The sequence below is a fragment of the Bemisia tabaci genome, chromosome 5, assembly GCF_918797505.1.
Source record: "Bemisia tabaci chromosome 5, PGI_BMITA_v3".
In the NCBI taxonomy this organism is placed as follows: Eukaryota; Metazoa; Arthropoda; class Insecta; order Hemiptera; family Aleyrodidae; genus Bemisia; species Bemisia tabaci.
This window is the reverse complement of record NC_092797.1, coordinates 7,022,984-7,167,162: the sequence shown is the minus strand read 5'-3', so window position 1 is coordinate 7,167,162 and position 144,179 is coordinate 7,022,984. Positions and strand designations below refer to the sequence as shown.

The following is a 144,179-nucleotide window of genomic DNA, read 5'->3' as shown; positions in this document are numbered from 1 at the left end:
TCGTAGGGAACATTCCACAATGGAACAATACTATACTTGACAGCATCATCCAGTGATTTAAAATCAGGCAACGGTTTTTTGCTTGTAACATCATTTTTTTCTCGATTTGGAGGAAGAGTGGGGTCAATATACTGAGGAACTGTCAACTGATAAAATCCAACTAATTAAAGTATCTTAGAGTTGCAAACCCTGATAATTACTGAGAATCTCAATTTGCACATTTCCAATGCACCTTGATTTTGAAAGGGAAATAAATCAACACCATTCCTCGAGAACTGCTTTTTCTCCTCCAGTGAGGAACAAATTGACAGTGAAACTGCAATGCATAGCGTGTATGCGACCTTATTAAAACTCCACACCCATTTTAGTTCATCAAAGGAGTACAAACCAAAACTGTTACTTGAAATTTTCACGAAAAATTCTTCACAAAGAGAAGAAAAATCTGGAAGTTTTCAAGAAATGGCTTTTAGTATTTTTGAATGAAATTAACAAGAAGACAATGTACTTGAGGTGTTTGCTACTTCCTTTGGATGATACTGAATGAGAACTGTGTCTCATGGCAACTACTGTTTTTAATGCTCCTTCTGTTTATTTAAGGTAAAAGAGAGACTTTAGAATATTTTAGAGAGCGTTTGTTTATACGTCAAAAATTTTCAAGAAGAGGACTTTGCTGTGCTTGGGAGAAACACTGTGAGATATTTGAGAGTTGCCAAATTTCCTCTGATAAAATGTTTATTAGAGTTATGAATATTTTCTATTAAATTTTCAAATAATTTAGATCCACAAAATTGTGGATAAAAGTCTCGGAAAAATAGGATGAAAAATATTCACAGATTTCCCTGAAAAGTCATATTATAACTGAGGGACTTTGCCAGTGGCTGATGGCTCATACAGCGTTCTTCCTGAAAACGACAGAAAACCCACATGTGTGAGAATGAGAAACTGGGTAGAAACTTGCTTTTGTGGCTTTTTTTTTCAATCATGGCAAACATTTTTGAAATACCTACTGAACACACATGAGTGGCATCTGAGAAGCAAAAGCATTACTGAGTTGAACATTAATTGATTCACTTACATTGTCTGCAGACATCATTGATTTCTTGAATCTGTAGTAATTCCTCTCCCTAGGGTCTACATTTGGACCTATTAGCTGTCAATAGAGCAAAAAATTGAGAATATCAATTACTTGTTCAAATGAAGATTCTTTGGTGAAATATAATGGACCAATGATGCTACTTCGATCAAGTTATTTACCTAATCTCTTCAATGCTTGGACTGGCATCTATTACTGTAAATGTCAAAGATTAAAAAGTAGTTACTTAGTGAGTCTGAGAGGGGAAAAATTAAAAAGAATATTCAGCCATGACGGAGGAAAAGTTCTTAGAGAGAGCAGTAGGTGCAGCTGCTTTAGAATGTTTCCATGGTGAATATGGGAAGTGGAAGCCGATATTGGAAAACAGATCTTATATTGATGACTGATGGGAAAATGCATGCCTGGAGTAGTAGAGTTGAAATCTCAGTTTGTTTGATCTTTTTAGTGGAATTTTCTGCTGAGTCACGCAATAACCGCAGAACTCAGCTTCAGATTTTTTTCAAGAGTCTCAATGTGGGCATTAATTCTAGAATATCTTACCTCAGCATGTACTCGACTCCAGCCTTTAGACCATTGATATTCGTTGATTGCCTTCAATGCTTTTTGCCTTTGCTCTTCTGATGAGAAATGTACACGGAGACAATGATCATGTTTCTTGGGCTGAAGACCTTGCAACGTTGTAAATTTTCTTGGATTTAATTGCATTTGATTCCTCATGATGCGTTCAAGGTCCTAAGAAATATCAATTAGTGACAAAATAAACTTAAGATTTTTAGTTTCATTAGGGACTTAGGCTCTGGATTTGAGTGTAAATTGATGCTTTTGATGATTCCTGGTCAATAAAGGATACCCTATGACCTTCCCATGTTTTTTCTTGCGGGCATGATTTTTCATGAACATTATTTGTTCACATTTTTTTCAGCACCATGTATCTAAAAGATAAAAAATAGTAAATTCCAGGCTGAAGGTAAAAATTTCAGGGTTCCACAGCAAAATACCCTGACTTTAGGATTGGGCAAAATTCCCTGACTTTCCATGAACTTGTCACCCTGATATTTGCTTTCCCTGTTGAGGTTTTAGAATTTGATGGCATACAGTTTCTTAGGAGCTCCATCTCCAATAACACTCATATTGACTTCAATTCAGTTTGACAGAAATGAATTAGGTCTCATATTGAAAGAAAAATAAGTGGGAAGTAGTTTCAAATTCTACTCCATGTAGATTTTCTCCTGTCAAATTCCATGTCCAGCAAAAATGTTTTGAACATAAAAATAGTTGTTAAACTTTGTCTTTAACATTGAGTCTCACTAAGGAATAAAACTCCGAACATCCAGAGCTTAATTTATAATTTGATACGACTTAGTGTGTTTATATTAAACTTGGTTCACTTGTCCAAACACTCAAATTAGTTTGCTCTAGAATGCCTGTCCACCTCTGCTTGACTATGAAGTGTCCTAAGTGAAAGAAAGATTTTACAAGAGCTCACGAAGTTGATTGATTAATTGATTGATAATTTATTGTAGAAATTAAGTCACAAATGTAAACAATTTCCAGACAAAGTCAACATAACATACAGCCTCATAGTACACAGTTTAAGTAACTTAAAAGATAAAGTTAAGATTGAACGTGAAGTTAAAATTGAGATTGAAGTTGAGTCTGGACGTGTGAAGTTGAAATTGAATCTGGACATGCGAAAAGCGCGGATGTCCATTCTTCCAGCCCCAAGTCTTGTTGCTTTCCGTTTTTTATCTCTCTCTCTCAGTCTCTCCATTGAAAAAAATGGATGCATACTTTGTGCAGGCAGGAATTAGAGTCAACATTTAATACCGATGAATGAGTTTTTAGATAGGCGACTGAATCATCAGTTGAGATTTCTACTTTCATTCGATGAGAGGAGGCAAAATTGCCAACCCGTTGTGAATGGAATTGTTGGACAGAAAGAGTACTTACATTGACTATTGGGGGTATGCAATGTGGTACATTCTTGATACAAAGTTGGTAATTTTCATTGGTATATTCCTCGCCCTCCACATAGATATGAGAATAGCCTTGGTTCGTGGAAGCATTCAATTGCTGCTGCATGTCCGTCATAGTTGAATAATTATGATATTAATATGTTGAATACTATTATTATTTTGTACTTGAGACGCAGAGGAATGGAACACGATCAAGGATGATTGAGAATATATAAAAACTCGATAGACAAACAAAGTGTGGATTCATACAGAACAAGACAAGACCCAGCACAATGATGTATGAAACAAGCACTGACAGCCAAAAAGTATGAAACAAGAATACATAATATGTCTTGGTAGAGATGATTTACATTCCTGTCAATAAAAAGCAGCGGACAGCACTCTCTTTTACAATCTCTTTTAATTCTCACTTGCGTTAGATTGTCCAATTTATTCTATAGATTGTCACTATTATTATCAACCGGCTACGAGGGGTTGTTTACACTAAAAGTTATAAACTCTTCCTACAGAGAGCGCTACAACGTCCGATATTTTCGGAACAGGTAGTATTCTGAGAGATCCGGAAAAGATCCGGAACCTTCATAAATCAGCAGAATTCTTTCCAGGATCAATAATGTTTACCGTTAATTAACTTTAGACTCCAGTTTTTGATGAAACACAGAAACTAGCTTTTTTGAGCGGAATAGAAGATAGGATAAGGCGAATAGAGGTCCGTAAAGGTCAGATGATGGCACTCAGAATCATCCACGGAAAATTTTGAGAAACTCCAAAGGCGAAATCTCGAGGAATGTTGGGCATCATTCAACCTTACGAGTCAAGTCGCGTAAAATCGGAGCAGGCTCTAAGGTTTTTACAATTTCATTTGTTCATCCCCTTTGACACATTATATATTGAGTATGGACTCCCAGGACCATCGACTGAAAATTTCGAGAAAATCCAAACGGGAAAGCTCGAGCAAAGTTGTCGATTTGCTGCATCATCCATAAATCGCGAGTCGCGTATATTCAGGGCAGGCTCTGTCGTTTCATCAATTCCATTTCTTCATCCCCATTGACACATTATATATTGAGTATGGAGTCCCAGGACCATCGACTGAAAATTTCGAGAAAATCCAAACGAGAAAGCTCGAGCAATGTTGTCGATTTGCTGCATCATCCATAATTCGCGTATATTCAAGGCAGGCTCTGTCGTTTCATCAATTCCATTTGTTCATCCCCTTTGACACATTAGATATTGAGTATGGACACCCAGAATCATCCTCGGAAAATTTCGAGAAAATGCAAGGAGGAAATTTCATGCAATGATGCCGCATCCATCATCCATACGATTCAAACCGCGTAAATTCGGAGCAGGCTGTGAGGTTTTCACTATTTCATTTGTTCATCCCCTTTGACACATTATATATTGAGTATGGACTCCCAGGACCGTCGACTGAAAATTTCGAGAAAATCCAAACGGGAAAGCTCGAGCAATGTTGTCGATTTGCTGCATCATCCATAATTCGCGAGTCGCGTATATTCAAGGCAGGCTCTGTCGTTTCATCAATTTCATTTGTTCATCCCCTTTGACACATTAGATATTGAGTATATGGACACCCAGAATCATCCTCGGAAAATTTCGAGAAAATCCAAGGGGGAAATCTCGAGCAATGTTGTCGATTTGCTGCATCATCCATAAATCGCGAGTCGCGTATATTCAGGGCAGGCTCTGTTGTTTCATCAATTCCATTTCTTCATCCCCATTGACACATTATATATTGAGTATGGAGTCCCAGGACCATCGATTGAAAATTTCGAGAAAATCCAAACGAGAAAGCTCGAGCAATGTTGTCGATTTGCTGCATCATCCATAATGGACCACTAGACAAGGTACGAATTTAAGCATTCTAATACATGTTTCCGAAACAGAATTTCACGGGGAACACGATTTGCGCAACGAAAATTACTGAAATCAACTCCTAAGGAAGATATTAACGTTTTTATTTCACATTGGTTATGAGGAATTTGAAAGGCCCGCTCACAAGAAACTCAAAGCTCTACGTAAGTCAAATCGCGCACCACAACGGTTTCAGCGAGCCTCTCAATCGAGCAAACGTTCATTTCCCACCAAGTGTTGTTCAAACTATAAGCAATTTGCTATAACTGAGCCAAAGCGTCAAGATTGAGGTTGCCAGATTTGTATATCGCAGAGACTGTCATGATAACGTTTAGCGCGCGATGTGAATCACGTAGAGCATTGAGTTTTCATGAGCGGGTGGTTTGAATTCACGCACCAAGAATCATTTAATTTCTTCGTGAGGAGTTGATTTCGGTAGTTTTTGTTGTGCGCATCGTGTTCTACGTGAAATTTTGGTTAAGAAACCTGTATCAGAATGCTGAAATTTGTACCTTGTCTAGTGGTCCATTCGCAATCATTTCCATTTGTTCATCCCCTTTGACACATTACATATTGATTATGAATTCCCAGGACCATCGACTGAAAATTTCGAGAAAATCCAAGGAGGAAATTTCATGCAATGATGCCGCATCCATCATCCATACGAGTCAAGTCGTGTAAATTCGGAGCAGGCTGTGAGATTTTCACAATTTCATTTGTTCATCATCCCCTTTGACAAATTAGATATTGGGTACCTATGGACTCCCAGGACTATCCTCGCAAAATTTCGAGAAAATGCAAGGAGGAAATTTCATGCAATGATGCCGCATCCATCATCCACACGATTCAAACCGCGTAAATTCGGAGCAGGCTGTGAGGTTTTCACTATTTCATTTGTTCATCCCCTTTGACACATTATATATTGAGTATGGACTCCCAGGACCATCGACTGAAAATTTCGAGAAAATCCAAACGGGAAAGCTCGAGCAATGTTGTCGATTTGCTGCATCATCCATAATTCGCGAGTCGCGTATATTCAAGGCAGGCTCTGTCGTTTCATCAATTTCATTTGTTCATCCCCTTTGACACATTATATATTGAGTATGGACTCCCAGGACCATCGACTGAAAATTTCGAGAAAATCCAAACGGGAAAGCTCGAGCAATGTTGTCGATTTGCTGCATCATCCATACTTCGCGATTCGCGTATATGCAGGTCAGGCTCTGTCGTTTCATCAATTTCATTAGTTCATCCGATTTGATGGATTATTATTTTGAGTATGGACTCCCAGGACTATCCTCGGAAAATTTCGAGAAAATCCAAGGAGGAAATTTCGTGCAATAATGCTGAATTGCTTCATCATCCATAATTCGCGAGTCGCGTAAATTGTGAGCAGGCACTGACGTTTCATCAATTTTATTTGTTCATCCGATTTGACAGATTATAAATTAAAGTGTAGACATCCAGGACCATCCGCGGAATTTTTCGAGAAAATCGAAGGCGGATACCTCAAGCAATGTTGCCTTATCCATCATGCATACGAGTCGAGTCGCGTAAATTCGGAGCAGGCTGTGAGGTTTTCACAATTTCATTTGTTCACCTTATGTGACAAATTGGCTATTTAGTATGGACTGCCAGCAACATCCTCGGAAAACTTCGAGAAAATTCAAGGGGGAAATTTCACGCAATGTTGCCGAATTTCTGCATCATCCATAAATCGCGAGTCGCATAAATTCGGAGCAGGACTGTTGTTTCATTAATTTCATGTGTCCATCCGATTTGAAAGATTTTATATCTGGTATGGACAGGGACACCCAGAATCATCATCAAAAACTTTCGAGAAAAACAAAGAGGAGTATCACGAGCAATGTTGCCGTATACATTATGATGCATGAGCAAGCATGATTATTCTTGAATTTGCCGCCAAGAATTTTCTTTATCTTCATTAAAGCTAAACTTTTCTTGATACATATATAAAAATATTGAATTAAGCAAAAATGTAGTTTGTAAGAAGCAGATTATGAACAGAATTCTTAATTCAAGAGAAAATTCTTCTTGGCGGCAAATTTAAGAGTTTTTTTTTTCTTTCAGTGCTTATTTACTGGGGCGTAGCCCTTATGGGATTCGAAATCTACAAAACTTTATCTCTCTCGTAAAGAGGTTAAGATTTCAGTAATCTACTTTAAATCCTGTAAAACATTCATGGTTTACAATTAATGAGTTTCTCACTCATGGTCACTCTTAATTTTCAACCAATGTTAGTTGTTGTTGAAAATTGAAAAATAAGTGTCTCTTTTTGCAACGTTGAGGATTTCTTGTCACATTGTATGTATTACCTACGATAAACTAACGAACATTATTTCTTGACATTTTTACTGGTTATCCTGCATCATGTGCAGAATATTTGCTAAAATTATGAATGATTCACTGATTTTCATTGAAAGGAAAAAATTTAAATGAAAATGAGACATCATCAGCTCTTCTTGAAACATTCCGAATGAGGAAAGTGTTTTGAGACTTTCGCCATAAAGCCATCTCAGGACGATAAGATTCAGAAAATAGGGAGAAATAAAAATTTGTGGCCTTCAGGAACAAAATGCGACTGTTATTAGTCAATAAATGACTGGAAGAAAGGTACAACATACATGAAGAAATATTTCACTGACTAATATTATCTATGAGAAAAAATAGTGTATGAAAAGAGAGATGTTGATAAATGGACATACGGTAGTAAAAAAAAGAAAGGACCCCGCACACCTCTCATGGGAAGCTGCACCATGAAGAATTGCCTTCTGACTTATGTATTTCGATTTTCCTCAAGATGCTGATCAAAAGTTACAATTGCGCCAACCTTCTACGATGCACCGTTTTCGCAAAAAACCCATGAGAAGATTCAATTATTCGGTGATAAAAAGCCAGAAAGATTCCTCATTTCAGTGCTTGATTGACAAGCGGCTGTGTGTCAACAAGGAAATCATGGGGACTCCCCGACCGAGCGGCAGTCTTATCTCGGATTCCACACCCCGTTTTGCTCGACCACCATCCAAATCAGATTCTTGAGGAGCATAAGATCAGGAAAGTCTGAACGTCTACCGGGCGAGTGCAGGAGGGAGATAGCCCCTGAGTCGGCAGGTACAGATAAGAAGACGGACACATGCTACGTTTTTTCCTTATTCACATCGGGCCTGTTCTCAAATGCTTTGTTCTTCTTTATTCATAGTCGCCGAATAATTGAATCTTCTCATAGGTTTTTTGCGAAGACGGTGCATCGTAGAAAGTTGGCGCAATTGTAACTTTTGATCAGCATCTTGAGGAGAATCGAAATACATAAGTCAGAAGGCAATTCTTCATGGTGCAGCTTCCCATAAGAGGTGTGCGGGGTCCTTTATTTAAGATCTTGAAAACAAAACAAAAAATCAGTAAATCACTGTCGACTCACTAACGTAATGATATGTCAATGGATACAAGTACAAAATATGGGTTGAACGTACAAAAGAAAGGGTCAAATAAAGTTTGCCATACTTGCACTGTTAGTCAGAGAACGAGCTTGTTTACATGAGGGCATGAAATTCATTCAAGTTTCCAAAAATAGGAATAAAAATCAGCATTACACTATTGACTCACTAACGTAATGATATTTCAATGGGATACAAGTACAAAATATGGGTTGAACGTGCTAAAGAAAGGCTCAAATGAAGTTTGCCATACTTGCATTGTTAGTCCAAGAACGAACTTGTTTAAGTACATGAGCACATGAAATTCATTCAAGTTTCCGAAAATAGGAACAAAAATCAATGTTACATTAGCAACTCACTAACGCATTCAAACACTAATAACTGAATATTATAATTAGCAAATAAACAAAATAACCATTAAATTAAAAACAAAATATATATTGTTTAAAAAAGGTAGTAAGAGAGAAGTAAAACAATTTTGAGCAGCATCAATTCCGTCTAAAAGTAATCATTGAAGAACGAAAATAGTTGGCATTTTCTTTCAAGACGTGTTCTGGGCTGCATGATTCAAGCATCTGAAAATATGAGAAAAGAAATAATCATCAAATGTCAAATAAGTGGTAAAGCAGAGCAAGTTACGGTTATTAAATTAATAGTCATTCGATCAGTCATCAAACAGGGTTGCCACAAAATTTGGAAAATGAAATTCCCTGACATTTCCCTGGTACATTTTGGTGAAATTCCCTGACAATTGAAGATATGGTGAATGGCTAAGAAGACATAATTGAAAATAGTGTTTAGGCAAAATTTGCAGTTCGAGACCTCAAACCCATTTTAGAAAGCAAATAAGGAAGATTCAACAAATTTTCTCTGACATTTTCAACATTTTCCCTGAGCCAGTGTCTCCGTGGCCACAGATTATAAAAAACGCAAGATGGGACGCAATGGAATGCGCTTATTGGTTAAATAAGACGCACGATGGAATGCAACTATCAACCAATCAGAAGCCAGCATTTGACGCGGGAAATCTGAATTCGCACACTGCGCGGCAATTTTAACGATTTCTTAATGCATTTATTTTAAAAACAATGATCTTATCAATATTTTTTGAACTATAAAAATAAATTTAAAGCCATTCTTTTTTTAAAAATGAAAAACAAGATTTCAACCTGCTAAATTATTTTGGATGTGAATGTTTGAAATTATCGAAAAGGTGATGTTTGGAAGCACATATCTCACATGCATTAATGTTTGACAATTTTAAGATGTGTTAGCTAATGGATTGCAAGCGGGTTCATATGTGCAATTCTTGGAAAATGTTACTTATTAAGTTATTGGTTGTCAAATAAAACTAGCCCAGGAATAAACCCTGTCAAAATATTCAAATGTAAGCTCACGTTTTTACGGCAAAATGTGAGTTTCTACTTTTTTAGGCGGAAGGCTTCATTTATGTAATTTTAAAATTTAAAAGTAAAAGTACTAAAAATTTTTTTGTATTTTAATTAGAATCGGCAATAACTAACACCAAAGATACAAATATCTTGTTCTAGGTTAGGTCACTTCACATGCCCTTGCATTGCTGCCAGTTGTCCGTCCCGGGGCAGTAATGTTAATGCGTGGTGAACAAAAATTATTGTAAAGCAAAAGCGAAAAGCCTTGGGAACTAAATACATACAAGGAGAATGTGATATTGGTATGATTAGAGGAGCATTTTAATCATCAAATTGTAAAAGTTTACAATTTTTTAAGAATTATACGCAGCTTTTGCAGAATAAGACGCAATAGACGCAAGACGTACAATGGAACGCCAAAGTGTATATAAGACGCACTACGTCTAATTAGACGCAAAACGGAGACACCGTCCCTGACCTTTCCCGGTTTTCTCTGACTGTGGCAACCCTGCCCCTTATGAGGTGTTGCCAAGTTATGTAACCCATAATTGTAAGTTTCATAATTCATCTTTTCTGGCATTTATCATATCATAATTGAGTCATGTCGTGCGAAAGTCTGTAATATATCTTTTTCCAGCTCTTAGTTTTCTTGTGCTTATATTTTTCAAGATTTGACACCACCATCAAAGTGTAAAACGAGTAATAATGCCACTTTCATCATTTAATTCAACTCTCGAATGTAATATCAACTCAAAAAACTCAAGACTGGAAGAATGGACAAGAGCGGCCTCTGCATGAACCGATTGAAATTTGTATAACTCATGATAAGCCAAGGATTAAAAACATCACTGGTCAACAGGACCACATACCTTGAGATTGAAAAAAGTAATTCTATTTTACCAACCGCTGCCTCACCTAAAGTTTTTATTTTCTCTTCTTACAAAGAACATACATGTCTCTTGTGCCATTCACTGTCATCTGCCTATTTCTAGTTGGATGAAGTTTTCTGTATCCACAAGTCCACTGAACAATGAACTACTTTACCGGTACGCTCTTTGAAAAAACTCAATAATCCTCCATTACTTTTATTCCTCCTTCAGCTTTGGCTTCAAAACATCACCTTAGTAGAATGCAAATAGTCTAGGACTTCATTAACGTTTTGAAAACTTGACTTAATTATATCAGGCCAAGGCTTATACCCTTTAGCAATGGGAGATCTTCGTATAATAATTTGCCATTTTCCCTTCAAAAGCCTCTCTTACCTCAATTTCAAGGATATGAAGGCAGAACGAACATGCATGTAATCTCTCTTCAAAATTTTCTGGAGGATAATACCATCATCATTAAATTTACACAAGTTTCGTACCTAATCCTCATCGGCAACCGTTTTGTCACCACAAGCTCCACATTTCCAATTGACAAGTTCTCACTTCCGAAATTTTGTATCTGTAGCATCCGTTTCATCTCGCTGCATTATTTCGAAACATATCTCAGTTGACAAATATGAAAAGTGTCCTCGGTATCAGAAAATTTACCACAACAAAAAAAACAGCCAGTCATTGCACTATTGAAAAACTTTTTAAGCAGATTTTCTCAGGGAACTTTTTTAATTTTTTCCTCATAGACCGTACTTGAGAAGATAGGTAAAAACAAAATTTGTAAAAAAGCTAATTATCTTGAATGACTAACCTGAAGGAGGAGTAAAATCTTCAGGAAAAACTCTTTACTTCCAAGAATGATTTACTCCGTATACAATTTTTAAGTGTACAGGCAAAAAATTGAACACTCGCCTAGTTATCAAACTCGTTGCAGAAAGAGCCGCATCCCATTTATTATCTACTGCATCTGTGAATGAAAAAAAAAAACGTCCAAGTTAACAAATTAGGGAATTTTGTATAGTTCAGTACATAAGTATGATTTCAAAATTACGAATTTGAAAAACAGTAAACTTCAGTCAATGATGATATTTCATTGTGAACACAACTATATCATATTATCATGCTATTCTAGTCAATGTTACAGGCTTGTTATAACATAACAAGTACCTAATGAGTAGAGTTTGTTTCATTTTGAACCTCAGCATTGAGTATTTGACAGTAAAAGATTGTATACCGAAAATTTTATTTCGGAGAAAATCCCTAATTGAAGATTGAACACCATGTACTTCCTCCATTAGTTAAACTGCCCCTTAACTTCAATTCCTTTGTCACTTGCTGAACCTTTGAAAAGGGGTGTGGAAAATAGCAGATGGCTGCCCTGTGCAGGTTTCTAAAGTATTTTTTTTCTTTGTTTTTTTTTTTTTTTTTTTTTTTTTAATTTTATTTTTTTGTTTGAAAACATGCACAAGTTCTTTCATTGGCAAGTGACTTTCTGCTGCTGAGATGATACGTTCCTCATTAATTAAGTTCTTTTTTTCAACGTGAATGGTTATTGAGAAGGGTGGGTTTGTCACTAAAAACATGTCCCCTTTCTCATTTTAACCAGAAAAATAAGAGTACTGAAGTATTTGTCCATTTAGTTGCCAACGCATGGATGATGCAGGGGTAGAGATGACGACTATACAGTGGATCAGGGTTATATGTTCCCTCATAAACATGAAAACTTTGCAAAATTCGCATTCCATTCTCTCTTTATGATCTTTAGTTCATTTCTATTATACAGAAACATGTATGAGCTACATACAAGGTCAGCCTCAGTGGTGTAGTGGTCAAGGCAGTTCGCTGCCAACACTGAGGTCCCGGGTTCAATCCCCGGAGGTGACTGATATTTGAGGACACTCAAATATCAGTCATCGTGACTGTGGATGACTATACCACTCCAATACCCTGACCCTTCGAGGTAACAGGGTACGGGAGGGACATAGTCACCCAGTAAGTAATCCGTCTGCACTGTTCGACTGGATTCTGAAGAATCGGTAATCTCTCGTAGTGTTCGCGACTGCCAGCACTACCTATCAGTGTAGATTGCAACAGCACAGTCCAACTCGGTGGAGGCATGGCCGTGCTCCCAAAGTCCGTGCTCTGCAGCGTCTGCCACAGTCTTTGATAAGACCTTCCGTTGGCTATCAAACGGCCGTTGAGCCTTGCAGGAATATAGAGGATACACAATGTGTCAATAGTACGAAGTTAAGGAGCACGGTCCAACTTCGGGGTGCACGACGGCAGTTGCCAGTTGCCTTGGCCCCTTGAGGGCGCCTCGCCGGTCAGCCCGGCCCTTACTTACTATAAGCTACATACATTTTATTGGATACGCCATCTTATGAGGATTCAGAAATCTTGTACTCCTAAAAATGAGCTGAACGGCACTAATGCCCATTTAACAAGAATATCCTTTATAAATTTGTTGACATTTCTGATATCCAAGTCTCCTCTATGCTCTTCATTTACCCGCAAAAATGTAATTCTCCCCTGAATTCATTCAAGCAACCATGAGACACTACAGCCTAATTGTTAAAGCTTTATCAGGCTTTGTCGGCAGGCTAACACATGATAATCCTTTATCTGATCAGTTTTTAAAGTCTTTTTGTGCTGGCATGAGCATCAATAATCAGACTGCTGGTCAACAGACACTTGGGTTCGCCTATTTGTCACTGATTCTAGGTGGGCTTCTTGCAATGATTCTGAAAAGGCGCACTTAACAATCACATACTTCCAATTGGGGAAAGAAAAGAAGACACATATGTCACATTCGAAAATCACACCATTCAACATAAATTTAGATGGTAACAAAATGATAATTGATCCACTCAGGTTGATGCGATGATTGGCTCTTCTTTCCTTTCCCTTGTCCTCTATTATTTACTCAGTTCCCACACAACTGAACTTCCTGTGGTAAACCTCGATTTTTTTTTGGAGTACATGCAAAATTCCGATTTTTCCAAGCGTACCGTGAGAATCCAGAAAACCCAACGTAATTTTCAAGATCAGCCCTAAAAATGCACCTAGAAAATTACATTCCTTCTTGAGTCTTGGTTTCTTTGGGCCGATGTGACGACTTTTTTCTCTTTTTGATACAACCAGAGACTTATAATTGGTCTACTGTCCTCTGAGAATTCTGTGTTTCTGCAACCCATTAACAATTTGGATCAAAACAAATACACTTTGAAATTAATTACTGTGCCCTTCTTTCCTTCATTCATCTGATAAAATTGTGATAAAATCTGTATTTTAATGGTTGCCAAGCTCCGATGTTGTAGAAACTTTCACTTACCAGTTCTCGTTGTGTCTACGGATGGCAGCTCCTCTTCGGAACTGATCGTTATTTCTCCTGCAACACGAATTTTCAATAGTATAATTAAAACAGCGAGCCTATACTAAAAGAATTACAGTAATCCCTAAAAACAGTAATCCTGTTTAACAACATAACCTTATTTGGTAGGGAGTGTGCACTCATGAAAAAGGATTGCCGAAACACACTCAGCTCTTCCTGGACCAACTTTGAAAAAAACTTTGATTTTCTGCTACTTTGAACAACTTTTCTCAGATAAAATTTGATTAGATGAAAAACAAAAAGGGGCAAGATTCCCTAAATACTGATCAATTTTGATAACAAGTTCAAAAACTTAGATAACGAATTTGTTGGAAGTAAAATTCTTCGTTTCAATTGCCAATCCTAATTCTGGAACCAACGCCTGCTTAAAATTACAGTTTTTCTTGTTTTATTTTTCTCCTTCCAAAAGACATTGGACAAGATCGATTGGACGAGGTCCAATGACAATGACTTAGGAGACCGTAAAAAAAATTGAACTTAATTATCAGCTGCAAATCTACTGCTTAATTTATTTATTTCCCCTCCTATATATATTTATTTTGAAGGTCAAGTATAACCCTATTTTCGGTTTCTTTAAAAAACAGAGCACCGGAAGGATACTAATATTTAATCCCCTTTGAAAATGCTCAAAGGTTCCTCGACAAAAATGCCACAAGATGGAGGAGCTTACACCCCAAAATGTCCTGCTTCATTGAACTCACATAAAGGAACTTCACTTCAATTTTTCTCTTGAAATAATGGTCTGGCAATACTCCTTGTAGTTTTATAATTAAAATGTTACCTTTGCAACTACTAAATAGTATTAATTCTATGACAAAGGAATATTGATCCTACTGTTCCTCTTACGAGAGAATAAATTAAAGGCATTCTCTTCTCCCTTTTAGAAAAGAAACGTGCATCATTCTCTAACGGCGACGATGAGGAGGGCACCTGAATTATCAAAGTTCTTCCTCTGTCGCCAACTATGATTGCTTATCGTGATAATTCACAATGGAAAATGCCACCAATCAAAACAGTAGACATCGAACTGTCTTTCTTAAACACCCCTCAACCTGTATCATTGCCTTGTTCTCAAAAAATATCAAGAGAGGGAGTGAAAATGAGGTTCTAAGCCAAGTTATGGCAGCCTTTGTACTATGGATAGTCTAGATGTATTGAGTCTTTCCTTACCTCCCCTCAAGTACATCATAAACGTTGACAAATTGCCAGCCTCTTTAACTGAAATTTTTTTTCGAACTGCTATGAACTGGACCTACTCCATTCCAACATATGAAAATAGGAATATGAAGTTTACATCCTATTCCACTTATAATTTTTTTTCGACTGTAACCATTGCAACTTTACCTAAGTACAAGGGTCGTTCCAAATTAAAGTATCTTTTTGCCATAACTTCTTAACTACTTCATGAAATAAAGGTCTGAAAAAACTGTTCATTGGTCATAATATCACCTTTCTTGCAAGATTTTATTTTTCTTTTAAAATTTGGTTCGGTAGAATGTCAGAAAAGTTGTTTTTGTGGACTCACCTCCGGACCACTTGGGTCAAAAATTTCACACTACCAGTCCGTTCGAGATTTAAACAAGACGTGAGACAAAATGTAATGTTGAAGAAGCTTCCTTATCCCCTCAACATACAACTCCTTATGGACGAACGAGATTTATGGGTAACTCCATGATCCGATAAGAAGGCCCCCTGGAACGCTTGTGAAGCAATTTCACAAAAAGTAGCTGAAATACAACTAATACCACGCTGGTGTCCACATTGTGGTGCATCTTTGGTAATCTCATCAAAAAGGAACCTTTAGCTAAGAATTGTGGCTGTCTGATGTTACAAAATCGTGATTGCATGTTGACACCGAGCAGTTGCTGCGTCGATGTACCAACATGAAATTTTAAACCCGTTTGGTGGTGAGGTGGGTTCACAAAAAAAAAACAACTTTTCTGCCATTCTACTGAACAAAATTTAAAATACTATGGCTCATTAAAAAGCTGACATTATGACCAATAAGCCGTTCCTTACAGATTTCAATTTTATGCAGTAATTTAGAAGTTTCAGTAAAAATATACTTACTTTTGGAAGTCTCTTCTATTTAAAATCTGCCCCTTCTTTAATTTTTTGAAAATTACCACTCCTAAACTTCTGAAAGAAGTATAGCGGTTTTGCATTCAAGTTTGTTCTACTATTTCACCTTATTGACCATGAGCCTCGGCCAACTTAGAGAACTGACCCTGATAGTTGCAGGAAAGAGGTGATGAACAAAAATGTTTTAACTGTAAGCAAATTTTTCAATGTCAGAAGCCTCAAGTATCCAAATTTTTTCTTTCTAGCATTTACTTCGGATTCACATACCATTCATATTTACTTAGCATTTACATTAAAGGTTTCATTCATCGTTGTAACATTTTTCTTCATCAACTTGTTCCTGCAACAGTTCTACTGTTCCGACGAAGTCTAAATCAACCTTATGGTACGAAATGTGTTATTTACAGTGCAAATTTTAATTCCTAACCCTTGTTTCCCCCTCAGGAATGGGGAATATTAATACTGTGAGTAATTTTTCACAATAATATTAATAAGATGTCATACCCAGACATCGTGGCTCCTGTGGAGGAATCTATGCAGGTGCTGGTTGCAGTGGACGTTGCAGCTCAGGTTGTTCAGGTAGCAGTGGAGGTTGTGGTAGAGGCTGCAGTGGAGATTGCTGTGCAGGTTGCGGAGCAATTATTTTGGGGGGCGTTCCTACATGCCCACGGCTCCAGCCTCTCTTCCTCCCATGCAATGGAATGTCTGAAAGAGAGAATCCAAAAGTTGATCAAAAGATTAATTTTCATAAATAATTTGAAAACAATGAGAGCACTTTGGACGACCAGAAATAACTTTCCAATATGCCTATTTTCCCTGCAATGAATGACTAATAATTCACTTTCATGTTCTTTACGAAGTTGGAGGCAACTGGAAAATTATCTACTTGAAATAATATAACCTTTCAACTAATTATTTACTTGCTTAGGACACTAGTTACTATCAGATGATTGTTAATGATGACAACCCAGAAGTATCCTCTTCTTCATTAGAATTGAAGGATGTACAGTTCAAGCATTTTTTACAACCTTTCTTTTCTAGGAAATCCGTCTCAAGTTGTGTCAACGTCATTTCCCCCTTTATGCATTTATACATGCATTGTATAGTTACTGCCTTTCCACTGAAACACGTCTCTTTCTGCCAAAAAAACCCTGCAAAATACACTATGTGATTGGAAAAATGAGTTTCTTTCGATTACTTCCTCATTCATCATCTAGAAAACTAAAATTTAATTTAAGTGCTGATGGGGCAGAAGTTTGTGCAGATTTTTTCTCCTTACTGAAGTCACTTAGTCATTAATTACTGACATCTATGATGTTCTAAAGGTGGAACCGCTTTTCAGTCTTGTCAATCTATAGACTCCCCTGTAATATTCCTGTAATTAATTCATTAGTCCTGTGAGAACGAGCAGATGCAATTAATAGAAACTTCGTAGCCTGACATCTTGTCAATGAGAACATAGGCAGTATGTTCTGACCTTAACGGATGCTAATTTACGAAATTTAAGGCTGCTTCTGCTTTCTTGAGCAACAAATGGAGAGAGGACATTACCAGTGCTACTGTCTCTAAGTTTAAAACCCACTTTTGGCACTTGGCACCAGGAAACGCTGGTTGTCCTCTTTAAGTCAGTAGGTTTTCTGCCTCAGAAAAATGATAAATCATTGACCCATTATCGGAAGTGATTTTATCAATTAGTTTAGTAAAAAAAGGGGTTCCCAGTTTTAAACTTGAAGATAAATAATTTACTAATTCAATATCCCTTCTTAGTAATCATTTTCTTCCAACACTCTTGGAGATTGATTTCTTTCTAGAATTTGTTTCATATGCTGACTAAGCAAAACCGAGAAACATTGGAGGAAGTATAGGATGGCTGTGTATTAAGAAAAAGAAAAATCAATCCTCAACTTCCGAAAAATGGTACGTAGCTGAAAACTCACCGTTTTGCCTTCAGAAAGGAGATAGGGAGTAGCGTTTTGGAGGTGATTGGATAAAATATGTTTTTTCATCTTAAGGTTCCTAAAAAAATTATTTGATTAACTAGAAACAATTTCAAAGCTGTAGCAACATTTCATTGGGGGAAAAATGTGATTTCTCAATTTTTAAATTTCCCTGTTGGTTATTGCAAGGTCTCTACTGCACCACTTACAATGATTCGCCCAAAAATTGTTTTGGGTTACATCACCCCTGAAGCATCACTTGGGGGAAGGGGGAGGGGGTGTCATCCACTTGATTTTAAAAGAGGAAAAAAAAATTAGGGCTGTGCGAGTACTCGAATTTCGAGTCGAGTCGAGCCGAGTATCGAGTACTCGATTCGGCTCGAAAGTTGGGTTAGGTTCGAGCGAGTACTCGAACTCGGCTCGAGTGTCAACAACACGAGTTTTTTTGAGCCGGAAACGCCGAAGAGTCCAACTTCTAAATATTTCAATCATACTTAAACTATTGTTAGTTTTGCCATCATTTTACGATTGAATAACATCAGAGTCTCGTCGGCAAATTTCTACCATCCGCAGCGCCAACACGCTGCCGCCCGGCGATTTCCTGCCGCCCGCGGTTTGTAACTACACGGAGTCATATGAGCGCATTTATGCGCGCGACAAATTTCAACCTGCGGCGGCGACCGCCGCTTGGAAAACTGAAAGTGAGCACGTGTTTTGGACCTTTTGCGCTCCAGAAAAACGGTGTCGCGGCGGCAGAAAATGGTGCTGCGGCTACAAAAATATGGATCGCGCGATTCCAAAAAACGTCGCGGCGACAACTGCCGCCGGCGACACGGCGACACGAATTGCGTGCATAAATGGGCTCTAAAGCCTTCACTTGTGCCGCCCGAAGTTCCTTTGATGTACCTACGCTGCGCCACGCCGCTTCTTGCCAAGTTTGGTCCCCTTTTCAAATTAAACCGCGGGAAGTTATTTTAACGCGTTACTGCCGAACATTTTGTAATTTTAGTGTAAATCCTTCCTAGTGTGTCATCGTCAATAATTATTAATATCATATTATGAGTCTTGTTTGGAATTATTTGTTGTAGAAATAGATTAAATCACGTTTTAAAACTCGAAATTACTCGAACTCGACTCGAGCTCGACTCGGCTTGAGGCTCATTTTCAAAGCTCGAAAAAGCTCGAACTCGGCTCGACTTAGTGAAAAAATACTCGAACTCGGCTCGAATCCGAAAAACCAGGCTCGCACAGCCCTAAAAAAAATAAGAAACATCCTACTTCATGTGCACAACAGCCGTTATTTCTTTGAGAGGCAACTGAAACTGTTTCCTTGTGTGCTGTTCAAGGGGGCAGTTGGTCATGTTCAATAGTTGAACAATGACATTTCCACACTTCATGTGCGGATAGTTTTTAGTGTTCATCTTCACTTAACAATAAAAGGGAATAATGACAAAGATACATACCCTACCTTGGGGAAACGATGTTCGCGTACAATTCTAGGATTTGAATCGCTTGCTCGACTGATCCTCCTGGGAAAAAAATATTCTTTACTTACAGGCGGAAAAGTTATATTATTTAGTGCTTTCATTTTGACTGATTTGTGGTAGAGTTCGGCTAAAGGGCTCATTTAACTTTTCATTTTTTTGTCCTTTTTGACAATTTTCTCTCGTCACTCTTGTTCGATAATCATGCAACAGAGGAGAATATTACAGCACATCTTTTCAAGAATGCAGACTATTAGTAGGTTAAGTCAAGTTTTACATGAGAAAATTTGAAAGAATCTCCTAAATACCGGCCAAAAATAGCAACAATGGACCAAAATACCCCTCACATTTCACTAGACATCGTATAATTTTAAAGGCAAAATATGGTGGTGTGTCCCACAAAATACGTCCGTGTCACCTCTCAAAAGAGTGATATGATAACGATCGAAAAAGTGTAAGAAAATAGATTCGTGTTTTTCCAAGAATTTGGTTTGAGGGACTGCTTCGTCCTTCTACTGGCTCTGCTCAGTGAAAAATTTGGCGTGGAGTCTACTTAAAACTTTGGAGATAAGAATTGTGGAGCAAAACCCAGGCAAAGTCAGAAAAATTCCCTTAATGCTACACAATATACAAATCTGCAGTTGTCTCCGAATAAGATAATCGTTCTTAAGGCTATCAATTACCGATTTTAAAAATAAATGTTTTTCTACAAATCTCCAATTTTCCATTCTCCTACATACTGCTTCAGACAATAGTTTAAATTGCTTATGCACCATTCTAATATCCAACCAATATAATGCCTCAAGGCATGGAAACCGAAAAATGAAATGAAAAGATCCATCCATGAGTATGAGAGCTTCACATAATAATGAACGTTTTCGTCATGTTTCCTGCTGTTTCTATGTCGAGAATAATTTTCTTTCAATTTAAATATATTCACTCGAAACATGCTGAACTGGGTAATCTGTTGCAGCCTCCATTGTGTGATGTGAAAATTCTCTCAAGTTCAGGCGGTAATGAAGAGAATATCCCACACTACATTGAAAGTCCACCTCCATATCTTTTCTAACACTCCGTCCGTGCACAGATAGAGATGGAATACATTAGCAGGGTTGCCGTGGTTCCAATCTTGGACTCCCCAAACAAAATGGCAACCCTGCGAATGTACTTGCTTCCTCTCTTTGCATGCATGATGAGTTTGACCAGATATAAAGGTGGATTCTCACCCTAGCATGGGACATCACCTCCATTGCGGCCTAAACTTTACAGCTTTTGTGCGCTTATGAATTTATTTCAGAGAAAGCAAGTTGCACCACCCTGTTTCCCACAAAATTTAACACGAAGAGAAGCCTTTAAATAAGAACTCCCTGACACATGCAAGAATTCCTTTACATTATGATCCCCTAAAGGGAGACATTCAGGATCTGTTAGATCACTTCCTCATACTGTACTTTGCTAAGTTGCAGCAACTGCACCCTCTGAAGTTTCATGAAAAGGATTGCTGCCCTTCTACTAAAGAAAAATCCTTAATGTTAACAGAAAGCTGTGTAGAAACAAGTTATTCTTCATGATAACGACATAGAAAATATTACCAGCATGGATAGCAACGGACAGAACATAGTTTGGCGGGGCGGTGCCCTGTCGACCGATTGCAGATCTGATTAGTGTAATTGCATGGGCGTGGGGGTGGTTTTTGGGTGGCGGCCCATTCCTGGGTTGACCTGGAAACAATCAAGAAATAACAACGGATGAAAACAAATGAATAAATAAAACATAGAACAGAAAGTCACTGGGGTTGCTTCTGGAGAAAGAGGTTGTTCCTAAAATCACATTTTGTCCCCTCCCCTCCCCCATCTTACTTTAACTGTTCTACTGAATGTCCCTGGTGCTTAGGAAAAAGTTCAGCCTCTACAGATAGTTACAGACTCCAGGAGGAAGTAAAATTCTCCTACTTTCAAAAATTAAAAAATTTGTACCTCTGCTATGGCTTGCATGTTAGAATTGCACCTTGCGTTCACAAATGTTGGGAAATATTCTCTAAAAATTGCTGAGGTGCTTTGATAAATCCATAATTTATTACATGGCATTATCTCATTTTTTGATACTGAACGTCGATTTTGTACCCTTTTTACTCTTCTCCCCTAGCTGAATCGTTGCTGATAGAATCAACCAACTTTGCAAAAGTTCCAGGAACAAATCAGTGTATCTGCAGAAACGGATTCCACTTCACCTCAGTTTGGGAAATTTGAAAGTATAGACCGTGGTAGTGAAGGTTTTAAAGTTAATCTAGATGGGTTGTCGACAATAAAAAGGAGTTTGAAAAAACGGAATAGCTAAGAGAATCCAATGAAAACTTCAAAAAACTTCTCTGATACGATAAACTTAATTTTCAGATACTCTATGGGCAAAAAATTTGAAACTACTACAACTCTTCTGAACGATTTGGGTTTCCTGTAATTTACAGTAATTTGAGGGTAGATCTGTTTAAAGCGCTTAACATTAATTGATGATATTCATTAAACCCAACCTTCTTCCTCCTCCAAGAAAACGTTGGAAAACTTCATACTTCAGAAATCATTTCCTAAAGAGTATCAATTAATTTGGAATCCCAATAAATCTCAAATTTAGAGACTTCGGTCAGTTGGAAAGGGATGGAGATAGTGGCGCGAGAAAGTAAAAACTTTTTCAAGATCGCACTTAGAACCCTAATACGTCAATCAATATCGTTCCTTCTGTGATTGACTGACTTGGAAGCAATATCATTCAATATCATATCAGACTGGACATCCTTCAATGGTTGCTTGCCATCCTTCAGAGAAATTATGGTGTTCTTTGGGTTATTCACCTGTTGTGTCATGTGCTTTAAAAGAGTTGTTCCATTTTCAGAAATAATCTGGCTCTGATTATCTTCACATTTCCATCACACGAACCTCCCCATATGTCCTCGCCTGGAGGAATTTTTCCCCTCAGATGAGAAGACTTTGTTCCCAGGTGATCAACTCAAACATCAATTCAATTATAATAAAGGAGTAAACAACACTTTAATATATAGTGCTACGATACATTTAACTTCACACTTCATGCACAGTACATGTTTTGGATTTCTTAATGTTTTTGTTTGAAGCACTGTTGGATCGGCAGTTTGATATTGTAGTGAATGACGTTTACCGCTGAACTTTTACTCCTCCATTCGAAATAACACTCCAGAAAATTGACTAAAAAATAAAAAATTGATGGAAGAAAAAACTTTTGAAGGGTCATAAGAGCTGACACAGGATTGCAATGAGATCTCACAACCTTAGCAGCCGTGTGTGTGAGAAGTCTTGGTTGCACAAAATGCTATCATTTTCATATTCTCCTTTGTTGACATTATTCAGCTACAACTTAGAGAAATTCCGTCTCAGGAAAATATGAAAAACCATCTGAAAAATATATAATACAATACTCACACTCAACATTCGCGTCCAACTGGATCTTTGCATCTCCCGATTTATTGAGTTAGCAAAACAGACAGAAACCAAGCGAATAACTCACGCGTGAACGAAAGGTAGACTCTGACTGCTGTCCTGCTGCCACGGCTCTAGGGGACAGTGTTCACGATTTTGAACAGATTCAGGATTCAGTTTTCAGGGTTTTCAGGATTTTGATTACGGATTTTGTTTTTTTTCGAGGATCGATTTTTCGGAGAGAATTGATTTTTCGAGAGTATTTATCGAGAATCGATTAATTTCAGTGAATCATGTGAAAAAAACAATTCAATTTCATTTAAGCCGATCAATCGATTTTCAATAGAAAAACTGAATCGAGAAGGAAGAAGACCGATGAGACGAGTTTACACGATTTCTCTACGGCGCGCAAAGCGGGAAAATGGAACAGTGATACTGAAATTGTTGCCAAATTCAACGGCGTAAGTCCGCAACCACGTACCTCGGTTTGCGACGTTGCAGATTTCCTGTCATTCTTTCCTTTTTAAAACGGAGACCGTTCGAGGAGAATTCTTATAAACTGCAGCCATTTTTCTTCTCTTTGAAAAGAGATGTCTGCGGAGATGTCAAGGAATGATGGCAATTTGTTACCTTCACAGGGAGCAATACGAGAGGAGATTTGCCAACATCGCAAAAGAGATACATGGTAGCCAACTTACATCGTCGATATGTGGAATCTGCCCCCTTATTGATGAACTATTTTTAGCCATTGTATGAATGCAACGTTGCAAAAAGCCTTATCAGACACTTCACATGCCTATTTTATCCTGTCTTAGTGACAAAACTAAAAGTTTGTTATAACTTTCAGTTGTTTTTTGGCGCTTCGGGAAAAATTTGAAAATCGCTGGTTGGTTTGGCTGGTCCCTGATTTTTACAATGTTTTGAATTGATATTACAACGAATAGATTATTCGGTCCAATTTTAATCGACCTAATTTATATTTTTAAAAAATCTGATCAATTCGAAAAACCGACTTTTTTGAAAAAAAAAATCCCCAACACTAACAGGAGGTGGTCCGTAGCAGAGCTTTTGGAGTAGAGTTCTGAATCTTCCGGAAAATCTCCAAAAAATTTCAATAAGTTCTGATCATTCAAAAATGATTTTCAACTCGTAAAATATGCATTAAAATGTGAATGACTGAGTTTTTCTTTTCCGGACGGTCATATAAATTGAAAACGCAGAAGGATTTTTAAATCGAAAACTTGGGTTACGTGTTCTTGGCTGTCCCGTGAAGGGATTCAGGGGTAATCTGTCATCTTAATTCAGATGCAGCAAGATGGCAGCATCGTTCCCTCTCCGTGCAAATCTATGGAAATGAAACAATTCTTAGAGGGGACATGAACTCTTGACAAGATAGACTTTTCAACACAGGTTTAAATGTACCGAAAACAATATCTCAATTCAACTTGGCCTCATTTTTTGCGTGTTTATGCACTTCTTTCAACCCAGGTAGAGAAGTTTTGTTCACATTTTTCCAGGAGGTTATGACAGCCTGAGGATCTCAGCATAAGAATAGAGAATTCACCAAACTTATCAAACATCACTCTTTGAGAGAGTTATCATCCTCCTGCAGACATACATATCCTAATTAACAATGCATCGATGCCTATTCTCGCATATATTCTACATTATGCCCTCATACTCATAATTGAGGGAGGTGTCAGCATTGTTCATTCAACTGGGTTAGCGAATCTATGTATCACAGTATCAGACCAGCTCCTCTTGACTCTCTGCACTGTCTAAGAAAAGATTAATGAGTGTAAAACCTTGAGTCATCATGATTGTCAGTTGTAGATTACTCTTATAGTGAATATCAATTTATTACAAGCAAGGATAAACGTCCTCACTGCTAAATCCGCTACGTCAGCCCTTTTTCCAACACTCATTGCTTATAGACTCTACGGCCACCTCGGTTATGCCAAAGCAAAGTATCTGCTGTGACCACAGCCTGAAGTTACTAAGACAAGCTAATTAAAATTGCAGATACTTCCTTAAAAGTATTTCCGAAAATTTTCCCTTACTGAAAACTCCTTCACTTCCTATCCTGCATTGTGAGGAATCTGTATTCTTGAAGCGACAACTTTCAACCGGCTTCAGGAAATAATGACCGATGACCCAAACCCATTATTTCACGAAATCAGATCAAAGAAATAAAATTACGTAAAGTGCGCTAGTCCTATTTTACTACCTACTTTTGTTGAAAAGTTCAGCCTGAAACATATTTTGTTATTGTTGAAAATTGAAGCTGCCATGGAACCTACTACTCAGAACTTCGGTGTACTGCCTGTGGTTCTGAGTTTGAATCAAACCTAACACAATTGCAAACTAATAGTAATCACATGAAAAAGCAGCGACTATGAAACTATCACACCATTTCTTCTTAAGAAACAAAGACGAAAATCTGTATATAAAAGTGTCACTGTGTTTTTAAAAATTGCAATTAATTTAAATCCAATTACAATTTAATTTCAATATTTTCGTTGCACTGTGCTACTTCGGCCGCCAATCAGAAACGCTATGCCGGACAGTTTTGGATTCTAGGCCAAAAAATGTGCGTAGATCTATAGCTCCACACTAATTTTCACCAAAAAATATTAAAAAATATCCATGTTGGAGGGTTGCATCATTGGATTGCTTGACGAATAATGGCCCACAAGAAAAAACTATAAATATTTACATACATGACGATTTGGCAAAGAAGTAGCTTAGATGGCAGAAATTTTGACCGAAACAGAGAATTTGCTGCAACAATGAGCTTACAGCTGAGAAACCCCCCCCCCCCCCCCGCCGATAAAATAGATATATTTTCTCTGGATTTATTATAAAATTGGTCCCTAAAAATGGAGGCTGATTTTATGAGAGTTTGCCAAGTCTCTAACAAGAATCGATAAAAGAGTTGCAATGCCAACCACAATTAAGTTTCAAGCATCGCTAGAGGCATTAGGGGTACACAAATTATATATAGTCAGAAAAAGCTTGGCACGGCTTTAAGTTTTATTGTTAGACTTCAAATCTCGAACAAGAGGGATCCAGTGGATTTTTATCATACTTAAAGAGAACGATAGATCCGTAAGAAAACGCATTCATTTAAATAGTTTTCTTTTACAAAAGCAAAGGACCAACCTCAAAAATTTGCTCCAAAAAACGTCTTCTGATGGGCTTCAAGTGTGGGAGAGGGAAACTCCAAAAGCACTGCGGATTCATCTAGACACACCTTGTACTTCATTGTGCGATGTAAGAGACTCGAAACTTTCCAGCATGATGCAGACCATTCAATCAATTAATTGAACCCGCTATTCTGCAGTCTTTCCCATGAGTCCTTGTCTCTTTTCAGGCTGATATGAGTTCCTACGAATAAGACAATGATCTCTGAAGGTTACAAAATTTATATAAAATTTAGGGTATTGATATGAATGAATAAGACAATGATCCCTGAAGGGTTACAAAATTTATATAAAATTTAGGGTATCAAAATGAATGATTCAAAGCAATAGAAGTTCACTATGGTGACAACTAGCTATCTAAAATCACTAATTTTTGGTAGGGAAAAATTATTGCTGGATACACTTAAAACATCTGTGTATCAATCCGTCCTGGGACATAGTTATAATATCAGAAGCTGTAATATCTCTACTCCATTAACATCCTACAGAGTCCCTGAAACTAATAATAAAGTCGTGGCTATAAGAATGTTTAATTCACTCTCTTCCAATTTGAAAACTATGTTCAGAGAATCGGACCTTGAACAATTTTTCATCAATCTTGGAAACTATCTTCTTCCAAATCCATTTAAGGAATTAAGTAAATTCTGTCCTACAAATTAAAAATTTGACATTTTTCCTTATGAACACTGACTGGTATGATATCCATTATGTTGGCTCCTACGTACAATTTGTAGATGAATAAATAAATTGTAAATTTTAGGAGTACGTACTAAACAGTTATGTTTGTAGCGCAGGAATTCTGCAGCAAACTTTCATTAGTTGCAGCACATTTGGCAGTTCATTGGGATTATGAATAGGGACAAAAATGACAGATGTTGTAGAAAATGGGTTGACAAAAACCTCCAACAAAAAAGTCACAAATAATGTATAAACCATCGTTTTTGAGTCATACAGTCTGCATGAAGAGGAAAATTTGATGCGATGAATCCAAGATTGCTGCATAAACCTTTTCCTATCTCACAATCAGTATCAGGAATACCTTAGATGACTGGGCCAATTAGAATGTCTCCTGCATGGACTGAGGTGAACAGAAACGTACCAAGTGGCACTTCAAAAAAATTCAGTTGGGAATAGTTCTGTAGTCAAACATTTTTTCTTATGAAAATTTTGAAGTCCAGAATCGATAATTTGAACCTGAAAACAGTCGTTACAGTATGTCTTCAAAACTGACTGTGACGGTGGGATAAAACTTTCAAACTTTTCATCACAGTTGTAATTTGATACAAAAAGATGGATTTATGTTACACTCGATCCCTCTGTTCTTGCCTTCCCTACTAAGCTTCTATCGAGATTCCTGTAATTTCATTTCCTAATTCTGTGATTTTTCCCTGACCTTAGTTGTAAATCCTAACTATGAATTTTTTTCTCTAATTGAATCGGCTCATGCAAAAACCGCTAATGTCCATTTTCTCAAATTTTGAGAGAACTGCAAAAAACTGTAGAAGCCTTTGAAATGCGGGATTAAAAAATGTTCAGAAGATAATTAATACAAAAGTGGATTGTAGAAAAAGATCCCTGACAGTTTCTAGCTCCACTTCTGTCTGGGACGGAGTAATTAAAAAGAAAGGACTCTGGACATAGCGGTTTCCGCATGACACATGAAAATCGCCGAGTTTTGGAGCCGTTTGATATTTTCAAAATTCATTCTAAAGATATTAAAGAGCTAGATTATCATTCAAATAAAGTTAAAAAAATAAAATTCTGGACAACTGCGGCACTTACAACAAGTTTCATCACGAAACTACCAGCAATAAACTGGACATTAGCGGTTTTCGCATGATTTGTGCGTGGACAATTCTAAAACATCAAAACCGCATATTTTTAAGTATGCCTCCTGGGAGAAGTAAAATTATTCTAACGTATTTTGAGGCGCTGAAACTAAATATGACCTCCGTTTTTTTCCATCACCCTCCAATTTTCCAAAAAAGCCGATTTTACTCGGAAAAATGGCCATTTTTGGTGTTTTTCATACTGTTACCCTGAAGGTAGGTAGAATTTTTCCCAGCTATGGGATACAATTTCACCGATGTCTTTTTAACTGCTGAGTTCGAAAATGACCTTAATTTTTCTTGCTCACCTCTCAGTTTTCCAGCAAAGCGACTTTTTCCCAGGAAAATGAGCAAAGGACCCTACAACAAAACGGCCAAATCGGCCTAAACACGGAATCGTACGATTTTCTCAGGGATGATAGAGGGTCTTCCCAGACACTCAAAACTGGTCATATTTTTTGCCTAACCCCCAGGGAAAAGGGGGGAGAGGGGGTCAAAGTCAAAACCTTTAAATTAGCATAACTTCTCAACGGTTTGTCGTAGAAAGATGATCTTGGTGTCAAAATTTCCAGAAAAATGAGAGCTTTCAGAATATATGTATGAAATTAATTAAATTTTAAAATTTGACCCACTTTTGGGGCATTTTACAAGGTCCCCCTTTCGTAAATTTTCGTTTTTTGAGATTTTCGGTTGTTCGGTTCGCACGGATTAAGACAAAAACAATTTCAAATGAAAGTAGAGCGTTTAAGCTTTAAAACAAGCCCAAGATGATCTTGGGGAAACGATTAGAAGCGGAGTTATGAGTCTTCAAAGTTGACGCGGCGCGCGGGAACCTTGTATGTTCCGAGTCTCAAGGTCACCTGCGCGCCCCGGATTGCCTGCAGGTTGCAAGTTTTTGTGTTTTTATGCTTCTGTAGGTCATTTTTAATGTAAATCATTCAATGAAGATAGAATAATCAGAATTTTTTTAATTTTACACAACGGGCCTTCGGCGAGGTACACCTCATTAACGTCAAAAAATTTTAACTGCGTTTCAAGTAGCCCCCTCAAGAATAACTTAGACTTGTTTTGAAGCTCAAAGCTCGTCTGCTTCTACGAGAAACTATTTGGCTTTACCATGTGAGTTCCGTCAAGCGCTGTAGCTTATAGCTCAATTAAAAAATTTTAAAATTAGGGGTACCCCAAAATTTGGCATCAATGGGTTATAATTTCTAAATGGTTCAGTTCTGTATGGAGCATATGTATATTTGAACTGAGGGTCCATGGTTTCTTCTAAATTATAAGAGCAGAATCGTCATCGTCAGCAAATGTTTAATGAGGTATGATGGACATAATGGTTGATACTCTAAGCCCCCTCTCGCTCCTCCCGTAAAATTAAAAAATTTCGATTATTCTATCTTCATTGAATGATTTACATTAAAAATGACCTACAGAAGCATAAAAACACAAAAACTTGCAACCTGCAGGCAATCCGGGGCGCGCAGGTGACCTTGAGACTCGGAACATACAAGGTTCCCGCGCGCCGCGTCAACTTTGAAGACTCATAACTCCGCTTCTAATCGTTTCCCCAAGATCATCTTGGGCTTGTTTTAAAGCTTAAACGCTCTACTTTCATTTGAAATTGTTTTTGTTTTAATCCGTGCGAACCGAACAACCGAAAATCTCAAAAAACGAAAATTTACGAAAGGGGGACCTTGTAAAATGCCCCAAAAGTGGGTCAAATTTTAAAATTTAATTAATTTCATACATATATTCTGAAAGCTCTCATTTTTCTGGAAATTTTGACACCAAGATCATCTTTCTACGACAAACCGTTGAGAAGTTATGCTAATTTAAAGGTTTTGACTTTGACCCCCTCTCCCCCCTTTTCCCTGGGGGTTAGGCAAAAAATATGACCAGTTTTGAGTGTCTGGGAAGACCCTCTATCATCCCTGAGAAAATCGTACGATTCCGTGTTTAGGCCGATTTGGCCGTTTTGTTGTAGGGTCCTTTGACTTATATTTGTCAGGCAGGCAATTTATTTTTATAAATTTTCCTGGACACGTGGTAGTGTGTTACTTATGTATTTTGAGCTGCTGAATCTGAATATGACCTCGGTTTCTTTCTATCACCCTCCAGTTTTCGGTAAAGCCGATTTTTCCGAGCCTAAAATTGTGTATCATAAAAGCTTTCCGGGTTCAAGGACTTTTCCTTTTTTAAGGGTTTTCCGTCAGAGGGGTGGGTGATAAGGAATTTCTGTGATCATATTTGGGGTTTTCAGCTCAAATTACATGAGAAACAGTGTATCACACATGCGGAAAATGTTTTGAATTTCCCTGGAAGTGGGAACGGTCCAGAAAAGCTTTTGGCCCGGAAAAATCGGACCTTCTAGAAAACAGGAGGTTGTCAAGGATGAAAGAAGGTCAAATTTGAGTTTAGTGCCTTTTAGTACAGCAAGACAGACCTAAAGAGGATCTCGAAAAATTTCTGAAACTCCTTGGGACAGGAAAATCATGGCCAAAATACCTGAAAAGAGCGGTTTCTAAGGAAAAGCGACTTTTCCGGGAAAAGGATGGGTGATTGGAAAAATCTGTGATCATATTTGCATTCAACAGTTCAAAATACCAGGGATCGATGCATCACACATCAGAAACATTTTTAAAATGTATTTCTAATACACTTTGAGTACAGGAAAGCTTTTACGATACACAATTTTAGGCTCGGAAAAATCCACTTCACCGGAAAACTGGAGGATGATAGAAAGAAACCAAGGTCATATTCGAATTCAGCAGCTCAAAATACGTTTGTAACACACTATCATGGGTCCAGGAAAATTTATAAATTTCATTCACAACAAATATACGTCAAATTTGCTCATTTTCTTGCAAAAAAGTCGCTTTTCCGGTAAACTGAGAGGTGAACAGGAAAGATTAAGGTCATTTTCGGACTCAGCAGCTAAAAAGACATTGGTAACAAAGTGTCTCGTAGCTGAGAAAAATTTTACTTACATTCTGCCGGGGGTAACAGTCGAAAAACACCAAAAATAGTCATTTTTCCGAGTAAAATCGGCTTTTTCGGAAAATTGGAGGGTGGTGGAACAAAACAGGGGTCATAATCGAATTCAGCGCCTCAAAATGCATGAAGATCACCTTGTGTCGTCCAGGAGACGTTTTTTCATTTTGTTTGGTTATACAGTGTTATGAGGCATATAACGGGAGATGGACATTAGCGGTTTTCGCATGATTTGGACCACGGCCCCACCTGAAAAGGGGTTCAAACCTAAGGAACAAACCTAAAGAACAAACATTTTCACCACATTAATGAGTGTGTTTGACCTCCGAGAGTATTTTAACCCATAAATCTCAAAATTAAAACAAATGGACATTAGCGGTTTTCGCACAAGCCGATTCAATTATGAAGACTTTTCTCAAGAAACAGGGGGTAATTTTTCTGTCTCTCGATACCTTGCTTCAAATTTCTACTTCAAAATCTTCAAAAATTTCCTCGATTTGACTTGTAAAGTAAGACGTTTAATTACCCTTCACAATAGCAAAATAAGTAAAATCTTCAGTGTCTTAAAATCTCAGTGGAATCATTAGTTATATTTGATTATTTCATGTTAAAAACAAATTTGTAAAGACTAAAGCAGTCTAGAAATGTGTATGTAAATTTGTTGAATTGTTAATTTAAAAAAGAAAAAATGGATGGAATCACACTAATTCTATCGTTTAATGTTATGAGAAGAGGCACTTAAAATGTTCCTCCTCTCTGAAATTGTACTGAGTGAGACTACCAAGACACTCTGCTGCTAGGAAAATGCCTCGCCTTTTCAGGTTTTTCAGACTGCCATTAACAAACCAATGACACGTATGACTGCAGTTATAAACTAATATTAGCATAGCACCCGATTTCTAAAAGTGGCCAACCATATGAAATCAAGGACACAGAAAGATTTTGATGGAAAAAACTGTGATGCATGGGGCAGATAGTCAAGAGGCTAAGATAATATTGCGTAGATTTGTCAATCAACATCTTTAGAAGAAGTTAGAAAAAATTTCATTAAGATTTTTCCTTCATTTCCACTTCTCATTCACTGATTAGAATTTAGTCAAATGGAAAATGCTAAGTCAGAGAGCTTGAATTAGTTACAGATTAGTGTCGGTTTGAAACATTGAACCTACATGATAAACAGCTTACACATACATACTCTTCCTCTTTGAACAAGATACTTAATCATAAATATGGATTTAAAGAATGATGTGCTGGTAATGATGATCTTTAATTGATTGATTGGCTGAGATATTCAGAATTATGAGACATTTTGTGAAAAATCCTGAGGCTCTTATCATTCCTTAAAAGTTCAGATACTGATGTAAAATTTTCAGTGAGATGAAAATTACTTTACGTCATTGAGAAGTTTTAAAAACTCCAGAGGCGTAATCAAAATAACTACACAAGTTGTCCATGTTCAATTACTATTATGAGGAAAAGAAAAACTAAAAATATGGCCCAAACTATATGTAACAAGATGTTAAAATAGCGCTGGGTCCACACTATGCTGCGGGGAAAAAGCTATTTACTATTGTGCCACCTTGTTTAATTTGTACTTTGAAATAAGGCCACTTTCTGAGTTACTTCCACTGATTACATCTTTAAACTTCTTATTTTCATACCTACTTTCCTGCAGGATGCTCAAACCTTTGGGGATTTTTTGACACCTTTTATAAAGTATTCTTAGTTTTCCAATAAGTCACAAAGAGCCTTAGGTGAGGTAATGTTAAACAGAATTCATTAGGGTGGCTCAATCTTAAAGTATGCAATTTTAGACGATTTTTCGTCCAAACCGGACCTTGATATCTTTCTTTGTTCGAGAGATATTGAGGTTCTCTGGCTGTAATTTTCAACCCCCCCCCCCCCCAATTTTTTGGGGGTCTGAAAATTTGGGAAAGAAGCGCTCAAGTATGAGTAATCAATAGACAAAGTTTGAAGAAATTCCAGAGGGGGTGGGGGTAAAAAAAGCTGTTCTTGCATCCAGCTCTTTACTTCCCCAGAAACTCCTGATGGAATAGAAGAAAAGTCATCATTTTCTAATTTAACATTAAAAAACACATCTACATATTACAAGTCAATCGTTTATTTCCTAAAAATTGAGTTTTCCCCAAAAAACCTTGTTTTCACGAGAAAATCGATTTTCCGGAATATCCTGATAGAATGGCGAAAAATGAAAAGCATTTTCAGACTCAATGTAAAAAATTGCATGTAAAACACCTGCCATATGTTGAGCTTTGTTTTTGGATACAGACCTATGTCATTATTTGAGATTTAACACCGTCATTTTGCCCTATTTTGGCGTTTTCTGGATGTTTCAGTTCTTACACCGCTATAACAAGGGGTAAACAAATTTTTTTGAGGTATCAAATCAAGGTACACTCTACACAGGTATGGACGAATGGAATTTGAGAAAGTCGTCGAAACGCATAGATTTAACGGCGTCCAATGGTACGACTGCGATGCTACATTGAAAACTTATTTACTTTCTGTTCTGAGAGTGGGTCTCGTCAATTTTGTGTTATTTTTTAGTGTTCATAGTTAAGTTTTTAGTTATTTTGAGTTTCATCAATTTTTTAAATTCATCTGATAACTTATTGAAGCTACCAGATCTGGCAGATCCTAATTTTCATAGAGAAAAAAAGGAGGTATTTGCATCTTGAGGATTGTGTACCCTGTGACGTAGGTCAGTACAACCTGGTCAGCAAAATCCGGAATCGGAAGTATGAAAAACTGACAAGAACATCCGATTTTCTTGCTTAAATCAACTCATGATATAATTTCAAACACTTTATGTAGAATGCATTTTCAAGAAAACCGATGATAAAAGTCGCTGCACCTACCTAAGTCATCAAAAAATTCCAAGATGCTCAAAATGCAAACACCTCCTTTTTTTTCTCTACGCCTCATTTTGAACTACACGGCAAAGACGGTACGATTTGCGACGTCACTCGATGGCCTATATTCTCAGAGCTGCTACTTAGGCACCCTGTTTGACCATACCTGTAGTAGAGTGTACCTTGGTGTCCCATACAACTGTTCCCACTCAATATTTCCTGCTGAGGCCGAATATGACCTCAGATTTTTTCCAGAAATTACGCATTTTCCGGGAAATGGGTTTTGCTGAAAAAATTTGTTTTTCAATGTAAAATCCCATATAAAAAAGATGGCTCTGTCGGCACGGATTAATATTATCCGATTTGGCTGAAACTTGGCAGAGAGTGTTTTTTGGTCAAATGGATCAGTTCTAAGGGGCAAGACCAAAAAAATTTTACCATACATGATTGGGCCCCCTTAGGAATTTATTCATTCCTATAGTGTCAGCATTATTAGAACAGACGTATTGGTGATCTTACCACATCAATATACTCCTCGAGAGCAAGTATGAGGCATTAAAAATGCATTGACCCACACAGCATGATGTGCTGGTTCTCTTTTAGGTCCAAAGTATCACTGTGTCAGCAGGGGCATAAAAACATTGTTGAGTCCAAGAGAAATCTTCCGTTTTATTTGAAGAGTGAAACCCCTTCAGTGAATCCCTCAAAAAAGTGCAGATTCTGATATGTTGTACATTGTCTTTCAGGGCAGAGACACTGAAAAGTGAAAATGATCCACGTTTAACTGAACTGTTTTAAAAAAATAAACGTTTTGTTGACAAGAAAAAATAAAGGAAAATAAAAGAAAAAACGCATCTGGTAAGAATGAATAAATAAATCCTTGAAAAGAGAAATTTATGGATGAAGAAAATAGGACAAAATGTGAAAGTTCACAAGAAACAGGCGCTTAGTTTAGGAGGCAAAATATTCAGTTGAATAATTTCTGTTCAATTCCATTGCACAATAAAAATGTCCACTAGTACATACACAAGTCATACAGGAAAAATAGGTACTTTCCCTCCCTTTATGGGTAGTTATGTACTAGTTGTTGTGTCTCTCATCAGGTTTCCAGAAATTTCCTATGCAATGATACATAGAACCAAGTAAGAATGGACTACTAGACAAGGTACGAATTTCAGCATTCTAATACATGCTTCGTAAGTAAAATTTCACGTAAAACACAATGTGCACAACAAAAATTACCGCAGTTGACTCCTTACGAAGATATTTAATGATTCTTGATGCGTGAATTCAAGCCATCCGCTCATGAAAACTCAATGCTCTACGTGATTCACATCGCGCGCTAAACGTTATCATGACAGTCTCTGCGATATAAAAATCTGGCAACCTCAATCTTGACGCTTTGGCTATAGCAAATTGCTAATAGTTTGAACAACACATGGTGGGAAATGAACATTGCTCGATTGAGAGGCTTGCTGAAACCGTTGTAGTACGTGATTCGACTACATTAGAGCTTTGAGCTTCTTGTGAGCGGGCAGTTCAAATTCTTCGTAACCAATGTGAAATAAAAACGTTGATATCTTCGTTTGGAGTTGGTTTCAGTAATTTTCATTGTGTGAATTGTGTTTTACGTGAAATTCAGGTTAAGAAACATGTATCAAATTGCTTAAATTCGTACCTTGTCTAATGGTCCATTATAAGATCAAACGATACTTTCATGCTTGCACAAAAAAAAGAAGATATATCTTCTGCTCATTCTGAAGACAACAAACTGACCCAATTTAACAGAAACTCACCAAGTGCCATCAACTTGGAGGCAAGGAGAGGAACTTTGAATTTTTTCTCCTCCATAGGACTCAACCTTTGAGACAAAGTTTAACAATTGATTTCACATTCAAGATATTTTTCCTAGACTTGGAACTTTTGACAGGAACATATTTAGTAATTACAAATCAATGAATTCAAAATTACTTCAAACTGATTTTTTCATAAGTACAATAAATAAAAAAATAAAATAATAATAAAGTCAGATGCAACTTTCAGCGATTATAAGAGAAACATTAAATTTACTAAAATGTGGGGAATTTTTTAAACAAAAGGTGTGTCGAGGAGAAAAAAAGGAAAGAAGAATTCAGGTATGGTTGTTGATGGATTGGTGCGTAAAAGCACTACAATGTGACCTGCACTAAAAACCTAGTTCAATTCTCAACATTTTCTCTGTCTCTCGGGTCATTCCACGCCAAATCAGACCAGTGATTTGCCCTGACCCCTTCAGAATTGCATGAAATTTGGCACACTCTTTCCGTTCACTGAGCTGAGTTGAAAAACGTAAATTTTAATTTTTTTGGATGCCCCGTTCATCTTTTATTGAGCTTCCAAAGTTCGGGCAAATTGACAGATGTAGCACCTTTAAGAGGCTGTAACTTCAGAACGGTTGATCCGAGCGAGCCGTTGTGGTATCAATGAAAAGCCCCTTGAATGCACTTTTTATCCATGTATAACACAATTTGACATAACTTCAAATTTTTTTGTTAAAAAATTGTAAAGTCGAAAATTGAAATATCTCAAAAAGGGGTAAATTAAATCGCACGAAATTTTGACTGAAGGTCGGTCATACCGCGAGGAATCCGGATGCAAAAATTCAGAGTGGAGACTTGATGGAGTCAAAAGTTATGAGCCAAAAAAGTTCGTTTTTCTCAGGTGCAAAAGCGCGACGCGTGATTCAAGCGGCTTCCGGCCGCGGCGTTCCGAGAATATTCCGGGCAGCCGGCGAGCGCCGCGTATATGCTGTGGCGGACTTCTCGACCCGGGCGAACGAGTTCCAGGAACGCCGCGGCTGGGAGCCGCTTGCGTCAACAGCCGAGCTTTCGCACCGCGAAAAACGACCGTTTTTTGCTCATAACTTTTGACTCCATCAAGTCTCCACTCTGAATTTTTGCATCCGGATTTCTCGCGGTATGACCGACCTTCAGTCAAAATTTCGTGCGATTTAATTTACCCCTTTTTGAGATATTTCAATTTTCGACTTTACAATTTTTTAACAAAAAAATTTGAAGTTATGTCAAATTGTGTTATACATGGATAAAAAGTGCATTCAAGGGGCTTTTCATTGATACCACAACGGCTCGGCTCAGATCAACCGTTCTGAAGTTACAGCCTCTTAAAGGTGCTACATCTGTCAATTTGCCCGAACTTTGGAAGCTCAATAAAAGTTGAACGGGGCTCCCAAAAAAATTAAAATTTACGTTTTTCAACTCAGCTCAGTGAACAGAAAGAGTGTGCCAAATTTCATGCAATTGTGAGGGGGTCAGGTCAAAAAGTGCCAATTTTTGGTCTGATTTGACATGGAATGACCCTCTCGCATATGATTATAGGTACATAATACTATACTGGCCTACATTTAACCCCTGAGATTTCGTGAGTGTCCAGGTTCTTGACGACACTAGGAGTCCTTTTATCATTTTTGGAAAATTTTAATCAAGAGAAAGAAAAGAAATCAAAAGAAAAATTTGTGGCACTTCTCTTTTCTTTCTCTACTAATAAATGTTGAGAAACCTTAATGGGAAATAACTCACCCATGATGATTTCTAATCTGAGGAGAGAAAATCAGTTTAATTGAAGGGAAAATTTAGAACATTTAAATTAAGAATTTGACTGTAAAACATGGCAATTGCAGAATTTAAAGTTGGGTATCAAATGAACAATGCTTTAAATGCAGGGGCAAATTTTAACCCCTTTCAGGTGAAATTTCATGAAGCCCATAGGTCTTCCTCCATCACCTTATAGGGACGAAAAATTGTAAAGTTAGGCCTCTTAAGAAATAAAGCAGACGCTACATGGCTATAATTACAGCAATTTTTAAGACATTTCAAAACTTCTTTGCCTCTTGTACATCCTAATTAAAAGTTGAAGAAAATAGCAACAGCATGAAACATTCAGAATTGGAGCAGGCTGAGACTTCATTTAACATAAATAAATGAAAGAGAGAGGAATCCCTGATAGAGGTTGCTTTTGCGTCAAATTTATTGAAACTGAAATGTGTTTCTCTTTTCAGGATGCTGAGGGAAAGTCCTACAGGACATTTGCTAATTCGATGAGACGTTTTCATGACCTTCCCCCTCGAGTAAGCCAAAATTAATTCATCCACTGCAAGAACGGAGTGGATGAAAAACAGTAATATTACATGAGGAGGAACACCATCAATTGTTTGAGAGATCCAAAAATGGCAAGTGAATAGTGGACGTGTAGTAGCAAGAGGAAGGAAGCAAAGGACAGCTGGTCAAAACTGTTTTCTTAAAAGGAATGTCTGTTCCATGAAATGAATGAATGCCCGTTTTAAGAAGGTGTAAACATAAGGATGAATGAGGAGCTTTGATGATTTTGTCTCGTTTGCGCTGCATCCAAACGAAATGTGTCAGTGAATGACGCAATTTTTCCTCTTTTTTTACAGGAATTATTTAGATAATAAGACCACATTAAGTCTCTGAATGCCCAGGGAAATTTTGGTCGGTATGATCGGGAAATATCAAAAATAACTTACATCAAATTAAACCAGAAGACTGGGTTAGTCTGCTTTGGGATTAGAATAGAAAACAATTTGTCGAAACTCATTCACACACTCCAATTTAAAACGAGTCAACAGGAACAGAAAATGATGCATAGATACACTTCTTCAAAATGTGCAACATGGAGGTATAAAGGCTCATTAGATAGATAGTGATGCATAGATATCGTTCCTCAGAATGGCCAAGATGGAGGTATCATGGATCATCACATAATTTACTACCACAGGGACGATACATTCCAAGGGCCTAGAAAGAAATATGAAGAAATAATTCGTAACTGCTGGCAAATTTTTAGAATTAGAATTCTGATTCTCAGGACAAACATGATTGTAGATTCATAGACTTTTTACACAACACAAGAAAATTCAATGGAATCGAGGGATCTTAAAATCTAAAGCAACCCAAAAGGAAAACAGTAGAAACTGCATTGATGGACCCATTTCAAATCATACACTGCTTTATAATATTGGGATTAGTCAATTAATCACTGTAATATTTACGAATCCGATTCAGAATGGGTTGATAAAAGCGGTTTATAATGTTTTTTCACAATTTAATTTTTGATGCTTAAATCGTTTCCAGAATGCCTGGCTCTAACACCTATGGCAAGAGGGAGTTCCAAACAGCATCAGTTATCATGAGTATGTAAAAGAAATGTTTATACTTGAATCGTACGTTTGGACTACACTTCAAATGCACCCTTGCTTATTGTGGTTAGCTACTGATAAAACAAATATTCCTAGTTGCCATCTAAATTCAAGGGTTTCTAGTCGTCCTAAACATGCATATTCAACTGCAAATCGAGGGTGAAACTTCAGAAATGCTAACTCCGCCTGCAGCATCGCATACCTCCTGCCATACTTTAATGTCTGAATTTTCAGTACCGAACTTCATTCTTTGAAGACTTCAGTAATTTTCTTTCTCGATGTGAAGAATGTTGTGTGAAAGTTGCGAACCATGATGCAGGTTCGGTCTCCTTGTAAAAATAAAGTAGAAGGGAAGATTGTGTAACATCGCAATCGAGGTGAGCATTTTTGCAATTTTATCGTCCAAATGGAACATTTTTAAGGACAAGGAGGAAAACTGTGTTATGAATTTACTCTCCTGATTACATATTTCATCCTCGATTTAATTATTCCGAGATTATTTATATAAAAATTATGGAAAATATCGATGCACTGAATTAGCAGTTAAAGAGGGACGAAAGAAACAAGAAAAAGAAGTGTTCCACTATTTTCTGATGGTAATTGTATGATGAGTTTCAGAATAGGATTGAGCTTGAAGACTGGAGCGGTATGTAGACTATTGACCTGTGTGCATTGAGGCATCCATCAGGCACCTGGGTTTTTACTTAGACAAGGCTGAGGATGACCCAACACAGCAAGCAGATACATGATAACAGGCGTAGGGTGCTCCCAGTTTTCCATGTGTGTCGCCAGATGCTTTCAGCCAGTCTGCTGACCAAAACAAAAGCAATGACTGCGGCCATCTAGAATGATTTTAGATGGCGCTCCAGGACATAGATTCTAACCAGTACAACCTAAAAGCAAACATTAAAACCATTCGTAAAACTACAAAATATAAGACAATACTTGTAACCCCCACATGGAACTACGTCATAAAGGTGTTTGGACATTGTGCTGGGTATTCTCTCATCTAAGAAGAGAAGAAAGGGCGGCGAATCAAGGCTCCTTCAGAAATCAAAGCAGACATTTTTTGCAAATGGTGCTGGAGACCGACACAAATGATCATCATTCACCAGCAGGAGGCTCATTAATTATCCTGAGCTTCTACTGTGATCTTAGCAACGCAAACTATTGGATGCTGCAGTTGTTCACTGGTTACGGAAGTTCCAGAGGTTACCCCTAAGATTTAAAATCAGCACTTCTTAATTTAGATGATTCATCATGGAGAGACGGATTGAAAAACTTTTTTTCAATTCCTCAATTTCCAACCATTCAGGAGGAGTGAGAGAGAGATTTTAGAGACAGGTACCAAAGAGGCACTAACATTGAAATTTAGTTACGCAAATGGTGGACTCGATAGCTGGAAGTGGGGTAAAGGGAGTGAATGAAAAATTCGATTGATGGGTGAGGAAGGCTTAAAAATTAAGATAATAAATTATTAAGTTTCTTCACTCATCTTCCGAGTTTTTCTTTGTCATTCCTACTTAGTATTAGCTAGTAGTAAATTGCTCTTGCTGATAGCCACTGCCCACAGATTCGGTTTAAACTAAAAACTCCATAAGATGAAAATTTTTAGACTCAAAGAAAATTAATACCAAATGGGCGACAAAAGTTTTGCCTCACATGTCGCATTCCAAAACATTTGAGGGTGTCACACAGAGAGTCGTGAAAAACAAATTCTCAACGTTTCGCCAAACAATCTCACCTCTAATCAACAAAATTGAAGGCAGCATTTTAATTACATTCTAGACTGACGATTTCTCACCATCACATCAAAAGAGAAGATGTATAGCTGCGCAATGGGTGCATACTTCATGCCTATGACATTGCCTGGGAGCAACACAGAATCAAGCCCCTGTCGTAAACTCAGTTCGACTGTTACCATTTGGACGGTTAATGTGACAATCCCCTGGTGTTACATTGCTTTCCATACCTGGTTTGCACCATAAGACTCTTCATCTATGTAGTTTTAAAAGGGCATGAAAAAATATTTAGAGACCGTAGAGATAAGTGGTAGTACTTACATCTTGCAGATTTCAAATCATTGTGAAACCTGAGAAAAAAATACTGAGTAACTTAGAACTGTCTTGCTATGAAGTCAAGAACAGCGCAGAAGAAATGACACACACGCGCAATGAGACACATGGCCAAAATACAAAATCTTATTAAAAGTTCACGAATCGCCTGAACTTCAGTTACATTTCTTGAATTTAAAAGTTTAGTTTAAGATCTATGCGCATTAATGGCAGCGAGAATTTTTAAAAAAACACTCTTCTGAAAATAGTGTTAAAATCTCAATTTTGAGATCTTCAGAGTCTTAACTGACTTATGACTGGAACAACAGTTCTCTTTTTTTTCCAAATTTTTTCCAAAACACGGTAATTTCCCTGAAAAGAGCTTGAGTCTGCACTTTTGGATTCTCCTTTCAGAAGAGACAGCGATATCGTTTGTGAACAAGATGTTTTCCTACAATCAATGAAACATCAAAAAATGTTTCTTTCTTTCTTTCCTTCTTTAAATTAACTGCTGACTCTTATCAGGAGAGAAGAATTCAAGCACTTTCAAGGCCTTAAAAAAATGTCAAAACCAATCACTTTCGAAGGTCGAACGAATCATGAAGATGAGATGACATGGTACTTACTTTAACCAGCATGTGCTTTTCGGTGGGTGTCAGGTACATTTTTGTTTCGAACATGTGCACACACAGATTGACAACATCGAACAGAAGCTCTTCGTACCGATTATTTTTTCCAAATTCTCTTCCACCGTGTCTTGAATTTTGTTCTGTGTAGCAAGAAATTTTTGTTCTGCAACTCCTGCAGGGTGTGTGAATCTGCCATAACTTGCAAGAACTGGGCGGCACTGAAAAAAGAAGGAATGGTGTAGAGACTTGTCACGATACTTTTGAGCTACAACGGAGGTTTGATATGAATCAGAAGGAAGGGAGAAAATTGTTCGATGTCAAGGACAAAGGACTTAACTCTCCTCGATGTGACACAGGGTTGCCACAGAGTTTAGAAAAGGAATTTTTATGCCTCATTTGGGTAAAATTCCTCGACAATTGAAGATATGCCAGATGGCTGAAAGACACAGAACTAGGGAAAGAAAAGAAGAGACAAATGTCACATCCAAAAATTGCACCATTCAACAGATATTTACATGCTAACCAATGGCCAACTGCAAGGCGGATAAAGAATGGTGGTCGCATTTCGATTTTGGCTGCCATCTTGAAGATGTGTGACGTGCAGAGGGTACGGGCTTTTACCGTGCGATTTGAAATGTACCCGAAGTGTACCCGATGCGATGCCGCGGCGCGAGGCTCATACAACTTCCAAACGGAATTATGAGTTTTCCTTCCTAATGAAACGCTTTCAGATCGTAGTCTGAGTTAATTTTTACTAAGAATTTGCAAGGAAGTTACAATCATTCTAATGTTTAATATTTCTGGCTGAAATTTGTGTTTAAAGAAATGTACCCGATGGGCTCGTTCCTTCACGCACATGTGCAACTTTCTGACGAAACTGGACCTATCATTTTGGACTTAGTATATTTCGGATTTTTGGGAGCTGTAATGCGGTAGTTTTTCCTTAGAAATTTGGAAATAACGTCCAGTCATTCTTCTTTTTGATGCTTCCAGGAGAAATTTGTACTTTCGGAAATTTGGGAGACAAGTGTGAAAATTGGAAAAACGGAGAGGGGGTCGGGATTTCTGAAAAACAAAGGGAGGACTCCCCCCAGACAAGGGGGTTCAGGGGATCCCCCGAAAAATTATATTGATAATCAGGTACCCATGGAGAAAATAAGAAATATTAAAAAAAAAAAAATAAAACCTCTCACGGTTTGTAAATTATTTACTGATAAAGATAGCAAAATAAAATACACCGCAGTAATTTCACTTTAAATTCGGGCTATCAACGCCAGAAATACTTACAATGATAAGTGACTATACAATACCTTAGCGTTAGAGTGCAGCGTAAACCTCAAACCCCCTAACTCCGCAGTTGGGTTTGTTTACAATCGTGACGTCAAGAGGGTACGAGATGCGACCACCATTCTTTATCCGCCTTGGGCCAACTGATGATTGATGCATTCAGACTGATGTGACTTATGTCTCTTCTTTTCTTTCCCCAGTCCTGATTAACTCTAATTAAAACATATAAGACTTAAATATTAATTTTTGGACAGCTCTTGTAGAGACTTTTGCGATATTACTTTTGTACACACATTTTTTAAAAATAATCTTCAATCAGGCACACAGGAGAAAACTTCAAAATGGAGAAATCTTTTATTACTTCACAGACATTAATTTACCGGCTATAGATAGAATAATTATGATTTCACACTTGATTTCATGTTTTTTAGTTCATCTAGCACCGCAAACATATTGATAAATCCTAGGGTGAGCAGATAGGCTTCCGACACAAAATCCTGCCTCTTTTCAGCATGGCACAGCCTTTTCACCTCTGCAAAAAATCTTTCAATCGCTAATTGTTGTGAAATGTAATGTTGTGAAATGAAATGTGTATGTTGTGTTGGAAGAAATAATTGGAAATAGAGATTAATGATCTCACTAAATTGATTTATTCCTTGACAGTAAAAGTTATGTGATTAAAATCTGTACCTAACTTAGAAAACACTTTCACCTGCGTTTTTCATGATCAGTATGCCCTGTAGTAACTACCCCTGGCCACCATCAACGTTGACAATCAACTGATGATCGTGGCCACAGAAGCTGCTGAAATCCGGACTGAGCATAAAACATGTTTTTGTTAGTAGAAAGTAAGACTTTCCTAGATGCCATGTACAGTTTAATAGAAGTAAATAAATGAAGATTAACACCGCTCAACATGGGCTCTGTCCTTCGAACCAAACCAATTTTATTCGTTTCCTAGGTGCTAAAGAAGTCCGAAAATGCCCATATAAACTTCAGGAAAATTGTCTGGTGCTCAGGACGCCGCCATTATGAATTTTTCAAAATTGAGAAAACCCACCATTAGATTTTTGCAAATATCTCCTCAATGGTTCATCCCACAAAAAAAAAAAAAAAAAAAAAAAAAAAAAAAAAAAAAAAAAAAAAAAAAAACCAGCAGAAAGAACACAAAATTTCCTACGGAAATCATCCTCCCCTGTTTTTTCTGGCTTACTTCTTTGATCGTAAATTTGACGTTTTCTTCAAAAATTAGCTTTTAAAAAAGCACATTTTTGCTGATTTCAGGAGAAACTTTGCTTCAAATCTCCAGCCACGATTATCTGAGATAAAAACTGTAATGCTCATTGAAAAGAGCGTAGAATTTACGTCTAAAAAACATATGTCAATAGTTTCTGAACTTGATTTAATACCTCATCAGTAGATCACACTAGTCAGTGAGATCAAAAGCCCAAAAGTTCAAAAATTTTCAATCAGAATCAAAACTTGTGAGCTCTGATAAGTACTAATATGAAACTTACCGTCTTGCAGTACAAAACTTGAGCCTCAAACTTGTGCTTTGATGCCGTTTTGGATTTTGCAAGATTTTCAGTTGGGTTCACTGACTAGTGTGATCTACTGATGAGGTATAAAAAGACCCAAAAGTATAGATCTCTCGACGTGATCTCACCTTAATATTCCAATGCAAACTGCCTGAGCTGAACACTCTCCCCCATCAGTTTTGTACTGATCCTCATTAGAGCTCAAAATTGTTGGCTCCGATTGAAAATGTTTGAACTTTTAGGCTCCCCTCCCCCCCTCCATATAGTGCGGGCCCAGCACTATTTTACCACATTGTTACACAGTTTGAGCCACGGTTTTAGGTTTTTTTCTTCTTTTTTTCTTGATTTTAAAGAAGATGGTTGACAAAATCACAATTTGAGAGTGGAGCTAATTAACTGCTGTTTCACAGAATTTAATCAAGTTCAGAAACTATTGACATATGTTTTCTAGAAGTAAATTCTACGCTCTTTTCAATGAGCATTACAGTTTTTATCTCAGATAATCGTGGCTGGAGATTTGAAGCAAAGTTTCTCCTAAAATCAGCAAAAATGCGCCTTATATAAGCAAATTTTTGAAAAAAACGTCAAATTTACAACCAAAGAAGTGAGCTAGAAAAAACAGGGGAGGATGATTTTCGTAGAAAATTTTGTGTTCTTTCTGTTGGTGTTTTTGTTTTTTTGGAGGAATGAACCGTTGAGGAGATATTTGCAAAAATCTAATGGTGGGTTTTCTCAATTTTGAAAAATTCAAAATGGTTGCGTCCTAAGCACCAGACGATTTTCCTGAAGTTTAAATAGGCATTTTCGGACTTCTTTAGCACCTAGGAAACGAAAAAAATTTGTTTGGTTTGAAGGACAAACCAAAACCGGAAATTTGTTGTGTTGTGTAATCAAAGTAAAGCATGAAGAGAATGATAAAGTGAAATTCAAATTCATTATTAGGATTTGTCAAGTAATTCCAACTTTTGAGAAAATCAAAGCACAGAAAGGACGCTCTTCAATTGCAAAGTTTCAGAATCTTCACCAATTTTTCATCCATTATGATCAAGCAAATGTATGTAATTCGCTGAAACTCCTACTGAATATTTTTCATGAGTCTCTAAATGAAAATTTTCAGAAAATTCACTCAGTAGTTTCCTCTCTGAAAGCATGAAACTTTCTTCAGGGCGATAGTTCAAAAAAGTAATTATCATTTGGCAAGCGAGAAGTTATCATTGTATAATCAATTGAGATCTAAACCTAGGGCATATATCCTAGAAATAATGATATCTTCCGATGAATATTGGCAAAAATAAGTTGGAAGTTCAATAGATAGAAAAACTGAATGAATATCAAAAAGACTAAGACCGTTGGCAAGTCCACAGCCAAGACTGTTTTCTTGGTAAATGCGCCAGGTAATTTCAGGCACGGTGACCAGCATTTTGCATATACTATAACAATTTTTATTGTTTCAATTGTACCAATTCATACCAAATACATAAAAGATCACACAGTTGTGGAATATGCGCACCATCACAGTTTTTGCACGGAACTAAAAAGCAGAGGGAAGTAATTATAGTTAATTAAGTAAATGTTCTCATTGACATTTTTAATATTGAAGACAAAGATAATTAATTTAATCATTTTATTGATGTAATTGATATACTTTCGTTTAGTTATTTGTCTTTTAATTATGTAACTTAAGACTACAGGTGTCAGGTGGGTAACCTAAACTATAAGTTCTAGCATTGTGGCAATTAGTGGAAATTGTGGTTGGAAGCATTCAAATATCCCTTTTTTCTTGCATGTTTCTCTGGGCCGGCAACATCAGTTACACTTCTTTTACCCCTTCTTTTACACTTCAATTACCTACTGAATGTCGAAAACGAACAAAATTAGAATGCTCACCTGAAAATACATGAAATTAAGCAGCTTTTTCACTTCAGGAGCTAATACTTCAGCAGTCTTTTCATAGATTTCCACCCAGTTCGGCTGCTCATTGGACTTCCGTTGCGGGATGGCTCGAGAGCAACATCGCCACGTGTACAGCATGACCGCATGTTTCAAGCCATCTTCCAACAGTTCCTTCATTACAAATAGATATTTTACAGGATTGGTAGATTGACAACTTTAAATTCACAACATGGCAAAGCTCTGAATTTTTAAAACGACCAAAACCTGTGTCGATTAAATTTCAATGAAAAAACCTATTGACAGTTTTCAGTGCATATACTATAAAGGTTCAAAAATGAATACATTTACATGTAAAGGTCAATCTGCGATGGATTCCTTGGATAGTTTGAAATCTTTAAATTTAAATCAAGGTTCAAATGACCTTCCATCAACAAAATACATACATTTCTGATTTGATTCTAAAATAGATGCCTCTACCAATTTTCGAAGTGTCTGCTTTAAGTTGAAAACACTTGCATTGAACTAACTTTTCGAATACGATGTTTCTGATCCTGCCGTAGTTCTGTAATGATTTAGGTAAGAGTGAAAGAGTCATCCGATGATTTAAGCATGTTATCGGTAGTTCTCGATATTATTCATTCCCTGCTAAAAACTTAGGATCTCCTCTCATTTTTCTCAAAATTATCTTGGAAAAGCAAGATTTTTCTAAAAATCATTGAATATCATTCATCATCCATTCAATTAAACGGATTAACGGCGGTCAAGCAGCAGGAATGTGAAGCTTCCCAAACTGGCATGAACGCAGGGGCGGACTGGCCATGGGGGCGGGGAGGCGATCACCTCCTAACAATTTGCCGCGGAGGTCCTTAAGGGGCCCTCGCGGCGAATTTTTTTCGAGTTATCGTTTTTTCCCCATAATGTTGTAATTTTCCTATCCTCTTCAGTCACTAAGAGGCCCCAAAATTCTTGAAAATGTGTCTCTAAGAGACATGAAAGCTCGCCTAAGGCTTATGTGATGAAGGGCCCCCGAAGAATCCTAAGAACGGGTTATTTTGAAGTTCAAATACTGAAAAATTTGACTCCAAGATGCTTCAAGTTGCGTTTAAAAAATGTGAAATTTTCCAAATTTTACGGGGGAGGGCCCCCGGACCTCCTTAGAGGGACCTCTGAACGACAGAAGGGGCCCCCAAATCTAGGTCGCCTCCTAACTTTTCGACTACCAGTCCGCCCCTGCATGAACGGTGGCTTCTTCAATGTGCTCTGCTAGGCCAGTGATAAAACCATTTCGGTCTTCGAAGTTAGCTTGATAAATGACAGAGCATGGCTGAGCTTTCATACTCAGTTGTTGATTATGTAACGTAAGCTCATCTAAGGCGTCAACATTGCATAAGGCATCAGTTAATGTTAATGTAACCTTATCTGCCACCATTTTGAGAAGTTGACTCCTTTGTGCAAAAAACCATCAAAGATATAAAAGTCGGCAAGCAAGCATTGTTGTACATGGAACTAAGAGAAATGAATGGTTTTGAAAACATACTCACTCTAATTACTTAAAAATTGAGAGTACACTGTAAACCAAAAATAAATATTCTTGAGTGTTGCACGATTCAAAACCAGAGAAGGTTGACGGTGGAGAGTAGATCAAATTGTTCAAATAACTTTATGCCTTCAAGAGGTAGGACACACTTGTCAAAAACTATCAGAAGTAATACTGCTAACTTGAGGTAGAGGTGTCATCAGCTAAGTTGGCACTTGAATACATATCGTTTGCAAGCAACTATAATGTAGTCGTCGAACAGGAATCGAGGATTGACTAAGCTCGCGATCAGGCTACCGTCAATCGCCTATTACTGTTGGACAATTGCAGCACAATTGCTTGCAAGCGAAATGTAAACAAGTGCCAACTAAGCTGATGACACCTCTAGATAGCAGAGTAAACAGGTAATTCCAAAAAATTTAGACTTGAAACAATGGAAATAAAACATAGGAGTGGGAGAATGGGCGAGTTGTGCTGGTCTCAGAATCCTGTTATGATACTTTATTTTTGCAGATCAACTAAAAATGATGAGATCTGGCCAAACAACAAATTTCTATGTTGAATATTAACCAAGGTATCTCGCCTTTAAAAACTCGATTTATGAAGTCATCCACCACAGTAGGACGTATCATGTTTTGCGATACCTACCGCAGTGGATGACGTCATAAATTGAGTTTTTCTAGGAAAGATATTTCGGTTAATATTCAAGGTAGAGAGTTGCTGTTGGGACAGATCTTTGTATTTAGAGCTATTCTACTAGAACCAAGCATCAAAACATGATTCTGTCACCAGCGCAACTGGCCCATTGAATAAAGAAAGAGAAATTAGAGGGTGAAGCAGTGAATAAGCTATCGATTAGCAGAGAAGAGATGGTCTACGTGAGCTCCCAAATGAAGAAATTGGCCTCATTATCACAGCATTATCACATGCAGACAAACTAACTCTTTCCTTCAGAGATTAAATGACATGAAACTGAAAGAAGGAGAGAGTTAGAGGACATTTAGGGAATGAGGAAGATACAATTCTTGAGGAGGAAATTTAGGCAGGAGCTACCTGGCAGTTGAGTCCGAACTAGGATGCTCATTAGATGCGGCAACAGTATTGACAGTTCTTACTATTTGCAGGGTATTGGGAAATGAAACCTGTAAAACACTCTTTACTGTGCTCAGAGGTTCCTTCTTAAAAGTTAGCTTCAGTTTCACACACAGGAATCGATCGCTGAAACTCTTATCAGCATGTCCAGGCCATAAGGGATCAAGGTCTTCCAGGCGCAAAGCTCACACATTCCATATCTTTGTCCTGGCGTACCAACAGAGTTTCAAAAACCGGTCTGCATTCATTGATTGACTAGATACGATAAGAGGAGATAAAGAAATAGCTCTTGGTCCATAGCAGAGTCTCCAAGTGCCAAGACGAGTCCGGCAACAGACAAATAGACATGTTCCATCACAGGAGTCTGATGACAATTCTGTTGTAACATCGTAAGTTGTGGGAACAACACTACGTTCTCATATAGGAATTGTAAGCTTCCTCGATTTAGTTGAAAGAGAGGCGATTGTAAGCAATACCAAAAAAACGACTCATACACTCGTACCTGTGAAAATCCACTCAGAACTTCGGTTTCTCCGCACTTCCCATGGCTTCTTCTTAATTTCCGTCGGCCCTCGGATTGATTCTTCGTCTCCAATTGATGAAATACTTCTAAATGAGCAAAGAGGATGACAGTTTTAACGGCTAATTAATTAAATAAATTGAAATTAATTGAGCGATCTTGTGACCGGCATTGGACCGGCCGTAGTTACGCGCGATATTTCATGTACGGCAGCCATTTTGAATCCCCCACATCAGCTGACGAATATCGAATATCGTATCGAATGCGATTGTTCGACTATCGCACTATCGATTCTTTACCATACCTTCTTACGGGGACACAGCTATAGTCGATCGTTCAAGAAGTTTGTCAAGAAAACCGCCTCAACCACTGGACTCGTTCTTCTCGCACCGGCTCACGGAGGAGAGAGGCCGCGGCTAGAATTCTTACGATCAGCGACCTTTCTCCTCATTTTACTTTAAAACTTTCAATCTTAGAGGAAAATGTCATAGGACCCGAAATAACGACCGTAAAATTTCCTATCGGTTCATTACACAAAATTTTAGAAAAAATAATTTTCGTGACCAAAAATAAGGGTTTTAAAAACGGCGCAGGCAAAAATTCTTATGATCAGCGACCTTTCTCCTCATTTTACTTTTAAACTTTCAATCTTAGAAGAAAATGTCATAGGACCCGAAATAACGGCCGTCAAATTTCCTATCGGTTCATTACACAAAATTTTAGAAAAAATAATTTTCGTGACCAAAAATAAGGGTTTTAAAAACGGCGCAGGCAAAAATTCTTATGATCAGCGACCTTTCTCCTCATTTTACTTTTAAACTTTCAATCTTAGAGGAAAATGTCATAGGGCCCGAAATAACGGCCGTCAAATTTCCTATCGGTTCATTACACAAAATTTTCGAACAAATAATTTTCGTGACCAAAAATAAGGGTTTTAAAAAGGGCGCAGGCAAAAATTCCTATGATCAGCGACCTTTCTCCTCATTTTACTTTTAAACTTTCAATCTTAGAGGAAAATATTGAAATACTCGTTTCGAATGCGATTTCTCGATTATCGCATTATCGATTCATTACCATAGCTTCTAACGGGGACGTAGCGATATTCGATCATTCACGAAACTTGGCAAGAAATCTGCCTCGGCACCTGGACTCCGTTTTGCCGGCTCATATCACGATGGAGCGAAATCCTATTAGAATCCCCGGCCCGGTCATCGCCTTACTTCCTAACTTGTTGCGGCTATTATTTTACTCGTTCCTGGGCATTTTGTGCTAAACGAGAGGGTTCCCTAGGTTATTTTGATCGTAGAATTCATTTTTGACCTTACTTTTCTCGAGGAAATGACGCAAATACACAACGCGTTCTTACTAACTCTCCGTAGAAACATAAAAGTAAAAGTTACTCAAAGATAAATTTTACTCGTTCTTGTGGGCATTTCGTGTTGAAACTCGGTTTCCTGGAGGACTTTAGATCGTAGAATTCATTTTTGACCTTACTTTGTTGATTTGTTGACACAAACACATAACACAAGATATCTCGGGGGTGCAAAGAAAAGGTACTCACCGATAAATTGCACTCGTCCTGGTCGACATTTCGTGTTGAAACTACGGAAACTAATGGTATTTTGATCGTACAATTCATTTATAACCAAACTTATGCCAATATAAATGATGACACATAATTGGGGGGGGGGGGGGGGGTGGCGGCACGGTCCGGATAAGCAAGGCAAGCACTGCTTGCCCAAATATTTCAGAAGAAAGAGGAAAATTACAAAATGTATTATTAAGTAAATTGCATTAAAAACAGAAAGAGAGAGAGGCAGAGTTACGTATGCAGCAGCCACAAAAGTAGGAAAGCGGCGGCAGGGCGGACGGAGGTGGCGCATGGCGCAGCGAACATGGGTCAACTCATGCTCTAAAAAGAATCGCTTGCGAAGGGCTGATGAGCGGAGCGCCAGGCGCCAGGCGACTAATCTGCCAGACTGCTCGGCGGCGGAATCATGGCGGGCGGGGCGGGGAGAGCGGTACGTTCCTACTTGTCCGAGCGCTTCGCTGGTTGTGCCTCCGATGCGCTGTCCGCTGCTGTCCTGTTGCATCTTCCCGTCGCGGTTGCAATTGCGATTGCTCCCTCCGAGGCAATTGTGTCCTCCATTTCAATAACATGCCGCTCACTTGGATCAACTTGATGATGAATTAGACAATTCTCAAGCATGTTTATTCCATAGAGTACATAGAGTCGTAATGTAATTGGGAGAGCTGGCGCCACTTTTAAGCATTTTCCATGTCCCGAATTCCGAGACTCCTGTACGACGCCGGGTCACTTTTTCGATACATAATCGATTGTTTGCGATACACGGGTACCCGGCCATCCGATGACAACAACAACAACAACAACAACAACAACAACAACAAAGGAGATAGGAATCACCATGTATTCCACACCGCCATTTTGGATCGAAAATGTATCGAAAAAGTGACCCGAACTCGGCGCACACCGGGCTCGGAACTCGTCGAGCAGAACATGGCACCAGCTCTCCCATTTACATTGTACTCTATGGTTTATTCGCAGAGAGATGTTTTTTTGAGAAGTATAATAACTCAAAAAATTCTAAACGCTGTGGAGTAACGACTAGATATACCTCAAATAAGTGGCAAATGGAAATCATAAGTAAGAGAGAATGAAATAAAACCATTGTTTTCAGGACGTTCCATCAGATTTCAACCGAAAAATAGAGTAAATTGAGGTTCGCGAGGATGTAAATTTTAATAATTTTCTAGGGAGGCTCCCTGAGGAGGGAATGGGAGCTATAGGTTACGTTAAACACCACCCCCCCCCCCCCCGGATTACGAACGCTAGAGCTCGCCCTGTCACTAAACCCACCGCACGCCACGGGGGGGGGGGAGGAGGTTATTTTCAAAGTTTTAGTATCGGAGTGAAAAGAAGTTATTCAAAGATAGAGTTTAGTCTGTCCCAGATAGGTAGAGCGCTGGAAAATCAGAATAATTAGCACCATTTGGCGGGTTGGAGGTACCTCAACCCTTGTTACCTGTCATCTAGTCGCCTCTCAAATGCGTCGCACAGAGGGCCACAAGCCACCTCGAGGCAACGCACACTCCCTTCGCATCTTTCCGCGGTGGTTTTCCCCGAGGCCCAGGAGCGGATTCCCGGCGTGAAGACGCCGACGCGCCGCGGAGCTCATAACCAACCCTCTGTACGGTGCGGGGTTTGCTCGGTGATTAGTCGGACACAATAGAACGAACGAAACCTTGCTTCTACATAGTGCAAATTATTCTGATTTTCCAGCGCTCTTCCTATCTGGGACAGACTATAGTTCCGGTTGAAAATTCACGTTTTATTGTTGGTACCTATACTTGATGGTATGTTCATCGAAATAATCCCATTTTTGCGACCTTACTTATGTTAATTTTTTTTTTTTTTCCTGCTGGTTTAATGGCTTCGTGTCTATAGCACCTTCAGCCAACTTTAGACAATGTTTAGTGTCCGTAGACATCAGGCTCCATGCTCCAGGCTTTTCTAATTTTCAGGGATTAGGGCCGAGGAGAATCTGTTTCAGCAGATCTACTCGTCAATTCCGTGAAAATTAGACGCCACCACCGGGATTCGAACCCGGGACCTATTGACCTAGAGTCAGACGCGCTGACCACTAGGCCAACCTGGCCGGCCTTATGTTAATTGATTCACATCAATACGCGATTTTTCAGCCCATCTCACTCCCTTAAAACTGCAATTTTTGATCCCCTCCCACCACCTTTTGAGTCATTTTGATACCATCTCTACTTACCCTTTTCCACCCACATGCCTTTCATTATTCAAGGAAAACTCTTTTTCAGCCCTATTCTACTAGACCCAACATGAGAGTCGGCTGAGAGGAGCACAATCCCAGGAAGTAGTGTTTTGGAGACTCGTGGGTAAGGTAACTCTTAAACCAATGCAAAAGGGCGGACAAATATAACGAACACTTCATTCAAAAGTATTGATAGAACACGTATAGTATTAGTTAATACTACGCGTCTATCAACTCATGAACTCCACGAATGATACATTTCGGTCAAACGAGCAAAAGTAAGAAAATTGACTTCTCGACGATGAAAATACTGTATGTGTATCAAGTTTTAAAATGAAAATCCAACTGATTGTATCAGTGGCGAGGCGTCCATACTTATAGGTTCGCTGTGTTCGCCGAAAACCCTCAAATATATTTTGAAACCATTAATAAATTAAGGCTAAGGATGTGGGAAACAATACATACAGAAGAGTAGACAGCAAATAATTAACGGACGCTTGGCTTCCGACAGCGTCATTCGGCGCTGAGGCTGAGAGAGAGAGAAAATCCTTTGACGCAGGAGCGCGCGGGACCGCACCGGCACCGGCTACCAAAGCGTGAGGGGAACGGGCGGGACGAAGCAATGATGAAGGGGCAAGGGGTAGAGAGAGAGGAGTGGTGATGCACCGGCGTGGCGCGGGGGGCAGAGCTGAGGGAGCTGACAATGAGCGGGGGTTTGGACCGCGCCAGACCGCGCTCGCGGTGTAAACGTAGCAGAGAGAAAAGGGAGTGGGGAGAGAACGGGAGAGGAGAGCCGCTTATCCGTCCCAGACTACAGGTGCCTGATGCATACCGCCGGATTTCCTCCATGCCGATTCGTACTCCCTTCCCCCCCTACCCCCTGCTCCTGCGGCAGCGCGCGGGGCGGGCCGCATCTCTTAGTTCCAGTCCAGTTCCGCATTCTCCAATTTCTTCCTGCAGGTGCGTGTTGCGAACTTACGCTATCATTTAAGGGTGATTACTTGATGAAAGGAATAGTCGTGTCGCCGTCGGTTATAAACGACTTAAAGCCAAACGAAATAATGATTGTATTTAATAATACAAGACTTTAAAGGCCGAAAATGTCTGGTCGGTTACGCGTCGCCAACCCCGATTTTGAAGCAAAAGAGCAATTTGCGTTAGTACGTCAGTGTTTATCATGGATTCTTTGGCAATATATGCTGAAAGAAGACTCTAATGTTCAAGAAAATTGTCATATTGAACTGAAATGTTTATTTTTAAGCGAGGAAAAGTCACCAGAAAGAATGTCGCCACATTTGGCAACGTATACTTGCAGTTGTATTAGGTGCAGGGTTTATCGCGCCAGATGAAACCAGGAGTTTAAAAACTGTCATCAAATTGTTCGCTGATCAAGCTGATGATGTCTTCTTGACCAAACCATTACTAATAAGTCGGCTTTTTTTATTCTACTACCGGGGCCGGTGCCATATTGGTGCCAATTAATGAGCGAAGCCTCGTGAGCGTAGTTGGTGTCCGAGTCTCGAGGTGACGGAGAAGTGGAGAGGGGCCGGAGTGGGCTGGAAGGGAAGGGTATGAGTAGTGCCGCACAATGGTGCGGCCGGCGGGACCTCCGTTCACGCAAATAAAACGGCGAATATCTCGAAAACCGAACATGGGATCTCTTTGGGCTGTAGGAGCTTTTAATCAGAATGACTAGCTGAGCAACATATCAAAGTTTCACCTAGAGACTTTTTTTAAAAAAAATTTTTACACATGTTCTTCATCGTCAGAATAGGGGGAAAAATCTATAGTCTTAAAAACGTCAGAAATCACATTTTAAGTCAAGTGTCTCGGTCAGGATGTTAATATTTGTTAAACTAAGATGCACAATGAAATCAGCGACCCAAAAATCATTAGTTATACATCAACTTTTAAAACGGTGCATTGCATTATTTACGAATAAAGTTCCGTTAAATCCAGTCTGTGGACCATAGTGCGCCGAGCAGTCGCGATCGGCGGATCGGCACCTCGCGGCGAGAAGCCACCGCGAGATGGTTCTACGCCTAGAGACGTTTTTCCACTCCACTCAATCGATACATCGAAAGCAGCAGAGCCCCGCGCAAGATCGCCGTGAAAGAATCGATTCTTCGATCTTATCGATCTTTTGGAAGATCGATCCAATAATCGCCATCACTACTAGCTCAAGAACTATTGAGAAGGATTTGGGATATCTTCATTATATCTTCAAGACGGCAACGTTCATTACTTCCTACATGGCTGCTGTAACCGGTAATATTGGTTTAAGGACTTTTCAACTAAATCAACTTCAGTTATCATAAAATGCCTCTCCGATCGTAATCATTTACTTCAGCAATTTTAAGTTTAATTATAAAAGTGCTTTTTGGGATGTAAGCTCTTGAGTAATGTCACTATTTCAACTTTTAAATGATGGAAGCTTACTGCTTTATACTTGCTTGTTTGATAATGTGAGGAGTGCTGAGTCTTCATGTGTTTTTGTTCCTGTGCTTAAATCGATCGATAAAATTCTTAATAAGTAATGGACGCAAGAAATAAGTAGCTGATTAGGAATCTTAATTGTAAAGTGTGAGTACTTTAATTTTAATTTTTGATCGTTTCCTTTAAAATTTTAAGTTTGAATGCTGCCATATGACCAGGGATTAATATAGTAGGTAAACAAAACAAAACATTATCAAAGGCGCAATGACCGAGTTTCATTCTGAGCCGCGGTTCACCATTTTCGTGTATTATTCCAACTATCAATCGAATGGCCATTGCTAATGAATGAGATTATCTGTTATTTGTTGAATTTACGGTCTGCACAGTGGCGTGTGGTCCGGATAAGCAAGGCAAGCACTGCTTGCCCAAAGATTTCAAACGAAAGAAGAAAATTACACCTATTTCATGTTGAACATTTAAGCAAATCGACGGTGAAAGTCGGCAATCACATAACTCGGTTTGCAACGTCGCAGACTTCCTGTCATACTTTATTTTTTAAACGGAAAACTACTCAACGGCAATTCTTTAAAACTGTCATGATTTTTCGTCTCAATGCGAAGAAAATTCTGCAAAAACTTCAAGAAATAATATCAATTTGTTCTCCTTTATAAAAATGACGTAGAGGCGGAGATTTTCAGACACCGCAAACGAGTTATGTGATTGCCGACTTTCACCGTCGAAATATAATTTATAAAAGGTGTTCAGTAAGTAAATTGCATTAAAAACAGAAAAAGAGAGAGACAGAAATACGTGTAGAGCCACAGCTCAGTGGGAAAGCGGCAGGGCGGATGGAGGTGGCGCAGCGCGCTGCGCGGCCCGAACCCGGGCCAACCCATGCGCTGGAGAATCGCTTGCGATCAGCTGAGTGGAGAGCCACTGCTCGGCGGCGGAATCAAGCCGGGCGGGTAGAGCGGTACTTACGTTCCGAGTCCGAGCCCTTCGCTGCGCGATCGCAGCTCGCTTCTCTTGGCCATCTCATGGCCCGTCACCGCAGCGCGCTGCTTCTGCCTCCGATGCGCTATCTTGTTCCCTCTTTCCGTCGCGGTTGTAAGTGCTCCTCCGGAGCAAATGCCCTTAAATTCTATAAAATTTCGCTCACTTGGATCTAATTGCTGATGAATTAGACAATTCTGAATCATGTTTTAAATGCAGAAAGCTAATTTTTGGGGAAATTTAAGTAACTCAAAAAATTCTTAAAGCAAAATTAGGAGTTAAGAGCATGGAGCCGTCCTCCAATGATCAATAACATTCGAAACAAGTTGAGTAAACGAAATCATAAGTAAGAGAGAAAGAAATAAAGCCACAGTTTTTCAAGACGTTCCATCAGATTTCATCCGAAAAACAGAGCATATAGAGTAAAATTTTAAGAATTTTCTAGGGAGGCTAGGGGGAGGAGCAAGGGACAGAGACTACGTTAACCCCCCCCCCCCCCCCCCCCCGGATGGCGAACGCTACAGCTTCCCCTGTCACTGAACCGCATGCTACTTATATCGTTAAGTATGCACACTGGGTCTGGCTCTCAAACTGCTAATGTTTTGGAGGGAAAATCCATGTTTCGTACAGCCTTCTTTTCACTTCTCAGCCATTTTTTTTTGTTTGTGTCAATAAAAGTAAGGTCAAAAATGAATTCTACGATCAAAAGTCCTCCAGGTTACCGAGTTTCAACACGAAATGCCCACAAGAACGAGTAAAATTTATCTTTGAGTAAGTAACTTATATTTTTATGTTTCTACGGAAAGTTTGGGGGCGGGGAGGCGTATCGCCTCCGATATTTTGGTCGCGAAGGTCCTAAAGGGTAATGAACCGCGGCGAATTTTTTTCGAGTTATCGTTTTTTTCCCCATAAGTTGTAATTTTCCTAAAGTAAAATCACTAAAAGGTCGCTGATCAAAATTTTTGCCTTGAAAATTTGTCTCTGGACACGAAAGCTTTTGTTCGAAAATTTATGTGATGAAGGGGCCGAAGAATCATAAGGCCGTTATTTTGAACTGAAAAATTTGACTCCAATGATTTAAAGTTTAATTTAACAATGTGAAATTTTCCAACATTTTTTGGGGCGGGCCCCCTTACCTCGGTCTCAGAGGGCAAAAGGGTGTCTGAACGACAGGAAATTTTAAATCTATTCGGGTCCAACTTTTCGACTACCATTGCCCCTGTAAGAACGCGTAAAATTGTGTATTTGCGTCACGATATTTTTGGTCACGAAAATTATTTTATCGAAAATTTTGTGTAATGAACCGATAGGAAATTTGACGGACGTTATTATAGGTCCAGTGACATTTTCCTCTAAGATTGGAAGTTTTAAAGTAAAATGAGGAGAAAGGTCGCTGATCATAAGAATTTTTGCCTGCCCCTTTTTAAAACCCTTATTTTTGGTCACGAAAATTATTTGTTCGAAAATTTTGTGTAATGAACCGATAGGAAATTTTACGGTCGTTATTTCGGGTCCTATGACATTTTCCTCTAAGATTGAAAGTTTAATAGTAAAATGAGGAGAGAGGTCGCTGATCACAAGATTTTTTGCCTGCGCCCTTTTTAAAACCCTTATTTTCGGTCTCGAATATTATTTTTTTCGAAAATTTTGTGTAATGAACCGATAGGAAATTTTACGGTCGTCATTTCGGGTCCTATGACATTTTCCTCTAAGATTGAAAGTTTAAAAGTAAAATGAGGAGAAAGGTCGCTGATCATAAGAATTTTTGCCTGCGCCCTTTTTAAAACCCTTATTTTTGGTCACGAAAATTATTTTTTCAAAAATTTTGTGTAATGAACCGATAGGAAATTTTACGGTCGTTATTTCGGGTCCTATGACATTTTCCTCTAAGATTGAAAGTTTTAAAGTAAAGTGAGGAGAAAGGTCGCTGATCGTAAGAATTCTAGCCGCGGCCTCTCTCCTCCGTGAGCCGGTTCGAGAAGAACGGAGCCAGTGGTTGAGGCGGTTTTCTTGACAAACTTCTTGAACGATCGACTATAGCTGTGTTCCCGTAAGAAGGTATGGTAAAGAATCGATAGTGCGATTGTCGAACAATCGCTTCGATACGATATTCGATATTAAATTCGTCCACCTGTTTGAAGAATGCAACATGCCGGCCCGGCCATGCATTTTCCTACTCAATCACAAATTCACGACCGGTCCCCAGATCGCGCGTTCAATTAATTTTAATTTATTGAATCATTTGCCGTTAAAACTGTCATCTTCTCTGCTCTTTTAGAAGTATTTCATCAGTTCGAGACGAAGCTTTAACCCCAGGGCCAACGAGAATCAAGAAGAAGCCATGGGAAGTGCGGAGGAACCGAAATTCAGAGTGGATCTTTACAGGTACGAGTCGTTTTTCTTGTATGTATTCCTTTCCATCGCCTCTCCCATTTTCCGAAAATTTAGTGTAATAAAGCGATAGGAAATTTTACGGCCGTTATTATGGGTCCTATGACATTTTCTTCTAAGATTGAAAGTTTAAAAGTAAACTGAGGAGAAAGGTCGCTGATCATAAGAATTTTTGCCTGCGCCCTTTTTAAAACCCTTATTTTTGGTCACGAAAATTATTTTTTCGAAAATTTTGTGTAATGAACCGATAGGAAATTTTACGGTCGTTATTTCGGGTCCAATGGCATTTTCCTCTAAGATTGAAAGTTTAAAAGTAAAATGAGGAGAAAGGTCGCTGATCATAAGAATTTTTGCCTGCGCCCTTTTTAAAACCCTTATTTTTGGTCACGAAAATTATTTTTTGAAAATTTTGTGTAATGAACCGATAGGAAATTTTACGGTCGTTATTTTGGGTCCTATGACATTTTCCTCTAAGATTGAAAGTTTAAAAGTAAAATGAGGAGAAAGGTCGCTGATCATAAGAATTTTTGCCTGCGCCCTTTTTAAAACCCTTATTTTTGGTCACGAAAATTATTTTTTCGAAAATTTTGTGTAATGAACCGATAGGAAAATTTTACGGTCGTCATTTCGGGTCCTATGACATTTTCCTCTAAGATTGAAAGTTTTAAAGTAAAATGAGGAGAAAGGTCGCTGATCGTAAGAATTCTAGCCGCGGCCTCTCTCCTCCGTGAGCCGGTGCGAGAAGAACGAGTCCAGTGGTTGAGGCGGTTTTCTTGACAAACTTCTTGAACGATCGACTATAGCTGTGTCCCCGTAAGAAGGTATGGTAAAGAATCGATAGTGCGATAGTCGAACAATCGTATCGATACGATATTCGATATTCGTCAGCTGATGTGGGGGATTCAAAATGGCTGCCGTGCATGAAATTTCGCGCGTACGGCGTAACTCCGGCCGGTCCCAAGATCGCTCAATTAATTTCAATTTATTTAATTAATTAGCCGTTAAAACTGTCATCCTCTTTGCTCATTTAGAAGTATTTCATCAATTCGAGACGAAGATTTAACCCCGCGGCCAACGAAAATCAAGAAGAAGCCATGGGAAGTGCGGAGAAACCGAAGTTCTGAGTGGATCTTCATAGGTATGAGTGTAGGAGTCCTTTTTCTGGTATTGCTTTCAATCGCCTCTATTTCAACTAAATAAAGGACGCTTACACTACTGATTCCTCTTTTAGATCGTAGTGATGTTTCCATAACTTACGGTGTTATATTACAACAGAATTGTCATAAGACTCCTGTGATGGAACATGTCTTTTTGTCTGTTGCTGGACTTGTCTTGGAGACTCTACTATGGACCAAGATGTATCTCTTTATCTCCTCTTATCTTATCTTGTCAATCAATGAATGCAAACCGGTTCTTGAAACTCTGTTGGTACGCCAGGACAAGATGAGGAATGTGTGAGCTTTGCGCTCGGAAGTAGGGATGGTCGAATATTTAGATATTCGAATCATCGGCACCGATATAATCGCATCACATTCGAATATTCGCTTCCGAAGTATTCGAATCGCAAATTCGAATATTCGAATAATCGCATTCAAATATCCGAATAATCACATTCTAAAGTGTCAAAAGTGTCATTTTATCTCTCACGGTTCATCAAAAATCAAAGCAATAATCGAAAATATTCGAATATTCCATCCGAACTATTTGCAATCGCAAGATTCGAACTCTCAAATATTCGCAATAATCGCATTCGAAAAGTTTCGAATAAATCGAATTCGATATTCGTCCATCCCTACTCGAAAGACCTTGATCCCCTTGGCCTGGGCATGCTGACAAGAGTTTCAATGATTGATTTCTGTGTGTGAGACTGAAGCTAACTTTAAAGAAGGAACTTCTGAGCACAGTGAAGAGTGTTTTACAGGTTTTGTTTCCCAATCCCCTGCAAATAGCAAGAACTGTGAATACTGTTGCTACATCTAACAATCATCCTAGTTCGGACTCCATTACCAGGTATTTCCCGCCTGAATTTCCTCCTCAAGAGTTGTAACTTCCTCATTCCCCATATGTCCTGTAAGTCTCTCCTTCTTTCACTTTCATGTCGTTTAATCTCTGAAGGAAAGAGTTAGTTTGTCTGCATGTAGTTATAATATGATAATGAGGCAAATTTCATCATGTTGAAAGCTCACCTAGACCTTCCTGCGAATTGATAGGTTAGCCACTGTTTCACCTGATCGTTTCTCTTTCTTCATTCAATGGGCCAGTTGCGTTGGTAACAGAATCATGTTTTGATGCTTGGTTCTGGTAGATTAGCTCTAAATAAATAGATCCGTCCCAACAGTAACTCTTTAGGTACCTTGAATATTAACCGAGATATCTCACCTTGAAAAACTTGATTTATGACGTCATCCACTGCGCTAGTGCTTAACATGATACGTCCTACCGCGATGGATGACGTCATAGATCGAGTTTTTAAAGGCGAGATACCTCGGTTAATATTCAACGTAGACATTTGCTGTTTGGCCAGATCTTATCATTTTTAGTTGATCTGCAAGAATAAAGTGTCACAACACGATTCTGAGACCAGCAAGGCTACCCCATTCTTCCTCTCCTATGTTCAATGTTATATTTCCATTGTTTCAATCCTAAATTTTGAACCTCACCTCTACCTCAAGTTAGCAGTATTACTTCTGATAGTTTAACACAAGTTTGTCCTACCTCTTGAAGGCATAAAGTTATTTGACCAATTTCGTCTACTCCCTACCGTCAACCTTCTCTGGTATTGACTCATGCAACACTTATGAATCTTTATTCTCGGTTCACAGTGTGCTCTCTGTTTTTAATTGATCAGAGTGGGTATGTAGAGACCTTAAATTAATTCAACAAGAACTAAAGCATTTTGCCATATACTTTGTATCTTTGTAAACTTTATTTGAGAGGAGTTAAACTCCTGTTTGAGGTGACAACTTCAGCGGTAATCTTACTGTATCACTCTCCGCACTTTACGACTGGCTAAATGATCTGCTATAGACTGTTTACACAAGTAAAAGTAGTCAGGAAAAAATTGGTTAGTCTCGTAGTGAGTAGTGTTATTTTCGGAAGGTTGCTTTTATAACAATTAAAAACCTGTTCATCATATTGCAGGTACTTGAATAAAAGAAGCCCAAAGAATTTTGTTGCTCCCCTTTCTAATGTAGATTCCTCCTTTTTACAGATTTAAAAACATATCAAAATGGCGCCAGAGCCACTGGATATCTCTGAGCATGAGTTGCTCTTCAAAGCAACCAATTTATCCAAACTGGCCTCCATAGATTTGTCGCAGGTATGAGTTATAAATATTTTTCATCAAGTAAAATCATTTTGTCAGTCAATGAGAACTGGAATAATTTTGTAGGACAAACAGCTCATATTTTTTCTGTTCTTTTTTTCTTAAATTTTAGTTCAAAACCTGTCAAAGATCTCTCCTAAATTGTTGCAGGCTCAAGAAATTAATTTCAAATTCTGAGTATTGCATTAGAAAACTGGTTTTCTCAGTTGATATGAAGTGTGCTCTATTACAATTAATAATTAACATTTTCTGTATTTTAAAATCCAGGAGGACAGGTCAAGAGTTGAAATATTTGCTGAGTATTGTGCTAAGAAGCGAGAACCTGTTTGCGGTCAGTTTTTGAACGTGTTAAATGGATCTGATGGATTCATTGTGAATATGTCTGCCAGAATAATCGCCAAGATTGCCTGTTGGAACCCATCTGCCAATTTACTTGACAGCTCTGATTTCACTTTTACCTGAATTGGTTGAATGGACAAGTAAAATTAAATGTAAGTTAAATGGATCAATGATCTTCTGCTATATTTTACTTCTAATTAATTTAGTAATGCATCTGTTGTCCTCAAAATTCTGTTTCTGCAGTTGCAAAAAGTTCTAAAGCATCTTGTCTTCGCCACATGATCCGGCGGTCTCTACTTTTTTAGCAAAATTTTCGATGAGAAAAGAGAGAGAAAAAAAAGACATCACTTTTTAAAATTGCATCCCTTGATGCTGATTGTTGGTGATTGCTTATTTCCTGCGATTGCTAATTTCCTACGATATAACATAAAATAAATAAAGAGCTAGGTCGAAAAATGGTGTGGGGGAGCGCAGGTCGTTCTTCTGGAAAACTGATGTTCCCATACAGCATACCATGAGGCACTACTGCACCAAATTTCATGACTGTATTTCAAGATTTGAGCAAGTCACAGGATTTTTTTTGTTGCAAGGTTACGATTCTGTGACAATAAGCATCTAGGTCATGACTGTTATCTGTCAAAATTTCTGTACAAATTCTCCACATAGCTAAAAATTGGCGGTCTTTTAAGGTTTTTTTTCAATGCACGACCCCATTATAGCTGAGGAAGAGACCCTTTTCACAAGCAGCGACGGTGAAAGTGAATGTGAGGCTGAAGATTCATGATGTCCCGATTGATGAACTCAGTGGAGCTGGCCCTTCCTATTTTTTTCCTTTACTTCTAGGCATGTACTGAGGTGGCTTATAAACTTTTTCAACATGAATGTGCTTTTTTTTTTTTTTAACAAAAAATAATCTTTTATTAGTTCCCTTTCCTTGGTAGCCTGTAGTTCTCTTGAAAAACGACGTCCGTAGCGCTTTTGTAAATCTCACTTTAAATATGTCAAATATTGTTTTTCAGTAAATGCAATGGTACAAACCTCTAAATGAGGGTTTGATCTGTCATTTTTGTTAAACCCATGATCTCAAAACCTTCAGTATATAGCTAGTAATCATTAGAGTACCTGTATAGCAAGAGTATAGAAAGCTGTGAAACTCCGAAAATCCATCAGGCCTCATGGATGTTCTGGATAACAAATAGTCATGGCCCAAAAGGGCAACCAACCTATGAATTAAATATATCCAGAACGATTTATTTTTATAATTGTCACAACCTGTTGTTTGCATTAAACGTATTTGACATAGTTTTTGCATAAATTTACTAATTTTTGCCGAAGAACGCACATTTATGAACATTCTTTGCCATCGTGGTTTGAATTGTAATCTGAAAATGGCAGTGAAATGTTGTGTGTCAAAGAGCCGGCTACCCTTTTGGGCCTTAAGCCTTCCATGAAGCAAGCTGTCCTTTACTCTCGCTATACAGGTACTCTAGTAATCATGTCTTAAACTATTCATCCTTCGTTTTCTCTAACTGCTATTTTCTGACTCCTCCGTTTTTCACCTAAAGCCTCAAATGTGATGATCTGGAAAAGTGTGACTTTCAAAGTAAACTCTTCAAACGAAAATAAATGAGTGAATCTGCTGAAAAAGTCACCTTCTAAAATTTGAACTTGCATTAAAAAATCCAATTTCTTCCTGAAACAGATAGAACCTTTCTTAAACTTCTTTATCCACACTTTCCTCGTCTAAGTATGCCCTAGTTACTATCAACTTTACTGTGGGCCTCAGTTCAATCTTGATCTGACATCTTCAGGATGCGTTTACTGATTTCATTGAATTTGTTATCTTTTTTAAAGGAGAGGACTTCTTTTTGTCGGGAGATGCTTGCAAGTAGTTCTTCGTCACGATAAATATCGTTTGGCTTTCATCAAAGTTGAAGAGCCCCCAACATTGTTGAAAGTCCTTGCCTCTGGACAAGTAAATTTCCAAATTCAGTACCAACTTATATTCTGTCTTTGGTTACTGACTTTCAACCCTAAATTTGCTCAAAAAATGAACAGGTGAGTATAAACAAATAAGTCTAAGAGTGTTAATTGTCTGTTGAAGAGGAATTCTGTTTTTAAATTGTTGAAATATCAAGTCAGATAGCCTTATCATGCCATGAATGTTTTAAATTTCCTGAATTCTAGTATGCTCATGGTACCTTAGGGTGCGGCTTATTTCTGTCATGTAGGTAAATCGACGAGGTCTGGGTGGCAATCGGTTCTATCTATGAAAATAATAGGCGTATAAAATTTGAGCCAATTTGAAGCTTTTTTAGATGATGCTCAAAGGGATTAAAACTAAGGGGCAAAATTACATTGGTTTGAATGGGCAGAAAAACGCCTGATCTGCGAAAATACATTTTTGGATCTAAAATGCGCTGAAATGAAGACAACCTGTTCAGCTCTTAGAGAGGCATCCAGGGGCTTATTCGAAACGAGAAAATCACACTTTTGAAACACGAGTGGGGACAGCAGGGTCATGGCGTAGCTGGTTTTGAGGTGCCGCGCCCATAGCTACGTGATCGATTTTGAGACTTTCAGATCGAACTTAAAATAAGTGTTCCAAAGTTGGAGAGGCAAATGTATCTCACAACTTGATGAGAAATAATGTATAATGGTTGTTTTAGCCCTTGAGAACTATATTTGGCCCTTTACAATTTAGCCTCCCATACTATTTCTCAAGCCCAGAACGAAATTGGTGTATACTTTTTATCTTGCACTCGAGTGATCCCCCCTACCCTCACCCTTGGGTCAAAAGTGTGATTTTCTCGTTTCGAAGGGGCCCCTGGATGCCTCTCTAAGAGCTGGTCAGGTTTTCTTCATTCAAATGCATTTTAGATCCAAAAAACGCATTTTCCCAGATCAGGCGTTTTTCCGCCCACTCAAACCAATGTAATTTTGCTCGTAGTTTTGATCTCTTTGAGCATTATCTATAAAAGCTTCAAATTGGCTCAAATTTATACAGCCCATTATTTTCATAGATAGAACCGATTGCCACTCGGACCTCGTCGATTTTCCTCCATGACGGAAATAAGCCGCACCCTAATGGTACCTCCAACTCAAATATCAGGTTAGAAGACCAGTTGAAAAAGAACAAGTTCAAAGGCGGAAGCGGTTCATTAAGAATCAGAAACCCTTCCCTAGAATATGGATGAATGTTTAATATGTTACTAATTAGTATAATTTCAATGCATTAAACAAATTGCTGTCTACATGGCATTGTTACTAAGTTTAGAACTTTCCAAGGCTGTATACAATGAGGAAAATGTTCTCTGTCAGTCCAATATTAAGGGATTAATAAAGAAATGATTTGAGTGTGTAGTCTGGTTGAGAGAAAAGTTCATGCGTAGTAAGAGCAGACAAAAAGAAAATGAATCTACCTCTATTTTTTTCCTTCACTCTAACATAATTCTGGTTGCTCTTAAATTTCACAGATTAGGCGTCATTCCAATCCTAGGAGATATTCTCAGTGACTTTGTGACAGAAAAAGTTACCCGCATCATCTTGGCTGTATTCAGGGTAAGTTGGTTTTTATACCCATCCATTCTTTTATGCCGGCCCTACACACTTGCGCACAGGGTGCATTCAAAGCATTGATGCCTGATTGATCATATTTTAAAAGTGATTGCAGATAGTTAATTAGTTAATTTAATTAGAGTCATTCAGCATCACAGGCTTTTAATGTTTTTACAGAAAACATAAAGGGTGAGTGAAAATAAAAAAATTTAGATTCTTAACTTAATGGAAGCAAAAAATTTCAAAATCTTGGTTGTAACACTGACATCATCCTTGGTTAATTTACAAATAGTTTGAACAAGTATATCTATATCACGCCTGTACTATACTACCGTGCTAAGCAAGAAAGCCTTAAATCCATCAAGATTTTTCCTCGTTTTTTGGAACTTAACACTTTATGAAGTAAAAATTCCCCCATGCACCGCAAATTTTCAGGTTAAGTTCTAGATAGTATTTGCGACAGAATTTTGTGAAAACATTTTCCCAAGGTATACAAGTTTTTCTGCTATAATATATTGTTTCCAAAAAATGTAAAATGGCGTTTTTGCGTTGCACGGCAGTATAGCGCTCTGCAACTCCTGATTGCCATTAAAACCGATTCTGCAACGATTCGATATCTGCAACCGTTCAAAAGTTATGCTCATAAGTTGATTTTTCTTTAACCCCCTCTCCCCGGGAGGCTGGATCAAAAACTCCGCCATTTTTAACTTCTGTAACCTTCCTTCACAAAAGGTGAGGGTATGACAAGATTCCGTTCTGGGTCCAATTCTTATGGGAAATGCATATACCTCTTTGTGAAAATCGGCAGAAGTTCAGATATGGATTGTTTGTGTCAATGTAAGGTGGAAAGTAATCTGTATTTCTTTCCCTCGCCTCTCAAATGTTAAGAATTTGAGGAAGTAAAAACAAGAGGGAAAGAGCTCGTTGATTCGAGTTTTGCTCTTGTGCTTTCTGTCTCTCCTCCTACCCCTTTCAAAACGGAATCGCCTGTCAATTGGATGGAATTAGCCAAGTTAGGGTTAGTTGGGGTCATTCCATAATAGGATGATTCTGGATTGGTCTCACAGCGATTGTAATCATATAGTCAGGAAATTTTTACATTAGTATGTTATTGCAAATGATCGGTCGGTCTCATGCAGTGTTTTGATTGACTCTCTTATTTTTTCTTACAAGGTATCCAGGAAAGTATAATCAATAAACTGGGAAACTCTACCTCCAGATGTTACAAGTAACAGAAAATTTCTGTATACGGTCAACCTCCGCTAAATCGAACATGTTACCTAAAAATTGCCATAAATCAGAAAGTTTCTGACCTAAAGAGCTCAACCAATTAGTATTTCAAAGCCAATGAAGTGATTTTCAAGCTCCCATAATCCACATTCGCTGGCTTTATTTGCGAAGGTTGGTGACATGACTTTTGAGATACCCCTCAACTTGGTGAAAGATGAACAACCGCCCCCCCCCCCCTCCTTCCCCCAATAAAAAATTTTCAAAAACCTAAAGTGTCAACTCATTGTTTTTCAAAGAACAAACAATAATCCCTAAACAACTTTAAAGTGTGTTTTCCTGTTCAGAGATGATTAATAATTTCTTTTTTTTCTTGTTTTATTCGCTTTTTAGAACTTAATCATAAAACCAGAAGAGTCGAACATTGCAAACGAACATTGTATCGCAATGGTACAGAGAACGCAAATTCGATGATGAAGACATTGTAGAAGATATTCAGTTTCTCAACAAAAAATTGCAGGCATCCGTTCAAGATTTAAGGTATGTGGTAACTCTATTTTCTCTCCCACTAAAGTACTCGGCATTCTACAAGTGAGTGGGTGTATTTACTGGTCTTTCTCCCCAGTGGTTGCATACACCACATCTTGCAGGAGAACTATGGGTGGGGAGAAGTGTATTCCTGTGGTGAAGCACCTCCGAAAAAATTAACAACTGTAGTATAGCCTGTAAAATTTATGTATTTTAAATGTGGGTTCAAAAAAGTCCGGTTTGGTAACCCATGTGTATAACAACGGTCAGTAAAGCTAGGCCTAGACAACATTTTTAGAGACGCTGCACTCTTCATCCTCCCAAAGAGTAAAAGTCATTTTGGGAATCATTAATTACTTTTTGCCTAATGATGATTCATGAAATTGGTGAATAATCTGTTGAAACATGATTTAGATCAACCAACTTGCATTGTAAAATGTTCAACAGGTTATTCTGAAGTTATCATCTGTTAAGAATGGAGGCAAAAAATACTTCCGTGTTAAAGAAGAATGCTGTATGAGCCATCAGCCATTGCCAAAGCTCCTTTAATAGAATACAAAGAAATATGTGAATATTTTTTCTCCAATTTTTCAGAGAATTTAATCCACAATCGGACCTTAGTTAGCTGCAAATTTTAAGAGATAATATTCATAAATCTTCTCAAATATGAACATTTAATCTGAGGAAGTTTGGCAACTCTCGAATATTCATACGATGTTTCTCCTTAGTACAGTAGAGTAGCTCATATATCATTAAATTGAAGTACAAAGTCTCTTAATGACATTTTCTCCACCTAAAAGAGTGATAATTCACGGTTTATTTTTGGAAGACCATTGTCTGTAGTGAGTGTGGTATTTATTATCAAGAAAGTAAATACTGTAATTTGAAATAATTTTTTTCATTTTTACTTATAGTTCTTTTGATGCCACTGAAGTAAAATGTGGGCGACTAGAGTGGTCTCCAGTCCACCGGTCTGCTCAGTTCTGGGGAGAAAATGCAGCACGTTTGAATGAGCACAACTATGAGCTTCTTCGCTGTCTGGTCTATTTACTTGATACTTCTGAGGATGCTTTGGTGCTCAGCATTGCATCCTTTGATGTTGGTGAATACGGCCGTCACTATCAGCGAGGCAAACAGTAAGTAACAATTGACAATTTTTAAATTAAATCAAGATTTAAAAACAATTCTTCTGAGAAGTTTTGATTTACATGCGCTGACATTCTAACTGTTTGATGAATGACAACTTAGTTGGTTTTGAGGCGGACAAGGTTTTGAGTTGGAAGTTCCCAAATCTTATCAACGCTCCGAAATTCCGTTATCATTCCGAAATTTTTAAACAATTCATGATGATACAGTAGTATTCCAATGTTACCATAACTAAACAAAACCAGAAATTTATTCAAAATCGAGGTTTATTCTAAGTAGTTTCCCTAAAAAATGTTTGTATCTGATTTTTAGTACCATAACATCTGGCTATTTTTTCTCTCTCAAAAAAGTTCTCAACTTTACATTTTGATCAATTTTCCGGAAATATTGTCATATTACATTTAATTTTGACTTATGACAGAAGTGACAGTAAATGACAGATTTTTACCACCTATCTACTGGTAAGTAGTAGAAATTGCTAAGTGTCACCCAGGATTAGATAGATTGGTCAGAGTTATAACTTCACATACAGCAAATGGATTCTGCACTAGAACTGTGACAGTCGTCACCCCTCTACCAATTGGCTAACTACTTTAGGTGTTGAAAAAATAAAACATTTTATAAACCTTCGAAGCAATTTGTTTCAGTTCAATGTTATTTTGAAAACCTCAGCAAGAGGATAGTGTGTTGAAACAACTTGACAACTGTGTTTCAATTCTTTTTCAATCTAAAATCAAAGTTTCAAATACGCGCCTTTCACTGAAAACTTCATGCTCTTCCCTTATCTATTCAAATCGAGGCGTTTCTCTCTTTTCTCACTCCTCTTTATAAGACCTGTGAGCGGCCTTTACCAACATTTTAGTGATCTGGAGAGTGATGGTGATGCTTCGGGAAATGATTAATTCATAGTGATCCCAGTACCTATTTGAGAAAATACTTCATATTTGTGGTGGACGTATTGTCTCAACGACTAAAGCCAATCATTAGTTTTGTCTTTGAAGGAACATCTCTGTGTTCTTTGAGTGCAGAACTTTAAACCCTTAACCCGGAAAATTCACTCCATCAACAAGAAATCAAGTATTCTATTCTTCCATGTGGTTTTATTATGAAACTTGTTGAATACATTTCTGCAATATTTAGGAAACCCGTTGTTTAATGCCGAGCAAGCCAACGTTTAATGTTGACCAGTCTTTTAATCATTTTGGCTCCTCATATTCTCTATTTTTTCTTTCATTTTGAATCATGAGTGACACATACAGGTGATTACTACAAAGCTGCATGGATACTGAGCATGTCATAATGCACTTAATGAAAAACTGTCTAACCCGTTTTAAGTATTAGAGATGAGGGTAAGGAAATATAAAATTATATTTAACAAAGTTCTTAGCACTTCAGCATTTATTTTAATTTCTAGCTCAATCAAAGATAATGTAACAATTAAATAATAATTTTTCTGTTATGAAAAATGAGTTTAGTTAAATATTGGTTTGTCTTTAACTAAACTATTATACACCTTAACAAAAGAGATATAAGCTAATTGTGGGGTATAGAACCTGCTAATCATGTCAACTATTTTCCTTTTTCTTTTTTGCCCAATCTTCTGCAATTCTCTTTCTTTGTAACAGAAAACTCCGCAAAGGATAAATTCACCCGCCTTTTCCTGTATTAAACACATGTATTACCCTCTCTGTCCAGTAGGTGTCTCTCTGTACCAGATGAATCTTCGGGTCCCTTGAGATCCACTACAGAGGGCACTGTATTAGTTTCTCAGTAGATCCATGTTAATGGTAAACGATTATTGCATGCGAATATAAATATTTTGCTACTCGAGTCTAGGATTACACCTGTCGCACAAACCTAAGAAGTAAAATTTTCTTAATTAAGTATGTCGTTGATTTTTTATTTTTGTTTTATTTCAGGGAGTATCTAGGATGCCAGCTGGAAAAAGAGCAAGGATCAACAACTACTGCAGCGAAATCTGCAGCTGGAGTATTCGCTGGTAAGACCTCCATGTAGTTTGACTGCTTCAGAAATTAATCAAATCTTGTATTTGAAGATCATCATGTGCTGCGGTCATATTAAACACTGAGATTTTTCCTGCCTATTATTATCAACACACCAGACGTGGGTAAATTTACTGATGTGGCAGTCTATTGACCTGTATTCGCCAAAAGCCTGCTAATTCGAAGTATGGATTTTGGTGCCTTCAACGAAGACTTGTTACCAGAAGTATTACCCAGACTCTTAACAATGAGTCAGTGACGCTGACTTTTTATATTGCATCATTTAAAATTACTAATTGAGGTGAATCCTTTGTAATGGGTCAGTTGCGCTGGTCACAGAAGTGCATTTTGATGGTTTAAGCTTATAGATTAGCTAAAAGTAATAAGTAAAAAATGTCCAGATGCTTAGTTCTTCCATCCAGTATTAATGGAGATATTGCCCTTTGAAAAACACAGCGTGTAATGTCATCCACTGTGGTAGCTTACACCATGGTCTCTTCCACCTTTGATTCGTCAATTAGTGGTGTACACATTTCGACTGGTGAAAGTTGGCAATCACATAACTCGATTTTTGGCGGTTTTGAGTTAGCTGCAGAAATGAAGTGTAGTAGATGCCCTTTACCTGCTATCATAATATTTCAGTCGAAAAAAATCTGGAAGTCACCTAAAACGTAGAACTCAAAACACATAACTCGGCGTTAATTCCAATAACACATAACTCGTGCCGCCGCGCCACATTTCATACAACGCGCACTCTCCACGGAGTCCTCCTAACAACAACAACATTATTATTGTTTTGACAACATTCCCTTCGTCTGTTTCGTTGTCGCTGGTTTCGACTGATACTGATAAGGTGATAAGTTCAAATTTGCGGAGTGCTGTGGTTATTTAATGTATCTTTATTTCGTGACTGTGTTCCTTGTTTTAATGTAGCTGTTTGTCCTCGTTTTTCTTTTATTTTCGCTTCGCTTTGCTTTCGCGATGGTCCGTCGCAGCAGGAGGCAGACAAAAAATAAGAAGTTTTGGCTGCTACTCACAGGTATGTTGAACAATTAATCCAGTTTCAAATGCCTTGGTCCTTAAGTACCTACCCAAATAAAGAAACCAAAATCAGACCAAAGGTTCACATAGAATGATATACTTTGTCACTCACAGTTTGTCAGCAATTCAGGAGTCTTCCAACTGCGGGTCAATCATTGAAAGTTGATGCGAGCATGACAAGACAATGAATTGCAATATTATATCTCATGGTTAAAAGAGGGCTATGTTTTCTTGTCTTGTGCTGATTTAGATTTAATTATCATCCCGTTGAAGAATCTTGTGAAAGTCTGTTTCATTTTGTCACAGGTAAGCCAATCTTATTCAGAATGACTCAACAAGGATATCATCTGAATGCAGAATTTCTACACAACTCCGTGCTAAATAAAGTTTAAATTTTCTCTTAACGTACAATGAGATAGCCCTAAAAGTAGTGTATTGCATTTTGAGGAAAATATTAGTCAATGATTGGTGCCAAATTAGTAACACCTAGGTAACAAGCAATGTTTCTTAATTTTCCTATTGCTCTAATTTTTGGGAAAGTTGAATGTAACAAATTGCTTAGTAATAGTATGAGGATTGACTCCTTGTAGTATGATGAAGAGTCAGTGTAGATTAAGGAATGCAACAGTTCACTTTTAAAAATACTGAACTGGAATATGAGACTTATGAATGTTGGTCTGTGCCTTTGTGCAAGTGTCGATGGTTCACAGACACGTATACTGATAGTGCCACAACATTCCCTCTGATACTTAAGTTTCTCATTTTGGAAAATAACCATAGAAATATTTTTGATGGAACTAGTAGTACTTCCTCAATAAGGGCTGAGTTACTTACCTGTACTTTTTATTCTACCATATTAGTAAACTTGTCAATATTTTTGCTCAAAACTTCAGAGAGATTTCTTCACAAGTGCCCTCGCAGTCTTATTTGATCATTGTGGGTCTTGCTCAGTTTGTCATTTTTCTGGCTGTTCATCCTCACACTATTTTAAAAGGACCTTTGTATCTCTAGACAATTTGACAGTAAAAGTGTCTAATCTTTTCTCTTTTCTGAATTTAGGCTCAAGTCATGGAAGCCCTACACGAAGCGATTCGTCTTTTGATAACCGTTTACCATGTGCAGCCGAGGAATTTCTCCCAGAAGTAGACACTTGTAAGTTTTTATTCATTACCTTCCGTTTCAGAAGTACTTTTGCAAATTCACATTGAAGATTGAAAAAATGTCTTAAAACTTAACAAAGTTATACCAGGGCCAAAGAGATGTTACTTCAGCATGTTTCATTTGGAAAGTTCGTAGTTCTACAAATTTATGATGAATGTAGGAAGTGATTCATTCCAATTTTCATTCTTGCCAATTATCAGCTGAATTGGGGGGGGGGGGGGATGAATAACAAGAGATATCGACGGAGAAACTCCTGAACGACATTATCTCAATTGTGGTGTTTCAAAATCTTTGCCTCCATTTTCATTTTTGAAGCAAGACAAATCAACATTATTGCTTGAGAAGCCCACAGAATTTTCTTTATACAGAGCGGAAAAATCACGAAACTTGTGGACCATCATTGGAAAAAACTACCTACCTACAATCATTGTTGGTCTTCCTCAGTTTACTATTTTTCTGGCTGTCCATCCTCACATTATTTTAAAAGGACCTTTTTTACTGGCGGACAATTTGACCATAGAAGTATCTAATCTTTTCTCTTTTCTTAATTTAGGCTCAGGTTATGGAAGCCCTACATGAAGTGATTCGTCTTTTGATAACCTTTTACCATGTACAGCAGAGGAATTTCTCCCAGAAGTAGACACTTGTAAGTTTTTATTCATTACCCTCCATTTCAGAAGTACTTTTGCATATTCACATTGAAGATTGAAAAAATGTCTTAAAACTTAACAAAGTTATAGGGCTGTGCAAATAGTGAATTTTCCGAACGAAGCGAATAGCGAATAATTTCGGCAACTATTCGCGAATAGCGAAGCGAATAACGAATAATTTAAGTCAATTATTCACAGCTACGAATAGTGAAACGAATAATTGGAAATGACTTTTTTAAGTGTGAAAATTCGCGAATATTACAAAAGTCGACAGAAAAAATGTGACTAATTTTTAAGAATTTTCCATTTGCTCATACGCCTGCTCAGAAAACAATGAAATGCCATGATAGTAGCCTAGGCTGTTAAGAATTTGTTCGAAGATCCCTGGATGCTGGCTTGACTGTCCCTGCAGTTACATATGCATTTCCAGAATTTGAAGGTAACTGCGCGGGCAGTCAAGCTAGTATCGAAGGATCACTAGACACATTTTAGTATTTTATTTTTTTCGCTGTAAATAAAAATGTGTTTATGAACTTTTTTTTTTCAATTTCAGAAATTTCCCTGTCTTTCAATCCTTAATTTGGGCTCTTTGCTTATTCCCCCATCGCAATCGCGCTCGCTGTTCGTAAACTCGGCAAAGTCGGTAAAGACCAAAGGAGATCCGCCGTTCGCGATGTCTTGGGTGGAAGCGGAAGCCTTGCGCAGGTCCTCGCAACGTTTCACGATTGCCACTCGGAAATTCGTTATTTTTGATGGCGCGAATATTTGAAAATTCATTCCTCGTGACAGCGCGAATATTTGAAAATGTCAGTTCAAAAATTCACTATTCGCGACGGCAGGATTATTCGCAATTTGCGAATAGTGCGCAAGGCAGACGAAGCGAATATTCGCCGAATATTCGCGGCGCGAATAGTCGGAATTGCGAATATTCGCACAGTCCTACAAAGTTATACCAGGGCCAAAGAGATGTTACTTCAGCATGTTTCATTTGGGAAGTTTGTAGTTCTACAAATTTATGATGAATATAAGAAGTGATTCATTCCAATTTTCATTCTTGCCAATTATCAGTTCAATTGTGGGGGGGGGGGGGGGGGTAGGGGGATGAATTTAACAAGGGCCCAAGTAGTAGAGGTTGCAACAACTTGCAACAAAATCGTTTGATTCTAGCAACTAACAGATTGATGTGTAGATTGCCTACTCTCTCCCATGAAGGAGCTATCATGGTTGGAACTAGTTGCAATTAAGTTGAAACATGTTTTAGCTTCAAAGAATTGCTGGTTGCCCATCTTTAGATTTTAAACAACTTTGGTGCAGCAATTTTGCAATCTCAGCAGGTTGCAACTTTGTCTTCCGATCAGATCGACGAAAATCGGCACTTATCAACCAAAAGTTGAACGAAGGTTGCAACTTTGTTGCAATTAATACCAACATTGTTTCAACTTTTTGCAACTTTTAAATTGAAAAATGCTACTTGGGGGATATCGATGGAGAAACTCCTGAACAACATATCTCAATTGTGGTGTTTCAAAATCTTTGCCTCCATTTTCATTTTTGAAGCAGGACAAATCAACATTATTGCTTGAGAAGCCCACAGAATTTTCTTTATACAGAGCGGAAAAATCACAAAACTTGTGGACCATCATTGGAAAAAACTACCTACCTACAATCAATCCTACCTACAATACAGGTCTTCTTCAGTTTACTATTTTTCTGGCTGTCCATCCTCACATTATTTTAAAAGGACCTTTTTTACTGGCGGACAATTTGACCGTAGAAGTATCTAATCTTTTCTCTTTTCTTAATTTAGGCTCGGGTCATGGAAACCCTTCATCCTTTGATTACCTTTCAGTGCCTTCATGTGTACTGGAGGAATTTCTTATAGAAGTAGACACACGTAAGTTTTTATTTATTCATTTCCTCTCACGTCGGGAGTACTTATGCAAATAATTATGCAAGAAGAACAAATCAACATTATTGCTTGAGAATCTCTCAGAATTGTCTTCATACAGAGTGAAAAAATCACTGAGATTCTTTTCCAAAAAAGCTACTGCCTGTGATCAAATACTGGTCCATTTTTCTCGAAAAACACAGGAAATACAAAATTAAATGGATTCTTCTGTCCAAAAATATTTATAGTTCTATTATCTGCTGTAAAATTTACCGAGTGATGTTATTGAAAAAAGTCAAGTCTCAAATTTTTGAAATTTCATGAGGCTGTGAAATATTCCAAAAGTATAAAACTTATCTTGACATTGCTGACAAAGAACTACTGGACTTGAGATCAAAAGTGGAAGACCAGGTAAACAAAGTGATAAGATTTGCCTGACATCCCAACAAAATGATGTGGCACGATAAGTACATAGTCCCAAAAAGTAGAGTCAGAGCCTGCCAGACCCTCTTTATAGCAGTTTTTACATTTGCGGCAGAGACTAGAGCTGAGACAAAGTTAACCTATCAACAATTTTGCTCAATTAAGACGAAAGTTTAAAGGAAAATATTGGGTGTTACATTTTTGGATTGGTAGACTAGCAAGTCCATCATCGATACTAATGACAAGCAAAATGTTGCAAATCAAAGCAGCATAAGGAGGAAGATGCAGTCAGAGCACGTTGACCGAATGGATAAAAAGGATTAGCAAAAATTGGTATGAACAGACAAATTTTAGGAAAAACATCACCAGGACGATCGCCCAAAAGATGGGCACAAAGTTAACTCTAGATAATTGAATGTTTTTATGGCTGTTATTGTTTTTATTCTCTTATTAAATCTTTTATATTTAGACTTCATTTTACAATTTGGAACTATAAATTCTAGCCCGGTTTAAAAACAACGTATGTGCTATTAGTTTCCCTATGCACATAAGTGTTTTCCCAGAAGAGCCAGAACTTATACTTCCAAATTGCAAAATGCAGTCCATTCATTGCTGTTTTATATGTGCTCTATTCTTGAGCGGTTGACTGATAAAACTGCGTCCTGGTCGTCGTCATTGGATGAGGAAATAATATTATGAAGGACTGAGCATGCAACCTGCACTCAAACATATCAAATGCTTTAACATCTTTTTTTTTCCTCCTGCATTTAAGTCACTCTAAGTTCCTTCCGTGTTTTCCAAAGACCTCTCAATTTTCTTGCAAGACAAAAGGTTGATGGTAAAATTAACTGAATTGAAAAATTACAATTTACACTCATGATTATCAATTTTAATCTTTTTTTTTCCCTCTTTTTCTTGTACACTTATGACAGTGAAGGTCTGACTTCTGTTGAAAGCATTAAGGTAAAAGTTTTCTCGATAAATTCCTCATTGTCAGCTATGATAGAGAATCAAGTGTCGAATTGTATCTTTCATACATTTCAAATCTCTCATGAAATTTGACAATCTTATTTCTTATGAAAAGTAACAATACTGTTCATACTTTTTGAAAGTGAAGAATGGAACTTCAGTAATTATTACTGCCTGAAATTGAATAAAATGTAATACACTTGCACTTTGATGTGATTCAGATCTGTTCCAAGGAGACATTGCAGAGGGAGAAGGAGATGACTCTGATTTTCAATTACATTTATCTGGAGAGAGTGCTGAAGAAAACCAGCGTCAGTGTGAGTACCTTCCCTCATTAAATTATTTTTTATTTAATTTTTTTATGGTTGCAACGAGGCCTGCTGATATCAATTTTTTGGGAAACTTTTAAAAAAATACCAACAGTCCACTTTGATACGAAAGAGATCTAGATAAAGCAGCTACGTGCAGTCTGAGTATGCAAGGAAAGCTTTACTTGCACCATAATTTTCCGGAGAAAGGAGACAATTATACCCATGTTTGTTTTATGTTTTCTAAATATTATTGACAAAAGATTGTTAGGGAGCAAATTGTATTAAAAATAGAAGCAAAGAAATAGAAATACATAACGGGACCACAAGAGAGACAACAAAGCTAAGAGGATGGAAGTGGCAAACCGCACTTTGTGGTCAGGGCACATCAAGCCAGTTCTTACACTTGAGAATAGATTGCTTTGGGCTGAAGGGAGAGCCGCTATTTAAACATATGATTAAGAAGAGAGACGTGTACAGTAATCAAAGAGGCTAAGGGATTCAATGCTCAATTGCAGCTTGCTTCCCTGAGCATATTATTTTATAGTAATTTAGCCACCCTTAATCTTTATGAAGGAAAATTTAAATACACTTTTTCAAGTTGAATTATGATTTGAAGACTTATTATTTTTCCTAAAAACTATTTTTCCTACATCGATGAAATTCAATGTGAGTTTGCTATATATTTACGCCCTCTGCTACTCCTCATAATGGAGAATATAAAATTGCAAAGAGTTTTGTGTTCCAACATATTTTCATTACTAAAATGTAGATTGTTAGAATCCAGCTGCTTATTATTTCCTGTCAGAGAGTAGCATTTAATGGTACACTTGATCTCACATTCAAATTTTTGAAAAAAAAGGGCACTTATTTTGAAAGCAAATTATTTTCATCTCATGCTGTAACTATTAAAAGAAAAGTCTTTAAATCAGCATCCATGTGATTTTTCTTTTCAGTGCTTAAATTATTTGTTCTGTAATAAAGCTTATTAATGGCGGGGTCATTCCATGTCAAATCAGACCAAAAATTGGCACTTTTTGACCTGACCCCCTCAGAATTGCATGAAATTTGGCACACTCTTTCTGTTCACTGAGCTGAGTTGAAAAACGTAAATTTTAATTTTTTTGGGATGCCCCGTTCAACTTTTATTGAGCTTCCAAAGTTCGGGCAAATTGACAGATGTAGCACCTTTAAGAGGCTGTAACTTCAGAACGGTTGATCCGAGCCGAGCCGTTGTGGTATCAATGAAAAGCCCCTTGAATGCACTTTTTATCCATGTATAACACAATTTGACATAACTTCAAATTTTTTTGTTAAAAAATTGTAAAGTCGAAAATTGAAATATCTCAAAAAGGGGTAAATTAAATCGCACGAAATTTTGACTGAAGGTCGGTCATACCGCGAGGAATCCGGATGCAAAAATTCAGAGTGGAGACTTGATGGAGTCAAAAGTTATGAGCAAAAAACGTTCGTTTTTCGCGGTGCGAAAGCTCGGCTGTTGACGCAAGCGGCTCCCAGCCGCGGCGTTCCTGGAACTCGTTCGCCCGGGTCGGGAAGTCCGCCACAGCATATACGCGGCGCTCGCCGGCTGCCCGGAATATTCTCGGAACGCCGCGGCCGGGAGCCGCTTGAATCACGCGTCGCGCTTTTGCACCTGAGAAAAACGAACTTTTTTGGCTCATAACTTTTGACTCCATCAAGTCTCCACTCTGAATTTTTGCATCCGGATTCCTCGCGGTATGACCGACCTTCAGTCAAAATTTCGTGCGATTTAATTTACCCCTTTTTGAGATATTTCAATTTTCGACTTTACAATTTTTTAACAAAAAAATTTGAAGTTATGTCAAATTGTGTTATACATGGATAAAAAGTGCATTCAAGGGGCTTTTCATTGATACCACAACGGCTCGGCTCGGATCAACCGTTCTGAAGTTACAGCCTCTTAAAGGTGCTACATCTGTCAATTTGCCCGAACTTTGGAAGCTCAATAAAAGTTGAACGGGGCATCCAAAAAAATTAAAATTTACGTTTTTCAACTCAGCTCAGTGAACAGAAAGAGTGTGCCAAATTTCATGCAATTCTGAAGGGGTCAGGTCAAATCACTGGTCTGATTTGGCGTGGAATGACCCGGCGGTTAGTCTGTGAAACAAACGAAAATTACTATGTAATTGTTCTTTTTCTCACAAATGGGTAGGTGAGGTAGGAATGAGGGTGAATATTGTTTATGTTTCATTTCATCAAATATATGTTTTGAAATTTTCCTGCAAAATTTTGGAAAATGAATTTGAACATTAAGTAGAAATCTCTGTATATTGGTTTGTAACTTTATCTTGTTACATTTAACCTCAGTGAAGAAAAAGTACAATACCTGTTTCGCAAAATTCCTCTGATTTTTTGGTTCAATTAAAAATATTCCGCAGAAATCTCTTTCAGAAGTATTAGGTAGCTAATTTTTTTATTATTATTATTATTTTTTTAAATCAGAGAGAAATGGTCTTTAGAGTCTTACTGTCTTACCATTGATTTCACTGTGCAACAAAAAAAAATGACAAAAATGTCTCCCGTACGAGATAAAGTGATCCTTATGTATTTTGAGGCGCTGAATCCGAATATGACCTCCGTTTTTTCCCATCACCCTCCAGTTTTCCGGAAAAGTCGATTTTACCCGGAAAAATGGCCATTTTTGGGCATTTTTGGTGTTTTTGCGACTATTACCCCCTGCAGAATGTAGGTAAAATTTTTCTCCGGTACGAGAAACGGCTAATCCGATGTATTTTGAGCCGCTGAGTCCGAAAATGACCTCCGTTTTTTCCCATCACCCTCCAGTTTTTCGGAAAAGCGACTTTTCCCCCGGAAAATGAGCAAATTTGAAGTATATTTGTCATGCATGCAATTTATTTGTATAAATTTTTCTGGACTCGTGGTACAGTCATTCTTATGTATTTTAAGCCGCTGAATCCGAATATGACCTCGGTTTTTTTCCATCACCCCCCAATTTTCCGGCAAAGTCGATTTTTCCGAGCCTAAATTTGTGAATAAGCTTTCCCGGACTCAAAGAGGATCAAAAATATATTTTAAACGTGTCCGCGACGTGCGATACATCGATTCTTATGTATTTTGACTCGCTGAACCCGAATATGATCTTGGATTTTTCCGATCACCCACGATTTTCCCGGAAAATCGATTTTCTTTGGAAAACTACCTTTTTCGGTGTTTTTTGGACGATTTTCCTGTTGTGAGGAGTCTAAGAAATTTTCTGAGATCCTCTCTAGGTCTCTTCTGCTATATTAAGAGCAGCTGAATCCAAATTTGACCTCTATTCATCTCTGACAACCCCCCGTTTTCTAGAAAGTCCGATTTTTCAGGGAAAAAAGCTTTTCCGAACCGTCCCCACCTCCAGGGAAATTTGAAAATTTTTCCGCACGTGTGATACATCGATTCTTATGTAATTTGAGCTGGAAAACCCGAATATGACCTCAGAAATTCGTTATCACCCACCATTTTTACGAAAAACTCGATCTTTTGGGAAAAATGGGTATTTTTGACCATTTACGGTGTTTCTGCGACTGTTGCTCCTTGTGGAATGTGCGTAAGATTGTTCTTAGCTACAAATTAGATTGTACATCAGGTATTGTGAGTCCCTGAGTACGGAAATGACCTCTATTTTTTTCTATGAGCCCTCAGTTTTGTAAAAAAGACACTTTTTGCCGGGAGACTGAGTGAAATTGACTTATTTTAGTCTGGCATGCAATTCTTTATTTAAATAATTATCCTGGATCCGTGAAGGGGAGATTCCTATGTAGTTTCAGATGCTAAATCAGAATATGACCTCAAATTTTTCCCATCACCCTCCATTTTGTCGGAAAAGTAGATTTTTCTTGGAGAACGTGTTTTTTGGTATATTTCCGAAATTTTCCCAGAAAATCGAGTTTTACGTAAAAATGGTGGGTGATAACGAATTTCTGAGGTCATATTCGGGTTTTCCAGCTCAAATTACATAAGAATCGATGTATCACACGTGCGGAAAAATTTTCAAATTTCCCTGGAGGTGGGGACGGTTCGGAAAAGCTTTTTTCCCTGAAAAATCGGACTTTCTAGAAAACGGGGGGTTGTCAGAGATGAATAGAGGTCAAATTTGGATTCAGCTGCTCTTAATATAGCAGAAGAGACCTAGAGAGGATCTCAGAAAATTTCTTAGACTCCTCACAACAGGAAAATCGTCCAAAAAACACCGAAAAAGGTAGTTTTCCAAAGAAAATCGATTTTCCGGGAAAATCGTGGGTGATCGGAAAAATCCAAGATCATATTCGGGTTCAGCGAGTCAAAATACATAAGAATCGATGTATCGCACGTCGCGGACACGTTTAAAATATATTTTTGATCCTCTTTGAGTCCGGGAAAGCTTATTCACAAATTTAGGCTCGGAAAAATCGACTTTGCCGGAAAATTGGGGGGTGATGGAAAAAAAACCGAGGTCATATTCGGATTCAGCGGCTTAAAATACATAAGAATGACTGTACCACGAGTCCAGAAAAATTTATACAAATAAATTGCATGCATGACAAATATACTTCAAATTTGCTCATTTTCCGGGGGAAAAGTCGCTTTTCCGAAAAACTGGAGGGTGATGGGAAAAAACGGAGGTCATTTTCGGACTCAGCGGCTCAAAATACATCGGATTAGCCGTTTTTCGTACCGGAGAAAAATTTTACCTACATTCTGCAGGGGGTAATAGTCGCAAAAACACCAAAAATGCCAAAAATGGCCATTTTTCCGGGTAAAATCGACTTTTCCGGAAAACTGGAGGGTGATGGGAAAAAACGGAGGTCATATTCGGATTCAGCGCCTCAAAATACATAAGGATCACTTTATCTCGTACGGGAGACATTTTTGTCATTTTTTTTTGTTGCACAGTGTTTCCTGTTTTCCAGACTATTTTGAGATGACTCTCATCAGTAGAATATTTTGTCAGTAATAAGTACTTAATGGTCTCTGTTTCTGTCTTTTATTTAGGTTTGCCCAAGGAAAGACCACTTCAACAAGGCCATCCACATATTTTAAGGCCATCTAACAGTGGTAAGTTACCTATTGCTTAGCTTCAAGGAAGTTGAATTTCAAATTGGTTACTTGCGCTAGTCTCAGAATTGTGTTTTGATGATTTAGGCTTATAAATTAGCAAAAAATAATCAGATTTGTGCAAATGCTGCAGTCTCTACGATAAAGAGCGACGCCAAGAATGGCACAATTTGGGCCAGCGGGAATTTTTCTGAAATCGGGCCCAAACGATACCTTATGATACCCTAAAACTCTGGTTAAAATTTTAGCTTGAGTATACGCACGGTTTTTGAGAAATGAGGGGGCAAAGTTGCCAAACTGCCATCATTCTGGACAGCATTTCTACAGCAAAAAGACGGGAAAAATGGACGAAAAAGTTACACCTTTAATGGGTCTCGGCTGTAAATGTTCTTATTGGGCCCCCAAGCATTTAACTGTGTTCAGTTTCAAAAATTTTGGTCGCACCGTGGTCCAAAATGAGGAGAAATCGTCGACAAATCAGGATTCTTTGTGAAATTTTTAAAAATGGAAATAAAATTGTCGGTCTGCTGCAGTTTTTATGGCTAACAATGATCTTATCGGTCCTCAATGCATGAAATTGTGTTCAGCTTCACAAATTTACATCGCACAGTGGTCAAAAATGAGGGAATTAGTGGACAAATTAAGATCCTCTGTAAAACTTAAAAAATTAAGTGAAACTGTTGGTCCCCAGTAGAGTTTAGATCCTAAATCTAAAATTCTTCTCTAAGTCTCTCAATTCTTTTTTGGACTGTTTAAATCTTTTTTTAATCTTTTCTCTCCATTTTTCCTTCTTTTTTTTTAAATTTCTGAAAGTTTGCATATTTTATTGTGATAATGCTACAAAGTCTATTCTATAACAACGTTCTATACACAATACGGTCTGACATGCAGTAATAATTAAAACATTAAATACATCAATTTTTCCGGGATCTAAACTCTACATGGGACTAACAGTTTCACTTCATTTTTAAAAATTTTCACAGAGGATCTTAATTTGTTCACTAATTTCCCCATTTTTGACCACTGTGCGATGTAATTTTATGAAGCTGAACACAATTTCATGCATTGAGGACCGATAAGATCATTGTTAGTCATAAAAACTGCAGCAGACCGACAATTTTATTTCCATTTTTGAAAATTTCACAAAGAATCCTGATTTGTCGACGATTTCTCCTCATTTTGGACCACGGTGCGACAAAAATTTTTGAAACTGAACACAGTTAAATGCTTGGGGGCCCAATAAGAACATTTACAGCCGAGACCCATTAAAGGTGTAACTTTTTCATCCATTTTTCTCGTCTTTTTGCCGTAGAAATGCTGTCCAGAATGATGGCAGTTTGGCAACTTTGCCCCCTCATTTCTCAAAAACCGTGCGTATACTCTAGCTAAAATTTTAACCAGAGTTTCAGGGTATCATAAGGTATCGTTTGGGCCCGATTTCAGAAAAATCCCTGCTGGCCGAAATTGTGCCAAAAAACGGTCGTTTTTGACGTCGCTCTTTAAATGGAGGTATCGTTTATTAGAAAACATGGCGTAAATCTATGTTTTGCGAGGAGTAAGCAATGAAAATATGCGTATCACTGATTATTGGAATGACGGTGGAAGAAAACATGGATCCCTACCCTCCCCGGAGGGTGGATCATTACCATGGCGGAAGACATTCTTCGCCATGTTTCTTGAAAAGGGATATCTCTGTTAAAATTGGATGTAGAAATTTAGCATTTGGACAGATTTCATCAACTTCTGCTAATCTGTATATTAATACCATCAGAAAACGCTTCTGTGATTAGAGCAACTGCCCCATCCATTAATTGAAGGCTTTTTTAAAAATGTGCACATTCATACTAGTGTAACACTGACATTTATTTATTTTTTGCAGTATGTACTAGTCTCGTCAACTACTCTTTCTCTTCCACCCTATTCGATAACTCAGAGAGCAATAAAGAAAACTTGGAGCATGATTTCTTCAACCTAAGGGAAACGAAAACACGAAGCAAAAAACCACGCCCTGAAATCTGGCAAAAGAATATACAGAAGTCCAAAAGAATGCTAGGTGACAGTTATGTTAGCAGGCAAAGGAAAAAAGGTTGCCCAGCTCGATTAATCAAACAACGTGAGAAAAAATTAGGGCCTAGGTGCATATCCAAGATGTGCAAGACGAGTCAAAGAAGGCACTGTGACCTATTTACAGAGACCACAAGGCCTGTCATATTTGAAGACTTCTGGGCCCTTCCTTGGGAGGCAAAACAAATTTTTGGGTCAATGTGAACAAACCCAAAGAGAGGCAACCCGGAGTTTCCAAAAGGAAAAACTCGTTATCATTATTTTTTAGATCTCAATGGAGAAATGGTAGAAGTTTGCAAATCATTTTTTTGCTCCACTCTTTCTTTAAAAGAATGGCAAGTCCATGCATGGGCAAAAAAAAAAATTCTTGCTCCTTAATGATAACATGGATGAAAACTTAGAGAATCTAAATAGTGACGAGGAAGTAGTAGATGACATGAGTGAGGACGAAACCACAGAGCAAATCAGTGAAAGGAGACAGTTTCTTTTAAATTGATTCGAACTCCTACCAAAAAAGGTGACCCTATAGTCAATGACCTTAAATGTCTTAAATACTGCCCCAATGGCAAAATTATGTACAAACTGAACTTTGATGATCCTTATCTTGAAATCCCACGGAAGCCTGATTCCATTGCCTTAAAGTGTGACCCTCCTAGATTATACTCTAAACGACTACCAATTCCACAATCGAAGTATGAGCACCTTCAAGAGTTGAAGGCAGTCATTCCACAAGATTACCATTCATTTTATGATGATCTTCCAGTTGTTGGTGTAAAAGAGTAGAGTAGTATCTCCCAGTCTTATTTATCGTCATGTTTAGACATTGGAAAATTTCGCGTATATTTTCCCCCGATTTCACGGTTATTTTTCCCGAATTTCGATGTTATTTTTGCTGATTTTGTCATGATTTTTGTAGTGCTTTTTGCGTTTGACAGCTTAAAACAAAGCTCTTAATTTTATGTAACGAGCCATCGCTCAGTCTCTCTCTCTAATCCTATTTTACAGAAGAAGCACTTTATTTTCGATTAAAAATATCTGTTACTAACTTTTTTAAAATACTTTTTATCAATATATATTCGTTTTTTTTTATTTCTTTAGTGACATCAATTAAATTTTGATGAGATGCTGATGCAACTTAACATGATCAAACATGATCACATGTTAAAATTATTTGATGTTATGTTTGTGCCCCGGTTGCCGCCATTTCTTTCATCAGTATTTTGATGCCATTGGCGAAGAATATTCTGTGAATATTTTTAGCAACATCATTAATTTGTTTTTTGTCCAGAAAATAAATTGGGAGCAGAGGTTCTGAAATGCTCAATTAAGATAATAGCCAGGGAATTTCACAGTCAACATGTTAAAATGTATCCAGGCCTCGTGTGATGGTACCATTTTTTCATTGTTTGTTGTCTTCTTATCTGTGTTTGTGTATTCAATGTCAATCAATCAATGCAATTTTGTCTTTACAGGATGTTAGCTGATATTGATGGTTGGAGGTGGTGCGGTGCTGTTGGAGGCGGGACAGGTGCCACATTAAATTTCTTTATGTTATACAAGTAGCATAAACTGTAAATCGACGGTGTGAGTTGGCAATCACATATCTCGTTTGCAGTGTCTGAAAATCTCCGCCTCTATGTTATTTTTTTAAAGGAGAACAAATCGACATCATTCCTTGAAATTTTTGCAGAATTTTCTCCGCACAGAGAAGAAAAATCACAGCAATTTTAAAGAATTGCCGTTGAGTAGGTTTCCTTTTAAAAAATAAAATATGACCAGAAGTCTGCAACGTCGCAAACCGAGTTATGTGATTGCCGACTTACGCCGTCGAAATCCATATCTCATATGATCACTATAAGCTGGCCTTTTAGCCAGTACCTTTGCCCTGCCTTATCCTTCAACTCGTACTTTTGATATTGGTTCTGTTTCCCCTCCTTGCAACACACATCCTTTTTCCTGGCATCACTAACTCAGTTTCTGGTAATTGTGATTCTTTTATTTTTGGTCAAAAAAGTTTTTTCGTTCTTGAACTCTTTTGGATCTTTTTCTCCTTTTTTAATCGTAATTTCAATAACATTTTCTTTGATCTAGAAGAAATTCGATGTTTCTAACTTTATCTTCCAGTTCTCTTTGGTTTTTAGGGCTTTTGTAGGGATTTTCTTGAAAATCATTTTCTAAGTATGAAGTCTGCGATAGCTTTGGTCTTTTCCAGACTGTTATTTGCCCTCTTCTGTCCAGCTTTCCTATCAGAAAACTGATAATGCTTCTTAAAGGCCCAATGAGTCAACCATTTACAATTTCCAATTTTCTGTAATGCCTCTTAATTTTTTTTAATATACTACAATCATGTTTTCATATTTTTATGCAATCAATTTGTCGATTCAAAGGTTGCAATTGTCATTTACTTAAGTTTTCTCTTCACGTCAACCAGGTTTCTTTTGTTTTATAAATCTGTTTTCTTCTTATTTTTTCTCTTGCTGATACGCCCTATTATAGGACCAATAAGTCGACCAAGTGCAATTTTCAATTTCTTTTATGTCTCTCTATTTTCTTTTATACATTTTGCCTAATTAGTGCATTTTATTTGTTACCTAATTCAAAGAGTCATTTTTTGTTCAATTTTTTTTTCCAAGTCGACCAAGTGTAATTTCTTATTTATTTTACATTTTTTTGGTGTTTTATCACTCATTTAATCATGTTTAGACCATTTTACAAATTAATTATATTGTCAATCCAAAGAGTAATTTTTTAGAGAAATGTAGTTTGTTGTACCAAAACATTGTTTATCCATAGCATTACCAGCTCATTGTATACCATGTATTTTTCCAACGAATCGCATTTTCCCGCAAGTAGCAACATTGTTTTTTCTTCATTCCTTTATCCTTGGTTTCCATTAAGTATTTACTTGTAAATATTTATTTTTTTATCTCTTTCTTTGAAAGGGGGAGGTGAACTACGCGTTGTTTGAGCGTTTACGAGACTCATTTTGATATAACAATTATGAATTACTTACATCTGAAGAAATAACCAGAGAATAATGACAATGGACGTATAAAATAAGTCTGCAACATTGAAAGTCGACATTTTGCACTGACTTACTTTTCAAAAATAAGACCAACTGGACATTTTTACTCTAAATTTTTTAAGAACATGCCTGTCAAAGAAAAAAATATTCTCAAAGTTTGATGTTTATATCATTGATTGCTCTTTATAGAAAATAAAACATAATTTTGAATGGTCATGTCATCAACGTTTTCAGAGTTATAGAATCAGGAAGTAAGATTAAGATGCTAGAACCTTGAGAAAATGGTAGGTAAGAAGTGCAACTTCTAGGGTTAGTTTTTATCATCTACCTAACTATTTTAGTTTCTTACTTTATTTCTTTAAATTTTCAAATGAATGAACCGACTCAAATAAGGAAAAGAATTGAAATGCTTTGTTTAGGGATCAAGTTGATCGATCAGTGGAAGACTTTCCGTACCACTAGCCAGTAAAACAAGTGTGATGACCCTGTAACATGAAAGTACTATGGCATTTTTAGAGAGCTGTACAATATCAGTAGCCATCCAGACCTTCACGTCTGTTTCTAATTGAGGCGCTGGATGTGAGAACATCACTCAGGGTTGCCAGCGACCAGGAAAACTGGGAAAAGTCAGGGAAAAAAAATCAACCGGGAAAAGTCAGGGAATTTCGGTTTTGGTCAGGGATTTTTCTGATTTTTCGTGGAATTAGGCGCGGGCGGTCTTGGGCTCGCGTTGCGGGATCAACTGGATCAATTTCACTTTAACAGACTGCGTCAGATCCATACTAAAAGTCAGGGAATTGAAAGTCAGGGAAAGTCGGAATGGAAAAAATAATTTGGCTCGCAACCCTGAATTCTCTTCTTGGTTGCGATGTTTAATAATCCATCTCTAATTTATGTCTCAATGAAGAGGGATGGGTGATTTTTCCAGAATTTTTTTTTTGGAACAATACTGAATCATGAAGAAAATTCAGTCAAGGTTTCAATGAAATGCATGCATTCAATTTCCTTACAATGAATGAAATATTATGGGAAGATTCTGAACTACCATGATCTAGAATTTCCTTTCGTGCACTCCGCGCCTCATTTTCTATAGATGAAGCTCAGCAGTTTGCATGCTGAGAACCATCACATTTAAGTATTTTTTTTTCTTTCTTAGTAGCGGCCCTACCATTTCTGGTAAGTATCTTTGATATTTTTCGAAGAGATGGTAATTTTTCTTTTATTTTATGTCATTGAACTATAGAGAAGCATTATTTTAATAATGAGGATAAAAAGTACCTAAATACTTTTCCCCCCAAAAGTTATCAATGGGAAAATAAAGAGCCATAAAATATGTAGTCACATGAAATAGTCTCCTCGGTGGAGAATGAAGTAATAAACCCACAAATTGATCCAAAAGCCAGGTAATTCGAGTAGGTATGGTCCCTTTTCCTAAGTAGGTAGGTACCAGTTCACATGCAAATTTCCTAAAATGGTAGAATAAATTTGTTGGCCTTCTTTTAAGGTTTGCAACTAATTAAGCATTATTTTAAAAGGAACTTTCAGGGTAGTTTTAAAGTAAGAGAGTACTTAAAGCTACTGTAAAAACTCAGATCGTCAAGCCTCAAGAAATAAAATGGACGTAGAGTCAGTCACGTTTTCTTGAGTGATATGACAGTCGGCCGCTAAATAATGCTGTTGTAGATGAAATAGGAGTAAACTTCTGATATCAGTGTTGCATACGTCCGTATTTGAAGGCGCTTGATTACTTAGGGACGGCACAGAAGAAGATTCAATCAAGAATAATACTTTTTTGGAGGTGCCTGTTCCTTTTCTATCCTTTCAATTTTGTACAGTACAACCATGAGGTCTGTGTTTTTTTATTGCATCCAATAATCCATATTATTCGCAACGCAGGATGTTCCATCCATGCTGTGGGACTAATTGAACCTTTTTTGAGGCAAATTAGAGCACACAATCCTGTTAAACTCTATATTGAGTCTGTACTCAGTCAACATCGGCAAAGAATAGGTTTGAAACAGTAATTCGCCAACCACGTATCTCGGAATTCAGTGTTGGACCTTAGTTCCACAAACACATAACTCGGTTTTTCGGCCATTTCTCCTGACAGACGAGAATATTATTTAAAATGATGATAGAGTCTTATAAAGCATCTTATCCTTGCTGTCTTCAAGAATTATTTCCCCTCTACCTTTAAAGATGAGGAATGTAGAGAGTTTTTTCCCTCTCCTGAAAAATCGCGTTTTCCGAGTTATGTGATTGCCGACTTTCACCGTCGATTTGTATTGGTAGCTCTACTTAAATCACGGATGAAACCAAGGTGGAAGAAACTATAGTATGCACTACCGTGATGGATGAAGTCATACGCCATGCTATTTGAAGAGGGATATCTCCGCTGGTATTGGACAAGAAAATTTGGGTTTTAGACAGATCTTGTCATTTTTTGCTGATCTGTAATCTGATGTCATCAAAATACAATTCTGAGACTAGCGCAACTGACCCATCTAACACTTCGAATTGTGATCAAGGAGGGAAGCACGGATTTGACAAAGCTAATCGGCAATCTAGCCGATATAGTAATTTTGATAGCCAGCTTGTAATATGCAAGAATTATCTTCTCGATGATTGTGGGTTTTGAACTTGAAGAATTAATGGCTAATTATTGGTAGTCTCACACATCAAGACTGCCTTGCTAAGGAAGAAAGTTGCATAAACCTTTAGGCGTTGCCAAATTTCCTTTCATAAAACGCGAATTTTCTGGTAAACTTATGACTATTTTTCTCCCAATTTTTTTCAGACAATATTCGTACCTAATTTCACCTACAGATTCTGAAAATTTAAAAGAAAACTATTCGTAACTTCCCTAAAAAATAATCATTTTATTGAAGTAAATTTGGCAGCTCTGGAATGTTCAAACAGCGTTCTTCCTTAGCACGGCAGAAGAGGACAATGATTCACAAGGGGAACTTACGGACCTGCCGCCTCCGATTGGGCTGAATTTTTTTTTGCAGACTCTATGGACCAATTCTAGAGGTCAAGTTGAGCCGTTTTCCCGAATGCGCAATAGGAAGGGCGTAAAAAATTCCCAAAAGTTGCGTTTTCGGCGTGTGATTTGGTCGTGCGGCGCGTGGCAACACTGAAGCAGCCTCTTGTACCGCTGTATCGCACACCCGTTTCAGCGGAGTCCGGAGCCCTACTGCACAGGTGCTGGATCCATGATTATGAAGTCCCGGGTTCGATTCCCGAGTGAACTGATTACTTTTTATTTTCTGCATGATCACGTAACATTTTATTTTTAATTCTTCATCCGTATTTATAAATCAAGCAGTCCCGATCACTATCCCATCCCTCAATTTACATACATCCCCCCCTTCCCCCCCCTATTTACTCACATTGACCATCAATAACCGTATGAAACTTCATGGACCTAAATTAATGAATTAAAAAGCAAAAGAAAACCTCATTTGTTAATACATTATCTCCCAATGTTTTCCTGGAAAAATATGTAATGTGTAAATAAATCGAAGAGCAACCCTAAACCCGTGTGCATGCGAGGGCCGCCAAGAAACACATTACTTTGGTGAAGTTTCATACGGTTATTGGTGGTCAATGTGAGTAAATAGGGGGGGGGGGATGTACGTAAATTGAGGGATGGGATAGTGATCGGGACTGCTTGATTTATAAATACGGATGAAGAATTAAAAATAAAATGTTACGTGATCATGCAGAAAATAAAAAGTAATCAGTTTACTCGGGAATCGAACCCGGGACTTCACAATCATGGATCCAGCACCTGTGCAGTAGGGCTCCGGCCTCCACTGAAACGGGTGTGCGATACAGCGGTACAAGAGGCTGCTTCAGTGTTGCCACGCGCCGCACGACCAAATCACACGCAAACGCAAAAAAACGAAAACGCAACTTTTGGGAATTTTTTACGCCCTTCCTATTGCGCATTCGGGAAAACGGCTCTAATTGACCTCTAGAATTGGTCCGTAAGTTCCCCTTGTCAGTACAGGCAGGCAGGGGCACAGAGCAGCTGAGTTCCTCTGGTTTTTTCCTAAATTCTTGAAATTGACCTCATGTTTTCTTGAGGTTCTTCTCCTCCAGTAAATATTTTTTAGCCTCTTTCTCCTCTATTTTAGTTTGTTTTCATAGATCTTTATTCAAAATGAGTATGCAGCTCAAATGAGGGTTTTAGGTTCTTGCATTTATTCCTTCGTTGCAAGTAATTTTTCAGAGTTCTTAAAATGCTATCTACTTCCCTGCCTCAAGAGTAGTGAAGCAATTCTATTAATCAATTGATTATTTTGTGAAGACACTCACTAATTTCTTTTGATTTTCCTCTAGAGGTATAGATCCATCAAAGTCAGTATTGGTGTCAATACTCAATTCAAAGCTTATCAACAACGTAAGTCCGCAATCACGTATCTCGTTTGCGGCATCTGAAAATCTCCGCATCTATGTTATTTTTTTAAAGGAGAACAAATTGACATCATTCCTTGAAGTTTTTGTAGAATTTTCTTTGCACAGAGAAAAAAAATCACGGAAAGTTTTAAGGAATTGCCATTGAGTAGTTTTCCGTTTAAAAAATAAAGTATGACAGTAAGTCTACGATGTCGCAAACCAAGTTATGAGATTGCCGACTTTCACCGTCGTTATGTCTTTACAATTAAAACTAAATGAAACAAAGCAGAACCTCAACATTGACTTGCAAATTCAGTGTCAAAAGGGCTCTTATCTAGAAAACCAAGTACCTCAGCATCTGCTAAATTCTGCTTTTTGATATAATGTTCCTTACAACCTCTTGGGCACAATAAGCTCTCACACTCAAACTTTCTATGTGCCAGGCTCGAGAAAAGCAGGGCCAAACAATGAATTTTTCTGCATTTATTCATGCAATTTTAAGTAGATAAGATGATATACCCGACTGGTCTTCAAGGAGAGCTTTTGTTTCCTTGCTGGCCAGGAAGATAAGACAAAAATAGTCAAATTTTCCAAATAAAAACAGAGTGAGGCGCATCAACTTTACACACAGACCAGGAATCCCACAGCTCCATTGTAAAACACTTGTATGAAGGCTAAAAAATTATTTTCTCAGACCCGCTTATCTCGACCTTGGCACAATGAAATTTTAAGTTTAAAAATTCATTGTGCTCAGAAAGTCGCAAAGAATATAATATTGAATAGTAATGAAATATAGGCGGTTCAGAATATCTTTGGTTCCCCATGCAGGGTCGCTTCAGGTATTCTAATTTTTTGCTTTTGAAGCAACTTCTGTTGAATGAATTCTAACTATTTCTCTTCTCTTCTTATTTTTAGGTAAAATATCAGGAGATTATCTGGAAGAAGTTGGCTCCTGATAGTGGAGAGGAACAAATTCTGCTGTTATTTGGTGCCAATCAATTCTAGTGCCCTTTTAATTCTTTCTTGAGAATGGTTTTCCTCAAAAGGGACTCTAGCTGATATCTTGACAACTAGTTATGTATTGAAAAAGTATGATGGTGGCACTTTCTCAACTCATTTATTGAACATAAATTTTCCAAATTTGTTGTCTTAAAGTAAAGTCTTCCATAAAGCATGAGCTGAAATTCGCTTTAGCTGTAATAAAACAGTAGCATGAGGGTGTAGCCAAAGCCTCTGAAAACATTGTTGATGTCTCCCCAATGAATGCTTTATTTAAGCACATGCATAAACAATTTTGTTAGTTTATGAATTGGTTGGAACTCAAACAATTTACTATTCCCCATTTCGAGTGTGTTATGTACAAATTCTAGTTTAGTCTTTTCCATAAGAAAGTTCTCTAAAATAGGTTAACACGTTGACTGCCACGGTGTTTTAGGTACTTATTTCCCCCGGCGCCTTAGCCTTTTCTTTTTGGTATTTTTTTTAGAATTGACTATATCAAACCTAAACTTCATAGACCTTCGTAATATTCTTTCAGCTTTCAGCCTGAAGCCGCCGGTCGTTACGACCGGTATGGCCTCCTGTGAAAAATAATGCACCGGAGGCCACGCCGGTCGTCCGGCCGGTCGTATGTTCCTTGAGAATCAGCAACGTTGCGTAACTCGCGCGCAGTCAACCTACAACCTTGAACGGCATGGAATTAATGGTAAGGAAAGGTAAAACTGGGTAGGAGACAAACCCAGATACCCCCCAACACCGAGTTTCAGGCGAATCCATCGGCAAAAAGTCGAGGTTGCCAATTGTTGACCATTTTGAACTTTAATCGGCGGCCATTTTGAAAAATTAGGGTTTTTTTTAAAACTCTAACGTCAAATTCGTTTTTCTCGTGCCAAAATACCCCAAGATACCGAATTTCAGGTGAATCCATTGGCAAAAAATCGAGTTTGTCAAATTTTCGGCCATTTTGAACTTTGACCGGCCGCCATTTTAAACTTTGATCGGCCGCCATTTTGAAACGGTTTGAGATAATGACTTCGGATTTGCGCGAAAAAATTTCTTTTTTTATGTTCTTTCGAACGAGGTATCACAAAGGGGGTCTTCCCATTTGAAAAAAAAAGTTAGGGTCCGTAACCCCCCCCCCCTCCCCAAGGGGGGCCCCCAAATTTTTTTTTTTTTGGGGGGGGGTTCAAAAAGTAGCTCCCTTTGATCTAGGAACACCCTCCAAGTTTCAAATCTCTACCTCAATTAGGTCAAAAGTTAGGAGAGGGGAGGGGACTTTTCGAACACCCTGTATTTTACCTTTTTACCCCTACCTCCCCCCTTCCTAAAAAATTGTTCCTCCTTTTTTTAAAATTTATTTTTAAAGTTAAGCCAAAATTTAAAGGTCTAAAATTAATATTGAGGTAAAAAACCAACGATTGTAATTATATTCTAATTTATTAAAACAAAAAAAAATGGCGAAAAAGAAAATTAAAGTTGAAAGAGAAAAAATCCCCCCCCCCTCCCAATTTTTATTCCCCTTCTTTAATTTATTTTTCAAAATGCGTACAATTTCTAAGGTTTGTAACTAAAATTAAGCAAAGAAAACAACACTATTGTAATTTTATTGTATTAATAAATAAAGATGATAAAGAAAAAGATCCATGAAAATGAAAAAAATAAAAATCCCCCCCAAAAAAAACAAAAAACAAAAAAAAAAAAATTCAGTGGTGCATTCTCTTGCTGGGGCCATGCCGGTCGTGAGCCATAAGCGTATACACGGCTCCGCCGGTCGCTGGCCTCACAGTAGCCTAGTAATGCGAGCGAGCGGGTCCCGGTCGAAACGACCGGCGTGGCCCGGCAGAACCCTTCGAGGCCGGTCGATACGACCGGCGTGGCAGTCAACGTGTTAATTTGAAAATCTGTAGTAGCATCTTCCAGCTGATAGTGACTTTTTCAAGAGTTGCTGTTTTAATAGTTGTAATAATTACATTCTTACTAGCTCCAACTCAACTTTACAATTGACAAGGTTTGTTGGAAAAAACTACAAAAATCTAATGCAGGATTCATAATTTTGCATTATGTCAATCAGCTGTGCCTAAATTTTTTATCGCTGTAAACTGCATCTAATTTGAAATTAGTCACTTCTAAGCCCCCCTTATAAGTCAAATAGGCCAGACCAAACACTAAACGCAGGCAAGTTCAGAGATGTTGTTTTTTTTGCTGTTTCGTCCAGCCCCTGGACCCCTTAAAAACCATTAGCTTTTCTCCACAAGCCTTAGCAGTTAATCTCAAACAAAAGATCAAAGAAAAAATTTCAATAGTTTGGAACTTAAAGTCATAAGATGCTAAACCTATTTACCGTTATGCCTATGAGCGGCTGATTTCACTTGATTTAAAATGACTCTGTTATGAACGAGAATAATCATATTTTTTCAAAAACTCTTGTGCTGCAGTATTAGTATATAATTCTTATGTTCATTGAAAAAAATCTCTCTATGCTCCAAGCCACTATGACAACTCATAATTATTTTCCCGAAGTTCATTCCACAGCAATGCCACCTACCACTGCCTTTGTCAGATCATTCTATGAGATGTTGATGATGTATTTTTGATTTGTTAATTTAATTATTGAGGTATCATTTAATATTGTTATACTAAATTAAATGTCAAAAAATTATGCAATTTTATTTAATTTGTGTTTCTTGAATTCGATTTTGTTTTGGATGGGAGGAGGTGAGTAAAAATTGAAGAGCATTTTGTAGGAGGGTGGCTCTACAAGGTACTATTTATTGAGGAAAATAGAATTGAAATTGTGTTGATTTTGATCACACTTAACCTGTTTGGTAAATGTAAACCAGTTAGCTTCAATCAACTTATATTGAACTGAAAGTTGACAACAGTTTTAATCGCTAACTTTTTGAGCTTTTCAAAACTTGAAGCATTGGCGGATCAAGAAGGGGCGGTCACAGTGGTATGCTGCCATGTTAAGTTGAATATCAGTAAATTCATAATTTCCCGCAAGTTCACTAATGGACCAGTATTTAGAAGGTACAAATTAACACATTCTGATACATGTCATAACGAGAATTTTACCAAGAACACGATTTGTGCAACAGAAATTGATGAAAGTAACTCTAATTAAGCTGTTTAACATTTTTTGACGTGTGAATTCAAACCTTGCGCTCATGGAAAAATTAAAGTCTAGTTGAGACAAATTGCGCAGTAAGGGTTACTGTAACAGTCTCTGCGGTATGAAAAGAAGGCAACCTTGATTTTGGATCTTTGGCTCAGCTGTTACACGTAGTTATCACCTAGAACAACCCAAGGCAGGAAGGAACATGGCTTGATTAAGAAGCCTGCCGAAACTGTTGTGGTATGTGCGATTTGATTCAAGTAGACCATTGTTTTTCTTGTGAGGGGGGAATTCAAAATTCTTGTAACCAATGTAAACTAAAAACGTTGATATCTTAGTTTGGAGTTGATTTCAGTAAATCCCTTTTTGCAAGTAGTGTTTAACATGTTTTGGTTAAGAGCCATGTATCAGAACGCTTCAATTTTTGCCTTGTTTACTGGTCCATTACAAAATATAATTCTGCTTGTTTCAAAGAAAATAGTTTAAGAGGTGTCCATTGATCACCTGGGACCAATTCCTTTTTGATTATGACAAATGAGGGGCTTGAAGCACAAGGCACATAAGTGCAGTTTTTGCTTTTTGAAAATGTACTTGTTAGAAGTTTCGAAATTACATGGATCCTCAAGGCAGAAAGAAAGTTCAAACTGACTTTTTGATGTTTAAAAATAGGAATTTGGGAGCAAATTTTTCACAGAATATGCATCAAGACTAGTTTCACTTGAAATCGTTAATATCTCAACTTTTAAAAACTGCACTAATGCGCCTTGACCTCCAAGCCCCTCAATTTTACTTCAATACGGTAATACCAGAGAATTTAAATGAGGCATTATTCTTTATGATGATTAAGGGAAAAAATTAACATAAAAGAATCTTGAGGAAGCTGAGTTTATACAAAAGTAGGAACTTTATTTACAGAAAGTTTTTTATAATGCATTATTTACAGTTGCCTCAGCTGGTTTATCACTTTGAAGTTTACCAATTTCATACTTGAATTTGGTGATTGTTTCTTTAGCATTTTTAATCTCCATTCTTGTTTCCCTTTTTTTTTAGAGGAAACTAGCCCAAGTACAGTTTTTTTTTTACATTTTCTGTAAATTTCCCATACTCATTCATAAATATTCACAGACAGTTTTAAAGAGGTACTTTAATTGGTTCTCTTTTTAAAAAAAATACATAATTGGGGATTTTTAAATACTTGATAATATCGGAAAGGAGCCATCTTTAAAATTTGACAAACTTACTTTCCTAAAGGAATCTACTCTTAATGGATACGCAAACCAGTCCCTAAAAGCTTACAACTGGTTTTCTTGCGAGACATCATTCAAGGGGGTCCAATTTTTTAATAATTTCGAAAAAGAGCCATCTCCAGAAAGACCAGAAGTCAACCTGAAGTGTTGTTAAGGTGATTCGATGGACGCCATATTTTGTGTCAGAACGACATGCGATATATCGCATCAATTGGTTCCATTTTTTCAGCTACTCGTCATTTTTCTCCAATTTTGAGATCGCAATTCTGTTGTCAGGAGACTAAAGCACTCACCAATTTTAACAAAGAAATTCAACGTAATAAAGGCGTGGTTTTTTTAGAGAGAAAATCTCACATTCGAGTGCAGTTTTGATATCGGTATCGAATGCGATGTTTTCTCTCTGAAAAAACCACGCCTCTATTATGTTGAATTTATTTGTTAAAATTGGTAAGCAAGTGCTTTAGTCTCCTGACAACAGAATTGCAATCTCAAAATTGGAGAAAAATGACGAGTAGCTGAAAAAATGGAACCAATTGATGCAATGTATTGCATGCCGTTCTGACACAAAATATGGCGTCCATTGAATCACCTTAAAATACACTTTCTATCTTTACTGACAAGCTACTGTATTCCTTAGATTTGCCCATCATTCTTAGTTAGACAGAGAACTGTTCAGTAGTCCTAACAACACAAAGCAACTAAGTGAAAATGTTGCCTTTTGAATTTGATTTCACATGTGCTTTGTCACAAAATAATGTGTGTTCCACTGGCACTGGCACAGAAAAAACACGACACGGTAATAATATTTTTCAGGAAAGATCTCAGCACAATAGAAAAGTCCTTATATTTATGCGAAGATTGTAGAATTATACATGGAAAACTGCAATTATAATATAAAAAAGGGGCCATCCCCATGTTAATCTTTCAGTTCCAGTATTCATTTAAATTTCTGGTTTTGCTCTGGATTTACTCATTACTATCATACACAGTATCAAACCTTCAGTCTCGAGATTTCACTACTTAAATATTCACTTTCCGAGCAGTTTTTTGGCTTTTCTGAAACATTTAAAAAAAAGGAGATGGCCTTTCTCTGAAATTATTAATTCAAAAGTTACAATGAAAATGTAAATTTTTTAACGCCAGCCCTGAAAATGCAAGTTTGGTAATAATGAAGCGGTAGCTCACGAAGGGTATTAAAAGTTGAATGAAATACTTACAATCAGTTTCAGTTTGGACAGGCCTATGGTGGCTGGTCAAGGATTTGTTAATAACTTTTCCATGAACGCAGTTGGATCTTGAAACACCATTTCTTCTTAGTACTCTGATACAAGAGTTTTTTTAGTAACCAAAACATCTGGATTTGTTAAAAGAAGCTTCAGCATGTGGTAGACTGTTACCTAAACAAAAATGAAAGTAATGGTTACTCTGTAAAGTAAAGGCTCGTTGGAAATCAAATGAAAAACTTAAATGAAGATGATATCGATTAATAACCACTCCAGAAACTGCAACAGGTGAATGATGATAATGATGTTTATTATTATGAGCGATATCTCAAAAGTTCCCTGACAGCCAGATTACTTATTGATGGTAGCAAAGCTCTTTCATAGCCTCTTACACTTCGCTACACTGCTCAGCAACATTAAAGGGTATGAATGCGTTATGTATTCCATTATTGTTTCAAGGCCACCACCAATGACTATCTCCTTGGAGGTTGCTTTTAAAATGGCAGTTGCATGAGGCAGAAAGACACAGGTCAAAAATTAGAGAAGGGTCCCAGGAGGCGTTCCTCCTGAAACATACTGTCAAGAGAGATGAACACAAGAAATTGACTCAACGACTTAGCCTTTTTCATATCTACACCAAATTATGGATTTTCGCTCGTCTGGGAAGACAGTAACATTGCTCGAGATTTTCCCCTTGGATTTTCTCTAAATTTCCCGAGGATTTTACCTGGAGTGTATATGCTCAATATAAGATGAATCAAATCGGATAAGGAAATGAAAATGTGGAATCGTCCGCGCCTGTTCTGAATTTACGCGACTCGCGAGTGATGGATGATTGGGAATTTCGGCAATATTGCTAGAGATTTCCAGTTTGAATTTTCTCTTAATTGTCCGAGGATGGTCCTGAGAGTGTATATTCAATATAAGATTAATCAAATCGGATGAACAAATAAAATTGTTGCAACGTTAGAGCCTGTTCTGAATATCCGCGACTCGACTCGTATGGATGATGGGGCAATGCGGCAACATTGCTCGAGCTTTCCCGTTTGGATTTTCTCTTGAATGTCTGAGGATGGTCCTGGGAGTGTATACTCAATATAAGGTTAATCAAATCGGATGAACAAATAAAATTGTTGCAACGTTAGAGCCTGTTCCGAATATCCGCGACTCGACTCGTATGGATGATGGGGCAATGCGGCAACATTGCTCGAGCTTTCCCGTTTGGATTTTCTCTTAATTGTCCGAGGATGGTCCTGGGAGTGTCATACATCAATATAAGATTAATCAAATCGGATGAACTAATGAAATTGTTGAAACGTTAGAGCCTGTCCTGAATATCCGCGACTCGACTCGTATGGATGATGGGGCAATGCGGCAACATTGCTCGAGCTTTCCCGTTTGGATTTTCTCGAAATTTTCCGAGGATGGTCCTGGGAGTGTATACTCAATATAAGATTAATCAAATCGGATGAACGAATGAAACTGTTGAAACGTTAGAGCCTGTTCCGAATATCCGCGACTCGACTCGTATGGATGATGGGGCAATGCGGCAACATTGCTCGAGCTTTCCCGTTTGGATTTTCTCGAAATTTTCCGAGGATGGTCCTGGGAGTTCATACAGTCATATAAAGAATAATCCATCGAATCGGATGAACTAATGAAATTGATGAAACAATAAAGCCTGACCTGAATATACGCGACTCGACTCGTATGGATGATGGGGCAATGCGGCAACATTGCTCGAGCTTTCCCGTTTGGATTTTCTCGAAATTGTCCGAGGATGGTCCTGGGAGTGTATACTCAATATAAGATTAATCAAATCGGATGAACAAATGAAAATTGTTGAAACGTTAGAGCCTGTTCTGAATATCCGCGACTCGACTCGTATGGATGATGGGGCAATGCGGCAACATTGCTCGAGCTTTCCCGTTTGGATTTTCTCGAAATTTTCCGAGGATGGTCCTGGGAGTTCATACAGTCATATAAACATTAATCATCGAATCGGATGAACTAATGAAATTGATGAAACAATAAAGCCTGACCTGAATATCCGCGACTCGACTCGTATGGATGATGGGGCAATGCGGCAACATTGCTCGAGCTTTCCCGTTTGGATTTTCTCGAAATTTTCCGAGGATGGTCCTGGGAGTGTATACTCAATATAAGAATAATCAAATCGGATGAACTAATGAAATTGTTGAAACGTTAGAGCCTGTCCTGAATATCCGCGACTCGACTCGTATGGATGATGGGGCAATGCGGCAACATTGCTCGAGCTTTCCCGTTTGGATTTTCTCGAAATTTTCCGAGGATGGTCCTGGGAGTTCATACAGTCATACTAAACAATAATCCATCGAATCGGATGAACTAATGAAATTGATGAAACAATAAAGCCTGACCTGAATATACGCGACTCGCGAATTATGGATGATGGGGCAATGCGGCAACATTGCTCGAGCTTTCCCGTTTGGATTTTCTCGAAATTTTCCGAGGATGGTCCTGGGAGTCCATACTCAAATAATAATCCATCAAATCAGATGAACTAATGAAATTGATGAAACGACAGGGCCTGCCCTGAAGTTACGCGGCTCGCGAATATTGGATGGTGGGACAATGCGGCAACATTGCTCGAGATTTCCCGTTTGGATTTTCTCTAAATTTTCCGAGGATGGTCCTGGGAGTGTAAACTCAATACACAATGTGTCAAATTGGATGAACAAATGAAATTGTTGAAACGTTAGAGCCTGTTCCGAATATCCGCGACTCGACTCGTATGGATGATGGGGCAATTTCATGAACATTGCTCGAGATTTCCTGTTTGGATTTTCTCTAAATACATTGTGTTAAATTAGATGAACATGCCGCGCCTGTTTGGCGCTATTTGGCTCAAAAAAGCTAATTTCAGTGATTCATAATAATAGATGAGTCCAATTGGTAAATAAATGGTAAGAAGTGATCCCGGAACGAATTCCGCTGTTTAATGATGGTTCCGGATCTTTTAGAATACGATCTGTTCCGAAAACATCTGACATACATCAAACACACATAACCTCCAAAGAAAAATGAAGCAGTTTCATTTGTTTACATTCGTGTCCCGGCACTCATTATTTTTTACGCCCTAAAAATTTAGTTTTTCACCTCGAGGCCGTAATCGACTGATTTTTCCACGTATTCTGTGTTTTACTCTTCCAAATTTTGCTTTAAAGTTGATGGTTTTAAAGTAAAAACTCTATTAGACATCCCACCCTCAGCTGGCCAGCTAACTATGAGACTCATCTTCCGTTTGTTTAAGTTCTCTCTCAGTTTTTAAAATATGTTCATCCTTTTCACTATTCTGTTTCAACTGATCTTTTCAGTCAATACATTCAGTAATTTATACTCGGACAGTTTTCATGAAGAACTATTAATAAAGCGGTTGTCGAGTGGTCATGTATACTCATACTTTCAATTTACGACGCTGTGGAATACAACCCTTGACAAGAGTACTTGTAAGTCAATTTCCTCTTATCTTTGGGTACTGTCTGGTGTGTCTTGATCAGAGTTAGAGCACTGACCTTGTGTCTAGGTTAATATTGAATTTGCCGATGATCATAGCGCCAAACGAGTATGCCGTGTTCAAAGTGAGAACTCGAGTCTCATCGCATCAGTTCATATCCTGAACTGATCCTCAGAAAAGAAATGTTCTTTTAATTTAAGCTACATCATTATTATGAATTAAAATCTTGGTGTAGTGTTGATCAGATTGCAGTCGCAAGAAAGTCAAAGAGCCTTAAAATTGAACAGGAGAAAATATACATCAGCACAAGACGATTTGTGGCTCTACCAATATTAAGGTGTACCTTTATTTCCACAAAAGCTCTAGAAAGCCTGGATTAATATGGAAACCAGGGCTCCTTTGGAAATTGCAGTATGTCCTTACATTAGAGGAGTGACAAATCGAAGGGGTGAGAGCGGGTGAGGTTCAGTTTGAATCATTGCAATTTTATGTCAGCACATCAAGCCATCACTTGCCTCATCATGTCTGCATGGTTTCAATAATCGGCCTGCTGCGGCAATGCCTGCAGTCACTCCCCTTTCATCGTGCTAATAATGATTCCTCCAAAGTTTACGTATGGAATAATTTTTTTTTGTTTCAGTTGACCACACTCATTTATGGCCTCGCTCACTTGGTGAGATTCTAGGGTATCACAATGTTCAAGAGCTTCATGTGAGTCTAACGCAGGGCCTTTGGCGGTACCAGAATTGGGGATATCCGGTTGTTGAAGCCCCACCCGGAGCGGAACTGTGGGTTTGGTTCAAACCAGACACAGAGAAGTGAGTTATTATTTTTACTTTGTTCAGCTTAGCCTCAAAATTTCAATCCTATCTTCCGGAATTTCTTCTCCAAAAGTTGGAAACATATTTGAAGTAGAGTATGAGGAACTGTAGCTGGAATGACATCACTTAGTAATCAACTGCAGGAGAGGGAATATCAGTCTTCCCTTCCAGGCCACTGTGCAGTAGATGAATTTATATAATTTTAAAATATCTGTATTCCTAGATAGTTTCTCATATTCTGTATAGTCAGTGCAAATAGATTAGACCACGCTGAAAAGGAGGCTTTCTTAGGCATGCTGGTGATTTCAACACCTCCTTCTATTGTCAGCCGTGAGTCAGACTCTCGACAGCATTATCCCTCTTTTATCAAGAGTGAACCCGTCCACCCTGCTGCGCCACTGGTTTATCCACTAATGTCGCCTATTTCTTCTTAAAGCAGAAAATTTGCCAAAGTATCCTCCTTAAAACTTTTGGTTATTCCTTCATTACTATTCCAGCTCAAAATACGTAGGAAAAAAATTAACAATTTAAAATAATAATAATAGCAAGTAATACAGTAGCATAATGAACTTATTGTTTAACATCAATGAGTAAACATTTTGGAAAAGCATTTTTCTAGTTTTAACCTAACAAGGAATCTTACAAAACAGTTTTCCTGAAAGAATTTTAAAGTTCATAAAAACTCTCCTTTGTTTCTGATTGAATTTTTCATACTTCGAATTTTAACAAAATTCTCTTCATTTTCAGTGTTGAAAAGGAATGGAAATTACTCGCAGGCGCTCTCTCGGGGCTGCTTTGCGCTTCCCTAAATTTTATTGAAACTTCAAATAGTATGACCCCTGAGCTCAGCTTTCGACCTGTAGGAGTAGCTGATATTAGTAACCCTGTCAACTCATCGTTTCTACGCTATGCAACTCTTCCCAGAGAAATCGTTTGTACTGAAAATCTGACACCCTTGAAGAAGTTATTGCCCTGTGATTCTAAGGTAAGCTTTTCAGCAGCCAGCCATTTTACAGACACTAGTTTGATTATTATTTAAACTTACTTTTTATTTGCTCAGTTAAGCTCATCATGATTATAAGTTGATGAACCATGAATTACTAAAACTGCAGTCACCTTTGAAGTTCTCTGCTTTGAGAACAACGGTTTGAAGATTTTCTTTTACTGTATGGGAGTTTACGACTGATTTTTACTTTTGTACTTTTCTGTTTGACTTATTGAAAAGCTCAAAGTTAAAATATCCTGGGGCCATAACAATTCGTGTGCATAAGCTACTTTCTTTTAGATTCCCATGTTCAAAAAATAGATCCTCAGCATAAAAAGTTGGACAAAAGATCCAAATTGATGGTAAAACTTCCAAATCACGGATCTCGCTTTGCGAAGTTGCAAACTTCCTGTTATACTTTATTTCTTAAATGGAAAACCACTGAACAGCAATTCTTAAAAACTGCCGCGATTGCTTTTCTCACAGAGAAGAAAATGAGTAATAATGTTGATTTGTTCTCCTTTAAAAAAATGAAGGAAGAATAGAGATTTTAAAGCACATTCAAACGAGATATGTGGTTTGGGAGTTTCATCGTTGAAATGCTTTATGCTTAGTGATGTATTCACAAAGAAGATTTATAAAGTGAAGTAGAAATATGGATTATTTTTCTAAAAAAAAAAAAACCACTTTCCTCTACCTATGAAGCAATGGGTGCTTCTCACTCAATTGAATTGTCTAAATTAACAAACAGAGCAGAGACGTAAGTGTAATTACTTGTTTCTCTTCCAGTCCATTTTTACTCCACACAAAACATAGAATGTACAACAGTGGCGAGGCGCAAATAATCGATTATCGATATTTACCGATTTGAAGCTATGGCAAAGAATCGATAATTGAGGTATTCATTGCGAACACTCTGTTTATTGATTCTTTTCTATAGGTTTAAATGGGAGATCAATCGATATATTGCAAAGTACGCTTGCCACTGCTATACAACATTGTTGACTTTCTCAAGTTAATTTATGTCATTTTATATTTTATTTTCAGAAAGGATTGTCAACCCTCTTGAATGCAGGATATGTACATAATACGAATTATCATTCCCTAGGACTGCATTTTAGACAGACATGCTCAGTAAGTTAAAGCAAATTTTCCGATTATCTCTAGCAAAAAAGTTGATTTTATGCAGGAATATAAAATGCAATGGCCCAGTTTTGGTGCCGGATAATACTTCTTAAAAACCCTCGATTATGCTGGTAGTCCTAAATTGTAAGCAAGTCGACAAAAATCAACGATTTTAAAAATTTTCTCTGCTGCTGTTTTCTAATGAGCCTTTTTCCATGTATCCATGTAATCCTTTTCCATGTACCAGTGTTCTAACTTTACCCAAAAATACAGGATTTTGGTCAAATGCCTATACTTGAATATAACTGTGTTTCTATTTTGTCTTTAAATTTTTTCATGGTAATTAGTCAAAATTTGATGGTCCGTTATAAAAGCCTCACCTCTATCTCTTTAAATGACAGTACTTTTTTTTTTTTTTTTTTTTTTTTTTGTCTTTAATTGTTACAGACGATCAAGAGTAATATCATTTTTTCCTTTCATTTTCAGGGAAAGTATTGTGTAAATCCAGTCATAGAATTAAGGCAGACAGTCTCATTAGTTTACGACCTAAGTATAGTTGAGCCAATAAATCAAGACTGGTCCATCAGGAAACTCTTTGGAGTTGGAGTGGGATCTGGATGTCCTCTCGCATCATCAAGCCGCATTTATGTCGACATCAGCTCAAATGAGGTAAGTTTTCGGTTAGAAAGTTTGCACATTAAGTTTTCCCTACATTGTCCATAAATAGAACTTGAGCCATCCTTCAAAGTCCTTAAATTGAAACCTTCTTTGGACAATGTTTTAAATTATTAAGTTGTTTCTTTCAGGGGGTCTTTGCAAAGCAAGCAGGTTTGAAGAATCATTGAAGCTTTTTCTAGAGTTCAAGAGTGAACTTTGGAAGCAAGAGTGTCAGTAACTACCTTGCTAGAAATATCTGCTTGCCAAGGCTATAGCTATGTTGATTTTCCCCCTCTTCTTTTGTCTTTCAGACCGGTCCAGTATTTCATCTAACACCAAATCCTGACTCAGTGGCTCTTAGTATGAGAGGAGGTTATCAATCAACGTTTGCAGTCTACGATATCTCATCGGCAGAAAAACTGTTCAATATCAATGCCAATTATCGCAAACTGTCTTCAGTTCCTTTAAGTTATCCACCACCTCTGTATGTGAACAGGTATATAGCAGGTAAGATAAATCATAATATTTTCCACATCATTTTTAAATGAAGCACCTATGTAAATATCCAACAGAATCCCGATGTCCTCACAATTAACGTCAAATTATGAAATTATTTGTGTGAAATGTTCTTCAAAAACTGGCCCTGCTCAGTTTCAAAAACTTTACTATGGCTCTCTTTTTTTGTTTACCTAATTTGACTATGCGCTGATTAATAAATTGGAGGCGTTCCTTATAAAAAGCTAGTATTTTTTTTTTTTAAAGTTTGCCTGTGTTTTCTGCCTCTCCTCCTCTAGTTTTCATCTGTTTCCTTCTTTCGAAAATATGTAATGAGAGACTCTTTTCTTTCAGGATACGGTCAAGAAAGAGGTCGAATTGTGACCAAAATTCACAACAAACACAGGACTCCTCTGAAAATCATCTATTTGGAAAATATCCCATGGTTCATGCCTATCTACTATCACACATTGAAAGTCACCGCCAATAATAGAAATATTAATCCAAGTGAGTTTTTTGCATGGTTTAGTTTTTTTTTTCTCTTCCCGCCGATTATCGATGGCTGAATCCAATAGTAGGGTACCTCAGTTGCTCTGTTTAAGAATCTCTGATTCTATTTTATTTTACTCATGAGAAACAATTAAATGTTTTCTTGCAATTTTGCGTGATTTTTTAGAATGAGTGAAGAAAATTTATGTAAAAGTTCAATTGAAACGGTCTGTTTTTTCTCTTCCAAGAAATAAACCATTGCCAGAGACTTACATTACATTCAGTGTGAGGTATGCATTGTTCATATTGCATTTCTCAAAGCGGGATGAGACAACAAAATTCCCTCATTTTATACTTTGATGGTTAAATGTGGAAACTACGTTTTTGAGTTTGCAACATCTCAGGCTACGTTGAAAAAAAATATAATTTTATCAAAAAATCATTGGATTTATCTTTACATTAGTATAACCTATATATTTTAAATTTTTTATCGGTAGATTATTATTTAGATTATTAGATTTTTTAATCTTTTACCACTGTAATTTCAAAAATATTTTAGTGAATTTTCTTCTTTGCTTGAAGAGAAATCTGCAAAAATTTTGAGTACCTAGCACAATTGTCTCATTCTTCTCTAAAAAAATTAGGGAAGTGCAAAAATTTTGAAACGTTGCAATGGGTAGAAAGATAAAATTCAATGCCTTTTTTCTTTTTCTTCACAGTTCAGAAAAGGTACCACCCAGGCAAAGAGCGCGTCAGACCGTACTTCCTTGAGGTCGTTCTAGAAATACCTGCTAGAACCTCTATCGAAGTCCATTTTGAATTCGATTACATTTTTCTCAAGTGGCAAGAATACCCGCCAGATGCCAATCATGGATTCTATGTTGGCTCCGCTGTCATCACATGCATGCTGCCTGTGGGAAGGAACTACACTGGGTTACCTCCGGAAGCATCGTTGATCTCAGACAGGTAAAGATTCACTTACCAATTGTCACTAAAATACCACACACTCAACTTAGTTTGTAACATACTTTTCATAGACAGACAGTCTAAACCTCTACAGGCTTCCTGTCACATTACATTTTTTAAAGGGTGATGGATTATCGCTATTGCACAAAATTTCCTGTTTTTTTTTTTTTTTTTTTTTTTTGTGCACACAAGAATATTCTGTTAAAATATGAAACTATAATCCTTTAATTAAAATCTAAAGTTGGAGCAGGAATTTGGATACACTGTGATTGAGAACTTCATTGTATAGTTTTTCTGCGGTTATTCACTAAGCTTTCTCAGATACTTTTTCTTTTGGCATTTTACCTGCTTCACTGATTTTATAAGATTCCTTCACCTAATGCTAACTGTAACCTGAAGAAACCTACTTAAAATACTGGTTTTGCTTTTAACTTGAAGTGTAAAATGGAGAAAAAGCCAAGGTTAAAGCGCATTTTGGAAAATTGTTATTGAAAATAATAAATTTCAGTCAAACGTACCTGGCAGGAAATATTGTATTTCATTTGTCATACCTGACAATGAATGCTTGAGAATTTTTGATAGGAATTTTGAGGATTTTTTCAGGAGGAGACATTGGAAATTTGCCCCCACATAGTTTTCTTCTATTTTTTTTGCATTAAATTAATAGCGAAAATATTATGTTTGTAGAATTTATAGATGTAGCAATTTTGGTATTTTTTTCCCGTGGAATCAATGTAACTCTCATTTGAAAGACTGAGGGCCCTCTGTCGTGTTTCGAGACTCGTGGTCATGGCATGGTCAAATAGTGTTGGCAAAATTCAACTAGATTTTAGGGACGAATCATGGTTAATAGTTTCAGGATTCAGGATATAGTTTCAGGAATAGTCTCAGGATGGTTAATAGTTCAGGATCTCAAGTTAAATATAGTCCCTCGGTAATTTTGATTTATCTATCATGTATTATTAATGCTTTTTATATTTTGCAGTTGGAACGCCTCTCAACAAGGTTACTTGGTTCAGCTTCGAACTGAGTCTCTCATTTTAACCTTGCCAACGCCTGATTTTAGTATGCCGTACAATGTCATTTGCTTAGCATGCACTGTTGTTGCATTAGCGTTTGGGCCCTTGCACAATATCACAACAAAAAGGTAAGGTTTTAAATTATAACGTCTAGTTTCCTCAAAAAGTAGAGCAAAGAGAGAGATAGAAATAAATATTAATGTGGCCTTTCGAGTAGGTAAGTTGGTTGGTTTCCATCTAAAAAATAAAATAGGGGATGAAATTTTGAAACACCGCAATACAGATGTAACTGTTCTGCTTGACTTAATACAATTTATGCATCTCTAGGTTCTCCCTCCCCCCCCCCCCAATCAATTATCTTGCATTTTTCATCAAAAGGATGGTTTTTGTAAAAAAAAAAAAAAAAACTTTTTCACACTACCATATTTCTTCCTGTCTGGTTGAATTTGGACTGCTCGAAATGCCGCATGAATGATGTCACACGGTGGATCGAACCCTGCAAAAAGTCGGACATGGGCGTTTCTCGCAAATAGTCATTTCATTGACGTAGATGTCTTCCCAAAGAGTTATATTTTATGATGATACGGGTATTGGTTTTCAATTTTTCCATCCCAATTCAGCGCACACAGCCTCCCAAAGTGGCTCAGGCAACACTCGAGAAATATTGCCTCACTTGGTACGAATCGTTTGCCGGTTGGCATTTCCTCCCAATAGATTTATGACAATTTCTGATAATGGAAGCTCTGTATTTAATATCTACTTTTCTCTCATATTTTCCCCCTTATCATTTTCTTTTGTAAGAAAGCTAAAGAGGTGCCCCTTCAGGAATGAAGGGGAAAGGGGGTCCTCTGTTTTCCTCTCAAAATTTTCGGATTTCTTTTAATTCATTTTTTGGGGGAGAGGAGGGGGAAGGGTAAAATATATGAGTAATAAACGTTTTATATATGATATTTAAACATTTTATCGGAGAGAACAGTCCCTTGAACACTTAAAACTCCGATTGAAATGAGTGTAGAAAGTTTAAACTTATCTGTTGTTTAACAATATCTCTCTATTTATCTGGAATTGTGCCAAAATACGTATCTAAACCCAATAATCAGTAAAACAGTCATCAAAAATGAAATTTGCGACAAAAAATACACAAGAATCATGTATTTCTTTGCTTTATGAGCGAAAACACTACGTATCAGAGCAAACCAAGTCGTGTGATGTGCCATGGCCGACCTGCCCTATGACTCGATCCACCGTGCGTCATGCCAAATCACTTTGAGTTTTGACGTTGCTCCTACTTAATACTTTCTACTTTCCATGAAATTTCTAAATGGATCATACAATGCTTGCGATAGAGCAGTTTTTGCACTATTGTGCTGAGTTAGTGAGTGTTTAATTGAAATTAAATGATCTTCTGCTTGTGATTGGTATCTAAAAGACCAATTGAACCAATTCAAAAATTATTCTCTGATTAAATTTTATGCAATTTTTTTTCAGACTGCAATTAGTGAAACTTGACGAGGAACCAAAAGGTGTTTTTCCCTTTCCTAAAGAATAAGGTATTAAAACCTGTCAAGAATTTTTTCAAAAAGACTGAATCCACTGTTCAAGCTCAAGAACAAACAGCTGAAGTATCGACCAAATCCAAAGAATCGTAGCTTCCTTTGACTTTCTACTGTAAATATTTAAGTTTTTCAATCTAGTCCAGGTATTTTAAGTTGCATCTTTAGCTTTAACTTTATGTGTGTTTATAAGTTTTTCATACCAGTATTTAAAATAAACAAAATTAAAAAAGTACTAACTTGTATCTCCCTCCTTTTCAATTCCTTCAAATTCAAGCCTAAATCATATGCAAGTCTGTAAGACTTGAAAGTCCTCTGCTAACAATAAGCTCTTGAGCATTTTTTTTCCTGGTGGGAGAAAGTAGATCGGAGAAAATGATAATTGCAGGATTATACACCGGCTCAGTTAAATTGAACACAAGAGTGCTAAAACGAATCCTTGTCCGGTAAGCTATCCGCACTGCTTATTACAAAATAGTAATGCACTCTGATAAAGCTGCTCTCATTGGAAACAGGAGGGCTTTATCGGAACTTTGCAAGTACTAAGTTAGAGCATTGTTGCCATGTATGTCTTTGTCCGTTGCTTGGCTGTACAATTAATATACAAGTCAACAACTCATTTTTGCCAGCTACAAAAACTCCAATAGCTATCGGTAAGGGTATGCTCATTGTTTCTCTTTTTTAATGGAATTGTTTTGATAGCTTCCCAAACTAAATCCTCTGAGTTAATTGTGGTTTCCGTGAACCTTGGGTTACTCATGTCCTTTAAATTGTTTCATTTGCATCTTTGATCCCCAAATTTTCTTTAGTGAAGGGTTACTCATGTTCTTCAAATAGTTTGATTTGCATCTTTGATCCCCAAATTTTCTTGAGTGAAGCTCTTTTAAATGAGTACTTTAGGATTCACTTCGAAGAAGAAGAAAAGAAATGAATTTAAAGACTGACATAAAAAAGAACCTTTTAATATTAAATAAAACTTTACAGTGCTTTCCTTACAAACGAACAAATATAAATCGATTAAAATAAAGAGAAAACAGAGACCTTGCTTTCCTAATCTACACAAATCAATGTAAAAAACCTAAATGCTGCCTTATTGTGTTGGTAAGTTCAGTAAAACGCCTGGTCCGGCGGGTAAGTACGTGACTTGGCGAGATCTGGAGAGTTGGTAGGCGATATCTTCTGCAGCTTCAATACGTCTCAGTTCAACTAAACCTTCACCAGCTTCTCCGAATGATTTGGCTAGGAGTGAGGCGGCCTCAGCATCTCCTTGCGCTGAAATGATAGCAGCTTGTTTTTGTTGTTCAGCCTGGAATCAGCAAAAAAAAAAAAAAAAATAAGTGAGTAATTATGTCAAAAAATAGTTTTAATCTTTCATAACCATAACAATTAAAAATAATAAAAAGTTACGACAAAATGTTGGTTGGGAAAAATGTCTTGACACTTAATTTTTTGTACATATTTATTCTTGTAGCATCAGGAAAACACGCCAAAATAGTAATAAATTTTACTGCTGATTTAAAAACTATGAGATCAGAATGAAATTTTTCCTGGCAATTTCCATTAGTTTGCCTACATTAGCTTTTCCGCGATACTTTTTGGTCACTTGACATCATTTCCCCGAATTCTTCCTCATGATCTGAATACACCGATACAAATACACTTCGATATCGGGCCCACGAGTCTGACTTGCTTCGCAAATCGCATTCCATCAAAATGAAAATCAGGGATCTTCATTAATTATTTGTATTCATGTTCCATGCCTTTCTTATTATTGTTCTTTATGTAGTTTAAATGCGCTATACAGTCTAAGTTCACTGTTGAAGATTTAAATGAAAAATGAAGAAATATAAAGATCTATGAACGCTCTGAATAAGGATCTTCAAAATTTTCAATGGGTAAGAGGATAAATGCATTTTTTTTACGTATTTACTCAAGGGGGAGGGTGGAGGTCCATCATCTGCGGAAAGAGCACACTGAATGAAGGATTTCTTATGAAGATAAAAGCGCTTATTGACTTCCAGAGGCTCAAAAATATAATTATAAAGTAGCTTGACAACTACGCTTTTAGAATGGTAGTTGAAGGAGCCTATTACTATTGTGTGACCTATAGTTTTTCCAACCTTGCGCAACAGATTCGTGAGAATTTAAAATATCCTGAGTTTCTACAATCCATTCATAAAATGAATGAACGGAACAAAACCCTTAACCTGTACCCTTAAGTGACGATTTAACTGACAACTCCATGAAATTTGGATGGGATAAAATTGCAAATGAGAAGAACTAAATTTAATCTGATGATGTAAGCCTTCAAAATAAATTTTTCCCGGGTCCAAAACTGAGTTTCAGCAAGACCTTTGGAAATGAAACCAATCAATCAAAGAAGAAGGAAGTTTCCTTTTGAAGCTTCTTGAACCAGAAATCTATCGCTTCTGGATGATTTTTCTTAAACTCCAGATATTTTGGTGAATGGAACCTGAAAAATTACTTCAATTTTTGCTTGAAATTTCTCCACAAAGAGCATTTTGACTCGGCCGTTTTACTGAGCCCTATAAGCCTAAAACTAAGTTACCTACGGTTCGTTCGAAAGTTTCAAATTCGAATTCTGGAATTAACTTGTCTCTTTTTTCCCTCACAGATGCTGCACCTACTTTTTCACTGACACAGAAACTTAAACCAGTACTAGAAATGGACGGGTACTCTTACAGGCAGTTCAGATGGCACAAGAATCATATTTTATGGCTGTGCAGATATGATAGAGCAAAACACTGTAAAGGTCGCATAAAGACAACTTATGAGAATGAGATCATTCCAGGTAGTATGAACCCACACAGCTGTACCCCATCAAAGCAATCAGAGTACATTATAATTAAGACTAAGCCAGTTTAGCGCAATTTTGTACCTCATTATATGAACGCATAAGGAAAACTAGGTTCCGAGTCATTTTTAAGCAATTTTTTAACTGAAGCATCACTTAAAATAACTCATTTTAAAGGGAAAAAGTATTGTAAGGCGTAAAAATAGTTGTATGGAGCGCCAATTCATTTGAAAGTTTATCGCAACATATTATAAAGAAGCGATGTGCTTCTCTTCTTTTGGAAAAACTGCATTTGGCCAATGTCACGTCGACGGGTTAGTTGAGTTTTAGACGGACTGAAACATCTAAGAACCCTGGAGTCCAAAGGCCAGAGAGAAAGATAGAGCCAGAGATCACAGAGAGTCCGAGTCCGGATGGTGGTATACGTCTTTTTTTTCACTTTGCAATGCACGAGGGAAAGGGTAACCCCGTAAAAACTGCTCATCTGTCCCGGTTGGAACAGGAACTTCTCTTCTTTTCTATTGAAAAGGAACTTCAAAAACTGCGGAGTGCCAAGTGTAAAACAGGTGGGTGGAAGTTACACTGGCAGTTGCACGTGAGTGGAAGATTGAACGTTTGAAACTGATCCGAACTAAGCTGGAAAGTTAGTTAGAGGGTGTTCGGCACCATGTCACGTCGACGAGTTAGTTGAGTTTTAGACGGACTGAAACATCTAAGAACCCTTGACGCGGCGGAAAAGTTAACGGAGTTGTGGGAGAGCAAGAATTGAACGAAAATGTTTAAAGGACCGAAAGTTGTATTAAATGAAAGAATTTAGAATTACAGATTTACAAAAGAATAGTCACACTTGTGCCAGAAGGGCTAGAGAGGGCACATCGTACTAGTACGGGTCAGATGGTAAAAGGACCATGAGAAATGGGCAGCTCAAGCTTTTATAGACTCGGTGACGTCACAGGTGGTGAGACAACAAGTCTACACGCTATTGGCTGGCTATAATCAGTGGAGCTATCAGCTGCAAGTTCAGTAATAAAAGTAATGGGCGATTTAAGGTGATGGCTGGGAGATAGGACTGAAAAAGAGGAAAGTGTATGAAATCAAGCCATCCCTAATGATTGAACTGAATATGAATAGAAAATTTATAAGTTGAAGAAAAGAACAAGTTGCAGGTATTTCGATACCTGTGACAGCCAAGGCTTCCACTTCTCCCCAAAGAAAGCGTGAAGACATAGCATTAGACCAACGCCTGATAAATTCTTTGGCTTGGCACTTTATTTCTTTAAATGAAATACTTTCTTGAAAAGATTGCATCCGCTTTAACTTCAAAAGTTCAAGTTTGCTTGAGTTCAAGTTGCATGGTGTCAACGATTGACACCATGCAACGTTACCTTTTTAATGAATATAAAATTTCAAGCTTTTCTGGCATAGTTGTCAGCAAAATCTATCAGTTGTAATCATTTTTCAATGATAGTTCAGTCATGATTATACCAAAACTAAAAATTGTGGAAAACGCCCTCAGAGGACTGTTTTTGACAGTGATAGGTTAAATTGTTTTCTTTGTTAAATCGACTCATTACTAAAATAAGGTAAAGGTTGTTACTGCATATGTTATTTGAATTTGTTTTGTGAATATACTTGAATACACAATTTTACTTTGAGTTTTTAAATTATTTGTATTCCTTTAATTTATATTTCCACTTCGTGTAGGAGATAGTATGAAATTATGAGAACATTTTGGGTACGGAAAAAGAGGTTGTTGGGTTGAAAGTAATTTGAAGTTCCTTACCTTCTCGACGAGGAAGCGAGCTCTTTCTGCTTCTTGTTGAGCAACTTGTTTCAATTCAACAGCTTGCGTGAATTCTTTGCCAAATGTTAAATGCGTCTGAAAAATGAAGAAAAGAAAAACTGTAAAAACTGAAGAAGAAGTTCGTTGGAGATACAACTTCCTTGACAAAAGCTTCTGCCAACAGACAAAACTCCGCTTGCAACAAAAAACAAATCGGGCACAAATACTTTTGGAGTGCAAATGAAGTGTGTTAAAATTGGCTACAAATGTGCTTTGAAGTTCTTTCTCCCCCCACATCTTGGAACACGTAGCACACAGTCTTTTGTTGTTTGATAAGTTTGATGAGGGTTACTTCGAAAAAAAATTATCGTTTCACCTCTCCTCTGGGACAAAAAAATACTTAATGAGGGATTGCCTTAACAAACAATGTCGGCATTATTATATTTTCCAACAATTTATGATTATCTAAATCCTCATTGGCTTTTACAGTAATACCATGAAAGGTCTTATTTAAGCCTGATCACTACTTAAAGTTCAATAGAGACAAGACAATTATACGGTTATTCACTAATTGATCTAAGAATATGAAAGAAAGAACGAAAAGAGGTGAGGAATATCTTAGAATTTTTCAGCGTACTAGACGCCAGTAGGTACGAAATCTCTAGAAAATTTGGTGGAAATTACCGAAAGGTTTCCCAACCCATTTGATCGTAGTTGATCAAACTGTGTTGCCACAGAAATAGAAATCTAGAAAAAAAGAAATGCACGTTAACAGATTTCCCCACCCACCAGATTCCCAAAGCTCGATTGATGCGGAAAGTCGTAGTAAGAAACTGTTTTGTAATACGAAGGAAAAGTTGAACAATCTAAAAGTAAGGTGGTGGAAATTCATTGATTTCCACTGTGTTTCTTGTTGATTGGGAAATTCCTGAACTTCTACTCTTACTCTGGTTTTCAGAAAAAAATAAGTACCTACAAGAAATTTTACACCAAATTTTTCCAAAATTCAATTTTTTTTCTTTTTTCTTCAAGGTAAAAGAAAAGTCACTCAACATTTCATACGTCAATAAGATTTGCGTTTCCAAGTTAAAAAGGTGGCCGGAATTTTGAAACGACCTACACTAAAGTATGTTTTCTGGCCTACTTCACTATTTACAACTACGGTGAGCACTTGCATAAGGTAAAATGTGTCTTACGAATTTCAACGAAAACATTAGAATAAACCTCAAGATTGAACTGCAGCATGGATGAGCTCAGTTATAACTTTACCAGAAGATTTGAGTTGTAATAAGAATTAAAATAGAAATAAAAAGAAAGTTCTTACAATTGAAATATCGTCTAAAATAACTCCAAACTGTGATGCACGTTCTACGAGATCTTCGCTGACCTTTTGTGAAACAAGTTCTCTCTGCGTAATTAGTTCTCCAGCATCAAACTGAGCCTGTGAAAAAGAAATGTAGATATTTTAGACAATTTTTGAGATAATAAGTACTGTAGAGAAGGTCTTAGTCTAATTTTCATTATGGTTTAGTCTAATATACAAAAGCTAATCGATTATTTACTTCTCATCAATTGAGGACACCGCACCGAGAACAGCCTATAGGCGTATAGGTCGTTATTACACCCATCTGCTTTTCGGATTCTACGTACCCTGAACTATGCTGTGGTAGCGATAGAATATAGGTAGGTAATGGCTCGAGGTCGAAAAACCTTTTTTTCCCCGAGTTAAATCAGGCCTCTGGATTGATGGATGCAAGAACGACCTATAAACGGGCCTATAAACTTAAGGGCCTATAAGGTGCTAGTTACCCCTTTCTTTACTCACTATTGATATTTTTTCATTTTGCGTTAATCATGCGTGATTAAAATGATTTACACTTCATATTGCCACCAAAATGACTGTTGGGCGTAATAATGGCCTACAAACCGCTTTTTTAAATTAAATATATTAGAGTGTAAACCCAAAATGTATCGCAAAATCTACCCGCCATCCTTCAATAGAAGGGTTAGGACACCCAAAAACAGCAAAACAGAGTACCTGCATAGAAAAGTCTGCGCAGTACATCAAAAACAAAACTTTAAATGCGTTTATCTCGAAACGCGGTTTCCAGTTACAGGCTGTTCTTGGTGCAGTGTCCTCAATTTCTAAATTTAATAAAAAATAATTCAATAAATAATTAAGTTAATTTAATTCTTTCAATAATTCTTGTCATTTCCAAATGTTCAAGAATCTATGAACTGTTCAAAATGTTGACAAAAGTATCTCATCACTTCTTTGAATTTTTTCTGACGAATTTTTCTTCGTTATTGTGTTCTATGTCAATTTTAAAGAGGGAACATACATCAGGAACTTGTCTATTGGCCCATTTTTATTAAGATTTATTGGACGTATTTCTGTCAAATGGAACTATGTGCATTTAGACATGAGCCCTGACACCCATAAGAATATATGCATAACAGGGCTCACGCCGAAATGCACATAGTTCCGTTTGACAGAAATACGTCCTATTTAATCTCATAGATCTGGGTCTTACTTCCTTCCCTGTAAAATAAGACAAAAGGCGCGATTCCGCTGGGCATTTGTAGGCGAATTTCGGCGCGCGAATGCGTCGATCAGCATCCCGCCCTATACAAATAGCACGCAACACCGCTCTCAGAGCAGTGCTCTGTCCAATTTGTCCCTGAAATTTGGCTAGCGAACGCCCAGCAGAATCGCGCCTTCAGATTCCCTATACCCTTCAATGGCAATTAACCGCATACAGAGGGTGAACAGAACAGAATTGGGCAATACTTACTACAACAGCTTTTAAAACTTCGGTGGTGATTGAGGGTAGTACTCTCTCTTCGTAATCTTGACCTAGGATCGTGTATATTTTTGGTAGTTGATCTGGTACTGGCCTGAACAAGATCCTAAGTGTGATATTGACATTTTGCAAATCTGAAAGATTGAAAAATGCAATCAGAATATCTCAGACTGGATATGTTTTACCACTCCGACAAGATAGGACAATTGAGCTGAAGAGAATAAACTTATTAGCTTAACTCATTTCAGATCAAGACTATCTTGGTACAGAAACTAAATCAGCCATGCTCAGGAAAAACGCAGTATGAGCCTTCAGACAATGATTTCTTTTGGTCAAAACCGAATATACTAATCATAAAATTTCACGAAAAAGCCAATATGTCCATTACAAGTTTAAAAAATGCTTCTACTTAATGAGAGGAAAAGCTAATTAAAGACAGCAGCAGCCTGATTGTTGAAACTTCAACTGGCTTTGTCAGAACGATAAGACAAGACATAGCCCTATCTGCGATGTGTAATATATCGATTTTCGATTCTTGTCGTGCTGACATAAATTTCAACAATCAGGCTGCTGAGGATGAGAGCTGTAATGACATGGATTAAATTAGATTTAGCCCCAAGTGCGCAAAGCCCAAAACGCGGAAACTCTAAGGCTTGATGACGTAACTTGGCCATGTCTTCTACTGGGCCTCAGCCAATGAGCGAATACAGATTCCCTTGCCTGCCTATATCATTACAGACTGTCAAATGATTTACTTTTTTACTTTTCTTTTCTGTAAAAAAAAGACACCCCTAATTGCTTACTTTAAAAGATGAAAAGTTATGATTTAAAATGATGATGTCTACAATTTTTTTCAAAATGAATTCTGAAATCAACCAAGATTTGCTGGTCATCCCACTTTTCTGTTCAAGTTCACACTGAATATAATTCTAAACCTTAGATTCAACTGGAATTAGTTTGTTTTTTATTTTGAAAATGAAGCAAAATTTACGAGACCGCAGTTTCCAAGACTAAAATCCTGACACAGGTAGGGCAACTGAAAGCATGGAACTTAAAGCCTACCTTTACTTCCGGTGATGACAGGAACATTTCGTGGGCGTGACCTAATATCGAACAAGATAGGTCTCTGAACCCAAGGAATGAAGAAGTGGGTACCTTCTCCTGTTACAATATTTTTGACTCCTGTGAATCTGTCAAAAATAACTGCTCTGTGACCACCATCCACTGAAACGTTGTTAGAATGCAAGATCAGATAAACATTTAGGGATGAAACGAACGAAGCTCTCCCTAGACAAACATTGAGTTTGAGAGAAAACAGCTGACAGTTTTTTGTAGCAGCTGCCATCTATAAATCAAACGAGTGCTGACTGCCAATGAGGTATGTCTTCCAGGGAGAAATAATATGAAATTATGAATTTTGATCCCTTGTCTAGAGAATTTTACTCTAAAACTAAATTTTTTTACCGAACTATTAATTTATCAGCGCCTACAAAATTCAGTCCGGATACTTGGGGTCTTCAAGGATGAATGAAAGGTAGCCACTGTTAATCTTTCCACAATAAGCAGTTCGCATGCCTCCTTTGGCTGCACCATGGAGTGTCAAGTGAGTGGCCAGGTCATTGCAGCCAAGACTAATACATAACATTTACAGATTTTAATCCCAATTTTAACGGCTCAAGTTTGATGAAATGGACCCATAGCTTTTGGCTCCTAAGAACTATTAAAACTTCAAAATATTGAGCTTTTTTTTGGTACGCCAACAGTCATTAACTCATAAGATACATGCACTCCCCGATTTTTTCCTTTTCTCTATGTAGTTTAAATTACAATATTTTTACTGCATTTTTTGTAAATTTTGACTCTTTCACCCTGAAAAATACCACATAGTATTTGCCTGGAGAGCACATAGAACGGTTACGGCCCCACATTCATATATGACAGATGTGAAAACATATTGAAGTTAAAAAAAACGAAAGATTAGATATTGAAAATCAAGTTTCACTTTACAGGAAAAGTCTTTGATCCATGTTTAATAGCTCTCTTAAAATTAATGTGAACGTTTAACGTTTGTAATTAGTGCAAGGGGACAGCAAAGATGATCTCGCTACTTGTTTATCTCCTCTTTTTTTCCTTTCATACTATAGTGCGTAGGTGCGAGGGTGGATGCTGACTGATTTTACAGGCGACTTCAGTCATGATGTCACAGGACTGTAGGGATTCTCCAATACATTAAAATGGACCCAAACAGTAACTGAGACATATTGATGGTGAAACTACAGGAATGCGTATCTCGGTATACGGTGTTGCAGATCTCCTGACATACTTTATTTTCAACATGGAAAACTGAAGAACATCACTTCTTAAAAATTTCAGTGACTATTCTTCTCTTTCTGAATAATATTCTGTAAAAAATTCAAACTAAGAAATTGGTTCGGTCTCCTTTTTGGAAAATAACATAGAAGCAGGGATTTCGGAACATTGCAGCTAGGTAGGCAGAGGTAGGTACTCATTTTAGCAGTTTCACTGTCGATATTCTCTTCCAATGCTACAAATGAGAATGAATAATTACATGCCTGTAAATTTTCTGGGATGGTAATTATACTTGCAGAGAATGAGGGACTTACCGTTATACAGAGCTGAATTGACAACACCTCCGACCATGGCAAGTCCGACTCCAAGCTGCCCTATTCTCCCAAATATTTGAGCAGCCATTTTCAATTAAATATCACTGGAATCAGGGAAAGGAACCAACGTAAAAGCTAATAGAATCCACAGCAATCGCGACCTAAAAGGATAAAATACAATTGTTGATTATGAAATATTATGAGTAAAAACAAGCTTGATGAGATACTGCCTTTCTCAGTTCTGAAAACAGGTGTTCATGGAAAGTTTGTACAGATGCGTAAAGACGTTTGGGAAAAATACTAAGTACTGACAGCAAGTTCCAAAGACTGTGATACTACTTATTAATCATATCCAGGTAACTTTCAGCAACCTGCTTGAACATGAAGTTGATTTTTCACTGAAGAGCAAGTTACCTTTACTGAAAAATTGCAGACAATGATAATGAATTGTGACATGACTGATGTACATGAAGAAGAGACAAATCTAAGGTTGACGTATTTTTTTTTAGCCGCCAACTCCCAACCGTTCTCGAGATATCGATTTTTAAAGTTACGATTTTTGCACGTTTCCGCGCGGAGTTCCGGCGAGTCAACTGAGCGCCGGCAAGCTGCACGAAGCGTGTTTCCTATCAGCGCTGCAGACCGGCCATTCCCATCAGCAGCTCCGTGGCCGAGTGGTAGAGTGTTCGCCTGCAGTTCCAGTGACCGCGGGTTCGAATCCCGCTCCGTGCCGTAACTTTTAGGGTACGCCGCAATGCGTTTTTACAAGTTTTCTTTATTTTTATCACACACCAAGGGGTCCGCCCCCTGGCCACTGCTCGGCCCAACCCCCGGGGCGAAAAGGCGCGCTTCGCGGCGAGCGAAATCATCGAAATCGACCGTTGACGGTTACTGGGTAAATAATTTCAATTGAATGATAAAATGATGTTTCAAATAAAAATTTCCCACCACACTATATTCTTAATGACGTAATTACAATAATATTGCAGAGCCGCAGTTGGAATACATAACAGAGCAGACTTTATCTGACATTTTTTGTTACAAATTTGCCGTCAGGATGGTTTAAGATGAGGTGAGAGGATTGAGCGAGATAGGAAGAGAGTATGATGAAATGAGCCATTTGATAGCAACTTGGGCAACGGTCCAAATGATTCGATTACTGATTCTGTCTTACATGAGCAGTAACTTTCAGTGTTATTACTTTGAAAGTATGCATAGCTATCCAGCATATAGAAGTGGTCAAATCAATGAGTGTATTAAGACATAGTCAGCGCAGACCTTTACCCTCCGTTGATACATTTCATCATACTGTGACGCATGCGGCATGTGTCTAAGGAACTGTGAGAGGAGCTATGAAACACAGGAGGATGCATAGGAAAATGGAGACTGGATTCAAACTCACAGACAGATAACTTCGTGTAAAAATTGGCTCAAGACATTAAATATATTGCAGTAAAATTGTGTGGGAGCTGACTAAAAATTCGATGAGCGAAGGGCCCAAGTTTAAGGTTAGGCTTGCTAGGAGTTAGATCATAGTGATGGAATTACCTCGTATACTCACGTACAAGTCTTGCTGACACTCGAATTGAAAGGTTGTGGATGAAAAACTACTGGAGTTGTAAATTAAAATAAAATAAAAAATTATTACCACTTAAAACACCGGGTTTACCCGATATAACATGCAATCGCGGCGAGGAAGAGGGGTTCTTTCGTAAGTTGCAGACACACTTCGCCCTGTCGCACTGTTGTCATATCAGCATGACGTCCGTGACTCAATTTCCTTTTGTTTTTTAATGATATTCGCTCATGAGCTCTACTAGAATATACAATTTGAATTTTTAAAAACAGTTCATTGGCTGTAAACGCAAAAGGAAACTGTCTGACAAGAGGAAAATCACAAATTCAATTATGTATTTATGTAATCTGGCAATGTTGCTACAATGCTAAAGTGCTGCGCTCTGCAGATAAAATTGTAAACATTCATGCAACAACAACTCACGTGGTTATCAAAAACGTGAAAAACTTGCGATTTCTCCAAGATTTCCTGATTTTTATATCGTTTTTATGAAACATTAACGTATGTATAAAAATGGCAGTGCAAGAAAATTCGGGTATGTATTTCTTTCCTCTCACCTAAATTTTAATGCCATTGTTCACATGCAGAATGATGAGTGGTCTTGTCATCATTGAGGTTTCAGACCGAGTGTCTCCGCTTGTCTCTGGTCTCCGCTATCCGTTTCTTTTCCAATATTATTTCACTTTACAACCGTACGTATTTCTCTTAGGGCCATCTTTCATCGACTACTAACACTGCAGCAAACTTCAGAATTTGCATCCAGAAATGTCACCTATCCTAATGAAAAATGGGCGCAAGGTTCAGCAGTGACATGATCGCGCTGACTTTGAGTGTGATACACCGACCAATTTTTTGTGAGAATAGGCTGCAAATAGCATGATTGCATTTTGTTTGTCTGAACATCTGAAATGCAATCGGTCAGTAAAGTCATCCCCAATAGGTGACTGAATCATAGCCTTTGTTTCATCCTCATTTGGTGGCAACGAGGCTGTAGGTTGCTAACCTAGAAGACTGTCCGCACCAACCTTCATACCTCATCAAACCGCATTTAGCAGAAAGAAACTTAGCCACATCAGCTATTGCCAAATTTAAGCGAGCAGCTCAATTTCTTACAAGAGGACATTTGTGCGAATTCCTTTGAAAAGTTCAAGGAATTTTCGTAATTCTATGATAAAATTTACTGAAATTTGCGCTAAAATCTGCTCAACTGTTTTCACGTAGAAATTAAAACTGCCCAATTTAATTTGGCAATAGCTAATGTGCCTTGGTTCCGCTCTAGGTAAAGCGGTCCTTTTGTTTTCCTGTTATTTCATTCATTTGACCACCTGCAATTTAAATGGATTAAAACTGATGACATTCTGATTATTATCAATGCTACCAGCCATTTCTCTGTAATGATGCAATAAAAAATGAAGAGACAAATATAAAATGACACCTAAGCACAAGCAGTGGTACTGTTACGCCTGCCTGCAAAGCTAAAATCATCAGTTCGTAATTTTTCAACCTTATTATTGTTTCAGACACCTCTATGGACTGTGAATCAGTAGATCAAACTGATGCATGGACAGAAGCCATTAACAAAGTATTACAAACCAACGTTCCGCGGAAGAAATCAGTTGTTCTCGCCCTTGCTGAGAAAGATCAGGAAGTCAAGGAAGAAACGGAAATCAAGAAAGAGTATGATTTTGAAATTGAAGGTGGAACTGTTTCTGATGAAGATATCCAAGAGGAAAAACCTGATGTAAAGGATTTAGATCTAAAACTGAAATTAGGAACTAAAAGATTACTTGTAAGTATCATGTACAATTTTTTTTTTACAAGAATAAATAGATTTTGTGGGAACATTTTTTCCGCTTCGAGGCACTTACCTCTTCGGGCCTTTGAATGGCTACATTTTTCTCTCATAGTTATGCCCAAAAAACCTGATGTTTCCTCCACAATCTTGACAAAATAAGCTCCTCAATAGTTATCAGCTATTTTGCCATGCGAAGGAAAAATGCCGTATGAACATTCAAAATTTGCCAAATTTCCCTTGATAAAATGTTTATTTTTGAGGAAAGTTATGAATATTTTTTCTTTGAATTTTCAGGAACTTCAGATCATTTTACAAACGAAATCCTCTGAAGAATCGGAGGGTTAATATTTTCAAATTTTCCCGGAAATTCCAGATATGTAGAAGGAAATTTGGTAACGCTCGATGGCTCATAAGGCGTTCTTCCTTAGCCCTGCAGTTTTTATGACCCTATCAGTCTATCAATATGAGAACAATAACGGTCAATGTCAAGGACAGGAATAGGGCAGAAACTTTTGAACAAGGATAATTATTTGCTAAAGAAAGTATGACTTATGCTTTTCTTTAACTCTAGTTAAGGCAAATGATTGTCAAACTTGTGGATGAGGAAAAAACATGAATGAATTTAAGTCCACTGTCAGAAATATCCACAGTAGAAATTCGATGAATACCACCTGGCACTGCTAAAAATAACATAATATTGAAAAAAACGAAACTTTAATATCACATAAAGCTGTGATTATATTTTTGCAATTTTTTGTTCTCACTGACACAAATATCGTTGCAACAAAAGACAGGACTGGAATGTAAGCAAGGAGAGCTTTCTTTAAGCCAAATATTAGCAGCTGTTACATGGCTGCAAAAAAATCTTAAATCAAGCCATTTAAACTTGAACGTATTCTAAAAGAGTCTCATGACTGGTTCAATAGATCATGGACAATCCACCTCATGGCATCAGCACAATTTAGCTTTTTGTTGTATTTTTTGCCGTAGTTTTTTTCATCATGATCCAGATTTTTCAATGCTTTAATACTCTCCTTTGATTTCAGAAAAAAGAATACGCAAAAGTTGGACATGTTAAACCAGACATTCTAGAAAAAAATTATGAACGAACATTAATGAAAATAGCAACAAAGTAAGTATTATGATCAACAGTTACCAAGTCGGTAAGAATATCAATGGCTAAAGTGTGAAACCGCAGATCTTCATTGCCTTGTTTCAAAATTGTCACTCCTATTTTATTTTTTCAAAAAGAAACATCCAACTTTATAACTTACAATTTACATAGAATAAAAATCAAGCAAGTTTTTAAGAAATTACGTTAACTAGTTTTCCAAAGAAAAAATGAAGTATAACAGGTGGTCTGCAGCGCGGAAATGGAGGTTTTGTGGTTTCGCATTTTGACTATCAATATGGAATCTGCTTTACGTGAAAGCAGTGTGTTTTCAACTACTCCTAACTTTGCATTTGTCTAAAATATTTTAATATCTAAACTTGGAAACCATTCACCTCAAGCACCGTACTTATTTTCAAATTTCCACTCCTATTCAATTTTTTTCTGAGGGAAAACAAGACAACTTTATTGCATGAAATTTTCACAGAATATTCATCTGGTAGAGGGTAAAAATCCCAGAAATTTTCAAAGAATTAGGTTCGTTTGTTTTTCACGTTTCATTTAGTGAATGAAAAGAAGTATGGAAGTGGATGCTGAGTGCCGAATTCAAGGGTTTGTGAGTTCAGTCACTGATTTTTATGTGCACAAAACATAGCACAAAATGTAGATTACGAGACAAGGTGAGAAATTTTAGGGCAGAAGCTCTCACTCAGAGAGTTTGTTTACCGAGTAAAAGAAAATACTCAGAATTTTGTTTAATATCCCCTTCAACTACCCTTGTAATTTACGCTCCCATCCCTGTACATCCACGAAACTTTAAAGTATGCTATATATTTAACAAAGTAATTGATTTTAGTGAGTTATTCCCCTCACATAGCCACGACACCAGGCATAATTTCGTAACTCCAGAAAAGTTCACCCACTCTATTTCAAAAATTAATTTAAGAAAAACATCAATTCAGCTACTTAATGCTCTTCCCTCTGAGATGAGGAAAATACTTAAGAGGGGCGAAATAAACGTCTTCTTTCTCAAACTTAGGGCTTTTGTCTTGGAGGGTGCATTCTACCATGTTGATGACCTCTCAAACTCTAGCCTTAATTCATCGCTACTGTCATTTTCATATTTTTGCTCTTACATTGCCTGAATTAAACCATTTCTTAAAAGCATTTTTGTTAAATTTGTATTGATTGTTCGAAACAATTGTTAACTTGTAGTACTATTTTCTTGTAAACTGACTTGTATGATCCCTTAAAGGGAATAAATGTACCGACTGCAAAATAAATTAAATAAAATAAAATTTAGCATTTTAGCATGCAGTCTCCACAGAAGTTTCATGCAACATTTGTTGAGCCTATCAAAAATTCTTAAAATTAACTCATCAGTTGTGCGATTTGTTTTCTTTATGAAAATCTACTAGGACAACATGTTGTGTGCTGCTTCAATTCATACCTTGTCTTGAGACCCACTCTATTGTATGTTACTATCATGGGTAGTCAAGTTCATTCTTCGACTTTAAAAATAATATTTCACTCAACTTTGTTTCTGTTTTTTGTAGATTGTTAAGCGTTTCTTTTTTATTATTACTCAGAAAAAGTGCAGGTATGAGGCTCAACTTTCTTTATATTCCATAAAAGATGTTGAGTTCATGCTATATTACATTTATCACATCTTAGGCTTTTTCTCTCACTAAAAAATGCCTATTTTTGCTTTGTCTAGAGGTGTCGTGCAATTGTTCAATGCAGTGAAGCAGCAGCAAAAAGACATAGAAAAAGTTGTAAAGAGCAGTAGAAGAAAAACTGTTGACCCCAGAGATGTTGCTCAATCTTTGGATAAGGAGAGATTTTTCAACAAGCTGTCAGAAAAAGCCAAAAGTGTTCCAGTCTCAGCGCCAGATACCATTAGGATAAAGGTAATTTTATCAATCCGGGTCTGGGAAATGGATTCTGAGATTCTTAATTTTCAAACTGCCGCAAAAACTAGCAGGAAAAATGAATTTTAGGTTGAATCATTTTATTCAAGGACAAGGTAGGGTCCGAATTTTGCTGGCAAGTTTGTGGTTGACCTTAAAAGTTCAATTTCAAAGCTTATCAAGCTCAGAGGATTGTGGAGAACATCATAGCAAATAATAATGAAATTCAGTTAGTGTTGAGTCCCATCGTTTTCCACACAGAGTCCCTCACCTCAGACTTGGAAAAGAGTTGCCATTCTTTGCATCTACGTTTGGATGACAATTTTTTAGAAATGTTAGTTTTTGCTTTTATACTTTTTTCCACGTTTATACTGTAAAACTGGTTCATTTTCTATGATGACAGATAAGAGGTCAGCCTTAAAATCATAAGCAATTGCCAATTTCCCAAAAGATGAGAGATGATGAAAAAGCAAAATCTGATTCCGATCATGATTAATGTATCTTTCTCTTAATCTTTTGTAAGTTCTAGTATGCTGTTAAAAAATTTAAAGTTCCATGGATGAAGGGGACGGCAACCCTAAAATCGGAAATGAGATAGTATAAAAAATTGAAGCGGGAAGGTATAAGAAGCAAAATGGCTCCGTCCCGAAAGAAAAATTCGCAAAATCGGCAGAGATTTGAAAGATCGTAAGTCTGACTGGTGACATCATGCGCTCCTGGTGCGACTGCGGTCCACACACACACACACAACTCGAAGTCTGGCGCGCTTGCTGTCTGTGGCCGTGAAGTCGCCTTGATAGTCATCTAAGCAAAGAAAAAAGAGTCGGCCAGGAACGAGAGAGATTGGGGCGAACTAATAACTTGTAGCAAACACGCGTCATCTACTTGGCACCGGAGACAGTATGCAGAGTGCAGACTGCAAAATGCCAGACTGAGCTCATGACGTCACCCGCTCAGCTTTCTTTTCGCGATAGCGGCTCAACGAATGCAGGTATTTGCAAACAGATTTCGGCATCGTACATTGCACACTTTTCCTCAGCGACTTAGCCAAACTTGTTTTTAAGGTTGTCATCCCCTTTAAATTTTCAAATTTTTTATTATAACTTCGTATTTGTGTTAATTTTTTCTTGTCTGTTATTTATTCAAGACTTTTTTATTTTTTGTTCCAGGAGGAAGAGGAAGAGCCTTCGTGGAGCGTTTTGCGAGATGATTTTCTAGTTAGTTCATCTGCTAAAACGTGGGATACGTAGTTCTAAGAAGTGAATGTTCTTAAAAAACTCAATTTGTGCTCAATGTTTTCCACCTCTAATCATCGGTGAATTACGAAATTCTTTCAACTCTTCATTTTTAGATTTGCAATGGGTCTCCAGTCAAGGCACGAATTAAAGCAGTTTACAAAGTGTTTTCTCAGCAAAATTTCACGAGGAAAACGGATCTTACTACAAGGAGACTAGAAGTCAACCCCTATAAATATAAGTGTATATTAATGCTTACAATTAACATTGATTAAATGGCAAAACTACAAATGACTTAATTTTGCTACAGGTTAGACAACTTTAGAAAATTGATGGCACTACCAGTAGTGAAAGAACTTGACCGGATCGAGAGCAATTTCCTCTTGAATCTGATTATAAAGCTTTAATAAAGTATAAATAGTAATGTGTAATAATGGTTTTTGATCAAGTAAGATTTTATCAAGTCCTGTTATGCTAAGTATTCTGTTTCAATATTCTTACAACAGTTGGTAGCAATTAACTGCTCTCATGGGAGGCCTGGCGGGAATTCAAAACTAGGAACCTAAAGTCTCATTTTGCTAGGATTTTGCTTTAATTTTCGGTTTCTAAGGCTTTAAACTTCAAAAATATGATATATTATAATCTGGCGGTGAAGATTGATTCATCCAGAACAGATGAGAGATAGACATTCCAAATTAAGGGGAAAGTGCTGCATCTTTTAATCTGGAAATATTGAACCACATAAATTCTACTGAGAAACTAATTCTTGAATTCTTCGCAACAATTCATCCCACAAAAATCTGAAAAAGAAGTATTCTCCCGCCGAAAATCTGATGCAAATAGCCAAAATTTCAGTTTTGGTTCCTAGTTTTAAATGCCCATGGATTTTCCTGCCAATGGCACTCACAAAACTATTCATGCCCTTCCGCCGATGTTAGCGATCTGGACTAATCTGTGGGCATGATTCGTCAAGCTCAAGTGACGTGGTCGAACTGGTACTGGTATGCAATATATCGCATCAATTGGGGCAAAAATCTCGGCAGATTTTGAATTTTTAGTAAAAAGAGGATGATAGCCCCTGCGCATAAGCCTAATGAATCATTCTAAACCCAAAAATCGGCAAAATTCGGAGAAATGAAAGCAAAACAGTATTTGGAAAAGAACCTCGCATTCGATACAGAAATCGATAGCTAAATCGAATGCGAGGTTTTTTCCAAATCGACGGTGTCAAAAAGGAGAACAAATTGACATCATTCCTTGAGGTTTTGGTAGAATTTTCTTCGCACATAGAAGAAAAATCACGGCAGTTTTAAAGAATTGCAGTTGAGTAGTTTTCCGTTTAAAAAATAAAGTATGACAGGAAGTCTGCGACGTCGCAAACCGAGTTATGTGATTGCCGACTGACACCGTCGAAACACTATAGGTTCTGCTTTAATTTCTCTGAATTTTGCCGATTTTAGGGTTTAGAATGATTCTTAAGGCTTATGCGCTTATGCTGTCTTCCTCTTTTTAACTAAAAATTCAACATCTGCCGAGATTTTTAACGTTGCGATATATCGCATGCAGTCGACCATGTCACTTGAGCTTGAAAAATCACCAAGCCCAATCCACACCTGTCATTAATCCGTCATTACGCATTCCTGTGATGCAGTGGATGAATTTTGAGATTGAGAGTGCACATTGCGGCGGGAAGTTCTAATGCAGTGTATTTTTTCTGGCTGCGGCCGAGAGAGGGCCAATGTCGAGCGCAGGGAAGGGAGGTGGATTCCATAAAGATATGCAGTGACAATGACTGACTCGTGTGGGTGGGTTGGTATTGCTTTTTTGTTTTTTTTCACTATCATTTGAAGGATTTTAAAAAAAAAATAGTTGGAAAACAATACGGGAACTTGCTTCTTTTTTTTTAAAAGCAAATAACCTCTTTGATAGCGTGACACATAGGCAAATGGCTTTTACCACCAACGACAAAATTAGAAATTTGGTACTAGTTGAATCGCATAGGAAAAAGGAACCAGCGCGATCAAGTGTTTTCAAAATGGTGCAATTTCTCTTCTCTTAAAAATACTTTTTATATGTACCTACAATATTAAAATTTACACAATTATTTTCCTTTAAATAATCAATTTTTTGGTGGAAAGCCAAAATAATTTGCTAATCTTCAAGAGAATTTTCAGAGAATTATGAAGAAGAAACATTTTTACAACACTGATCGCGATGGTTCTTTATTGCTAAATGCGATCCAGTTTTATACTCTCGGGAAATAAGAAATTTTGCCGCCATTTCTCGTTTGTAATTTGTTTTTGAATCCGAAATATTTTGTTTCATGCCTGTTTGAAAAAATCTCAAAATTTGCCGCCTTGGCCATCCCTTCCCCTCCCCTCCCCATAAATCTGGTCCTGATCAAAAGGGAGTTCGGTTGACTGGTTGGTGAATTTATCATTTAGATGTAAAAATCGTAACAGCATTGGAAGCCTCATACTGCCGTGCTTAGGAAAAACACCGTATGAACATTCGAGGGTTGCCCAGTTTCATCCCTTAAAATGTTAACCCTTGAGGAAAATTATCGATAATCTTCCTTGAAATTTTCTGACACTTCATATAAAATCACAAACGAAATTATATGATAACTTGGAAAAAAATATCCAAAAATTTTCCTGAAAATTAGTGATTTGCAAGAAGAAATTTGGCAACGCCCGAAGGCTCATACGGCGTTCTTCCTTAGCAGCATACGTCCGTTTATCGAAAAGTTCCTCAATCCTCAATTGAATCAGTGGGGACGAAAACACACCAACTCGAAAAAATGAAGATAATCAAGATGCACACAAAACTGCACGGTAGGTGAAGAATGAAAATTGACTGTCTTTAATGACAAGTGAGCATTTTCGAGTTAGGTACCGAGTTAGTGTGTTGTCGTTCTCACTGATTGAATTCCTGAGCAATGAAACTGAAATAGGAAGGTACTTCACAGTTAGAACGAGATTTCATTTTTCATGCAATATTGCAACCCTGTCCGTAGAAAAGTCTGACGAAGAGACGCACAATCCCCTCCACCCAACACTCACACACGCCGGTGCGTGCTTCCCGCCCGCTCCCCTCCATAACTCTTTCTCTCTCCTCCTCTCCTCACTCCACCCCTCATGCTGGTTCCTTCCTGCCGGCAAGTCTGCGAAGATTTGGCCATTCTTCGCTACTAGTCGCGTACGTGACGGTCAATTCCTCCGGCACCGTGCTCCTAACTTCGGTTCCTACCTTTCATTCACTACTTTTTCAGTTCTTAGTATATTATCCGACTTTCAAGTTTCGCGTTCGAATTTTCGGTGTGCGTTTACCTTCGGAAGGATTCTTATTCCGTCGCGTTTCGCGGAAAATAGACAATCGGAATGAACTTTGAAGTTATTCGGTCCGGGTGGTCTTCCCTTCCCGCGCAATTTCGTGAAATTCCTCATCGGATTTGAGTCGTTGGCGTTGTTAACACTGCTTTCGATAGTTTCGTCTATATTCTCGCCGTTAAATCAGTGTTTATTGTGTAATATTGTACTTTTGTATGAACGATTCGTGATTGTCGCGATACGCGATTCGGTCGGGTTCGTCTGACTTTCATCATGGCAATCCCTGGCGTGATGAAAAACTTGGCCCCTGCTTTCAACTTTTCTGCTGAGATCTCTGGTTCGACTGATTCCGGACTGGAATCGAGGTTTGAGATACTGTATCTACTATGATTTAAATTCTGCCCATCTATGAAGTGATTACCGTTTTTATGATGTCATAATGTATTTGAACGACCAATTTGAAAAATGGTGCATCTGTTATTCACCAGATCAATTTCTACATGAGAGACAAAATACTTACTAATGTGTAGGTTTGATGTAAAGCACAAAAAAAAGCAAGCATATTTTTCATCATATCTTGATTCCATGTACATTGATTGTCGCCAAAACTGTCTAAATTGAGTCAATCTGTACCTACCTATGCTGTAGGAAATTTTCTTATACAATTAAGAACTAAGATGTGCCCTTTTTCAAATTGATCACTTTTTGTCAGGAATTTTCTATGATAATTTTCCTCCTCTCAGTGATTCTTCCTTTCTTCTCTCCCTGCTGTGTGTGTTTTTTTCTCTTTTCAATCGAAAATTCAGATGATTCAGGTATTTCCTTGTGTGAGGAACCTGAAGTTTTCCATCAGTTAATTTCTTCTACCTAATTGATTCGATATTAAGTCATGCGACGATATTTTGGAGTATATACTTAAGTATGGAGTTTCATACCTTCCTTGCCCCTTTAGCTTCTGTGCAATTCACTGGATTATCATTCTTGTCCAGGAAAATTGCACGAGAAATATTCAAGCAATTTTCTTGATACGTTTTTTTTGTGAATTTTCTTGAATCAATTTGTTGGCGAATTTTCTCGAAAAATTTCTTTTGGTAGCTTTAGCTTCTGTGCAATTCACTGGAGATTATCATTCTTGCCCAGGAAAATTGCACGAGAAATATTCAAGCAATTTTCTTGATCGGGTGTTTTGATTCACTTATGTGAATTTTCTTGATACGTTTTTTTTTTGTGAATTTTCTTGAATCAACTTTTTGGCGAATTTTCTCGAAAAATTTCTTTTGGTAAATTATCTCGAAACAATTTTTTGATCGGTGAATTATGTGCCTGGTCCAAAAACTTCCATCCCCCCCCCCCATGTTTCTTCCTGGTTTGGATTTTTGAAGAAAGAAGTTTTCTCGAGATAGAAAAATTGTTTTCCAAAAAAATGGATACCTAGTTTTCCCTAGAGTTTCGGTGAAATTCCGAAATTAAAATGTGTCTGACATTTCGAATGACAAATGTTGCGTGAAAACTGTTCCTAATCAACTGGACCTTCTTAACTATACGGCGTATCCGAAATTTCCAAAATTTGCCAAAAAAAATTTCCGAGAAGTAGGTACATTTTCCAAAATCTGCGGCAATTACAGAAACTTTGGCGCAAGTATTTCGGTCACTTTTCTTGTACCCAGGCATTTAAAATATCCACAATCGGATTTTTTGAGCATCGCAATGGAGACACCTGTTGGCATTTTTCGACGCAAAAGATTCTCGACGCCTTCTATCACATCAGAGAGAGAGTTGAAAGAGGGGGAGGAGAGGTGATGAACAGTCTCGTTTCGTTTCGTTCATCCCGCCAGATTCCAATGATAGGGTGAGCGGCGGCATCGAAATTTTGATTGATTCGTCTTGGACATGAGATAACAGCAAGGAGTCCGAAGGAATTGGTGGCGACAGGGCGGCGGGCGAGACACCCCACCGGATGTCAGACTGTCTGCTGGCGGTCTAGTAGGTAGATAAGGAGAGTTTTTCTCGAGATTCGAGGTCCGAGCGAGCGATTTCAGCCCGTTTCATTCTGATTCTCTCACTCTGTTTTTTCAACACTTGGATTTTGTCAGGTACCTTTTTCTCGGAATTCGACTTTGAGGCCCGCCGCCCGAGCGATTTCAGCTCATTTCGTTCTGATTCTCTCGCTCTGTTTTTTCTGCGCTTCGGTTTTCCCCTGTGATAGTCCGCCAACTCGCTTCATTATCAATCGAACTCTTAGGCACTCCGTGCTCCCCCCGCCCTTTCTTCTTCGAATGTTTTCTCGAATAATTCCGAGAAGCCTCTCACTACACTTGTTGAGGAACGTTCCTCCTTCACTCCCCGCCGCACGGTGGATCGAGTAAATCAAAGTGGTCGAATATAGAATGTTTGACTAAAACTGCAAATGATGTTAATTCGTCACATTTTGAATTTTGAGGAGTGCTTCCTCATGAAAATTTCACGATTAGACCAAAGGAACTATTTTTAAAATCTCAAAGTTTTGATTTAACGGAGTCGTAAGCTTTTGCAATTTCCAAATTTCGTCCGACTTCTCCCATTGAATCGGTTCACCGTGCGCCGCTCACGATTCTTTTCGTTCTAGTTTTCAGTATGAAATTCATGATTCTCCTGCTGCAATCAGTGCAAACCACCCCCCCCCCCCCTTCCCCGCAGCCTCGCATCGCCGTACTTTGAGTGCAGCTCCAGTCATAAGAAAAATCACTACTTCCCTACTGTGAGAGTAGATACCCTTGTTTTAAATATTTTTTCCATTCTCATTTTTAAGCACAAAATCAATGATTCTCCTCATTCAGTGCAAGCCCCCCCCCCCCCCCCCCCCTGATCTATCACAGGATGATAGATTGGCGCCTTCGAGCACATCTCGAGTCGTAAGAAAAATTACCACGCACTGAGAGTATCCTTTTTTAAATTTGAGTATTCATCATGTCAAGAGAGGACTTTTTTTCTGCTTTTGTCAGCAACTATTATAGCTGTTCCGCTGATTGATTTCGATCGCGATGTGGAGGGGGGAAGATCGGCACAGTACATCTGATCGTGAGTGCATTTTTTGTTGGATCGTCTTTTAGATTTTTTTTGAAGGGGGGGGGGGGGGGGAGGGAGGTGTTCTCTGGCACGGCTTCCGAAGTGTCTTATATCGTTTCTGGTAATGGTGTCAAGAAATCGCAAATTTATCGTGCGGAATCACAACTTTCCGTCTAGGTTTTCACACTCGGAGAGTTGCAACGTTGTCTCTCATACAATGATGCGGAACGATGGTCTCTTTTAGATGCCTCAAGTGTGCTTGCAGGATGCTGAATCTTCCAAGCTTTCGCGTTTTCTAGCGCCCACCAGCTTCCCACGTTTTTCTTTTTCGCTTTCCACAGGATTTCCTGTCTATTTCGAAAGTTTGGGATCTCATTTTCCCTCTCGTTTGCCTTGATTTTTGACTTTAGGCCCTATAAAATCCTCCCTTTCTCCACATTTTTATGCACTCCTACGGATTAATCTCAGGTCAGGTATCTTCAGTCAGCGCATAATCCTCGAGAGATTTTAGGGATGTTGGCCGTTTTTCTCGCACCTATTTTCTTCTCGACCTGATCCTCTGCTTCCCACTCCCTTCCCACCGTGATTTTTTTCTCGAACCCTTGACATTTGCCATCTCAACCGCTCCTAATGTTCGGTTGGTCTCTGTAACTCCCTTTTTATGTGTAACCTCCCTCTAATCCAAATTGTATCTTCTTTTTTATGTTTTTCTTTTTATTTATTTCTCTTTTTCCACATGTTCTTCTTTTTTCTCCGTCCTTCTCCTTTTCTCTCTTTTTCCTCACTTTTCTTCTTCTTTTTCTGTTTTCTCTTTTTACTTCTTCTTTATTTTTTTTCATCTTCCTCATTTTTCTTCTATTTTTTCTTTTTTCTTATTTTTCTTCTATTTTTTCTTTTTCTTCTGTTTCCTCTCTTTCTTCTTTTTTTCTTTTTCTTGCATGTTCCTCATTTTTCTTCTATTTTTTCTTTTTCTTCATTTTTCTCTCTTCTTTCTTCTCTTTCGTCTTTTTCTTCTTTTCTCCTCTTTTTCTCTTTTCCTCCTTTTTTCTTTTTTTCTTTTTCTCTTTCCTTTTTCTTTTTCTCTTTCCTTTTTCTCTTTTTCTTCTTTGTCTTCTTTTTCTTGCATGTTGAATGTTGTATGTTGTATGTTGCGTGGTGCATGTTGTATGTTGCACGTTGCATGTTGGTGACGGTGGGAACCGAGTCGAAGGTGCGTCTCCACGGTTCGTCCGAACATCGGACGGATGGTCCGCCAAGCAGTCCGTCGGGCGCTTTGTCCTCGGACAGAGGGCCCGGGGGGCTGTTTGACGTATACCCTCCATCTGATGATCGGACCAACCGTGTAGACGCACCTTCGACTCCAAGGCTCTCGTTACAGGGACAAACAGCGAGCAGATCCCCGTCCAAGTGGAAGTCATCAACGTTCATGGATGCACATCGATGAGCATTGATGACTTCCACTCGGGCGGGGATCTGCTCGCTATTTGTCCCCGTAACGAGGGCCGCAGGTGGGCCGAGCCGAAAGTGCGTTTACCCGGTTCCTCCGACTATCGGACGGATGGTCCGCTAAGCAATCCGCCAGGCGCTTTGTCACCCGACAGAGCGCCCGGGGGGCTGTTCGACGTACCCTCCGTCTGACAGTCGGAGGAACCGGGTAAACGCACCTTCGACTCCAAGGCCCTCGTTACAAGGACGAACAGCGAGCAGATCCCCATCCAAGTGGAAGTCATCAAAGTTCATCGATACTCATCGATGATCATTGATGAGCTCCACTCGGACGGGGATCCGTTGGCGATTTTGTCCCTGTAACTAGGGCTTCGGGTAGCCATGCGTGTGGTGGTGGTGGCGGTGGCGTAGAAGCCCGGGGGTTTCGGGGGCACCGTCTACCGGGGCTCAGCGCCAGGAGGTCCGGGCGGGTCTGCTGATGGGATCCTCGCCGGAGCTGCACGAGCGGCGATCGCCGTTGGACGTCTCGACCGCGAGAGGCAAGTCGCGATGACCACAACTCGGGTTCCCGGGAACCCGGGTTCAGCGGAACCATTTTGAGGCCTTAAAGGATTCACCTCAAGGCCTCACACAATTGGACTAGGGGAGAACCGGGTATTGAGAGACGAACCGGGTAATGAGAGACCAACAGGGTAAAGAGAGACCTACCTTCCTATTTCTGAGCTCCCTGTTGGAGATTAAAAATTAAGAAAATCAGGGTACATTAGTTACCTCATGAGAACTTATTACCCAAAGTTTCATCTCTATCCCTGCAGTAGAAAGTATTTTTTTTAATTTTTTTCTTTTTTCCCATTTTTCATGTCTCCCTTTACCATTACGGAGTAAAGAGAGACGTGGTCTGGATTGCCTCTTATATTGCACAGGAAAAATATAGCAGGGCAATGAGAGTGTTCTACTAATAGAGTTTGATTACCATTTCAAATTTCAGGTCAATCGGACAAAATGTGACTGAGTTACGGGGTTTTGAAATTGGACAGCGGGAAGTTCACAAATTCAATTCAAAAAGTGAAATTTCAAATTTTTATTAGAGGGACAAAAACCCGCAAAAATAGACTTTACTTAAAATAAATATGGTCTTAACAGTAGATAATGAAATTAAACATTGAAAAATTGCTTAAGAGTACATTTTGGCTTTGAAATTATGATAAAATTGACCGGTGAAGCGGTTTCAGGGTAGGTACCAGTTAAAAAATTGGCCTTTTCCTGATCTATTCTGATGTTAGAGGAATATTTGCCTGCTTAGCTGGCATTTTGACACTTGTCTCCAGGTTACACTTATCTAGAACATTGTACTTAGGTACCTAGTTGGATGTGTGTGGGAGGGAGATGAGATAGTTAAAATTTCATTAGTTTTGGAACCCTCTACTTCTGGAGTAGGACTCATAAACCCACTTTGAATTTGGAAGCCTTGAATCTTGTTTCTGTTGTCTTTCAATAATGTTTTTTCCAGAACAACGAATTGAAACTGAAAATCTCTCATTACCCTGGAGAAAAAAATTCCCAAGTCTCCTTTTATCCTGGAAAAAGTATGACCCGGGATGAAGAGAGACTCTTGCTGCCAGACTTGTAAATTTGTAAATAGCATAAAACAAGAAATATAGCCATATAGTCCATATCCTAAGCTACAATATGGTATATATATATTTTTTTCTTTTTTTGAGTAAAATTTACTTTCCAAAATCCACGAAAACTGCGGCACGGAACGAACTTAAAAACACAGTTCATAAAAGAGGTTGTGTTTACATGCACTTCCCGCGGTCTGTTGTCGTCCGATCCGGTTCGGAATTTGTACAAGAACGTAGAAAGGGACCAAGAGTCCATTCGTTCTTGTTTCATTGCTTAAATCTCAAATAGGTAGCAGCAGGAGCAAAAGTCTCCCTACAGGGGCGTAGCTAGGAAATTTCTCTGGGGAGGGCCATGGGACCACTTCTCGTGGTGAAGAGAGGGGGGGGGGGTGAGGAATGGAGGATCCCGTTTTTCTGGGGGGGGGGGGGCAGGCCCCCCCCCCAAGGACCCCCCTAGCTACGCCCATGGTCTCCCATTATCCCAGTCTCTCTTTATCCGGTTCTCCCCTACATTTTGCTATTTGGACCTATAAATTCCGGCTCATCTGAAAAAAACACTTATGTGCATAGGAAAACTAATGGCACATACGTTGTTTTTAAACCGGGCCGGAATTTATAGGTCCAAATTGCAAAATGCAGTCCAATTCACTTCAAGGCCTTACACAATTCACCTCAAGGCACTATACCCAGGCACCCACTATGACTATTTAGCCGTATTCCTAGTTGTAAGAAAGTTGTATGAAACAGGGTTGCCACACTCGCCTCAGTCAGGGAATACGGGGAAATGTCCGGAAATTTTAAAAAGTCAGGGAATTCCTGGAAATGGCCAGGAAAAATGACGCAATTGTCCGAGAAAAATCGTTAAGTCACCTTTATTTGCTTTCTCGAGTGGGTTTAACGTTTCGAACAACCAAATTTGCCTGAAAACCATCTCTAACTACATACTTATGTGTTGTTAACAATCTGGCATTTGTTCCATTGTCAGGGAATTTCAGAAAAATCAGGGGAAAGTCAGGGAATTCAATCTTCCAAACTCTGTGGCAACCCTGATAAAAGTGTCATAAGTACTTCTACATATAAATATTCAGTTTTAAGCTATGTCCGGAGATGAGACGTGACAATGCTAATCTACAGAAAGTTGCAGTTACAGTAATCATTTTAATAAACATTTCAATCAATTAACTTTGAAATATTTGTCTGGAGCTCGATTTGTACTTGAGCTTATTTTTTTTTTTTACCACGACCCGAGCGTGGACTCTAATTTATTTCGTTGTTATTTGCCTGAACAGTTTTTAAGAGGAAGGTGTAAAGCATTCTCGCATTAGAATTAAATGATCCGCGGAAGTTTTGGATGTACCGTTGCCTCATATTCTCATCGTTGGCTTTTTTAAAGTATTCAAATCCATAATAGTAACGGAATGCATTTTTAGAGCTTGTAAAATCTGCAGTTGAATCCTGCTATTCAGCTTATCGTGCTTAATGAACCTATGTCTATTGCTGTTATAATGCATCAATGCCTAACTTGAATTTTAAGCTGTAAATAATTTCCAGATGATCCTAATTGAAACCCCCTTCACTTGATATCTCCTTTACACCACCTTAAGGGAAATGCACTAACGATATGGGCTAAAAATACAAACCCGGAAAAATGAAAATATAGGGGAAAAAACAAGGATATAACATTAAAAAAAAAAACCACTAGAAAAGTAGGTTTTGAACCGCCAGAGGTTTATTTTTAGCTGCTCCAAGAAGTAGAAAAATCGTTTTGCGACCTGATCCCAGCTTCTTGTACTTAAAGCAATCCCCAAAATTTCTACATAACGTTTTTTGTCAAGTTTATTTTTGATTAATTTATCTGCAGGAAAGATATTTAATAATTATTTGTTTAAGTTTGCATTAGTGCAAGTATATAAAGTCGGACCTTAAATTATGAGGCAATGACTCGTTTCGAATGCCTTAAAACTCTGTTCCTTTATGAAACCATCCCCCATTATTAGCGCCTGCAAGACTGCAGGAATACTTCACGCATTGCGCGTACATCACGGCGCGCGCCTCAATCGATGAATATTCGTAATTTCTCGGTGTCAGACCTTCCGCCCGCAATGATCTCACACAGTGGGTCAATTGCGCTGGTCTCACAATCAGAATCGTCTTTTGATGCTTGATTTTATTAGTAGATTAGCTGCATAATGTAAGATCCGTCCAAATAGCAACTTACTACCTAACCGAGGTATCGCGTTTTGAAAAATTCGATTTATGACGTCATCCATCGCGGTATAGTCATACCCTTGGTTTCTTCCATATTGCTTTCATCAGTCAGGGAAACACACATTTGCTCTGGTTACTCAACGTGTAGCTCGGATGAAAGCAAGGTGGCAGAAACCAAGGGTGTCACTACCGCGGTGGATGACGGCATTAAACAAATATTTCAAAGCGCGATATCTCGGTTAATTTTGAGCGTGAAGAGTTGCTGTTTGGACAGATCTTATTATTTTTAGCTAATCCACAAGAATCAAGCATCGAAACACGACTCTGTAACCAGTGCAACTGATCCATTTCTGACCAGTGTATGTACACCGCGAGTCTGCTCTTTAGGATCGTAGGATCATGGATATTTTGAACCTTTGAATGGTACCTCAATGCACAGAAACTGGAAATTATTTGGTCCTATGGGAGTTATGGAAATTTGGATTTTTTAAGTTCAGAAAATTTATCGTAGTTACGAGAAAAATGTATTCGAAGTACTAATAATCCGTTATGCTCAGGAAATATGAAATTGCAGAGTCACGATTGACCTTACGCCCTTCCATGGAGCAAAAAGTAAGAAACATTTTCTTAAGTAACGTACTTTTTAGTACATCTTTGAGAATATTCCGCCAGAAGATCAAAATCCAAATTTTTTTTCGACCCCTTCACTCTGCAAAAATTGCTTCACTGGAAATGCCCCCGAGGATTCTTTTTCCCTTGGATGGTCACATATCCGTTTAATTTTTACTTAAAATTCAGATTAGACTAATTGGAATCCAAATAAATTTTAGCAGTAAATAAATAACGTTGCAGAAAGAGTCTGTTCAGTTAATTTGAAAGAATATAATGGAAGCATTCGGATTATGTTAGTTTCAGCATGCCACTTATAAAAGAATCGATAATTCTCTTTTCCCGTTTTTATTCTCCATCCTGATAGCGGGCGATTATTGCCCAATGTAAGAATGTAAATGTCACAATCTTTTCCTCGAAATTTGATCAAATGTAAAAACATTTTTCTGGATGGCAACGGATCCATAATGAACCTCAAAAGAAGTGACGTCTTGAACATACTTTTACTGGGGTAACCATTTACTTTCTCCTTCTTTTTTCGGAAATTACAGAGATTTTTCAGGTCTGTCCTGAGCTTTAACATTCCGAGAGTGTGCGCAGATCCCCCCGCCCCCAAGTGCTCGCGTTTTCCGATATTTTTCCTGTCTTGAAATTTGCATTTTGTAGGTCGCATGTAGCTCAAATGTTCGTCAGGATCCTCTCTTAAGCAGTAGCTTCACTGACGCAATCGAATAATTTTTTAACTGACCCACTGACATATTTTGCCGAAGACGCATTTTGCAAAGGAAAATAAAAATAATTATATTCATGCTCCTTACATTCATCGCTACCCACGTAATACACATGAAAATGAATAGCTTACCGTATTCCAACTGAAGTTTTGAATTTCTTTTCGATCTGTTAGAGCCAACAATTGATATTTGCTCAAGTCGTAAAATACGAATCCGTGGCCGTAACAAGGAATTTTTCGTGGGTCTAGGAGCAGGTCTAGGTCCAGGAGGGTCTGAGCGCTCAGGGAGGCATCCCACTAAGGAGATCTGCATCAGGGTCTCCCCTAACTCGTTAGAGGGGTTTAGGAGCAGGTGCTCCATTTTAAATCTTGGGAATTGAGATGCCTCAGGAGCCATTTTAAATCTTTAACCAATTAAAATGCAGTTTTAAAGGTGACAGAAATATCATGCACCTATTCCGCGAATCCCTCTCATTTTCCAAGAGCGCCAAGTAGAGTTCTGGGGAGTTCCCCGGTAGGTCCTCAGCTCCCCTTATTCCACCCTAGTTTTATCTATAACTAGGGGGCTATGCCCCCTGGCCGCTATGCCCCCTGGCCGCTACGCGGTCCAGCCCCCAGAGGTCACTTCGCGCTCTATTAGGCCTGCTTTGACAAAAGAACGACCAATCTACTAACAGACCAAGATTCTTTATTTCCCGCTTAGTTCAATTTTCCACTAAATTTGGAATTCCCGCCATTTTGTATCGGCGGGAATTTCAAATGTTGCCCCTCTTTTTAAGCTTCCTGGTCTTCTCTTAAATAAAATAACCTACGTCCTATTTCTAAAATCTGCTTTGAGCGGGCTCATTTAGGACCTATCATATGTCGATATACCCACAAAAATCATAGAAATCGGCTTAGTAAAACGCTCAAACGAACTGTGACAAAAAATTTATATTTTCATTGTTTAAGTGGGGAAATTCGCAACTTTACCATGTAATATTAAAAAACCTGGGTCATATTTTGAAAATCTTAACAAAACGGGCTCATCTAGAGAAAATTGCTTGTCGATAGCTGCCAAAATCATGAAAATCGGCCCGGCAGAACGCTGGAACTAAGCGTTACCAGTTATGCAAAATTAGGAGGCCTTAGCTTATAGAATCGACGCGCGAATTTTCTTTACTAACTTTCGAAATCGCCCATGATGTTTTACAGTTGTCTACATGGAATCTACTTCGAGTGTCTCTTTGGAATGGTCTGTGAATAAATGTGAAAAAGCGAATAAGGAAATGAACATATATTTTACACGAAAAAAATGTGTATTAACTTCTTCGAAAAAAGAAGAAAAAGAGTTAAACACTAGTAGAAACGTCGATTGAAATTCTTAATCGATACGTTTAGTTTTTTCAACCAAATTATCTGACTTTACTGGGAGGATCCTTGGTTGCAATCATCAACGGCTGTTGAAGTATGGAAAGTGACGGTGAAACACGACTTCGTGTTTTTGTTCCGTTCATAATTTTCTCGACTCGGGAGTTTAATTCGTATACCAATTGATAGTTATAAGACGTATGTTGTTCACTAGTTAGGGGCAAACTTGTGGGCCAATAATTTAACGGCAATACACTTAGGTCCATCAGTGCTTGAACCGGCCGATTTCAGGTGTTTTTATGCGCGGTGAAGGAGTTTAAACCAGTCCAAAATTGCCCCATAAATCGACCGGTCAACCGGAATTTTTCTCGCCGTTCCCGCCTACCTTTTTACTCCCGTCGTCAGCAGTTATACCAAAATTATTTTTATTTCATTAATTAATGAATAAAATAACAAATCATTAAAGGCTAGTGCGTTGATTCCTCATTATTTTTTTTCCTAGTTACTCTAAGGAAAAAAAATAAGAAAAAAAAATCAACTGTTCTTTCGTTCTCTTCGTAGCTTCTGTGTATAAGAATTTAGGAATTGCTCTCACAGCGTGGCCGAAATCGCCGCACTGTGTGTTGGTAGAGACGAAACATGCTGTGAGGGTAATGATTGAACGGGTTATTTGAAGAAAGCGCGTAACACCGAATTTTCGACAGTTGAGTTTTCGTGGACACATCTTAAAACCGAGCGATTATACCAAAATTTCTCTGTGAGGTTCTTTTTTTATACATATTTGAATATCTGCTTCAGTGGAAAAAGGGCTTAAGTTCCGAGCCACCGCTCCTAGCGCACAATACTTCTTAATGATAAAAGCCATGACCAAGGCACAAACTATAATTTTTAACTTTGTCATCAAGCACACACACTGGAACAAAAACACATTGGATCTAGTGTCCAGACTCTTAAAAACATCGACAAGAAAAAGTACTCTTGATTCAATCAGAATCTAGCTTAAATAAAAAACCAAGCCTCTTAATTTAAGCGGATTTCGTTTTGATTCAAGCAAAAATCCGATTGAATCAAGAGTATTTTTTCTTTTCAATGTTTTCAAGAGTCTGAACTCTAGATCCAATGTGGTTTTTTTTTCCCAGAGCATGCCTTTTAATGCTCGATACTTGAATATAAGTTCTGAAAATGACAGCACTAAGCGGTTTTATGTAAGAAGGACGTATCCTCCAAAATTGTAAATATTTTAACACTAGCCCAATCTCTTCGAGCCTGCTCGTGTGCCTGTGCTTTTATTACAGATCGTATATATGTAGAACGCTGATAAATATTTTTAAGCAGAAAGCGCAATTGTCGAAGAAATAGTTTTTTCATTTTTTGTCGAAACTTGACTCTTGGTGGTCAAGTGCGTCCCTCTTCAAATAACTCGTTCAATCCTTGGAAAGTAAGGTGGTAATGAGACCTCGACTGTTCGGCTATTTTTATTTCCCAGGAAATCTAGTGGCCAGCACCAAATCCCTAGGTTTTATGACCGTGCTTCTAGATCTACTAGTTGTGTCAGGAACATCTGGTACTG

The 144,179-nt window shown here is 37.8% G+C and overlaps 6 protein-coding genes and 1 pseudogene across 10 annotated transcripts in view; 3 read left to right on the top strand and 4 right to left on the bottom strand.

Moving 5' to 3' along the window:
• Positions 1 to 3,555, bottom strand: part of LOC109034925 (tRNA (uracil-5-)-methyltransferase homolog A) — a 14,522-nt gene extending 10,967 nt beyond the window's left edge. The window contains exons 1-4 of the mRNA XM_019048351.2: positions 3,044 to 3,555; positions 1,634 to 1,825; positions 1,076 to 1,150; positions 1 to 146 (exon numbers count right to left, since the gene is read on the bottom strand). The exon at positions 1 to 146 is cut by the window's left edge and continues 7 nt beyond it. Coding sequence (XP_018903896.2) covers positions 1 to 146; positions 1,076 to 1,150; positions 1,634 to 1,825; positions 3,044 to 3,184 — 554 coding nt within the window. The 5' untranslated portion in view covers positions 3,185 to 3,555. The remainder of the gene's footprint in view (positions 147 to 1,075; positions 1,151 to 1,633; positions 1,826 to 3,043) is intronic.
• Positions 3,556 to 7,528: 3,973 nt separating this feature from the next.
• LOC109039945 (uncharacterized) lies at positions 7,529 to 34,658 on the bottom strand. 2 transcript variants are annotated; one of them, XM_072301145.1, is made up of 10 exons: positions 34,424 to 34,658; positions 27,251 to 27,405; positions 26,171 to 26,395; positions 23,097 to 23,142; positions 21,155 to 21,283; positions 19,547 to 19,607; positions 16,646 to 16,846; positions 14,000 to 14,056; positions 11,480 to 11,635; positions 7,529 to 8,974 (listed from the first exon to the last, which is right to left on the bottom strand). In XM_072301145.1, exons 3-7 carry the CDS (start codon positions 26,249 to 26,251, stop codon positions 16,717 to 16,719), a joined length of 447 nt encoding a protein of 148 aa, XP_072157246.1. In that variant the 5' UTR covers positions 26,252 to 26,395; positions 27,251 to 27,405; positions 34,424 to 34,658; the 3' UTR covers positions 7,529 to 8,974; positions 11,480 to 11,635; positions 14,000 to 14,056; positions 16,646 to 16,716. The 2 variants fall into 2 exon arrangements, with proteins under 2 accessions (XP_072157246.1, XP_072157245.1); XM_072301144.1 differs by lacking the exon at positions 27,251 to 27,405.
• Positions 34,659 to 40,732: 6,074 nt separating this feature from the next.
• On the bottom strand, positions 40,733 to 51,336 carry LOC140224726 (cytoplasmic FMR1-interacting protein-like). Its single transcript, XM_072301146.1, has 5 exons — positions 51,228 to 51,336; positions 49,649 to 49,755; positions 46,512 to 46,688; positions 41,797 to 42,017; positions 40,733 to 41,114 (listed from the first exon to the last, which is right to left on the bottom strand). Exons 3-4 carry the CDS (start codon positions 46,653 to 46,655, stop codon positions 41,826 to 41,828), a joined length of 336 nt encoding a protein of 111 aa, XP_072157247.1. The 5' UTR covers positions 46,656 to 46,688; positions 49,649 to 49,755; positions 51,228 to 51,336; the 3' UTR covers positions 40,733 to 41,114; positions 41,797 to 41,825.
• An 8,874-nt stretch (positions 51,337 to 60,210) lies between these two features.
• LOC109042761 (V-type proton ATPase subunit H-like) lies at positions 60,211 to 87,847 on the top strand (annotated as a pseudogene).
• A 14,218-nt stretch (positions 87,848 to 102,065) lies between these two features.
• On the top strand, positions 102,066 to 110,849 carry PIG-T (phosphatidylinositol glycan anchor biosynthesis class T). Its single transcript, XM_019048305.2, has 10 exons — positions 102,066 to 102,496; positions 103,145 to 103,322; positions 104,073 to 104,310; positions 105,358 to 105,444; positions 105,922 to 106,104; positions 106,404 to 106,599; positions 106,942 to 107,094; positions 107,796 to 108,042; positions 109,028 to 109,189; positions 110,550 to 110,849. The coding sequence occupies exons 1-10, from the start codon at positions 102,322 to 102,324 to the stop codon at positions 110,608 to 110,610; spliced, it is 1,680 nt and encodes a 559-aa protein (XP_018903850.2). The 5' UTR covers positions 102,066 to 102,321; the 3' UTR covers positions 110,611 to 110,849.
• A 711-nt stretch (positions 110,850 to 111,560) lies between these two features.
• Positions 111,561 to 122,420, bottom strand: Phb1 (prohibitin 1). Of its 4 annotated transcripts, none has more exons than XM_019048310.2 (7): positions 122,289 to 122,420; positions 120,641 to 120,801; positions 119,079 to 119,240; positions 118,008 to 118,150; positions 116,537 to 116,653; positions 115,213 to 115,308; positions 111,561 to 111,920 (listed from the first exon to the last, which is right to left on the bottom strand). In XM_019048310.2, the coding sequence occupies exons 2-7, from the start codon at positions 120,726 to 120,728 to the stop codon at positions 111,705 to 111,707; spliced, it is 822 nt and encodes a 273-aa protein (XP_018903855.1). In that variant the 5' UTR covers positions 120,729 to 120,801; positions 122,289 to 122,420; the 3' UTR covers positions 111,561 to 111,704. The 4 variants fall into 4 exon arrangements, with proteins under 4 accessions (XP_018903855.1, XP_018903853.1, XP_018903854.1 ...); XM_019048308.2 differs by having other exon boundaries at positions 122,202 to 122,372; XM_019048309.2 differs by having other exon boundaries at positions 122,206 to 122,372.
• Positions 122,421 to 122,593: 173 nt separating this feature from the next.
• On the top strand, positions 122,594 to 128,701 carry LOC109034899 (RRP15-like protein). The gene is made up of 5 exons (XM_019048311.2): positions 122,594 to 122,751; positions 123,737 to 124,005; positions 125,058 to 125,143; positions 126,840 to 127,032; positions 128,202 to 128,701. Exons 1-5 carry the CDS (start codon positions 122,730 to 122,732, stop codon positions 128,280 to 128,282), a joined length of 651 nt encoding a protein of 216 aa, XP_018903856.1. The 5' UTR covers positions 122,594 to 122,729; the 3' UTR covers positions 128,283 to 128,701.
• Positions 128,702 to 144,179: the final 15,478 nt, after the last annotated feature.

What these genes read in the sequence shown, in the direction of transcription:
- PIG-T (XM_019048305.2), top strand. Translation starts at nt 102,322, where the DNA reads ATGTTCATCCTTTTCACTATTCTGTTTCAACTGATCTTTTCAGTCAAT. An exon ending in TAATAGAAATATTAATCCAA is followed by an intron (nt 107,095 to 107,795) that starts GTGAGTTTTTTG and finishes TTTTCTTCACAG; the next exon opens with TTCAGAAAAGGTACCACCCA. An exon ending in GCATCGTTGATCTCAGACAG is followed by an intron (nt 108,043 to 109,027) that starts GTAAAGATTCAC and finishes TATATTTTGCAG; the next exon opens with TTGGAACGCCTCTCAACAAG.
- LOC140224726 (XM_072301146.1), bottom strand. Translation starts at nt 46,655, where the DNA reads ATGCTGTACACGTGGCGATGTTGCTCTCGAGCCATCCCGCAACGGAAG. An exon ending in TTAATTTCATGTATTTTCAG is followed by an intron (nt 42,018 to 46,511) that starts GTGAGCATTCTA and finishes TTCTTTTTTCAG; the next exon opens with TGCCGCCCAGTTCTTGCAAG.
- LOC109039945 (XM_072301145.1), bottom strand. Translation starts at nt 26,251, where the DNA reads ATGAATCCGCAGTGCTTTTGGAGTTTCCCTCTCCCACACTTGAAGCCC. An exon ending in AGTCTACCTTTCGTTCACGC is followed by an intron (nt 21,284 to 23,096) that starts GTGAGTTATTCG and finishes GATTGTTTCCAG; the next exon opens with GTCAACCCAGGAATGGGCCG. An exon ending in GCGAACATCGTTTCCCCAAG is followed by an intron (nt 16,847 to 19,546) that starts GTAGGGTATGTA and finishes TCTCTCTTTCAG; the next exon opens with ACATTCCATTGCATGGGAGG.
- Phb1 (XM_019048310.2), bottom strand. Translation starts at nt 120,728, where the DNA reads ATGGCTGCTCAAATATTTGGGAGAATAGGGCAGCTTGGAGTCGGACTT. An exon ending in TGTCATCACCGGAAGTAAAG is followed by an intron (nt 118,151 to 119,078) that starts GTAGGCTTTAAG and finishes TCAATCTTTCAG; the next exon opens with ATTTGCAAAATGTCAATATC. An exon ending in AAGTTTTAAAAGCTGTTGTA is followed by an intron (nt 116,654 to 118,007) that starts GTAAGTATTGCC and finishes TCTTTTTCACAG; the next exon opens with GCTCAGTTTGATGCTGGAGA.
- LOC109034899 (XM_019048311.2), top strand. Translation starts at nt 122,730, where the DNA reads ATGGCAGTGCAAGAAAATTCGG. An exon ending in GGCAGTGCAAGAAAATTCGG is followed by an intron (nt 122,752 to 123,736) that starts GTATGTATTTCT and finishes TTATTGTTTCAG; the next exon opens with ACACCTCTATGGACTGTGAA. An exon ending in CAGATACCATTAGGATAAAG is followed by an intron (nt 127,033 to 128,201) that starts GTAATTTTATCA and finishes TTTTTGTTCCAG; the next exon opens with GAGGAAGAGGAAGAGCCTTC.